We start from the raw sequence: 144,179 nt of genomic DNA on the forward strand, positions 1-144,179 counted from the left end.
TCATTTTCTGGCTTAATGAAAACAACTTAAACTGGCAAATTTTCTTTCTTGTAGGCTTCCTCCTTCACAATGCCGAAGACAGTCACTTCATGTAATTGGGTTCCTTCCATTGTCACCGAAAGCACGCTCAAAGACTTTTCCAAAATCGGCTTTTTGCCAGCCAAAGACATCCTTCATTGGCGCCTTCCCAAACAAAATGAAGAAAGACCTCACCCAAAGGACGGTGAGATCATTGTTTTTACTGATCACATGAACCGGGGCTTCTCACCGCCCGGCTCAAAATTTTTCCGAGACGTTCTGCACTTCTTTCAACTCCATCCTCAAGACATTGGACCCAATTCTGTGTCAAACATTTGCATCTTTCAAGTCTTCTATGAAGTCTACCTTCAAGAGGAGCCGAGTGTTGAACTCTTCAGGGAATACTTTTATCTGAACCGGCAGAATGAGTGTACTAACGGACCTAGCTTAGAACTTGGTGGGGTCTAAATTCAACGAAGAAGAGATGCTGTCTTCTCGTATGCTCGCCTGCCAAGTCATCCCAAAGATTGGAACCAAACATGGTTCTATTGTAAAGATACTTCTCCGACTGACGAAAAACCACTGCCGGGTTATCGTGCGCAGCGGCTTGAGCCAAAACATCATCTTCTCGAAAATCTTACCACCGCTGAACATGCCAAGCTTAATCCCGCCATTGCAAAGGTCAGGGCCCTGCTGGGAAATGGGTTAACCAGAATTGACTTGGTCCGGTGCTGGATTTCTTCGTGGATTATACCCTGGAGCCGCCGACCCGGCTTAATGTGCACTTACTCGGGTGACGCAAAAGATCCACTGCGCCACAACTCCGTGTGCCTCTCTGATGATGCAGTCAATGAAATGAAAAAGACCCTTCTGAATGAGAGCTTGGGGAGCTGCAGCAAAGTAGGGCTGAATCCTTTCTGCAAACTTAACCCGCCACTAGATGTGAGTCTTTAAATTACTTACTTCACCTACTACTCCAATGTTTTGTTAACTCAACCTTGATGATTTTCACAGGCTGCATCTGATTTTTGGAGCAAGGAATATGACCATGAAGCTGCTAAGAAGGCCAGGGCCAAGACAAAAGCCGTCAAGAAAGCCGCCAAGAAAAATAAGAAGAAATTGACTGCTTCCGAGATGCTTGGTCTGGACGACAATTCTGAGTCGGAGGTAGCCCTTGATTCCCTTGGTTATTTTTTAACCATCTTATTGACTCTGATTATCATCAGGATGACACGGGGACCAGTCAAGCAATCGAAGAAGAGGTAACTATCATTTCATCTGACTCAGAGCCTTTGCCAAGATAGAAAATCCGACGGGTAACCCGGAAAGTAAGATTTTCACACCCCTTAGCTCATTTGGATCCTCACTTTCTTTTGAAGCAACAGCAGCACGAGAGCCGGCGACAAACTCGGACCAGCAGAGGTGAAGAGTTATCGTCCAGCTTACCAAATACTCCAGCTCCACGGAAACATCGAAACGAGGTCTTTCCAAACTTAAACTCTTTTTACCTACTGGCGAGTCTCATTCGTCACCCACTTAATCCTTCCGATTCAAATTATCAGGAGGCTTCTCGCTCTTCCTCCGGCGACTCATCTCAGACCCAGTTGTCGGCTTTCAAGACTGCCCCTGGGTAACATCACTTTTATTCTCTATCTCCTTATGCTCTTATACTAATACTGATCTCTCATAACTCGTGCAGTGGACAAGCAAAGCCTAGAAAGAAAGCAAAGGTGACCAAACCGGCTGAAGAGCCCAAAGCCCATGAGCCGGAGCAACAAACTCCAGCCTCTGACACTTCCATACCACAACCTCAAGAGCCCATCCATGACGCTCCACCAGAAATCTCTGATCTTTCCAGTGACCCTACAAATGTCAACCCTTTGGGCACTGAATCGTCAAGCCCCGTTCAACCGTCAGGAACATCCACTGATGATGTTGTGATCACTGGGACCAGCTTTAAAGAACCAGGACAACCCACTTGATACGTCTCCAATGTATCTATAATTTTTTATTGCTCCATGCTATTATATTATCTGTTTTGGATGTTAATGGGCTTTATTTTACAATTTTATATCATTTTTGGGACTAACCTATTAACCGGAGGCCCAGCCCAAATTGTTGTTTTTTGCCTATTTCAGTGTTTCGTAGAAAAGGAATATCAAACGAAGTCCAAACGGAATGAAACCTTCGGGAATGTGATTTTCTCAACAAACGTGATCCAGGATACTTGGAGTGGGCGTCAAGAAACAATCGAGGAGGCCACGAGGTAGGGGGCACGCCTACCCCCCTGGGCGCGCCCTCCACCCTCGTGGGCCCCTCGTTGCTCCACCGACCTACTTCTTCCTCCTATATAAGTCCACGTACCCCGCAAACATCTAGGAGCACCACGAAAACCTAATTCCACCGCCGCAACCTTCTGTACCCGAGAGATCCCATCTTGGGGCCTTTTCCGGAGCTCCACCGGAGGGGGCATTGATCACGAAGGGCCTCTACATCAACTCCATGGCCTCTCCGGTGATGTGTGAGTAGTTTACTTCAGACCTTCGGGTCCATAGCTAGTAGCTAGATGGCTTCTTCTCTCTCTTTGGATCTCAATACAAAGTTCTCCTCGATTCTCTTGGAGATCTATTCGATGTAATCTTCTTTTGCGGTGTGTTTGTCGATATCCGATGAATTGTGGGTTTATGATCCAGATTATCTATGAACAATATTTGATTCTTCTATGAATTCTTGTATGTATGATTGGTTTATCTTTGCAAGTCTCTTCGAATTATCAGTTTGGTTTGGCCTACTAGATTGATCTTTCTTGCAATGGGAGAAGTGCTTAGCTTTGGGTTCAATCTTGCGGTGCTCGATCCCAGTGACAGTAGGGGAAACGACACGTATTGTATTGTTGCCATCGAGGATAAAAAGATGGGGTTTATATCATATTGCATGAGTTTATCCCTCTACATCATGTCATCTTGCTTAAGGCATTACTCTGTTCTTATGAACTTAATACTCTAGATGCATGCTGGATAGCGGTCGATGTGTGGAGTAATAGTAGTAGATGCAGAATCATTTCGGTCTACTTGTCGCGGACATGATGCCTATATACATGATCATGCCTAGATATTCTCATAATTATCCGCTTTTCTATCAATTGCTCGACAGTAATTTGTTCACTCACCGTAATACTTATGCTATCTTGAGAGAAGCCACTAGTGAAACCCATGGCCCTCGGGTCTATTTTCCATCATACAAGTTTCCAATCTATTTTATTTTGCAATCTTTACTTTCAATCTATATCATAAAAATACCAAAAATATTTATCTTATTATTATTATCTCTATCAGATCTCACTCTTGCAAGTGGTCGTGAAGGGATTGACAACCCCTTTATCGCGTTGGTTGCGAGGTTCTTATTTGTTTGTGTAGGTACGAGGTGACTCACGCGTGGTCTCCTACTGGATTGATACCTTGGTTCTCAAAAACTGAGGGAAATACTTACGCTGCTTTACTGCATCACCCTTTCCTCTTCAAGGGAAAACCAAGGCAGTGCTCAAGAGGTAGCAAGAAGGATTTCTGGCGCCGTTGCCAGGGAGATCTATGCCAAGTCAAGACATACCAAGTACCCATCACAACTCTTACCCTTCGCATTACATTATTTGCCATTTGCTTCTCGTTTTCCTCTCCGCCACTTCACCCTTACCGCTTTATTTGCCCTTTTTCCGTTTGCCTTCTTCTCGTATGTATCTTTCTTTGTGTTTCCATGTGCCTTCTATTTTCTTGCATCTTTGCTTGCTAAAAATCTATTGATATGGATCCACTTAAAGTATTCTACTTGGATCATCTTCGATCCTTATGCGCTCGTGCTGAAACCCCAACTAGCCTAGTTGATGGGAAATCTTTAGATGAGCATACTCATTTTGTGCGTCACCGTTTGTCTGAAAAGGGGATACTCTTATGGGATCAAATAAACAGATTGCTATGTTATGCTTGGAATCTTTGTGAAATTTGTGATCTTACTTGTTGCTCTAAGAACCCTAAAAAACACTTCCCCTACCTATGTGAGTTTAATGATAATGAAATCTTATCTTCTTATGCAAAGGGTGTTTATAGTTACTATGATATCGAACAAATTGAAGAATTTGTTGCTTTTAAGGGTGCTTATGAAGTTGCTTCTTTGTTTGAAAAGTATGATATTACTCTCTACGAATCTGAAAATTTGGACATACTTAAATATTGCTATGAAAACTATGCTCATAATGTGTATGTCAAAGAATTTATTGAAAGAATGACCGTTGCTTCAGAAGAAAATAATGATATGCATGAATCTATAGATAATTATGATTTCGATGATTTGATTGAAATATCCCTTGATTAACATGATGCTTGCTATTCTTGTGGCCATGATGCCAATATTTATGAAGATGAGTTTGCTATAGTTCCTTATGTTAAACATGAGATCATTGCTATTGCACCCATACTTGATGGTTCCTTTGATGAAAAGCATGATTTCAATGATGTTATTATAAATTCTCTTAATGTCAATTGTGTTAATGATATGCAAAACCCTAAGCTTGGGGATGCTAGTTTTGCTATGACTACTATTTGTTGCAATGATCATGATTGGGGTGGTTCTTCTTATGATCTTGAAAATTTATTTAAGCCCCATGATGAATATGAGATTGATAATAATGTTTGCAATAATATTGAAAGTGGGTTTGGAAGAGTGTCAACTTTAGATCCCACATATTTGGAAAATGTTCAATCTTATGAAGTTTTTGATAAAAGTGGGTTTGGAGAGGTCATGACTTTAGTTAATGCTAATCCCACTATTTTGGAAGAGTGTCAACTTTGCATTCATGTGGATCTTATTAAGAATATGTTTTGTGATAGCTATATTGTTGAATTTGCTTATGATCCCACATGTAATTATTACGAGATAGGAAAATATTGTTGTAGAAATTTTCATGTTACTAAACTACCTCTCGTTATGTTGAGATTGCTATTGTTTCTTTCCGCTTCCTTGCATATGCTAGTTTTTGCTTGCCTTGATAATTTGTTTGCCTATAAGATGCCTATGCATAGGAAGTATGTTAGACTTAGATGTGTTTGTCACATGTTTCGTGATGCTCTCTTTGTATTTCAATTATTATCTTTCATGTGAGCATCATTAAAATTATCAATGCCTAGCTAAAAGGCTTTAAAGAAAAGCACTTGTTGGGAGACAACCCAATATTTTTATTTGCTGTTATTTAATAAATAATTTACCTAGCCTCTTTTTTGTTGTGTTTTTTGTGTTTAATTAGTGTTTGTGCCAAGTAGAACCGTTGGGAAGACTTGGGGAAAGTCTTTTTGATCTTGCTGTAAAAAACAGAAACTTTAGCGCTCACGAGAATTGCTGCCATTTTTATTGGATAGTGCTATTTAGTTAATTATTTTTGAAGATGATTAATAAATAAATTCCTCCCGCCCAGAAATTTATTTTATAATTTTTGGGGTTCCAGAAGTATTCTAAACCTACAGATTACTACAGACTGTTCTGTTTTTGACAGATTCTGCTTTTCGTGTGTTGTTTGCTTATTTTGATGAATCTATGGCTAGTAAAAGAGTTTATAAACCATAGAGAAGTTGGAATACAGTTGGTTTAACACCAATATAAATAAATAATGAGTTCATTACAGTACCTTGAAGTGGTGGTTTGTTTTCTTTTACTAACGGAGCTCACGAGATTTTCTATTTTGAGTTTTGTGTTGTGAAGTTTTCAAGTTTTGGGTAAACATTTGATGGATTATGGAACAAGGAGGTGGCAAGAGCCTAAGCTTGGGGATTCCCAAGGCACCCCAAGGTAAAATACAAGGACACCAAAAAGCCTAAGCTTGGGGATGCCCCGGAAGGCATGCCCTCTTTTGTCTTCGTTCATCGGTAACTTTACTTGGAGCTATATTTTTATTCACCACATGATGTGTGTTTTGCTTGGAGCGTCTTGTATGATTTTAGTCTTTGATTTTTAGTTTACCACAATCATCCTTGCTGTACACACCCTTTGAGAGAGACTCACATGATTTGAAATTTATTAGAATACTCTATGTGCTTCACTTATATCTTCTGAGCTATATAGTTTTGCTCTAGTGCTTCACTTATATCTTTTAGAGCACGACGGTGGTTTTATTTTATAGAAATAATTGATCTCTCATGCTTCACTTATATTATTTTGAGAGTCCTTTAGAACAACATGGAAATTTTCTTTTAGGAATAATATAAAAACTTTTATAGAAGTGCATTGAATACTATGAGAAGTTTGATACTTGATAATTGTTTTGAGATATGGAGATGGTGATATTAGAGTCATGCTAGTTGAGAAGTTGTGAATTTGAGAAATACTTGTGTTGAAGTTTGTGATTCATGTAGCATGCACGTATGGTGAACCGTTATGTGATGAAGTCGGGGCATGATTTATTTATTGATTGTCTTCCTTATGAGTGGCGGTCGGGGACAAGCGATGGTCTTTTCCTACCAATCTATCCCCCTAGGAGCATGCGCGTAATACTTTGTTTCGATAACTAATAGATTTTTGCAATAAGTATGTGAGTTCTTTATGACTAATGTTGAGTCCATGGATTATATGCACTCTCACCCTTCCACCATTGCTAGCCTCTCTAGTATCGCACAACTTTCGCCGGTACCATAAACCCACCATATACCTTCCTCAAAATAGACACCATACCTACCTATTATGGCACTTCCATAGCCATTTCGAGATATATTGCCATGCAACTTTCCCCTGTTCCATTATTATGACACACTTCATCATAGTCATATTGCTTGCATGATCTTGTAGTTGACATCGTATTTGTGGCAAAGCCAGCGCTCATAATTCTTCATACATGTCACCAATGTTCAGGAAATCGTTTATCGGTAACTGCTCGGTCAGCTAGAGAGTAGGGATTAATCATGAATCGACCGATTAATTGGAATTAATCGACTGACCATTAATCAGCCAGTTTTTCTTATAAATCTTAGAATCCTGGTGTCGAGACCAGATTTTGGCCACACAAAAATGTAATTTAAATGAGTAAGTACCCAATATGAAGGAATCTTCACCATGAAGGTTATTCATATTGGCAAGGTGTGACGCCCCAAGACCGGAGCTTCAGATGCCTTCCATGGGTTCCGAGATTCGTTGTGTGATTTGTTTTTGTTTGTTGCATTCATCTTTGCATCAGGTGCATTGCATCATGTCATCATGCCATTAAATTTTTTCCAACTCCACTACATAAAATGCATAGATCTTTGATCTATTTAAATTAAGGGAACTCACATGGTGATTTCTCTATATAACATATCCTCCCAATAGTTTAGGGAGCTATAATAAACATTCAAACATACTTGCAAATTTTCCCCATGTCTTTTCTACTTCAAGTTCGACTTCAAAACCTTGCCCACTTTTATCTTCCCATTTGCCAAGGTTCCTCCAAAAATTTCAACATTTTTGGACACTTCAAAAACCAAGTCCTAGTTCAAACCCATTTGAATTAAATTCAAATGAGTTTAAATTCTTATCGTTCGATCTTGCCACTTCTAATTTTCTCGGACCAAGCATATTTTTGTGAGTCCAAGAAAATTAACCGCATGTTCAAATTCTTATTCCAACCTTCTCCTCTCTCCTTTTCCTTTCTTTTAGTTCTCTGTTTTTTTAAAAGAGGAGTGAGGAAGAGAGAGCTTAGACAGCAGGCCTCTCTAATCCAATCCATCCCCATAGGCCTGTTGGACCTCCACCCAACCAGGCCTCCCGCGCCAGCCCATAGGCCCAGCCGACCCCCACCAGTTCTAACCCTAGCCTCGACCCACCTCTCCCTCTCGCTCCCCTGCTCGTTCCTCACGCCGCCAGGGAGAAGACCTGCGCATGATCTCCCCTCAAACCCCTTCTCTCGATCCACCTCCCTCTCCCCTCGTTCGTCTCCTCTCCCTCCTTGCGCCGCCAGGAGGAGAGGTGATGTCTACTACACAACCTTCTTCTTGTAGACGTTGTTGGGCCTCCAAGTGCAGAGGTTTGTAGGACAGTAGCAAATTTCCCTCAAGTGGATGACCTAAGGTTTATCAATCTATAGGAGGCGTAGGATGAATATGGTCTCTCTCAAGCAACCCTGCAACCAAATAACAAAGAGTATCTTGTGTCCCCAACACACCCAATACAATGGTAAGTTGTATAGGTGCACTAGTTCGGCGATGAGATGGTGATACAAGTGCAATATGGATAGTAGATAAAGGTTTTTGTAATCTGAAAGTATAAAAACAGCAAGGTAACTAATGATAAAAGTGAGCACAAACGGTATTGCAATGCGTTGAAACAAGGCCTAGGGTTCATACTTTCACTAGTGCAAGTTCTCTCAATAATAATAACATAATTGGATCATATAAATATCCCTCAACATGCAACAAAGAGTCACTCCAAAGTCACTAATAGCGGAGAACAAACGAAGAGATTATGGTTGGGTACGAAACCACCTCAAAGTTATCCTTTCTGATCGATCTATTCAAGAGTCCGTAGTAAAATAACATGAAGCTATTCTTTCCGTTCAATCTATCCTAGAGTTCGTACTAGAATAACACCTTAAGACATAAATCAACCAAAACCCTAATGTCACCTAGATACTCTAATGTCACCTCAAGTATCCGTGGGTATGATTATACGATATGCATCACACAATCTCAAATTCATCTATTCAACCAACACAAAGTACTTCAAAGAGTGCCCCAAAGTTTCTACCGGAGAGTCAAGACAAAAACGTGTGCCAACCCCTATGCATAGGTTCATGGGCAGAACCCGCAAGTTGATCACCGAAACATACATCAAGTGGATCATGTGAATATCCCATTGTCACCATAGATAAGCACGACAAGACATACATCAAGTGTTCTCAAATCCTTAAAGACTCAATCCGATAAGATAACTTCAAAGGGAAAACTCAATCCATTACAAGAGAGTAGAGGGGGAGAAACATCATAAGATCCAACTATAATAGCAAAGCTCGCGATACATCAAGATCGTATCACCTCAAGAACACGAGAAAGAGAGAGATCAAACACATAGCTACTGGTACATACCCTCAGCCCCGAGGGAGAACTACTCCCTCCTTGTCATGGAGAGCACCGAGATGATGAAGATGGCCACCGGAGAGGGATTCCCCCTCCGGCAGGGTGCCGGAATGGGTCTAGATTGGTTTTCGGTGGCTACGGAGGCTTCTGGCAGCGGAACTCCCGATCTATTGTGCTCCCCAAAGTTTTTAGGGTATATGGGTATATATAGGAGGAAGAAGTACGCCGGTGGATCTCCGGGCTGTCCACGAGGTAGGGGCGCACGCCCAGGCAGGGTGGGCGCGCCCCCACCCTCGTGGGCAGCCCGGGACTCTTCTGGTCCATCTCCGATACTCCGTGGACTTCTTCTGGTCCAAAAATAAGTTCCATGAAGTTTCAGGTCAATTGGACTCCGTTTGATTTTCCTTTTCTGCGATACTCTAATACAAGGAAAAAACAGAAACTGGCACTGGGCTCTAGGTTAATATGTTAGTCCCAAAAATCATATAAAATAGCATATTAATGCATATAAAACATCCAAGGTTGATAATATAATAGCATGGAACAATCAAAAATTATAGATACGCTGGAGACGTATCAAGAGGCGGAGAGGAGCGTCGCCCTATGCCCGTTCTCCTTTGTCCCATCGGCGAGGCTCTGCTCTGCCTCGCCTCCTGCTTCCCCCATGTTGCTTGCTCGCTCGTCGTGGCTGCTCCAAGCTCCTCGACTCCAGCCGCCCTGCTGGCGACCAGCACCGCCGTGGCCGTCCCCTCACCCGCGCCTTGTCCTCCTTCCTCCTCGACTCCCTGCTGCTCGTGCCCTTCCTTCTCTTCCGCAGCTTCTCCTCCGTGCCCTGCTTCTCCTCCCGCGCCAATGCCCTCCTTCGGCTGCCTGCAGCTCCGTCCGTGAGCTTGTGCAGCATGGCTACCACAAGAGCCTCGCGCCTGAACCCCTTGCCGAGGCCATGGACGCTCGCGTCCCCGACCTTGCAGCTGGCCGCCGCCCGTTTGTCGCGCGTTGCTCCCCTGATTCACTCGCTGCTGCCTACTTCATTCTTAGACACACACGCCTACGTTGACTCGGGTGAGTCCAGCACCCTGACCCGACGCTGCTCTGGACGCAACCACCTCCGGCCTTCAACCCCAGCGCCCGACCCAGCCATCTTCGGTTGCTGCCCCGCTGGCCTCGTCGCTCCTCTTGTCACTGCCAAGACGCAGCAACCAGGGAAGCCCAAGGCTGCCTTCATGGTTTTCGCCAAGTTCGTCCACCGCCAAACGAGTCAGAGATCCATCGATGCATCTCCGTGTGGAACCTGACAAGTACAACTGGTTGCTCCAAGCAACACACCGTAAGCGCCAAGTGCCTCTACCGACGACCCCGAATGTCTACGAAATGCGTACCACTACGCGGGATTCCTCGGACGCCAAGTTCAACGACGCATCAAGATCCTCGCCGTGACCCTGAACATCTACGTAAACTCGTGCAATTATGAACGCAAACGACTACCCTCGACCTCAAGTTACTCGGATTCATCAAGTTCCACTTTGAAACGCGTACCACTACCGTCGAGGACCGATAGTACCACTACTTCTACTACCATCGCCGTGAACATCTACTTCCACTACCGTCGCCGAGATCGCGAGTACCTCTACCGACGACCTCGGAACGTGTATGACGACCGTTGTCGAAGACCCGTACCTCTACCGCTTCACGAACGTGTACCACGACTCCCATGACTTCCGTGAACCGCTATTTCCACGACGGCCGTGAACGACTACTTCCTTGACGAACTCGACATGTTTCGAAAATGCACGCTTCAAAGGTATAACCGCCGAGATGACCTTCCGAGAATGAATGTTTGCGATGCATGAGATGCTCGTGTTTGCACCATGTCAGAATTTGTCGCTTGCACGCCCCTCCTCGTTTGCCATGCCGTCGACCCGTGGGAACCCGGTTCCTGGGAGCACCCCACCATCCTTGCATGATACACTCACACCTACTTCCTTTTGCACCATTATCTCCATGAGCTACCAGAACCGATATGTTGCGTGGCATCATTTTCAGATTCGTTGTCGTGGCACCCCTTTCGTTTCCGCCACGATGACAAATGCTTCATAACATGCTCATGTCAACATTTTCATAAAAATTGCATAAAACTTGCATGTCATCCGCATCATGATAACAACTTTTAAAATGGTTAAAATTGTTGTTTGCTTCAATTACTAAATGTCACATGGGGATTTTCTGGAATTGTTGTTCATTGTTTCCGGCCTCATTTAAACTTGCCTAGATAGGTAGTTTTGTTGTGCTCACCCCTTGCCATGGTTAATAACATTTAATATTGTTGAGTACATAAACGGGAGAGAACTAAATAAGTCATGTGGTGTTCCGTCAATATGCAACTCGTTGCATATTGAGCTCCACTTAATTTGTAGTGTTGTTTGTTGCACTTTGCCATGCCATGCCTCTTTAAACCGGATATGCATCATACTTGGTTGTGCATCATGCCATGTTTATGTGATGGTTGTTTACTATGTTGTTTGCTCTTTCCGGGTTGCTTCTCTCGTTAGCTTCGGTTTCGTTCCGGAGTTGTGAGGATTCGTTCAACTACGCCCGTTTGTCTTCTTCATGGACTCATTCTTCTTCCTTGCGGGTTTTCAGGCAAGATGACCATACCCTCAAAATCACTTCTATCTTTGCTTGCTAGTTGTCCGATCTATTGCTATGTCGCGCTACCTACCACTTGTTATATCATGCCTCCCATATTGCCATGTCAAGCCTCTAACCCACCTTTCCTAGCAAACTGTTGTTTGGCTATGTTACCGCTTTTGCTCAGCCCCTCTTATAGGGTTGCTAGTTGCAGGTGAAGATGAAGCTGGTTCCATGTTGGAACATGGTTATTGTTGGGATATCACAATATCTCTTATTTAATTAATGCATCTATATACTTGGTAAAGGGTGGAAGGCTCGGCCTTATGCCTGGTGTTTTGTTCTACTCTTGCCGCCCTAGTTTCTGTCATACCGGTGTTATGTTCCTTGATTTTGCGTTCCTAACACGGTTGGGTGTTATGGGAACCCCTTGACAGTTCGCTTTGAATAAAACTCCTCCAGCAAGGCCCAACCTTGGTTTTACCATTTGCCTCACCACCACCTATACTTTTCCCTTGGGAGTCGCGCTCCCGAGGGTCATCTTTATTTTAACCCCCCCGGGCCAGTGCTTCTCTAAGTGTTGGTCCGAACCGAGCTGCCTGCGGGGCCACCTCGGGGAAACTTGAGGGTTGGTTTTACTCGTAGCTAGTCTCATCCGGTGTTGCCCTGAGAACGAGATACGTGCGACTCCTTTCGGGATTGTCGGCTCATCGGGTGGCTTTGCTGGTCTTGTTTTACCATTGTCGAAATGTCTTGTAACCGGGATTCCGAGACTGATCGGGTCTTCCTGGGAGAAGGAATATCCTTCGTTGACCGTGAGAGCTTGTGATGCGCTAAGTTGGGACACCCCTGCAGGGTTTGAAATTTCGAAAGCATGCCCGCGGTTATGTGGCAGATGGGAATTTGTTAATATCTGGTTGTAGAGAACTTGACACTTGACTTAATGAAAATGAATCAACCGCGTGTGTAGCCGTGATGGTCTCTTCCCGGCGAAGTCCGGGAAGTGAACACGGTCTTGTGTTATGCTTGAACGTAAGTAGCTTCAGGATCACTTCTTGATCACTTATAGCTTCTCGACCGTGCGTTGCTTCTCTTCTCGCTCTCTTTTGCATATGTTAGCCACCATATATGCTAGTGCTTGCTGCAGCTCCACCTCACTACTTTCTCCTACCCATAAGCTTAAATAGTCTTGATCTCGCAGGTGTGAGATTGCTGAGTCCTCGTGACTCACAGATACTTCCAAACAGTTGCAGGTGCCGATGATACTAATGCAGGTGACGCAACCCAGCTCAAGTGGGAGCTCGATGAAGATCTTGATCGTTGTTTTGTTTCGTTTCCTGTTGATCAGTAGTGGAGCCCAGTTGGGACGATCGGGGATCTAGCATTTGGGGTTGTCTTCTTTTATTTTGGTTCCGTAGTCGGACCTTTGATTGTATTTTTGATGATGTATGAATTATTTATGTATTGTGTGAAGTGGCGATTCTAAGCCAACTCTTTATCCCTTTCTTATTCAGTACATGGGATGTGTGAAGATTACCCTCTTGCGACAAGCCTACCATGCGTCTATGCCTCTAAGTCGTGCCCCGACACATGAGAGATATAGCCGCATCATGGGTGTTACACAAGGTGAACAACTTTTATGTTTCGATTATTTTGATTCGTGGTTATATGTGAGTTCAAAAAAACCAAACTGTTATATGAGTGTATGACAACAATGCTCTAAAATATGATATATTCAAAAAGTACGACAACAATCATTATGTGCTCTATCTCTAAGACATGTAATAAATTAATATCAAATAATAATAGTTCTTACATTTGCATAATATAACATGGTCCACAAGTATGAAATGCAGCAACCTATGCTTGCTGCTATGCTCCTGTCATCATTCATCAAACATGTAGTTATACAAAATACAAAATACAAAAGATGAAATGCAACAACCTATGTTTTCTGCTATGTTGATGTTCTACTGCCCCTTCTCCCTCAACCTGGTCTCCGGCGTGAAGAGGTAGCAAGGAGGGGCCGAAGAGCTAGGCGCATCCACCTGCTTGTTGTTGCCATGGTTGCCGGCATGAGGAGGCAGCAAAGACAGGCCGAAGGGAGAGGGCAACCACCTGCTTGCTCGCCACAACCACGGGTGAGGTGGGGACGGGGTAGATGCGGGAGGAGAGGGGAGGGCGAGGCAGCGAGGAGGGGCCGGAGAGGAAGGACCGCTGTTGGCCGGCGGTAGGGGAACAGAGGCTGAAGGCGGTGAGGAGAGGCGACACAGCCACAGTGAGGAGGGGGGACGGGGTAGATGCAGGAGGAGGGGGAGCGGGAGGTGGCGAGGAGATGCCGGAGAGGAAGGGCCGCCATTGGCGCCGGCGGGGGAACGGCGACGAGGACAGGCGATGCAGCCAGGGTGCGGAGGGGGATGGGGTAGATGCAGGAGGAGGGTGAGGCGGCGAGGAGAGGCGTGAAAGGGAGGGCCATCGTTGGCCGGCAGCGGGGAACAGCGGCGGCGTGGGGTGGGTAGTGTAGTCGGGCGGCGGAGGAATGTGAAGGAAATATGCCCTAGAGGCAATAATAAAGTTATCATTTATTTCCTTATATCATGATAAATGTTTATTATTCATGCTAGAATTGTATTAACCGGAAACATAATACATGTGTGAATACATAGACAAACAGAGTGTCACTACTATGCCTCTACTTGACTAGCTCGTTAATCGAAGATGGTTATGTTTCCTAACCATGAACAAAAGAGTTGTTATTTGATTAACGGGATCACATCATTAGAAGAATGATGTGATTGACATGACCCATTCCATTAGCTTAGCACCCGATCGTTTAGTATGTTGCTATTGCTTTCTTCATGACTTATACATGTTCCTATGACTATGAGATTATGCAACTCCCGTTTGCCAGAGTAACACTTTGTGTGCTACCAAACGTCACAACGTAACTGGGTGATTATAAAGGAGCTCTACAGGTGTCTCCGAAGGTACTTGTTGGGTTGGCGTATTTCGAGATTAGGATTTATCACTCCGATTGTCGGAGAGGTATCTCTGGGCCCTCTCGGTAATGCACATCACATAAGCCTTGCAAGCAATGCAACTAATGAGTTAGTTGCGAGATGATGTATTATGAAACGAGTAAAGAGACTTGCCGGTAACGAGATTGAACTAGGTATTGAGATACCGATGATCGAATCTCGGGCAAGTAACATACCGATGACAAAGGGAACACCGTATGTTGTTTTACGGTCTGACCGATAAAGATCTTCGTAGAATATGTGGGAGCCAATATGAGCATCCAGGTTCCGCTATTGGTTATTGACCGGAAACATGTCTCGGTCATGTCTACATTGTTCTCGAACCCGTAGGGTCCGCACGCTTAAGGTTTCGATGATAGTTATATTATGAGTTTATAAGTTTTGATGTACCAAAGGAGTTCGGAGTCCCGGATGAGATCGGGGACATGACGAGGAGTCTTGAAATGGTTGAGACGTAAAGATCGATATATTGGACGACTATATTCGGATGTCGGAAAGGTTCCGAGTGATTCGGGTATTTTCGGAGGTACCGGGGAGTTACGAGATTACGAGGAAGAAGCAATGGGCCTTAATGGGCCTTAGTGGGAAGGACCAGGTGGTGGCGTGCGCCCCTCCCAAGCCCAGTCCGAATTGGACAAGGGGTTTGGGGCACAGCCCCTCTCTCCCTTCCTTCCCCTCTTCCCCCCTTTCCCCCCTTCTCCTAGTTGGACTAGGAAAGAAGGAAACCTACTCCAACTAGGAGTAGGAATCCTACTCCCCTGGCGCGCCCCTCCTAGGGCCGGCCTCCTCCCCCCTTGCTCCTTTATATACGGGGGGCAGGGGGGCACCTCTAGACACACAAGTTGATCCTCGTGATCGTTTTCTTAGCCGTGTGCGGTGCCCCCCTCCACCATACTCCTCGATAATATTGTAGCGGTGCTTAGGCGAAGCCCTGCGACGGTAGAACATCAAGATCGTCACCACGCCGCCGTGCTGACGGAACTCTTCCCCGGCACTCTGCTGGATCGGAGTTCGGGGATCGTCATCAAGCTGAACGTGTGCTAAAACTCGGAGGTGCCGTAGTTTCGGTGCTTGATTGGTCGGGCCGTGAAGACGTACGACTACATCAACCGCGTTGTCATAACGCTTCCGCTGTCGGTCTACAAGGGTACATAGACAACACTCTCCCCTCTCGTTGCTATGCATCACCATGATCTTGCGTGTGCGTAGGAATTTTTTTGAAATTACTACGTTCCCCAACAGTGGCATCAGAGCCTAGGTTTTATGCGTTGATGTTGTGCCCGAGTAGAACACAAGTGAGTTGTGGGCGATATAAGTCATATTGCTTACCAGCATGTCATACTTTGGTTCGGCGGTATTGTTGGAGGAAGCGGCCCGGACTGACATTACGCATACGCTTACGCGAGACTGGTTCTACCGACGTGCTTTGCACATAGGTGGCTGGCGGGTGTCAGTTTTTCCAACTTTAGTTGAACCGAGTATGGCTACACCCGGTCCTTGCGAAGGTTAAAACAGCACCAACTTGACAAACTATCGTTGTGGTTTGCGATGCGTAGGTAAGAACGGTTCTTGCTCAGCCCGTAGCAGCCACGTAAAACTTGTAACAACAAAGTAGAGGACGTCTAACTTGTTTTTGCAGGGCATGTTGTGATGTGATATGGTCAAGACGTGATGAGATATAAGTTGTTGTATAAGATGATCATGTTTTGTTGAAGTTATCGGCAACTGGCAGAAGCCTTATGGTTGTCTCTTTATTGCATAAGATGCAAGCGCCATATAATTGCTTTACAATTATCGCTATGCGATAGCAATAGTTGCAAGAGCAATAGTTGGCGAGACGACCATGTGACGACACATTGATATAGATCAAGATGATGGAGATCATGGTGTCATGCCGGTGACGATGGAAATCATGATGATACTTTAGAAGATGGAGATCACAAGCACAAGATGATGATGGCCATATCATATCACTTATATTGATTGCATGTGATGTTTATCTTTTATGCATCTTATTTTGCTTAGTTTGGCGGTAGCATTATAAGATAATCTCTCACTAAATTATCAAGGTATAAGTGTTCTCCCTGAGTATGCACCGTTGCGAAAGTTCTTCGTGCTGAGACACCACGTGATGATCGGGTGTGATAGGCTCTACGTTCAAATACAACGTGTGCAAAACAGTTGCACACGCGGAATACTCAGGTTAAACTTGACGAGCCTAGTATATAACAGATATGGCCTCGGAACACGGAGACCGAAAGGTCGAGCGTGAATCATATAGTAGATATGATCAACATATTGATGTTCACCATTGAAACTACTCCATCTCACGTGATGATCGGACATGGTTTAGTTGATTTGGATCACGTGATCACTTAGAGGATTAGAGGGATGTCTATCTAAGTGGGAGTTCTTAAGTAATATGATTAATTGAACTTTAATTTATCATGAACTTAGTCCTGGTAGTATTAGCATATCTATGTTGTAGATCAATAGCTCGCGTTGTTGCTTTCATATGTTTATGTTGATATGTTCCTAGAGAAAATTGTGTTGAAAGATGTTAGTAGCAATGATGCGGATTGGATCCGTGATCTGAGGTTTATCCTCATTGCTGCACAGAAGAATTATGTCCTTGATGCACCGCTAGGTGACAGACCTATTGCTGGAGCAGATGTAGACGTTATGAACATTTGGCTAGCTCAATATGATGACTATTTGATAGTTTAGTGCACCATGCTTAACGGCTTAGAATCGGGACTTCAAAGACGTTTTGAACGTCATGTACCATATGAGATATTCCAGAAGTTGAAGTTAAAATTTCAAGCAAATACCCGAGTTGAGAGATATGAAGTCTCCAACAAGTTCTATAGCTAAAAGATGGAGGAGAATCGCTCAACTAGTGAGCATGTGCTCAGATTGTCTGGGTACTACAATTGCTTGAATCAAGTGGGAGTTAATCTTCCAGATAAAATAGTGATTGACAGAATTCTCTAGTCACCATCACCAAGTTAGTAGAACTTCGTGATGAACTATGATATGCAAGGAATAATGGAAACGATTCCCAAGCTCTTCGTAATGCTGAAATTGATGAAGGTAGAAATCGAGAAAAACATCAAGTGTTGATGGTAGACAAGACCACTAGTTTCAAGAAAAGGGCAGAGGGAAGAAGGGGAACTTCAAGAAGAACAACAAGCAAGTTGCTGCTCAAGTGAAGAAGCCCAAGTCTGGTCCTAAGCCTGAGACTAAGTGCTTCTACTGCAAAGGGACTGGTCACTGGAAGCGGAACAAGTGATTGGCAGATAAGAAGGATGGCAAAGTGAACATAAGTATATTTGATATACATGTTATTGATGTGTACTTTACTAGTGTTTATAGCAACCCCTCAGTATTTGATACTAGTTCAGTTGCTAAGATTAGTAACTCGAAACGGGAGTTGCAGAATGAACAGAGACTAGTTAAGGGTGAAGTGACGATGTGTGTTGGAAGTGGTTCCAAGATTGATATGATCATCATCGCACACTCCCTATACTTTCGGGATTAGTGTTGAACCTAAATAAGTGTTATTTGGTGTTTGCGTTGAGCATGAATATGATTTGATCATGTTTATTGCAATACGGTTATTCATTTAAGTAAGAGATTAAATTGTTGTTCTGTTTACATATATGGTTACACACCCAATGAAAATGGTTCGTTGGATCTTGATCGTAGTGATACAAATATTCATAATATTGAAACCAAAAGATGCAAAGTTAATAGTGATAGTGCAACTTATTTGTGGCACTGCCGTTTAGGTCATATTGGTGTAAAGCGCATGAAGAAACTCCATGCTGATGGACTTTTGGAATAACTTGATTATGAATCAGTTGATGCTTACGAACCATGCCTCATGGGAAAGATGACTAAGATTCCGTTCTTCGGAACAATGCAGCAAACAACAGATTTGTTGGAAATCATGCATATTGATGTATGTGGTCCGATGAATATTGAAGCTCACAGCAGGTATCATTATTTTCTGATCTTCACAGATGATTTGAGCAGATATGAGTATATCTACTTGATGAAACACAAGTCTGAAATATTTGAAAAGTTCAAAGAATTTCAGAGTGAAGTGGAGAATCATCGTAACAAAAATAAAAGTTTCTACGATATGATCGCAGAAGTAAAATATTTGAGTTACGAGTTTGGCCTTCAGTTAAAACAATGTGAAATAGTTTCACCACTCACGCCACCTGGAACACCACAGTGTAATGGTGTGTCCGAACGTCGTAATCGTACTTTACTTGATATGGTGCGATCTATGATGTCTCTTACAGATTTACCGCTATCGTTTTGGGGTTATGCATTAGAGACAGCTACATTCACGTTAAATAGGGCACCATCTAAATCCGTTGAGACGACACCGTATGAACTATGGTTTGGCAAGAAACCTAAGCTGTCGTTTCTTAAAGTTTGAGGTTGCAATGCTTATGTGAAAAAGTTTCAACTTGATAAGCTCTAACCCAAATCGGAGAAGTGCGTCTTCATAGGATACCGAAAAGAAAATGTTGGGTACACCTTCTATCACAGATCCGAAGGCAATATATTCGTTGTTGAGAATGGATCCTTTCTAGAGAAAGATTTTCTCTCGAAAGAAGTGAGTGGGAGGAAAGTAGAACTTGATGAGGTAACTGTACCTGCTCCCTTATTGGAAAGTAGTTCATCACAGAAATCTGTTCCTGTGACTACTAGACCGATTAGTGAGGAAGCTAATGATGATGATCATGTAACTTCAGATCAAGTTACTACCAAACCTCGTAGGTAAACCAGAGTGAGATCCACACCAGAGTGGTACGGTAATCCAGTTCTGGAGGTCATGTTACTTGACCATGACGAGCCTACAAACTATGAGGAAGCAATGATGAGCCCAGATTCCGCATAATGGCTTGAGGCCATGAAATCTGAGATGAGATCCATGTATGAGAACAAAGTATGGACTTTGATTGACTTGCCCAATGATCGTCGAGCCATTGAGATTAAATGGATCTTCAAGAGGAAGACGGACGCTGATAGTAGTGTTACTATCTACAAAGCTAGAATTGTCACAAAAAGGTTTTCGACAAGTTCAAGGTGTTGACTACGATGAGAGTTTCTCAATCATATCTATGCTTAAGTCTATCCGAATCATGTTAGCAATTGCCGCATTTTATGAAATCCGGCAAATGGATAAACAAAACTACATTCCTTAATGGATTTATTAAAGAATAGTTGTATATGATACAACCAGAAGGTTTTGTCAATCCTAAAGGTGCTAACAAAATGTGCAAGCTCCAGCGATCCATCTATGGACTGGTGCAAGCATCTCGGAGTTGGAATATGCGCTTTGATGAGATGATCAAAGCATATAGTTTTATACAGACTTGCGGTGAAGCCTGTATTTACAAGAAAGTGAGTGGGAGCACTACAACATTTCTGATAAGTATATGTGAATGACATATTGTTGATCGGAAATAATGTAGAATTATTCTGCAAAGCATAAATGAGTGTTTTGAAAGAAGTTTTTAAAAGAAAGACCTCGATGAAGCTGCCTACATATTAAGCATCAAGATCTATAGAGATAGATCAAGACGCTTGATAAGTTTTTTCAATGAGTACATACCTTGACAATATTTTGAAGTAGTTCAAAATGGAATAGTAAAAGAAAGAGTTCTTGGCTGTGTTACAAGGTGTGAATTGAGTAAGACTCAAAGCCCGACCACGGCAGAAGATAGAAAGAGAATGAAAGTCATTCCCTATGCCTCAGCCATAGGTTCTATAAAGTATGCCATACTGTGTACCAGATCTATTGTATACCCTACACTGTGTTAAGCAAGGGAGTACAATAGTGATCTAAGAGTAGATCACTGGACAACGGTCAAAATTATCCTTAGTGGAATAAGGAAATATTTCTCAATTATGGAGGTGACAAAAGGTTCGTCGTAAAAAGTTACGTCGATGCAAGTTTTGACACAGATCTGGATGACTCTAAGTCTCGATCTAGATACATATTGAAAGTGGGAGCAATTAGCTAGAGTAGCTCCGTGCAGAGCATTATAGACATAGAATTCGCAAAATACTTACGGATCTGTATGTGACAAACCCGTTGACTAAAATTATCACACAAGCAAAACATGATCACACCTTAGTACTCTTTGGGTGTTAATCACATAAACGATGTGAACTAGATTACTGACTCTAGTAAACCCTTTGGGTATAGGTCACATGACGATGTGAACTATGGGTGTTAATCACATGGTGATGTGAACTATTAGTGTTGAATCACATGGTGATGTGAACTAGATTATTGACTCTAGTGCAAGTGGGAGACTGAAGGAAATATGCCCTAGAGGCAATAATAAAGTTATTATTTATTTCCTTATATCATGATAAATGTTTATTATTCATGCTAGAATTGTATTAACCGGAAACATAATACATGTGTGAATACATAGACAAACAGAGTGTCACTAGTATGCCTCTACTTGACTAGCTCGTTAATCGAAGATGGTTATGTTTCCTAACCATGAACAAAAGAGTTGTTATTTGATTAACGGGATCACATCATTAGAAGAATGATGTGATTGACATGACCCATTCCATTAGCTTAGCACCCGATCGTTTAGTATGTTGCTATTGCTTTCTTCATGACTTATACATGTTCCTATGACTATGAGATTATGCAACTCCCGTTTGCCGGAGTAACACTTTGTGTGCTACCAAATGTCACAACGTAACTGGGTGATTATAAAGGAGCTCTACAGGTGTCTCCGAAGGTACTTGTTGGGTTGGCGTATTTCGAGATTTGGATTTGTCACTCTGATTGTCGGAGAGGTATCTCCGGGCCCTCTCGGTAATGCACATCACATAAGCCTTGCAAGCAATGCAACTAATGAGTTAGTTGCAAGATGATGTATTACGAAACGAGTAAAGAGACTTGCCGATAACGAGATTGAACTAGGTATTGAGATACCGACGATTGAATCTCGGGCAAGTAACATATCGATGACAAAGGGAACACCGTATGTTGTTATACGGTCTGACCGATAAAGATCTTCGTAGAATATGTGGGAGCCAATATGAGCATCCAGGTTCCGCTATTGGTTATTGACCGGAAACATGTCTCGGTCATGTCTACATTGTTCTCGAACCCGTAGGGTCCGCACGCTTAAGGTTTCGATGATAGTTATATTATGAGTTTATAAGTTTTGATGTACCAAAGGAGTTCGGAGTCCCGGATGAGATCGGGGACATGACGAGGAGTCTCAAAATGGTCGAGACGTAAAGATCGATATATTGGACGACTATATTCGGACGTCGGAAAGGTTCCGAGTGATTTGGGTATTTTCGGAGGTACCGGGGAGTTACGGGATTACGAGGAAGAAGCAATGGGCCTTAATGGGCCTTAGTGGGAAGGAACAGGAGGTGGCGCGCGCCCCTCCCAAGCCCAGTCCGAATTGGACAAGGGGTTTGGGGCGCGGCCCCTCTCTCCCTTCCTTCCCCTCTTCCCCCCTTTCCCCCCTTCTCCTAGTTGGACTAGGAAAGAAGGAAACCTACTCCAACTAGGAGTAGGAATCCTATTCCCCTGGCGCGCCCCTCCTAGGGCCAGCCTCCTCCCCCCTTGCTCCTTTATATACGGGGGGCAGGGGGGCACCTCTAGACACACAAGTTGATCCTCGTGATCGTTTTCTTAGCCGTGTGCGGTGCCCCCCTCCACCATACTCCTCGATAATATTGTAGCGGTGCTTAGGCGAAGCCCTGCGATGGTAGAACATCAAGATCGTCACCACGCCGTCGTGCTGACGGAACTCTTCCCCGACACTTTGCTGGATCGGAGTTCGGGGATCGTCATCGAGCTGAACGTGTGATAAAACTCGGAGGTCCCGTAGTTTCGGTGCTTGATCGGTCGGGCCGTGAAGACGTACGACTACATCAACCGCGTTGTCATAATGCTTCCGCTATCGGTCTACAAGGGTACGTAGACAACACGCTCCCCTCTCGTTGCTATGCATCACCATGATCTTGCGTGTGCGTAGGAATTTTTTTGAAATTACTACGTTCCCCAACAGAATGGCGGCGACGCGGGGTGGGTTGAGCTTTGTCTCTGCCAAACCTAACCCACGGGCCACGGGTGAGGATTGAGGAGAGAGACGAGGGAGGGTAATTTTTTACAAAATGCCCCCTGTGAGTCCGGCGATTAATCGGTCTGCAGCGGTTAATCGTTTGTCAGATGATTAATAGGCGGATTAATCCCCATGCCGAATAACACTACCGAATACATGTAATTTAAAAGGTAGATGGCCGAGTAAAGATTAATCGGCCGAGTAATCGGCTATTCGGCCGATTTTTTGAACAATGCATGTCACTCATGCATCATTGCACATCCTGGTACACCGCCAGAGGCATTCACATAGAGTCATATTTTGTTCTAAGTATTGAGTTGTAAGTAAATTAAAGTGCGATGATCATCATTATTAGAGCATTGTCCCAGTGAGGAAAGGATGATGGAGACTATGATTCCCTCACAAGTCGGGATGAGACTCCGGACGAAAAAAAGAGGCCAAAAAAAAGAAGGCCCAAAAAAATGAGAGAAAAAGAGAGAAGGGACAATGTTACTATCCTTTTTCCACACTTGTGCTTCAAAGTAGCACCATGATCTTCATAATAGAGAGTCTCCTATGATATCACTTTTATATACTAGTGGGAATTTTACATTATAGAGCTTGGCTTGTATATTCCAAAGATGGGCTTCCTCAAAATTGCCCTAGGTCTTCATGAGCAAGCAAGTTGGATGCACACCCACTTAGTTCTTTTGTTGAGCTTTCATACACTTATAGCTCTAGTGCATCCGTTGCATGGCAATCCCTACTCACTCAAATTGATATCTATTGATGGGCATCTCCATAGCCCATTGATACGCCTAGTTGATGTGAGACTATCTTCTCCTTTTTCTTCTTCTCGACAACCACCATTCTATTCCACATATAGTGTTGTATCCATGGCTCACGCTCATATATTGCGTGAAAATTGAAAAAGTTTGAGAACATCAAAAGTATGAAACAATATTTTGTGTGGTCAAGATAGAGCATAGCCAGACTATATGATTTTGTAGGGATAACTTTCTTTAGCCATGTTATTTTGAGAAGACATGATTGCTTAGTTAGTATACTTGAAGTATTATTATTTTTATGACAATATTAAACTTTTATCTTGAATCTTTCAGATCTGAATATTCATGCCACAATAAAGAAAAATTACATTGAGAAATATGTTAGAAAGCATTCCACATCAAAAATTCTTTTTTATCATTTACCTACTTGAGGACGAGCAGGAATTAAGCTTGGGGATGCTTGATACGTCTCCAATGTATCTATAATTTTTGATTACTCCATGCTATTATATTATCTGTTTTGGATGTTAATGGGCTTTATTTTACACTTTTATATCATTTTTGGGACTAACCTATTAACCGGAGGCCCATCCCAAATTGTTGTTTTTTTGCCTATTTCAGTGTTTCACAGAAAAGGAATATCAAACGAAGTCCAAATGGAATGAAACCTTCGGGAACGTGATTTTCTCAACAAACGTGATCCAGGAGACTTGGAGTGGGCATCAAGTAACAATCAAGGAGGCCATGAGGCAGGGGGCGCGCCTACCCCCGTGGGCGCGCCCTCCACCCTCGTGGGCCCCTCGTTGCTCCACCGACCTACTTCCTCCTCCTATATAAGTCCACGTACCCCGCAAACATCCAGGAGCACCACGAAAACCTAATTCCACCGCTGCAACCTTCTGTACTTGAGAGATCCCATCTTGGGGCCTTTTCTGGAGCTCCACCGGAGGGGGCATTGATCACGGAGGGTCTCTACATCAACTCCATGGCCTCTCCGGTGATGTGTGAGTAGTTTAATTCAGACCTTCGGGTCCATAGCTAGTAGCTAGATGGCTTCTTCTCTCTCTTTGGATCTCAATACAAAGTTCTCCTTGATTCTCTTGGAGATCTATTCGATGTAATCTTCTTTTGCGGTGTGTTTGTCGAGATCCGATGAATTGTGTGTTTATGATCCAAATTATCTATGAACAATATTTGATTCTTCTCTGAATTCTTTTATGTATGATTGGTTTATCTTTGCAAGTCTCTTCGAATTATCAGTTTGGTTTGGCCTACTAGATTGATCTTTCTTGCAATGGGAGAAGTGCTTAGCTTTGGGTTCAATCTTGCGGTGCTCGATCCCAGTGACAGTAGGGGAAACGACACGTATTGTATTGTTGCCATCGAGGATAAAAAGATGGGGTTTATATCATATTGCATGAGTTTATCCCTCTACATCATGTCATCTTGCTTAAGGCGTTACTCTGTTCTTATGAACTTAATACTCTAGATGCATGCTGGATAGCGGTCGATGTGTGGAGTAATAGTAGTAGATGTAGAATCGTTTCGGTCTACTTGTCGCAGACGTGATGCCTATATACATGATCATGCCTAGATATTCTCATAATTATTCATTTTCTATCAATTGCTCGACAGTAATTTGTTCACCCACCGTAATACTTATGATATCTTGAGAGAAGCCACTAGTGAAACCTATGGCCCCCGGGTCTATTTTCCATCATACAAGTTTCCAATCTATTTTATTTTGCAATCTTTACTTTCAATCTATATCATAAAAATACCAAAAATATTTATCTTATTATTATTATCTCTATCAGATCTCACTCTTGCAAGTGGCCGTGAAGGGATTGACAAACCCTTCATCGCGTTGGTTGCGAGGTTCTTATTTGTTTGTGTAGGTACGAGGTGACTCGCGCGTGGTCTCCTACTGGATTGATACCTTGGTTCTCAAAAACTGAGGGAAATACTTACGTTGCTTTACTGCATCACCCTTTCCTCTTCAAGGGAAAACCAACGCAGTGCTCAAGAGGTAGCACCACTGTCTTGGCCAAGCACTATGCCAAGGAGGATTACCTCGAAAGGCGAAAAGTGAGATTTGATATTGCTGAATACTCTCAACTAAGCGCTAGTGAAGTATTCTTGGTTATCTCAATCAAGTCCATACCAGCCGTGATCTTGAGATTGATATGGTGAGACAGATGCACCAGAAATATGAGGTATAAATTCCGGCTTAATACAGCATGCATATCCTTGTCAGCCCCCAAGTCTAATGCGTATGATATGATTGAATATGCTGTAGACTTAGAATAGCCATGAGTATCAAAAACATCTTTGATAGAATCCTTGCAAGCCGGTGGAGTTGAATATGGCGTACGTGGAGAGGGTCCAATGCAGTGGACGAAGGCTTCGGCGGGCGCGTTATACAGTGCTTTCGGTGAGGCGGATCTGTTGCGGCGGACGAGGGCTTGTATGAAGGCCCAACGAAGGGACAGACGAGGGAGTCAGTGAAGGGACTACACTGTGGTGTACGAGGGCGCCGGTTAAGCAGATCCGGTGTGGTGGACCATGATGGCGGTCAAGGAGATCTGGAGCGGTGTACAAGCCAGTCGCTGAAGCGGCTCCGGTGAAGTGGTGAGTTGGCAGTTGGGGGTTCCAAGGTGCGGAAGGTAGATCTGTTGGGGTGTGAGGTCCACCGCTGCGGCGGAGGACTAGATTCGGCGGCTTGCCATGGTTGGGGGGGGGGGTCGGGGAGGGGAAGGGGAGGGGCTCTGGGGAAGAATGTTGGGGGAAAAGAGGGGAAAAAATGGAGTTACCAAAGCAGCCCTTTTCCGTTCATGTGGCAGGGGTAAAACAGGAATATCGCAGGGCTAAACTTTTGAGCGCGAGATATTTCGATGTGAGCGGGAAGTTTGAAAGCTTTTGGCGCCTGAAATTATATTCCGCTCTTGTACGACCAACTATGATATCATGGCCGAGAATTTGTTTGTTTTGCAAGCAAAAAAGTGCAAGTTTTGAAAATCAATGTCTCCAACTCGAAACTTAGATTGTCCATTCAATTCAAATATGGATCATTGAGCTACTACAAGCAAATACCATCATATGGTCTAATTCAAATGAAATTCCAAATGTGTTTATCCTAAATATGATGACAAAAGCAAAAATGTGTATGTGTATGAATAAAGTGGATGATTATAAAGTTTGAACATGCCCGTATGTGTATATCTCTAGGTTTGATATATGAATTTGAAATCACGAAATCCCGGCTTAAAAATGTACATCCTTTTAAATGAATTACAAAAGCTAATGATGGAGTCGAATTCCAAAATTCCAATCTTAGGTTTGTAATTCTGGTACATCAAAGTATATCACGCATGTTCAAAAGTATCATTATCTCATAGTCCAAACTGTGAAACAAATTGATCAACCTTGAGTGCACACACTATTGACCATGTATATCTCAATTACGCTAAAGTCCCTCAAATATAGACACCTCACTCTTTATCTGAAGCAACCCCTCCTCGTCGCCCCCCCACACAGAAGTCGTTCTCTCCCCCAAACACCAACACACAAGCACATTAACACCCCTCTCTCTTCTAAAGTCCGGACCCCAATATAGGTCTCTATCACTTTATCTGTTGGGCATGCACACATCTCTTCCCCCACTCTCTAGCTAGGACTCCCGGCATCTTTCTTTCCCAAGCACACACACTATGTAGAGTGTATCTTTCCCATACACACAAAACTTCGCCCCCAAACGTCTATCTCCCTAGTTATGTGGTTCTCGCACACTCACCTCACACACCACCCCCACTGCAAAACAAGCACACTTTGTCTCCTTGTGCACCACTCTCCTCTTTCTATCTCTCCCACATGCGGACCCGCCCCAGCTCCTCCCTGTATACATATATGTCGTGACTCTTTCCATAGCTCCCTAATGTATCATCGTTCTCGATCTCGCACATTGCTCTCTACACCATCTATTCTAGATCTCTCATGAAGTCCCTATCACACACACGATGACTCGCTTCCCTTGCGTCTCCGTACATAGGCCAATTTCAAACAACATCAACATTGTCTCCCTATCTATACGCCATTTATGGACACAAACGCCCCCTCTCTCGCCCCTCTCTCTCTCTCAGTCGCTAGCTCTCTCTCTCTCTCTCTCTCTCTCTCTCTCTCTCCCGCTCTCGCTCTCACACCCCTCTCCCACACACAATCGATGTCTCTTCCAAATAGTCTGCCCCCCCGCCCGCACCCATGCTATCCCGCTACTACACATGTCACACCATTCCCCCTTCCCTTATACTAGGTTTACATCATTAGTGGTCTCTCTACTCCACATACACACACTCCCTCTCACACACAAATGCGCGCACAAACACACACAGACACGCACAAACACCCATTAATCTAGATCCTCATCTCTCCCCATGTCAGCATGTGTATCTCGTACACTCACTCTCTAATTATGTATATGTGTCTCCACGTTACACAACACAAAGCCCCATGTACATGTCTCTCTCTATCCTCCACACACATAGACACAAAGAATTTGTTATCATTGCCTCAGTCTCTAGACATATCACACATGCACACACACACACACTCTCTCTCTCTCTCTCTCTCGCAAACATGCTCAACAAGGGTTTCCCCGTGAATAACTTACCGTCTATTCATCAACAGTCATGGCAGTACGGCGAACATGAGACGTGAAAAATAATAAATTTACACGTGCTTAGACCACCTAGTATGACTACTAGGACTAGAGCAAGCCAAAAAGCGCACCGCCATCACCCCCTCCTTATCGGCGACGGGAAAACCTTTGTTTTACACAGTCGAGAAGTCATTGTGCTAAGTCCTCACATGCTGAGGCGTTGAATAGAATGTAGATGCTAGTTTACGAAAACAAGTATCGATAATACGTTTGTATCTCCATACTTATATTTCTTCTCTTATAAAAAACCGAGTTGGTGATGATGGTACGCGTGCCATCTTCCAATATAGACCATCCGATCTATATCTGACTGATGGAAATTAAACTAAAAGATACCCGCACCCCTCTCAACATTTGCAGACAAGGCCTTCCCTCGTTCATCCTTATCTCCAACAACCTCATTGTTGAGCAATTAAGAAAGGAAGCCTATGGAACAAACTGGCCTGGTGGCTGCTGCCGGCGTCATCAATCCCCATGCCTCCACTTAGTCCGACCACCAATCACCACCATGCCCCACTCCTCTTCACCTTATCTCCTATTTCTCGAGATATCATTAGTTTTTACACATGGGATTACTCCCGCATGGGTCAATCACAATGAGTGTTTTTATAAAAAAATGCATCTTGATGTTCCGTGCAATGCACGGATCTTGCTAGTACTCCTACAGAAGACTAAGTTGGTGATGATGGTGTGTATGCCATTCGTCGTTTGTGACCATTAGATCTACATCTAACGACTGTGAGGTAAGTTGTTGCCTTTTCTCACAAACATCCCACTTGTCTACCAATTTGCAGAAGAACCCATAATTAGTATCATAAAACCAACCACATCCCTCCCTGGCCTCACCAAAACAGCCCAAGGAATATATTCTAATTGAAACATAATATATATCTAGTGATATATGTATATCAAAATTAGAGTGCTTTGTATCAAGTTTGTGAATAAGTATTATTCTAATTATGATTCATTGCAATGCACATGAACATTGCTAGTATTTCCAACCATGCAATTTTTTCCCTGGTATTCCATAGTTTCGAGTTTTCCATCAAGATATTAGTCACTCATGGTTGATATTTACTTTCAATCATGTACACATATGCACTATGTAACTAGCCTTGCTTATTGGGTTCCAAAGCTTAACTTTCACTCCTACTTACAATATGTAGAGTATTTAACAAAAAACTACCACTTTCAACCAGCCCTAGGAAGAATCTATTGTACAAAAAATAGCAAAAACATACCCAAAATTTCTTAATCCACGCCAAAAACTACTACCTACCGATTAGGTTAGTTTAAACCCATTTATGACAGGGTTGGCCCACACGTCCCTGCTGATGAGGCAGCTTAAACCAACACATTTTGTTTGACCGTTGACACGAGGGACCCACATCTGACTTTCTATCCTGTTATCCCCCCTCAAATCATTATTTTTCCTGAACATTACTTCAAATAGTATTGATGCGTGTTCGCCGGTGGCGCCGGTGATGAGCGAGTTGGCCGTCGCTCCGCCAGACGGGCCGGACGCCGCGCTGGCCTCCGCACGGGTTGGCAGGCTGGCCCGAGTGTGACTCATGAGCGAGCAAGCCGCCGTGCTGGCCTTTGCTCGAGCCAGATGGCTGGCCTTAGCGCGGCGCGCGCGAGAAAGCCGCCGCGCCGCCATGCCAATCTAGCTAGCAAACATTGCAGACAAGCACCTGGACGGAGTTATCTTGGCTAGCTAGCGGCCGTGAGCGCCGAGCGGAGCTGGCATCCGGGCTGCCACAAGATGGGCTCCGCACCATCGGTGGTTTTGACCTCGCCTTCTGCCAGCGGCGGTAGCTTCGTCCCGTGGCCGAGGATGACTAGGTGGACGGGCCGGAGGTAGGAGGTCACTCAGGGATTTTTGTGTAGACTGGCATGTAGGTCCTACAAGTCATAACGCCTAGTCGAATAGAAGGCGTTGACTTAATGGGCGACATGGGACATGTTTGGATACTCTAAGTCAGAGGTTAGATTCTAACCGTGAACTAACTCTAACCAAAGTGGTGTTTGGATGGCAGGGTTAGATTGACAACAAATGTATCCAAACAGGGCCATGGGTTGAAACGTGCCTATAACGACACTTTGTAGAGTAGTCGTTTCTTGCTAGGGTTGGTTGGTAAGAGCATGTACAATGGTTGATAAGGTAGTCTTATCTTAAGTCTGCCATGTATGCAAGTGTTAGTAGTTTCTTGGCATTATTAGTGGTTTCTTGCATTATTAGGGGTTTCTTGTAAGGCTACTCATAGTGGGGAGTATCATATGCTAGTAACATGCGTATGATACTAGTGTATGATACTACCTCCATAGTGTATAGTATCATAAACTAGTATCATAGATGATCATATTTATTGCCATGCATGACACAAAGTAGCATAGCATTTAACATGATACGGTATCTACCTATGTTACTCTAAAACTCTCTCTCTTCTTTAATTATGTGCCACATAAGCATGTTTGCTAGTCCCAAGTGCATGTTACCACTTATGTTACCCCCACTATGGCCAGCCTAAGGAACAATGTACTACTAGCGACAAAAGGCGATTGTAGGTTGCGTTGTACTCCAACGAGTACTGCTACTGGTCACGGGAGTGTATACCTTGTTTTGTGGGTTCGATCCCGGCAGAACGCACGACGGTCTTTTTTTAAATAGTAACTTCGCTACGAGCCAATATTTTACACGGGTAGTTTGAGTTTTGAAGGCAAACGGACGTGTGGCACCACAATCTCGGTGCACTGGATAGCCTAGCCACGTGAACGGGTTTTCCTTCCCAGCATCTCATGGCTCGCGTGCTCTCCCTAGCCGCACCTCGCTTGTAGTTTCCTCATCAGCTAGTAGCATATTTAAACTAGCGCCTCCCAATTAAGCCCGAGGAGCCGAAAAAGCCTGGCGGGGCATTGGGAACCGTGCAATATGGATCTGTACGTAAAGTGCTCTATTACTACTTTGTAGCTTGTGGCGTTGCACGCATGGACTTCACTCCATTATCGGCTCCACTATAAAAGAAATTCCTCTTGATGTGTTTTTTTGAAATGGAGGCAAAAGCTTTGCTTCATCTCATTCATAAAGAAGGAACTACTAACAAAGTTCGACGAGATCCATTACACCTCCACAAATGGAAGCGAAAAGCCTAGTCTCGCTGTATCAAATAACTCAAATGTTCTACCCCCACAGTAAACGTCATTGATAAACAGGCTGCTAGTGTGTGCGTGAGAGGAGCGGCTGAGTAGGCCAGCTACGTGAGAGGAGCGGCTGAATAGAGCATTGAGAGTACCCACTAGGCCACTACTCAGGTGTACTTTCCCTGCATTGATAGTACATCGATGGTTCTAGAGAACAGTAGTACCCTCCACTTCCAACTGTAGCTCCTTGGCCCTGAGATTCAAGAGTTCAAAACTGGTGCACTATACTAGAAGTACAGTACATAGCACTAGTAGTACCCTCGCACTACTAGTTGTAGTACCCTCGCACTACTAGTTGAGAAAGTAGTACTAGTACTACTACAGTACGAGTACGTACTCCTCCATCACGTAATGTAAGACGTTTTTTGACACTAGTTGGCGTGTACAAAAAATAGCAAAAACATACCCAAAATTTCTTAATCCATGCCAAAAACTACTAGCTAGTGCCAAAAATTTCTTACTAGTGCTATTATTTAGAGTATAATGCAATCCCATAACGTCCCATAATGCTAGTACTAGTAGTAAATAATAGCCTCACCCCTTCGCTTACTACGCTCTACAGTTGGAAGGGACGAGGCCCTGCGGTTACTACGCTCTTATCTCCTCCTCGCCAGTTCCCCTCCCCCCGAAGAGAAGGCAGTTCGTCGTTGCTCCCATGGATTCACCAAGAGGTTCTCCTCCTCGTCGGGGCTGGGAGACCTTGGACGACGATCCTCTGGGAGAAATCGCATGCCGCTCCGACATCCTACCACCGCAAGACTCGGTGCTTCCTGCACCAACTATTTCAAGACGGTGCTTAAAATGGATTGGGAAAAGGCCATGCTTGTTGGTCTTCCATGCGTCCTCGAGGAGAAGGTTCTTCTATGGGACAATCCTTCGAACAGTCCACCGCTCCCTGGCCATGGTTGCACGTTGACTCCGCTAGAGTTGCCGACATTGAGAGGTAGTCGGATTTTGTCCGATGAGCAGGTCTTGATCATGTAGTACTTAGTTATTCCATTTCCATCCCGTAATTTCTCCGCTGCCCACCGTCTTATATATAGGTCTGGGTCGGTGCCAACGAAGATTGGCTTGCATACCTCCGGCCGGATACCACCATCATTTTGCACAACATCCACAGCAGTGCGGCCGTTCTAGTAGACCCCTTCTCCACCATTGGGATCGGCCTTCCGGACTGGCTGGGCTTGAATACGTATGATGATGCCTACATGAGATTGAAGAAGATAGCAATTGCGGACCCGCCGACAAAGCGATGCGGCTACGACGATTACTATCTCATCACGGTGTTCGACATAAGGATTACCATCAATGCAAGAGGTAGTAACGGTAGAGGTTGGCGCATGTTGGTGTCGGCAGATTTGTACCCCTACACGTTCGAAGACGCCGTGCGCCATCTAGGCCGCATCTTTGCGGTGACAAGCCAGGGGACTTGTTTCATCTGGTTGCCATCCTATGGTACGGGAGATTACAAGCAGAATGCACAAACCATCATTTGCATCCCTAACGGTACTCCACTATTTTGCAGGGACCAGTCATCCCGCGATCAAAATAAGATTGCCGATCCTGGATGTGCATTTGCATCCGCGATTCGGTCTAACCTGGAACCTTGTAGCTGACTTTGGCATATTGGGATCAACTATCTTAGCAGTCGTTACCCATGGTACCACTGATGTGCAACATGGTCACACAATCTACCACGATCGGACTGTCACCATCTACCCAAGTATTCCATTTTTAACCCTCTCGCCTTCTCTTTCATTATTGTACTAGTACTCTACTTACATACTAGTAGGAGTACTTTTTACCTTGGAGGACGCGTATAGCTAGCTAGGCCCTTGAAGACTTGAACCCACTAGTTGCCACCATTTTTGTTTTTCCATGTCTTACTATCTCATCTATGTAGCCAACAGTGGCTATATATAATAAGCCATCTATTTTACTTCCTCTATACCAGAGTAGTACTATTTGCTGCACAGTATTACTGACTGCCATATTTGAGCACAACATTATTATGCATGGACCTTGACTATGTACGTCACCATGTGTCCAGATCTGAGATGCCGCGTGTACCAGATGAATGGCGCCGAGTTCGACCCCCGTGATGCCACGTGGGTGCCGAGGAACACTCCCGGAGAGTACTCGCTTTTCATTGGGGACAACTACCCCATTGTGAAGCGGATTGCACCTTCCGTGCACGACACGGAAGGCCTGCCGTTCATGAAGCATGGTTGTGTCTTTAGTGCGCACCGCCGGATGAACGACATGCTGGGACACGCTATCCCTGATTTATGCCACTTCAGCTTGGATGAGTCTCCATCGTGTGGAACCGGACTATAAAGCTGCAACAATGATTCCCGTTACCCACCACTATGGATCATGCCATCCATGAAGAACACCTGGGACTGGAACCTGGAGGAGGACATGTAGCCCATCTATAACGTGTAAGTGGAGTACGGTAAATTGTGAACGGTAGCGCTGTGAATATATGTAGACTAGTCGTGCACAAATTTATCACATGAATTGGGGAAGAACTTGTGTGGCATACTGGCATTTTTCCTTTAGAATTTATTACTAGTAAATGTGTTATGTGTGCGTGCAACTTGTGTGGTTGTTGCACGGGCTCCAACATGCTCTTTGAGAAAAAAAGGTGGCACAACTTTGGATATACGTGACGTGGCGGCATCATACAGTAGCATCATTCGCTATAGTTGTAGTACACTCCTACTAGGACGACAACTCCTATAAAACATTGCACTTGGCTCTTTGCCTCTTAGGGAGGTTCAACAGTTCGTACTCGTGTGAACCTTGCACTTGGCTCTTCGCCTGGTAGTAGTAGTAGTAGAATTGAGATTAATTAGTGCACTTTCTTCCCCGTCTTCCACTCTTCTTCCTCCTCTCTTCTTCTTCCTCCTCTCTTCCCCATTGTCGGCCGCACACCATTTCCCCCCACTCACTGCTCGCCCGCCCGCGCTATCTTCCTTGGTAGCTCGCGCGTACCATATCCCCCCGCTCACTGCTCGGCTACGCGAGGAGAAGCTTCTTCGCTCGCCCGCCCGAATCCACTTCCCCGCTGGCTCGCACGCACCGAAAACCCCAATGGCAGAACCGATTGACACGCAGAGCCGCGATTGGAATTCCCTCCCCGATGTTCTCTTGGAGCAGATCTATAATCGTATGGACCTACTCAGCACCGTCCGTCTGGCCGCATGCTCGGTGTCTTTGTACCGTCTACTCGTCTGCAACCGGCCGGCTCTTTTCAAGACACCATGCTTGCTACGGAGGTTGCCGTGGTGCCCCTCGACATGCTACCGTCCTTCATGTGCGGCCACTACTGGGCGGGCATGAAGGCCAACTGGATCGTCCTCATCCACACTACAAAAAAATACACTTCCGTGATGATACGTGTTTGTCATAGTAGGTCACGTTTTTTGTCATGCATGTACATCCATGACGATTTTATGACAGAATCAAGATAGTCATACCTTTGCTGTCGTAGAAGTGTTCCATGACATTACCAAAATTATCATCACGTAAGTGTCCACTTCCATGATGATAAATCGCGCTTCACAGAAGTGCTTTCGTCAAGGGTGACCGACACGTGGCATCCACCGTAATGGAACGCCGTTAAGCTTCCTGGTCGGGTTTTGGATCCGATAACCCGTTAACAGCCCCAACCAATGGGGATTTTCCACGTGTAAAATCATCATTGGCTGGAGGAAACACTTGTCGGCTCACCATTGGGACAGATGTCATCCGCTCATTGGACCGAAGGCGCCTATGATACGGCGACACGTGGCATGGCCCAACAGAGGCCCATTCCTGTGAAAAGGCTAGCCCGTTTGACTTGGTCAAAAGGTGGCGGGCCGGCCCACGGAAAGCTTGTTAACGGCCTGTTCGCATATAGCCCATTTACAGCCCGCTAACCCAGGGCCCGTTACGCCCTATCCGAATTAGGCCCAGTAGCGTCATCTGGGCCGTCCAATATGATTCAGCCCGTTTTAACTTCCGGCCCATGTGTGGCCCATGACTTCTTTCGGCCCATATGAGGACCTTTGTAACTCTTGGCCCATTAACGGCCCGTGGTGAAACTGGCCCGTAATGAACAGTGTATCACTTTATACCCATTAACGGCCTGTTATTCCATTGGGCCGTTTCCAGCCCAAGTTATCTTTCGGCCTTCTCAGGGCCCATTGATTCTTGGGCTCATTTACACCATTCTGTTACATACGGCCCATTACTGTCATTTTCTGCTTGTGGGCCAAATTCAGCCCGTCATTACAGTCGGCCCGTTTGCGGACCGTTAATACGTTGGGCCGTTTTCATGTCAAAAAAACCCGTTGGGCTGTTTTCATAGAGTTATCAAATACGGCCTACTAACGGCCCGTTATGGTCCACGAATAGTACGGCCCATGATTGGCCAAATGATGATACGCCCCGTAGAAGGCCCATGGATCCTACGGCCCGTATGAGGCCCATGGATAGTACGGCCCGTAGAAGGCCCATGGATCATACGACCCGTAGAAGGCCCATGGACCCTACGACCCGTAGAAGGCCCATGGACCCTAAGGCCCGTATAGAAGGCCGATGGATCCTATGGCCGGATGAAGGCCCATGGATCATATGGCCTGCAGGAGGCCCATGGTTACAACAGTCCGTGTGTTGCCATGATTATTTTGGCCTAGTTACCAAAAATAGGCTATTGTGGCCACTAGAAAAAAACAGAAAAAGAACTACAGTGACTACAAGCAAACAACTAAACAAGACAATAAGGAAATAAATAAGCAAGCAATTAACGCTAGCCTATTACCGCTATTACACATATTACATCCACTCGGCATCAAAGTTCGCCACCAGTGCAAATATAGGGAACAAAGCAACACATTACATACACTGGCCATGAAAATTGGCGACCAGTGCAAATAAACGCGACAGCAAAACAAGAGCATAACTGAAACAACTTTAGAAGAGCTCAAGAAACGTTATCCTGGGTATCCACCATGCTAGCAATAAGCTTAGCAAGCTGATTAGCTTTGTCCTGTTTGGCGCTAAAATCCTCCAACGCTTGCTGTTGCACCAGAAAGTATGCATCTGAATGATCCAGGGACTTCCGCAGTCCTTCCGCTTCTTGTCGCAGCACAACTGATCGTTGTCTTTCAGCTTGTAGTTGAGACTCAAGAAACCGAACTGATTCAGACAGTGAGTTTGAATAGCTTGTGCAAGCGGTAGTGGCCAGTAACTCGAACAGTAAACCAAGACAGGACTTTGGGGTTGTCTCGCTGTCTTCAAGATAGTCTTCCTTAGTTGTTTTATCAGCTTTGTTGGAGACCAACAAGGATGTGTCACTATCCTGAACCTTATCTGCATTACTTCCTTTACCATTGCTTAATAAGGTACTCTTCCCCAATATTCTGTCAGCATTCTAAAAGAAGAAACAAGCAGACACATAACAAGTTTAGCATGTACTAGTATATGAAACTCATTTCGGTGAACCACTTCATTAGTAAGGTGGACAGGATTAAACTACCAAGTCTTCTATTGCCAAGTACTAGTACATAATAAAAGCATCAAACAAACATATATCTATGTCCTATGGTCACTGCATTGTCTTGCCAAATCAAAATAGAGACACGGTCTAAATCATATCAGTTCAAGACAAAGCAGCAGTGAAAGAATACCAAGCGTGGGTGTAGGATCGAAAGTATGTCTAGAGGGGGGGGGTGATTAGACTACTTGACCAAATAAAAACTTAACCTTTTCCCAATTTTAGTTCTTGGCAGATTTTAGCTAATTTAGGACAAGTCAAGCAATCATCACATAATTCAAGCAAGCATGCAAAGAGTATATAGGCAGCGGAAAGTAAAGCATGCAACTTGCAAGAATGTAAAGGGAAGGGTTTGGAGAATTTAAATGCAATTGGAGACACGGATGTTTTTCCCGTGGTTCGGATAGGTGGTGCTATCCTACATCCACGTTGATGGAGACTTCAACCCACGAAGGGTAACTGTTGCGCGAGTCCACACAGGGCTCCACCCAAGGGTAACGGTTGCGCGAGTCCACACAGGGCTCCACCCACGAAGGGTCCACGAAGAAGCAACCACCCACAAAGGGTCCACGAAGAAGCAACCTTGTCTATCCCACCATGGCCATCGCCCACGAAGGACTTGCCTCACTAGCGGTAGATCTTCACGAAGTAGGCATCTCCTTGCCCTTACAAACTCCTTGGTTCAACTCCACAACTTGTCGGAGGCTCCCAAGTGACACCTAGCAATCTAGGAGACACCACTCTCCAAGAGTAAACAAATGGTGTGTAGGTAATTGAACTCCTTGCTCTTGTGCTTCAAATGATAGTCTCCCCAACACTCAACTCTTCTTCATAGGATTTGGATTTGGTGGAAAGAGATTTGAGTGGAAAGCAACTTGGGAAGGGCTAGAGATCAAGATTCATATGGTAGGAATGGAATGTTCTTGGTCTCAACACATGAGTAGTGGTTCTCTCTCAGAACATATGAGTTGGAATGGTGTGTGTGTTCTGATGGCTCTCTCATCGAATGAGAAGGAGGTGGAGGGGTATATATAGCCTCCACACAAAATCCAACCGTTACACAGTTTTCCAATCTCGGTGGGACCGAATCAATAAGCTCGGTCGGACCGAAAATGTAAACCTAGTGACCGTTAGGATTTTCGGTGGGACTGACATGCAACTCGGTAGGACCGATATGGTTAGGGTTTGGGCATAACGTAATCTCGGTGAGACCGATTACACAAACTCGGTGAGACCGAATTTGGTAATTAGCTAACCAGAGAGTTGGTAAGGCAAACTCGGTGGGACCGATTTGCTCTTTCGGTGAGACCGAGGAACTCGGTGAGACGAAAAGTTACAAAGGGAAACACTGAGTTTACATTGCAATCTCGGTGGGACCGATTCGCTCTTTCGGTGAGACCGAAAAGTTACGAAAGGGAAACAGAGAGTTTGCAACCCCATCTCGGTGAGACCGAGATCCTTATCGGTAGGACCGAATTGCTAGGGTTTTGCAGTGGCTAATGACAAGTGAAACTCGGTGGCGCCGGATAGGAAGAATCGGTAGGACCGAGTTTGGCTTAGGGTTTAGGTCATATGTGGATATGGGAAAGTAGTTGAGGGTTTTGGAGCATATCACTAAGCACATGAAGCAAGAGGCTCATTAAGCAACACCTCATCCCTCCTTGATAGTATTTGGCTTTTCCTAAAGACTCAATGTGATCTTGGATCACTAAAATATAAAATGAAGAGTCTTGAGCTTTTGAGCTTGAGCCAATCCTTTGTCCTTAGCATTTTGAGGGTTCCACTTTCACATCCATGCCATGCCAATCATTGAGCTTTCCTGAAATAATCATCTTGGAATAGCATTAGCTCAATGAGCTATATGTTGTTATGAATTACCAAAACCACCTAGGGATAGTTGCACTTTCAATCTCCCCCTTTTTGGTAATTGATGACAACATATAGATCAAAGCTTCGACAAATGATAATAAGCATGAAATATATCGTCGCTTTGAGAAGTATGTGATAAGTAAGAGCTCCCCCTAAATTTGTGCATATTTAAAATTTGCTTTGGACTGCAAATGCACAAAGAGTTGGAGTCATGGGTTACTCTTCCATGTCACATACATCTTGGTGGAGCGCTCAAAAATGATAAGAATGAAATACATGCACTCATCACCAAGAATAGTGAATGATCACACAAGATAGATAGTATAATAGCATTAAGAAAACATTAAGTGTAGCTTATGATCAAACACATGATCATCAATGTCTCACAAATAATGACATAGTATCTCAAGCACTCAAAAGCAAACAAGTTCGAAAAACCACCAAATAAAGCAAGAGAGAAAAGCAACACACTCTCTCTCTCTCTCAAAGCCTATGATCTATACATCTTCCCCCCCTTTGGCAAAAAGTTACCAAAAAGTTCCTAGAAAATGCATAGTGCTAAATCGACGCTCAGGCTTGATCTTCAGGTGGTGGTGGAGTCCGGATCACTCCAAGGACGAAGGCTTCGGTAGATGCTGAAGTAGACGCTGGAGTTGGAGCTGAAGTTGATGCTGGAGCTGGTGGAACTGAGGCTGTGGCTGGTGCTGAGGTGGTGGCTCTTGTGTCAGCAACTGGCACGGCAGACGACCTCAGACCTCTTGGCACTCTGGCAAAGGCATGAGTAGTAGTCCTGCCTCTCCTCTCCTGCATGTCCTCCTGGAGCTGCTCCACTGCAGACTGAACTTCCGTTACTTTGACATCCAGGTCATAGAACTTCTGTTCCATGATTCTCTCTAGGCTGTGCTGATTTTGAGTGAGGGTGGCCAGACTTTGCTCAATCCTCAGCGTGGATGCAATCAAGTAACCAAGCTGCTCTTGTTTAGTCTTCAAGAAATACTCAGATGCCTCCTCTTGAGTTGGCATCTTGGCAGCTTTCTCCTTCCTCGCCCTCTCCTTCTTTGCGTAAGCTTGTGCAGACGATGGCTCGTTCTCAGTCATCACAACTTCATTGTTCTCAAAATCTGGACGGATGGGCAAATGTTCCTTGTCCAATAAATATATGCCCGTGCCCATCTTGGAGTTGATGAGCTCCTGAATCTGAGGGGCATATCCGCAGCTCCTCTTCTGGTCTGCTGCAGTCCTCTTGATTGTTTCCACTATGAGGCTCATCACCTTGAACTTCTGAGGCACATCAAACACATGTAGCAAGTTGATAGAATGGCCTCTGATCATCTTGTGATCTCCAGACTTGGGCAGTAAGGTGTGCCTTAGTATCCAATTGATCGTCGGGAGCCCTGACAGAAGGTAATGTACTAAGCCAAACTTGAAGGTATCAAGTGCTTCATTTGGGATCTCCTTGTACATATTTGACATTGAGTTGTGGTCCATCTTCTTCTTGGCATAGATATCCAAGTCATCATCTTGCTCCTCTGGGGCATTAATGATCTGTGCCCACTCAGCAACTGTGGATTGGTACCTTGTACCCTCAGACATCCATGTGATCCTCCCATCTGGATAAAAGTGAGCCGTGGAGTAGAATCGCATGATCAGTTCCTCGTTCCACTTTGTGAGCTTCTGCCCAACAAAGTCAGCTACTCCATAAGCTATGAAGCTGTCTTGCACTCCAGGATAATGCTCCTCATTGTCCTTGATGTATGTCCAATCAACCCATCGCATATCACAGACAATGGGCTTCTTATCTAGCAGCACTGTCTCTTAAAAATCCTGCTGCTCCTTGGTGTGAAGCCTGTAGTCCACGGCAGTCCTTCTCCTTGAAGCATATGGGTCTGCTTCTCTCCACTTCCTCAGCCCTGAATCTCTCCTGAGCTTCATGTCCTCAGCCACAGGATGAGCATCGTTGTGGTCTGGGATCTTGGGCTTTAGCTTTCTCAGGACATTCTCTTCCTCTTCTTCAGCAACAGTCTCAGGCACTGGGGCCTTGTTCTTCTCAGCTGCAGGAATGTTCCTTGTATTTCTCTTAGGCTTTGGCTTTGGAGCTGGCTTGGCCTTGGAAGCAGCTCCCCCTGATTTTATGGCATCTCCCATTAGCTTGGGTGCCTTGGGTGCTGGTGCAGCTACTTCTTCTTCTTCTTCTTCCTCTTCCATGATGGAAGCTTTGCCAAGCACTCTAGCCACAGTCTTCTTCACCCTTTCCTTTCTTTTCTTGCTCTCAGCTGCAACTGGCTCTATGGGCTTCTTAGTTGACATTCTGACCTTTGACATTGGCTGCCTGCCTGCTGGCCTTTTGATTTTCAGACCTGGCTCTTGAGCTGGCTCAACTCTCTTGGAAGTGGCCTCTTCCTTTGCCACATAGTCCTCATCTTCGGAATCTGAAGTCCTCTTCTTCCTTTGTCTCGTGGCAGCCTTTGGCAAATTGCTAGGAGTGCTCCTGCTGCCTTCATCAGATGAACTGGAGGGACTAGTGCCCTCACTCATCACCACTTGCTGTTCTGATAGATTCTGGCTATCACTTTGATCAGACATGCTGCAACTGACTGCTGACCCTGTGAATAGATTATAGAAGAGATAGAAAAGATGAGCATCACAAAATGCAGAGATTTTTGCAAAAGAATGATCCAAAAACTTAGTTTTAGTTTCCCACTGAAATCATCTCGGATCTACCGATTTTCAAACTCGGTGATACCGAAGCAGTTTTGGAACCTAAACTAGTGAACTCGGTAGGACCGAGTCACAGTTCGGTGGCACCGAGACTGCTAGGGTTTCACTGAGTTCAAAAATCGGTCACACCGATAAGTAATTCTCGGTCAGACCGAGTCTCACTTGTGCAATGGCATAAGCCAAATCGGTGGGACCGAGTTTTTCAACTCGGTGGGTCCGAGATGGTTTCGGCGGAAACCTAAACCTAGAATTTTCGAATCAAACCTAATCTATGAGCGTTTTGACTGGATAGGAGTGTTTCAATCGTGGCTAGAATCAATATGATCACAATGTGCTAGGAATCAGATTGGGGAATAGCACAAAGATCAAGTCCATACCCTAGTTCGGCGGGGACTTGCTACGGCGGCAACGGCGGGGCAGAATTCCCATTGACGGCGACGGAGACCAGCGACTGGAGGCTGCTGGCGGCGAGAAGACGATCCGGAGACCACGAGAGCAGAGCAGGCTATCGCGCGGGCGAAGAGGTTCAGAGAAATTTCCAAATTTTGCCCGTGACTATATATAGCCCGACCCTGCCAGTGTGACCGAGTGGAACGACTCGGTGGCACCGAGATTCATAACTGCGTGCAGTTACTGAAACTCGGTGTGACCGAAAGGTTCAAATCGGTTGCACCGAGATCGAAAACCTAGATCAACTTAATGATCTCGGTAGGACCGAGAGTGGAGTATCGGTCAGACCGAGAATCATAAAGAGGTTTTGGAAGTTTAAGTCTATGACGAATCGGGGACTCCGAGCGCTCCTCACACAGAGTGGTTCAAATCTGACTTGATCAAATTTTGTGATGCAGCATGAATAGAGTTTGAGACGAGAAAAGCATAGATAGCTAGAGGAGGTTCTTAGGCATTCTTGTCCATCCACTTGGCAAAAAGAAATAAAGCCGAACAATCAAAACAACAAGTGGATGTCCTCGAATGAGTAAAATATGCAACCAGCATGCTCACACAATAAGATGGCAAATGAAATATGTGACAAGGCATGCACAACCAATTCTAGCATCTATCAAGCAATTTGCGATGACTAGGTCATCTATATATGAGTATATTGACTTAGGAGTCAAGTGAGATCACTTGATCATAGGTCATACTCATCGTTTAAGCTCAAGTGGGGTTACCACTTTTACATAAAGAATTGTTGTGTTCACATCTTTAGAGTTGCTTTAGCTCAAGTCTTATAGTAAAGCTCCCCCTAGATGTGATGTCCCCCCTAAGAGGGATGAACTAACCTTGGGTTTTGTCGATGATGACTTCATGTAGATATTGAAGATGTGGATGCTCAATGTTGATGTAGATCTCTTGGAGCTATCCATTTGAGTGAATTGCACTTTCAATACCTACATGGGTTAGTCCCACAAGGAACAAACAAGGATATCCATATACATAGAGTGATGCACACAAAAGATGATGTCCATGAAAACTTTTAGGTTACCTTGTCCCTTGTCTTACCAACAAGAGGGTTTGTGACTCCTTGAACTAGTGCAAGATGTGGAAGTTGATTGCACTTGTTCTTGCCAAGATGATAAGAGTGAAGTATGTTGGCGGAGTCACCCTCAAGAACTCTCCAGTTCTTCTTCTTTTGGATCCACATCATCTTGATGGGAATCCTTGGAGTTGTAGTCGTACTTGATGAAGTGGAGCTTGAAGTAGTCTTGGGAATCCACTTGACTAAGGCCTTTGGAGCTTCTTCAAATGCATCAATTTCCTCTTGAAGCTTGTCCTTGCCTTTTTGCTTGTAGTCTTGTGGTGGAAGATCATCTTGAGCTTGTGTCCCCTTGAAAGAAGTATACTTCTCTTGTTTAGGGACAAACTTTGTCTTGGGGTATTGATCTTCTTCCCACTCAACTCCATTGGCATTGAACTTTCGTTCAAAACCAACACCTTGATTCTTCCGGTGCATTCCTTGCTTGCGCACAATTTCCTCGAATTGCTTACTCCCGGCAAGGCTTTTGTATACTCCTTTCTCTATAATTCCCTTCAATAAACTATTTTCTTGCTCAAGTGTAACTTGGCTAAGAGAATCATTAGTGGAATCAAGAGAGCTACTAGAAGTAACAATATTTGATTTAGCATGATCATTGTTACTACTAGAGAAAGAATCTTTCTTGTTAGACTTGACTTGAGGCATGTAAGTGGATAAGAGTAAACGCTTGGCAATGTAAGAAGAACTTTTCTTGCGGAGATCATCATTGATTGCTTTTAAGAACTTATGCTCTTGCTCAAGATTGAGCTTTTCAAAGCGTAATTTCTCATGAGCTCTTAAAAGTTCTTGATGATCTTCGAAGATGGTTTCATGAGGTAACTTAAGAGTGTTTAGCTCTTTAGTTAGGGCCTCAATTTTCTCCTTATCATTGTCATTCGTTTTATCTTGATTAGCATGTTTAATTGACATTTCATCATAGTATTCATCACTAGAGTTGTCAACAAGCAAATCATCACCTAACAAGTCATCTTCATCACTATTGAAATCAACATACTCGGGGTGTGTTACCTTAGGACCTTTGGCCATGAAGCATCTTCCAATTCCTTCATTTGGTGAGTCAAATATGTCGTAGGAGTTGGTTGACACAAGTGCTAGACCGGCAACACCTTCATCTTGAGTATCTTCGGAGTCGGAGTGATAACTTCTCTCAGAGTGGCTGTCGGAGTCGGAGCCGGATACCCATTCACCAACATGAGCTTGATGTCTTCGTCTTGTGTAGCTCCTTGATGATTTTTCCTTCCTTTCCGAATCCTTGCTTCTCCGTGAGTATCTTCGTTCATAATGATCATCTCTACTCCTTCTCTCTCTTGGTGGTGATCCTTTGCTTCTTCTTTTTGGAGAATCTTCTCTTCTCTTGTAGGGAGCCGTACACTCATTGGAATAGTGTCCGGGTCTTCCACAATTGTAGCAGTTTCGCTCTCAACTAGAAGATCTTTTGTCATTGTAGGACCTTGACTTGGAGCTTCTATCTTTGCTTCTACTCTTGTAGAACTTGTTGAAGTTCTTCACCATTAAGCTCAATTCTTCATTGAAGTCTTGTTTCTCACTTGATGATGTAGGGGCTTCACATGAGGCTTTATAGGCACCACTTGATTTGTTGTGAAGTTCCTCTTTATCCTTAAGTGACATCTCATGAGCAACAATTCTTCCAATCACCTCCGTTGGCTTGAGATCTTTGTAATTGGGCATCATTTGGATCAGTGTGCACACGGTATCATATTTTCCATCCAAGGCTCTTAGAATCTTCTTGATGATGAATCTATCGGTCATCTCTTCACTTCCTAAGCCGGCAATCTCATTTGTGATGAGAGCAAGCCTAGAGTACATTTCGGCGACACCTTCACCATCCTTCATCTTGAACTTGTCAAGTTGGCTTTGGAGCACATCCAACTTGGATTTCTTGACAGAGTCGGTACCTTCGTGCATATCAATCAAAGTGTCCCAAATTTCCTTTGCATTCTCAAGGCGGCTGATTTTGTTGAATTCTTCGGGGCACAATCTGTTGAAGAGAATATCACAAGCTTGAGCATTGTATTGCAACATCTTCAACTCATCTGCGGTAGCTTCACGGTTTGGTTCTCTCCCATCAAAGAATTCACCTTGCAAACCAACACACACAATAGCCCAAACGGCGGGGTTATGTACAAGAATTTGCATTTTCATTTTATGCTTCCAACTAGCAAAATTAGTACCATCAAAGTAAGGACCTCTACGGTGATAATTTCCCTCGCTAGACGCCATACTCTCCTAGGTTGTGAAACCAAGGCTATGACCACCAAAAGCTATGGAGATCAAGCAAATGGAGACCAAAGCTCTGATACCACTTGTAGGATCGAAAGTATGTCTAGAGGGGGGGTGATTAGACTACTTGACCAAATAAAAACTTAACCTTTTCCCAATTTTAGTTCTTGGCAGATTTTAGCTAATTTAGGACAAGTCAAGCAATCATCACATAATTCAAGCAAGCATGCAAAGAGTATATAGGCAGTGGAAAGTAAAGCATGCAACTTGCAAGAATGTAAAGGGAAGGGTTCGGAGAATTTAAACGCAATTGGAGACACAGATGTTTTTCCCGTGGTTCGGATAGGTGGTGCTATCCTACATCCACGTTGATGGAGACTTCAACCCACGAAGGGTAACGGTTGCGCGAGTCCACACAGGGCTCCACCCAAGGGTAACGGTTGCGCGAGTCCACACAGGGCTCCACCCACGAAGGGTCCACGAAGAAGCAACCACCCACAAAGGGTCCATGAAGAAGCAACCTTGTCTATCCCACCATGGCCATCGCCCACACAGGACTTGCCTCACTAGCGGTAGATCTTCACGAAGTAGGCGATCTCCTTGACCTTACAACTCCTTGGTTCAACTCCACAATCTTGTCGGAGGCTCCCAAGTGACACCTAGCCAGTCTAGGAGACACCACTCTCCAAGAAGTAACAAATGGTGTGTAGGTAATGAACTCCTTGCTCTTGTGCTTCAAATGATAGTCTCCCCAACACTCAACTCTCTCTCATAGGATTTGGATTTGGTGGAAAGAAGGTTTGAGTGGAAAGCAAGTTGGGAAGGCTAGAGATCAAGATTCATATGGTAAGAATGGAATGTCTTGGTCTCAACACATGAGTAGGTGGTTCTCTCTCAGAACATATGAGTTGGAATGGTGTGTGTGTTCTGATAGCTCTCTCTTCGAATGAGAAGGAGGTGGAGGGGTATATATAGCCTCCACACAAAATCCAACCGTTACACAGTTTTCCAATCTCGGTGGGACCGAATCAATAAGCTCGGTCGGACCGAAAATGTAAACCTAGTGACCGTTAGTGATTTTCGGTGGGACTGACATGCAACTCAGTAGGACCGATATGGTTAGGGTTTGGGCATAACGTAATCTTGGTGAGACCGATTACACAAACTCGGTGAGACCGAATTTGGTAATTAGCTAACCAGAGAGTTGGTCAGGCAAACTCGGTGGGACCGATTTGCTATTTCGGTGAGACCGAGTGGAACTCGGTGAGACCGAAAAGTTACAAAGGGGAAACACTGAGTTTACATTGCAATCTCGGTGGGACCGATTCGCTCTTTCGGTGAGACCGAAAAGTTACGAAAGGGAAACAGAGAGTTTGCAACCCCATCTCGGTGAGACCGAGATCCTTATCGGTAGGACCGAATTGCTAGGGTTTGGCAGTGGCTAATGACAAGTGAAACTCGGTGGCACCGGATAGAAAGAATCGGTAGGACCGAGTTTGGCTTAGGGTTTAGGTCATATGTGGATATGGGAAAGTAGTTGAGGGTTTTGGAGCATATCACTAAGCACATGAAGCAAGAGGCTCATTAAGCAACACCTCATCCCTCCTTAATAGTATTGGCTTTTCCTAAAGACTCAATGTGATCTTGGATCACTAAAATATAAAATGAAGAGTCTTGAGCTTTTGAGCTTGAGCCAATCCTTTGTCCTTAGCATTTGAGGGTTCCACTTTCACATCCATGCCATGCCAATCATTGAGCTTTCCTGAAATAATCATCTTGGAATAGCATTAGCTCAATGAGCTATATGTTGTTATGAATTACCAAAACCACCTAGGGATAGTTGCACTTTCAGTGGGAAACTACACGGGACAACAAGATTTCAGATGGGTACCACGAGTCTACATGTACAACAACACTATTGGCTCTGTTGTGATGCTAGTAATGTGCATGATATGAAAGTCAACTGTATACACAATTGAAATTGAAATCAACATAGCTATTGATAAGAGCAAACCTGTTAAAGAAACATGCGTGAACATACCTGCTGTGCCATTGGAGTTTCGATTGGATCCTTCAATTTAAAAATAAGTTTGTATGAGTAAATACAGTGATACAAGAGCAAAGCAATCATAGTTAAAAAAGGCACGCCTAAGCGAGCGCTTAAGCGCGCATAGGCTCTAGGCGTTGGCAAAATGCATTGCGCATAACTATGCATAATCTGTGCATAACTGCGCATAAGCATGCGCTTTGGTCAGTAAAGCGCAAGGCGGTGGCAAAACGCACAAGTAACGCCTAGCGCTTTTTTGAACTATGATTGCAATGGAATCTTAAATTAGAACAGTTGTTCTTCAGGTTTAGGCACTTGTTCTACATGAATAGAGTACAGTAAGACGCAAGAATATAATACTTAAAAATAGAAAATGAGCTCATAGACCTTACCACATTCTTGGTTCGGGACCAGTACAGAACAAGGCGTTCCCAGTCATCGTCCAATAAATGTGTCTCAGGAGAACGTAAGGGAATTTGATGAGTTTCTTTGCTGGTGAAGTACGTTTTCTTCAGGTAATTCCGATACCACCACCAAGCATTCTTGAAGATAGCAGAGGTATTAGCACAGGTTACCTCATCCTGAGTTTCCAAATCGGTCCTTCCCTATAGAGAAAAATGGGAATATTTGTTGTATTATAACCATCATGGAGGTAGGATGTATGGAACGAAGCAAAGTAATTGCCATGAATAACATTACTTACACATAACTCCTGGACAAACACCTGCAACTGGTATTTTCCTTCATCTTCAGTATAATATTTCCAAGATGGGAAGATACGCACATACGATTTAACAACATCAAATGCGATAGATGCTAAACTACGACTAGCTGGTTGTGCTTCCTCCACGGGAATAGGCGTACTAACTGGTGGAGTTGGGGTTCGCCGTGATAGTACTGGCCCTTTGGGCAATGGAGCTGCCTTACTAACTGCTCTTGTTTGGGAGCTCTGTGGTGGAGATGGTGCTGTGTCAACAGGAACTGGGTTACTATCGGCTGGGGTTGGGGTTAGATTGGGTGAAGCTGGTTCTCTGTCCATTGCAGTAGGGGTACAATCTGCGAGAGTTTGGGTTATGTGTGGTAGGGCTGGTTCTTGTGCATGTACAACCGGGGTGCTATCTCCACCAAGAGGTATCACTATTTTATTTAAAGACCGTGTTTTTAGTCCGCTAGATACTGGCATCACCCGCTCCAATTCAAATGGTTGATAAACAGGAAACATAGTTGAATGTACAGACATTGTATGAGAGACAGATGCAATAGATAGTGTGGAAAAAAGAGGGCATAAAATAGTTGACATGTATATTGTTTAACTAAAGCGGATAGCATGACATAATTTTAGATATATGATGTCTATCTAAACTGGATAGCATAGCATAACATAATTCAAAGATATGATGAATAACTAAACAGGATCGCATGACATAATTCACCTACATGTTATCTAAGTAATCAGGATCGCATCATTTAATTCACATATGTGATTTATATGCTAAACAGAGGGCATTCGATATGATGTCTGAACTAAGAACATGGTGTTGAATATTGTGTATATGATGTCTAAACTATGCAATGCAAGACACCGTATGCATGATATGAGCAGTATAACTGTGCCAAGTTAGAGCATACACCTCAGTGGGGGAATAGGACTGGTCATCTGTCTCTGAATCCATCTCTGAGGAGCTATCGGGACCCAACAAGAGATCTACTTCGACAGGTAGCACTTTCTGCTCTGAAGGCCTTGTTTTCACTCCAGATTTTTCCATCTCCCACCCAAATGGCTGATTCACAGGAAGTGTAGTTTAATGTACAAACATTGTCAACAAATGGAAATGTAATGAAGAAAAGGATGGGCAAGATATCAGTCAAATATATGATGCGTAGTTAAACAGGATGGCATTGCACATTTCACATATATTATGGCTGGCTAAAAGACATGAGACTGCATAATTCCCATATATGATACAGAAACTAAACAGGTGGCATTACAGAACATGTCTAAACTAAGCAGATGACATATATGATGTCAAAAGTAGGCACTGCAAGGCAACATACGCATGATATGACTAACATCATCATGGCAAGGTAGAGAAAACACCTTGGGGGGTAAATAGGAGTGGTCAGCGGCATCTGAATCCGCCTCAGAACAGATATCTTCCTCTGGATTACAATCCGGAGAGGGGTAGGGAGGGTTTGCCATTGAACCCACCATGGAGAGATGTCTGCATGACATTTTATTGACGCGCAAAACTCGTCTCTTTTTCTCTACATGTTCAGCATGACTGTGTACAATATCTGACATGCATACGAAAAAAATATGGTGAGATTATGTAAGGAGAGCATGCAGAAATTTAGAGTGATGGTAACAACCAGTGGATCAACGTTTTTCCGTTTAACCAAAATAGACCTAATGGATCGACGTGAATGTATAGTAATAAGTGATGCAACAAGTGTACAACCTCTTTGCCGTAGCCGTGTCGACCTCAGCATCATTGGGTTGGTCACTGAAGCTGTTGAGGCAGAGGTGGCTGTCGGAGGTGTGGAGGAAGATCTGAGGAATCTATAGACGGCGTCCAGGGCACTGCTCTGTTGTGATGGATCATTCTGTCGTTGGAGCAGCTCCGGTGAGCCGTAAGACGTCAAGGCTAAAGCAGCACAAGACAAACATCGTCAATCTCAAGTGAGATTCTAATAGCATCTCCAATAGATGATGTAAAATGGATGTAAAATTAAAATCACCAAAAACCACCTGACTACAACAGATGAGTTAAAAACTGTTGACTCTGAACTTAACTGTCGAAACTGAAATTTACTGTGGAATCTGAATGCTACTGTCAAAACTGAACGCAATGGTAGCAGAGAGGCACTTGACATGTAGTTTAGGGAGGGCCTGCAGTTCATCTTCAACCTGCACCCCACTGAGCCGCCAGCCACCACCGGTCGAACCGCCGGCCCCAGCACCGCCTCGCCACCCCGAAACAACTCGCCACCGCCGCCCCGGCCAGCCCTCTAGGCCCCCCGCCCCCACCCTGAACCCTAATATAGATAGTGGGGTACCTCTCCGGCGAGCCCCCGTCCCCGCTGCGGGTGGTTCTTCCTTAACTCCGGCAAGCCCCCCAACCCCTGAAAATCGACTGACCCAAAAGTCGATTCAGTCAACTGAAGTGTGGCTTAATCGGAGTAGAGCAGCAGCACGAGCAAGGGGGAGAGCAGCAGCAGCAGCTGGGCGAGCGAGCGATCGAGCGAGAGACGGAGCAGCAGCAGCAGCGTGAGCGAGCGAGAGCCAGAGCAGCAACAGCAGATCCGCCTGGTATGGACGCCACCACCGAAGGGGCCTCGCACTGGGGGAGAGCCGCCGAGGAGATGTCACGCGCGGCGCCGGCTTCAAGGTAGCCGCTCAATGGTGGTGCGGGATGGAGCACCGTCGGTGCCGGGAGGTCGAGTTAAGGAGAAGGTGCGATGCGATGAGTGTACAACCTCTTTGGTGGCGCCGAGTAGGCCTCGGCTTCGTCCGAGGAGTCGGTGAGGATGTTGCGGTTTCAGTGGAGCAGGTTAAGGCGGCGCTGTGGGGATGGAGCAGCCGCAATAGACGAGGCGATCGTCGGAGAAGCTCCTTGGAGGTGGAGGACGAGGCGGCTGAACCGGCGGGGCGACGAGATGGACGGCGGATCCTCATCCGGGGAGGTGGACGAGGGACGTCGAGCTGTTGCAGTGGACGACGTCGTCGAGGAAGAGGCTCCGGCTGGGCAGCGGTGACGTGGCGGACGGAGGAGGGTGGGGTTTCGCGGCTGGAGCAGAGAGGTTATGGCGGCCTGGGATTTCGAATGGCGAAAAGGGGGCGATGGGAGGGGGTGAAGCATGACTTAGGGACGCGCTTGTCCAAAATGTAGGGTGTGTTACAAAATTACCCCCACCGATTTGAACTAGCGGCCCTTTTGGCTCAGGGTTAGAAGGGGGATTTTGCGTGTCGGGATTTGGCAGCTGGAGGGAGTTTTTGCGCGCGTTGTAATTTCGGGATAGCAAGGCACGGGTTGTGAAGGCGCCAGTTTTGGGAGCACAATATCTGAATTTTCGGGATATAACTAGACGCGCGTTGAATTTTAGGGACAAGCCTAATGTGTAGTAATATTGTACTTGTACGTACCAAATCAATTCGCACTTCCCTCAACCAAAAAGAAAACGAAAAGTAAAACTATTCACACCACACAAAGAGAGAGTCTTGCCCCGTTTTACTATACAAATGCTATTCAAAGCTACTCCCTCCTTCCATCTATATAGGGCTTATGCGTTTTTCGATGCTAACTTTGACCAAATATTAGAGCAATGATATATGACATGCAAATTACACAAAGCACACCGTTAAATTCGTCTGTGAAAGGTTCTTTCAGTGATATAATTTTCACATTGTGCATGTCATGTACTATTAATCTTGTCAATAGTCAAAGGCGGTCTTAAAAATCTCATTACGCCCTATATAGATGGAAGGGGGGAGTATGAATCCATGTTATGTCCGATTAATTTTTTTCGCTTGCTGTACAATGCATGTAACCTACTCATACCAACATTTTAGTGCATTCCAAATGTCTATACTACCGCTGCAATTTGAACTAAATTTGAATTCGTTTCTCTATTTCAATAAGAATCTAGAATCATGATTGTTGCCAACTTCAACCATCATAGTTTCCTTGCTATCCGCCAGATATAAATCAGACGGCCTATAATGCAGGATGGCAGGCACACCATCATCAACAACTCCATTTTTTATAAGAGTAGAGATAAAATATATTAAATGTAGTATAACATGTTCATAACCACACCATGTGTATCACCGTTATATATATTCACACATGCGTCGGTTTGAAACACTATGATAAATTCTTCAAATATCCGAATTCGCTTTTTATAATGAAGTATATATGATATCTATTCGTCTTTTACACCCACACAACCCTCTTATCTTTGTAGCTAGCGCTAACTTTCTCTTGTGCATGCACATGCCCGCATCCCTCTCACCCTCCTCAGTATTCTCTAGCTCCATCACGCAAATTCATCTTTTCACTTTAGGTCGTTCACCCATGGTGTGTGTAGGCCCCCCAGCTCCTTCTTTACGGCACACATCGATCGATATGCCTCTCTAGCCAGGTGTGCCTAGCACAAACACAAGCTTCCCCTCTTCTCTTGTCACCGTCCATGCCTCACTCCCACCACTCTTTTCATCGTTCTTGTACTCGCACACTCCTCCCCCCTCGATATAGTATGCCTCTTGTACCACCTCCTACATGCATCCCTCTCTCTCTATCCTTCTCCTCGTGCCTCATTTGCTTCTAACACACACATGCATGTATACCGATCGATCTCCCAACATATACCTAGATCGACTTTAACTACCCCCCCATCGATCGATGTACCTCACAAGTTATGTCTCTCCTTTCTCTAACAAAGGGCGATTGAGCTTCCTATGTAGTTACGTCTGCTTACCACAGCCACATCGTCCCCCCTCATCATTCGTGCATGCCTCCTGACCCATCTCTCACACGCATGTGCACAGACAACAAGCAGCCATCTCCTCTCTTATTGATATTACGGGCGTGCCCTCCGTTTGTCTAGCAAGGCTATCCCACCATTTGTTAGAAGCAACTCCACTACCACCCCCCTCCAACACTCTAGCTCTGTCTCTCTCCCAACCTTATTCCTCTCCTGCACATATGCATGGATGCCGATCGATCTCCCTTAATACATGAGGCAGATCGATCTCCTTAATACATGAGGTAGGCCTCTCTCCTCCTCCACACATATACTAGCCATTGTACCTCTATAGTTAATTGAGCCTCCCTCTTTCCCCACCACACACCCATAGTCGAGCGCTGCAGGTAGGTATCCATGCCATAGAGACAAACTGCACATGTCCCATCTCACGTTCCAGTAGGCCAGCCACTCTATATCTTTGACGTGGGCACACACAAATTCGAGGGCACTCTTTATCGATCGCGCGCGCGCACACACACACACATCATCCCTCTCTTCGATTCTATGGACACCTTAAGCCGATGATACCTCCACTCTCTTCTCGTGGATCGCCCCCTCTATATATATGTTATATCCAGGACTCTATTTCACACACATTGCATATGTTACATTTTTTGATTGACCCCCCAAAATAAACTCTCAAGAACCCACACACTATATCTCTCTAGGTTTGTATCTCTCTCACACAACCCCACGTAGGTGGTGTACGTATACAAGAAGAGAATAGGTGCACCGTGCACGTACTCACGCTTCGTGCCCAGCCACAACCGTGCAGGTACACGGTGGAGCTCATTTCTTTACAAAATGGCAGCCCACGTGCTAATTTGAACGCCTGTAGCGGTTGTTTACCTAGGGAGGTTGTGTACCATGCGTGCACGAAGCAAAGTTCGACTTGACGCGTTGCCGCGCTATTTTTAAATAAAGTTATAACGCTCAATGGCACGTACATAGAATATAAAACAATTTTTATGGAGAAAAAGGTAGTCCGCTCACTATATACAATGGAGCCTGCCTGCCTGGTTTGTCGCTCTTCAGAGTATCTCACACAAGGCTGCGGTGGCCTCTCTCTCTCTCACCGTTGGTCACTGATCCGGCTGCATCCCGTCCGCTGGGGGAAAGGGAGTGCGGCGGCCTCTCTCTCTCACCGCTGGTCACTGATCTGGCCGCATCCCGTCCGTCGGGGGAAATGGAGGAAGTGCATCATTTCTCCGTTCAACGGCGCTGAGGCAGCACGTCCCAATCTGCGGTACACGTCGTTCTCTCTGACCAAGCTCCAGCGCGGCAGGGCCTACGCCACCTGCTCGCAGATTCCGCCCGCCGCCGCTCACCTAGTTACATCCCGACGACCTCCAGGTATCCCCTCCGGCCTTGCTCCACTGCCCGTCTTCCCACGTCGCTGCATGTGGATCTTCCATAGTTCTTTGCCCAAAACGTAGCTCGTCCGGCGTACTTTCCATATTGCATTCTCGTCCTCACACCGTTTTAGATAAACACAACCATGTTGTTATCTTCCCTTAGGACAAGGAATATGCTTCTTTTTTTGTCGTCGCATGTGTCATCAACTATTATTGGCCAGTAATTGTTTCCTTTCTACCTCTTTTTTGCAAACAGGGCTATCCATGTCACCTCGTTGCTATGGCGACCTTTTGGTGAACTGCACAAATCACTTTTTTCTTAAGAGTGTTTTGTGCAGTTGTACTAAAATGTCACACGGGCAACGTCTCTACATTTCAGTGCGACTGCACAAAGGGAGATTGGTTTTGTTCTATCCTCCTCATCCAACTCCGAGCCTAATCTTCTCCAACTAGTTAGTCTTAAGAGAGACTGCAAAGGTGACCGGCTTCTATTTATGTGTTTATTGTTTCATCAGCAGTCCTCTATTATCGTAATCACACTTAATATCTTTGGAACAGGGACGCTCAGCTCTATTTTAGTGGAACTGCACAAAATGATCGGAATGTTGCATGCTCCAGACAACTACTTTTTTTCCCAACATGCCTTGTTGATTTAGACAGAGCTGGGGGGACATTGCTGCCAATGAAAGCATGGATCAATTTTAATTTAACACCTTCTCACAACTCTGTCTTCAGTTGTGATGTAATTATTAGCTCTGATCTGCTAATAATTGACATGCATTAGCAAGGAAGTTAGTTTTTTATTGTTTCCGAAAGAGCATCGATGGCAAGACACGCGAAACAAAAGCTGAAAGCTCACACCATTGTACAATTTCATGTCGCTGGAAATTTATTTGTATAATACGTCAATTATGTAAACAAATGATGGAAGCTTGATAGCATTGCCAGAAGCCTCTTCATCATCCGGGTCCATGTGCCATGCACAAAATTATACTCCTTCGTTCCTAAATATTTATCTTTTTACAAATTTCAAACGGGCATATTTTAGAGTGTAGATTCACTCATTTTGCTTCGTATGTGTACTCCCTCCATTCCTAAATATTCTATTCGTCTTTCTGGAGATTTCAACAAGTGACTACATACGGAGCAAAATGAGTGAATCTACACTCTAAAATATGTCTATATACATCCGTATGTGCAAGTCCATTTGAAATCTCTAAAAAGACAAATATTTGAGTAGTCACTCGTTGAAATCTCTAGAAAGACAAATACTCCGGAGTATATTTAAGAACCGAGGGGGTAGTGCACAACCCCATGGGAGACTCAGCCCGGTCGTTGCGCCACATTAATAGTGAGTAATGAGTAGTCAAATCATAAGCCCCACCTTTCCCACTATAAGTTGCTCTGAAGAAGCAACCATCAATACGCTCTTCTTTGAATCCGCTCATACTACTCCATCCGTCATTGTTTATACAGCGCGCTTCAGAAAAAAGAAATGGGACCAAGGCGACTAGCGATCGGCCTGAAAAATAACATTGGTAGTTATAGCACGTCGTCGATTACTAGAGGGAATAATGCGTACACACATGCATGCTGTGCTTCCACCCCGGGTACACACATGCATGCACTTACTCCACTCTGTAGTAATACAGTACATGGAGAGAAAATTGTGGACTTGATTGTGGTTACCACGCCCCAATTAATTGAGCATTAAACCAAACGCGTCTAAAGTCTCTCTGGTGGTGGAAATGCATTGAGAGAAATGCATCATAATGAAGCGCGCCCTGTAAACTATGACGGAGGGAGGAGTAGTATGAAGGTGCAAAACCAAGTACGCGTATGGCCAGTCGGTCAACGCACCTCCTCTTGGCATATCACTAACATGTGGGACAGGAGTGTGAGCAAACCGATCTCAATTGACGGGAAAGAGCCAACCCGCCGTTCCTTGAGAGAGACGAGGAGTGAGAACACACAGACGGGCTCGCACGGAGGCCAACATATATTCGAGCATGGTTGGTTGATCGATATCATTCATTACATGTTGCGTTGCCGTTTTCCGCCCTTCTTCAGAATAAACGTGTACTTTATTAGAGATAAAAAAATAAGAGTACAGATGCTCCACCATGCGGTTCTAGTAGTAGTACTACTCGTACTACTGCGCTTGGCTCTTCGCCTCTTTGTGAAGTCGAACAATGATGGTACTCCGCATGTTGGGTACTACAGTGTATGCCTCTGACAATCTGACACCGAATGGACTGATGCATGTCCACCGAGGGTAGGTTGCATTAGTCAAAAGGCGTAAGCGAGCTTCACCTTATCCTGCAAGCTTCTCCTCATTCTGCGAGTTGATGGGACACACCAAAAAGTAGTGCTAGTCCATACTCCCTCCTTTCCGGTTAATATGGCTTAATCTCTTTTGCGGGTAAATGAGAGAGCTTTATTCATATATAAGCATCCTTAGGACGATCAGCCAAGACACTAGTCACTAGGAAGCGAGGTACCCCACAAAAAAAGAAGTAGGAAGGGAGGTGTTTCATCAAGCCAGCTCTCGGCCACATTCAAAGTGCAGCAAGCATGGTTCACACGAAGATGCGCCGCAAGGTTTGCTGACCTGTTTACATGCCGAATAACAAAAAAAGAGGAAATATTATCGAGTGCTACTATTTGTAACAGGATATGAGCCAGAATTAAGCGAGAATTGTGGCGAGTGTTCCATGCAATCAACTTCCATTATCACATGCGAGAACCCTCGAAGAGAACCAAATGTGTTGAAGATTGCCTTATCACATTTTAAAATTATAATAAGAGTGCAGACGCTCCTCCATCCGGTTCCTAGTACTAGTATAGTACGTACCTTTATAGACTATAGTAGTAGTACTAGTAAACTTTGCGCTTGGCTGTTCACCTATTTGGGAAGTCAAACAATAACAGCACTAGTAGTATAGTGTATGCTTCTGGCAATCTGACACCGAATTAACTGTTGCACGTCCACCGCCTGAGCGAGGGAGAGCTTGCATTAGTCAAAAGTTTCTCCTTGTCCTGCGAGCCACCGCGCGCAAGCTTCTCCCGTCCTGCAACCTTCTCCTCGTTCGGCAAGTTGACGGGACACAGCAAAGTAATGCTAGTCCATACTGCCTCCTCTCCGGTTAATATGGCTTAATATCAAACGAGATAAATACACTGTCTATCACTGTATATTTGTAAAAATACAGTCAGTGGACTTCACAATACGCTCATTGCGCTCAATATATATATATTCCGGTGTTTATATGGTCACTAGCTCACCCTGACTGAGTATGTGTGTGCATGCACGTGTAGGTTGAGCACTTGAGCGTGACCGTGTGTGTTCCGTCGTGTGCTCGGACATGCATGCATTAGGGCGTCGTGCGCGTTTTTGCGTCCATGTGTACGTGTGACTGTTGCATACACGTAGGGGGAGTACGTGTAGGGGCCACCAAGGAGCAGTCAAATCACACAATAAGTTAGTTAGAAGAAGCAACCATCATTTCACTCTTGAATGACACGTACGCAATATAAAATGGTTGATATGGAGAGAAAAAGAAAACCCACTAGTAGGAGCCTAAGCTACAAGCCTGCTTTCTTAGGTTGCTCTCTTCACAAGCATAGAACGATGGGCCTGATCCCACAGCTGGGGGAAGGGAACAATGTTCTGCGTAGATGCGGTCGACATCGGCAAGGGAGAAAACCCACAGTCTGTGCGTCCCAATCGGGGGTCACCGCGGTATGGGCCGATGCCGCGTCCCAACCGCCCTTCTAGCTATAGCCCGACGTCCTAGGTAGTCCATCTTCCTTTTGGAGCCGGCTTGCTCCACTGCCGTAGCTCCATCTCCACGTCGATCTTTCTCTACTTCTACCGGCTTCTACTTGTGATGAGTTTATGTCTCATGAACTAGTGCCAGTACTATTATTCTAATCACACTTCTTCAATATCTTTGCCATCAGGGATGCTCAGGTCGATTTTAGTGGAACTGCACAAAAGCATTGTATGATCCGAGGGTGCCAGCCGTCTTTCCTTCGAGAGGTTCTACCTGGCCAGGAAATTAAATCATGTTTAGGGTTTAGGGTTTAAGTCGTAGTGTCCCCATCAGTAGTTTTTCTTTCGTACACGCTCTCACAACTTTTTTCTTTAATTGTGAAGTAAATATTGGCTATGATCTGTGAATCATTGAGATGCATCAGCATGCGTGTTAGTTTTCCTTTGTATTTGATGGAATGTTGTAACGGGGCAACCTTGGAATAGGAATGAAAATGGAGTGGAAAGTTTCCGTTTTTCCGGAGAAAAAATGGAAACGGAGAGAAACCAACGTTTAAATCACGCCTGTCGTGTTTGTGTCTCACCCTCCTCCACGGCTCGACCCCACACGGCCGCTCGGCATACCACTCACCGCAAACTGAGTATACGATAACTTTCCCGCCTGCTTGTCGATGGATCGCGCCATGGAGTACTAGCACTACTGGAAGAGATTGACGAGTTGGGGGAGGATAGCTAGCTGTAGCACGAACTCCCAAGAACTTTTTACATGCATGTTGTAGCCGGCTATTGCGACCTTTGAACACGGAGCAGCCGCGTGCACCCGGAAGCGGCGCGGGCGACGCTCTCTTGGCCGGCGCGCAGCTTCAATGCCGGCGCCAGTGAGAGGTCGCGTCCGCTCTGGCCGGGCATGAATGCGGCACTGACCCTTTCGGGCGGGAAGCACGCGCGGGTGATGAAGAGGGTTCGGGTTGGTCAGGACCGGCCATGGTAGCGGTCCGGATGTGCGCAAACAAGAGATGCTGTACGTTAATATTGCTGCGTATATAATTAACAACGTAAATAATGTGCCAGTTGGACAAATAAGATTGGAGATGGAGATGGAAATGGAATTTTACGTAAACACAAATATGCATGTCTATGTCTATGTGTGTGTGCGCGACGACTCTCACGACCTGGAAGCGGGGGCGTGTTTTTGATCGAGTTTTCTTTCTTGGTACGTTAGAAAATCAGTTTGTCTAATTCACATCTAGATGTTATTTAAGGATATCACATCTAAGCTCCCACAAGTATATAATGTAGCAACAAGAAACAAAAAAAAACTAGGAAAAATAGACCACAAACAGAGTGGATATCAACTTAGATGTGACATAACTATGTCACATCTAGATGTGTCCTAGACAGACCCTTAAAAAAATGTCCGCCAGTTTTCGTTTATTTTTTCCGGGAACGCGCGTATTCCATTTAAAACCACTGCTATGGAGAGATTTTTTTACTCCATTATAGCCTCTTGTTTGATAGAGTTTCTCGCGTCTCGCTCTCTCACCCTCTCCATATCAAAACAAGATGACAATGTCCACTCTATCTCTCTCCTCACCGGTGGTCACAGATCCGGCCGAATCCCGTCCGCTGCTGGAGGTGAGGAGGTGCAGTGTTGACATTGTCGCCGTCGGTGACGGAGGAAGCCGATGCGCACCGTCCTCTCGGAGCCGGCGCTGGCGCGGATGAAGATCCTCCGCGCCCTTGTTCGCTGCCGTCGTGTGGGCAGATCCCGCCCGCCCGCCTAAACGACATCTCGCCCACCGGAGGTATAACATCTTGTACCGGTCCAGCTCCCCAGGTTGTTGCGTGCGGGTTTTCTTCTATGCGACTACTCCCCAGCTCCCCATGCATAGTAGCTAGGGTTCGTCGGCTGGTCCAACATCACCTACTAGTACTATTATAGAGGAAATGCCACTCGAAAAGTTGTCCTGATTTATGCCTCGGTGGAGGTATACATGTTGTTTCGACAAAAAGTACATGGTGGTTGTGCGGTCATTGTCCATATGGTGGTAGTACTATCACTGTTAAATGAAGAAATGCTTTTTTTCCCGGGTATCCTGGTTTAGTTCCCATCAAGATAATTATGATGCTTCTGTTTGTTGGTGTACTTTTCATTAATTCTTATTGACAATTGAAATATCGTTGCTAACCCATTTTTATATTTTTGGAAACAGCAATGCGTGTCTCCATACCCGGGCGTGTCTTCCTCAATTTTAGTGGAACTGCACAAAATTGGATGGCCATTGTTGTTCCGCCTCACTATCCTCTGCCACGTGGTTCTTCCTTCCTCGAGCTTGATTACTGTGAAGAAACAGACCACAGTGAGGATTTGTCGAACTTCATAGGTGCCTCACCCAAACTTGATGCCAAATGGATGATGCATCACCACGATGACCTATCGATGCTCATGGTTGCGCCTCATGGTTGCGTCGGCTGGTGAAGCTAATCGATTTTCAATGAAAAACAAGCTGTCTTCCATCAGTGCTCTTTGCTTGTTACGCACAAAGATGATATCCTTCGTCAGTTCACCTTGGTTGCATTGGAGACGCAGTCATCTTTCACGTTGGTGCAATTTTATCACACAATCGGCTATGAACCAAATGTTTCCTCGAAGAAGGATCGACGTTGGTACTAAGAGCATAAGTTTTGTATTGATTTCTAAGCCTTCTCACAACTTTGTCTCCAGCTCCCCTGTAATTTTATTTGTCCATCTATTAACTTTGATTTAAAAAATGGTGTGGACTAAAAACCCGGATGGACGTAGTAGCCCTGCATTTTTATTTACTCCGCATATTAGATTTGACTGAAGTCAAACTTTGTAATACTCTCAAACCTTTTCGACAATTGAAATTAAAATTCTTTATTTGTACACACTCTCACACGTTTCCGATAATTTGGCGCATGTGTGATTGTTCACTTAAGGGAGGGTAGTGTACCACACATGAAGGACAGGAAGTGCGACCAGGACGCGTGGGCGTGGATCGTTAGTTCATCGGAAGTAGTACTAGTTTTCTTCACTGTACATTAAATAAAGAGTTTCGTTTCGTACTTACACAATTTAAAACGATTGTTATGGAGAGAATAAGAAAACCACCCCACTATATATTAGTCATATACACGAGAGTACTATATGGACGGAGCTTCATTGACTTAGTGCACCTGCCTTTGGATTTATGACAGGTGGGCCCAAAATGTGGCTGGATCACCTGTCATACAACCAAAAGCAGGTGCAGTGAAGGCGCCGGGCTTAGTCCGTACTACAGTAGTATATATATAAGCGGGAGTCTCAGTGCTTGCTCGCTAGGGTTTGCACTCTCCACATGCTCGCCGCACTACATATATGTTACACGCTGGAGGCTCAGTGTTCATTTGCTAGGGTTTGCTATATTCACAGTCTCTCACCCTCTCTTCACCAGATCTAAACAAGACTGCGTTGGCCTCTTGTCTCTCTCTCCCCCCTCACAGCTGGTGAAGGAGGCGTCTGTATCCCGTCGCACCGGGAAGGGGAGGAGGTGCATCGTTCACTCTATCGCCTTCGGCGAGGGAGGCAATCCACTGCCGGCTGCGCTGTTCTCTTTCAGCCAGCGCCTGTGCGAGAGGGCCACTGACCCCTTATTCCTCGTTGCCGTACATAGTGTGGGCAGATCCGGCCTCCCGCCGCACGCCTTGCCACATCCCGACGGCCCTAAGGTATAAGTTTCTTTGAAACCGTCATTGCTCTAGCTGCATGTGGATCTTTTTCGATCTGTAGTCGAATCTAGGTCTTGGTTCAAAGAGGAAAGAAGGGTGCGGTGGGCTGGAGCTAGAATCTAGGACGTGGTTGTCGGCGTTCTGGGAACGGGGGTCCCAGACTTGCCTGCTTGCAGCCTGCGGCGTGGCTCAAAGGGGGGCCCAGCACGACCCATCTTCACCAACACAGACCCAAGACCATCGCGAGGGGCCAAGCCTCGCGGGGCGGACGACGCGGAGCTTCCTCAGGCACGGCCTCACCCGGCTGGCTCGCGAGGAGGCGGAGAGATCAAGGCGGGGTACCTCACGAGGTGCCCGTGACGCAAGCCATGACGACCAAAGGCGCCAGGCGGGTGCCAGCCCGCGTAGTGTCCTCCTTTCCTCTTCGGTGCAAAGGGGGCAAGCGCAGCCGCGGAGTACCGAGGCGTCAGGCAAAGGTTGCCATTTCGGTGCAACAAGACCAAGACCAGGAGGACTGCAAGACGGAGGTCATCGTGGAGCCCAAGACGGCGTCACCACCAGAGCTTTGTGCAGGCGAAGACTACTTTTGTCAGGATAGCTGGTACTCACTGTCCCCCTTCAAATTAGCCCGCCATTGTTGGCTCCCTTCCCGCTCGATATTTGGGAAGAGGACTAGGGCCTCTATAAATAGGACCAGCCACCCACAGAACAAGGGGAGAGAGGAGAGAATCATAATCAAAGAGAGAAAGAGAGAAGGGTGACTGAACTCCTCCCAGCAGTTCATCGCCCCAGCCAAGAGCAGACCCTCGCGAGGCTATTCTTCCTTGTATTGTTCATCATCATCAGCCCAAGAGGCAATCCACCACACCACACACTGGAGTAGGGTATTACACCACAACGGTGGCCCGAACCAGTATAAACCCTGTGTCATTCGTGTTGTTCTTTCCATAGCTTAGATCTTAGCGAGGCGGAGGGGTGCAGGTAGGTAGGAGGCGAAATATCCGTGCGCACCCCAATGTTCGAACCTCAAGGGTCTGCCGGAACCCGAAATCCGACATTTGGCGCGCCAGGTAGGGGTGCGCCGGAATCCACCTTCTACCGCTTCGTGCCCCGTCGCGTCGTCATCACCATGTCCGGCGACCAGGCGGGCAACCCAGATCCATGGGTGGCGTGGCCCGCCCGCGCAGAGCCGCTCGCCTCGGGCGACCCCGTGCCCCAGGCAGCTCACGGTCCGCAGGGCACTGCGGGCCGCGGGCGATGCAGACAGGCTTCGACAGCTCTCACACCGCGGCAGGCGCGGTCGGCAGCGAGGGCCTCCAATCACGCCGCGACCACGACACGTACACCCGCCGGGAGCAGGCAAACTCGAGGGCCGCGCTCACGGTGGCCCGAGAGCTGCTGCAGTGCAGGCTGCTGGAGGGTGGCCGCGACGTGCTGCTGGAGCGGGTGGCAGAGCTCCTGGGCTTCGCCGCCTCGGGGGCTCACCCCTTCTGCACCCAGCTCCCATCTCAAGCCCAGGACGGCCCGCGCGGGGTTCCGCGCGCGCCCGCAGGCTCCAAGGCTACTCCAACACCAGTGAAGCTGTCAGCACCGGACCGGCGGCGGCGTTGCCCCCGCTCCCGGTCCATGAAGAAGAAGGACTCGATGCGACCCGCGGCCCCAGTGGACAGCCGCGCTGCCACCCCACGGTGGGCGCGTCAGGCAGGACCGCGTGGCACGCGGAGCACTACGGCGTGGCCTTCGGGATGACGGCGCCAGAGGAATACGTGCCCCTCATGATGGACCAAGGACACCCTCATGAGGGCGAACAAGGCTCGGTCCTCAACCCAAGCTGGGGGGACAAGGCACTAGAAGCTGAGCCTTTCCAGGAGCCCCGAGACGGTCCCACTGGCCACGCTGGAGGCAACGATTATCTGGTACCGCTAATTCTTCAGGAGCAGGTATACGCTAACCATGGATCGCAGGAGGTGCATGTCGCCACAACGAGCAGCTGCCCCGCTCCCACAGTCTCCTACCCCTCGGGATGAGGGCGCAGGGGGCTGCAGGAGAGGGGCCGAGATCCGACATCACCACCGCGGTGTTCGGAGCAAGGTGTTCTCAGGAGGTAGGCCCTCTGCTGGGGAGGTGCCTCAGGGCCTGCCCCTGGCGGAGGACCCATGGTCCTCGGGGGAACCGCTGGCGACCGCTCTACCCCATCGGCGGCGTCCTGGTTTCCGGTCGTTGTTGATGGCACTAGAGTGTGGCGCAAGGCGGGCCCCTCATCTGGCGATATGAAGCAAGGCCAGTATCTGTGAAGAAGGCCCAGTGCCTGTGAAGCTCGCCGCCCCGTGACACTCTCACGTAATAATGAGTGGGGCTGTACACGCCCCGGAGTCTCAGGGGTGCCGGCCTCAGGCCCTGGGGCTCCCTCCCACGCCCAGTGGCAGCACTTAGCTTCGCGCTGGTGAGAAGACGTCCAAGACTAGATTAGGTGCCGGACGCGGCCTTTTGTCTGCTTTCATTGTTTTTCCCTTTGGTTGTCGCTTTCCCTCGCTAGATTCAAGTTGGATTTGAATTTGAGATTTGCGTGTGTTCGGGGAAGGGGTGCTTAGTCTCGTTCGAGCAATTTCTCACGTTTTGGTTACCACTTCGCCTCAGCTGCCTCCCCTCGTGAGCCCCTCGCGAGCCGGGTCAGGCCTAGCTTGCGTGCAGCCCAGACTGCCACCGCCGCGTCCTCTCAGGAGGGTGTTTTGCTGCAGGTCCTACGGACCCAATCAGGGAACACTCGGGACACCACAACCTCCCACAGGCTACCTTAGGGCCAGCATGGGACCAAGGTAAACTAGCCGACCAGCGCGTCGCTTAAGCCAACCACTTGGCGCGGGCGCATGGGCAATGTAGCGACTACTAATACGATGAACACAAGTTTTACATAAGGGGCTCCCCCTCCAAAATGCTCTCACCGCCATCAGGCCAAAACCTGAGTTCTATTCATGCAGGGCAAGGAAGTAGGAACGATGCACAATCAGTCGGATAAATCCCCCAATGCGTCCTCAGGAGCACCACCAGAGCCACTGCTGGCGTCACTGAACTCGCCATCGCTGTCCGCGTCGCCGCCAGCAGCGTCAGGGCCGTGCACCACACCGCCCTCGTCGGCAGCCACGATCACGCCGTCATTGTCTGAAGCGAAGGCCCTGATAAGAGCATCCACATTGTCTTCCACCCAGTGCGCCAGGTCACCTTGGATGGCCTGGGGGACTGGGGCAATGGCGGCGTCGAAATCGAAGTGGGGATCCATGTTCTGGAGATGGCTGAAGACGCGAGAAAAGGCACGCCCAAGCAGGGTGCGGCTCCTCTCCTCCACCAACATGTCAGCCCTGACCGACCGCGCCTCCAGCTGCGTCACCACGTTAGTGAAGAACTGAAGATTGCCGGCGTAGTTGACTGCATGCGGCTCGCCAACAGCCGCCTCGCAGATGTTGCCCAAGGCTGTGTTGGCTCTCTCTCGGAGCATGGTGAGCATGGGCCGTGCTCATGCTCCAGGATCCGCCGCTGACATATCTCATCCGCATTCCAGCGCACGACGGCCTCAGCCTCCTCCACCCGCTGGCAAAGAAGGAGCACCTCGGCCTGGGAGGTGGTTAACTCACCTTGCGCCACCTCAAGGGCGGCCCAGAAAGCATCAGCCCGCCGTGTCGCCCCCTCCAGCTTGGCTCTCAAGGCAGCAGTCCTGCCTTCAGCCTCGGCCCGGATCAACCCCAGCTTCTCCTCGAACTCGCGCTCGAGGTTCAAATGCGCCATCGCCACTCGACGTCCGACCTCCTCCAGGACACGGGCTTCCTGTGCAGCGACATCATCCTCCGCCTGCGTCACCAAGAGCTCCCTCGTCTCCAGACGCTCGTACTCGCAGGTACGTTCGGCGGCTTCCAGCGTCAGCGCCTCCACACGCTTCTGGAGCTCTGCTGAGTCGCCAGAGGCCACCTTCATCGACGCAAGGGCTGCCTCGCGCAGCTCCACCTGCTCCTCCAGTGAGTGGCACCAGGCCAGGAGCTCCCGAGCCCGCTCCTCCGCCGCTGTTCGCCGTCTGTCAGCTTCCCGGGCCTCCTCAGCGGCCCAATATCGGGCCTCCCAAGAGGCCACCAGCGACGCCTTGGCCTCTACGTCGTCAAGATCGCGCTGACAGCGCGCAAGGGCGATGGCGCCCTCCAGCTCGCGCCTCTCTGCAGCCAGGCGCAGGCCCTCGGCCTCAAGGCGCGCGTCTTCATCAGCAAGCTCCTCACCAAGCAGGCTTACCACGTCAGCCGCCCTTCGAAGGAATCCTTGGCGGAGAGCGCGACGCTCCCGAGCGCGCTCGAGCACGTCTTCCACGCCATCGTCTGCCCCAAGCAAGCGCCCGGGGCCACGAATCAGCACCCCCCTCCGGGCTGGGGGCTGGAGGCTGGCACCCTCACGACGGTCGGGCACGCCGCGCCAGAAGCTCGGCCTGGGGCCAGCCTGTCCCCAGGTGAAGAGCGTAGGGAGCGCCTCAGCCAATCGCAGTCCACGACCAGGCGAGAAACCCACGGCAGGCTGGCTATGCCACGAGAAGGCCTGCGGAAGAGGATCGCGAGGTGCGCAGGGCCACGATGTGCCTCAGGACGGTCCGCCTCTTCGATCGCCCTCACCATAAGGGCTCTGCTGCTCGGGGCGCTTGAGGGCGATGGAGGGGGCGAAGCCAAGGGGGACGGCACCTCAGCCATCTCTGCAAGCTCGACTGGAAGGGGCCTGTGGAGCAAGGGTCAGTAAAAGCAATAGAAGGATCGGGAGCTGGGAAAGGAGAAGGCTTACTCATCAGTGGTGAAGTACTTCCTACGGTTCAGCAGGCGACAAGGGTAATCGTCGCCCAGGGCCTCCCTTCTCTTCCGGAGGGCCTCAAAGTCCATGCGGAAGCGGCCCAAGAGTTGGGCGCAGGGATCAACCTGCGACGAAGACGAAGCGTCAAGACGATCTGCGTCAGGGGCGCCTGCCTGATGCGCGCTGCCAATCGCCTCGCCAAGGGAAGCAGCCGGAGCCTCAGGGGCCTCAGTCGCAAGCACTGAGGGTAGCTACTCGTCACCCTCAGCCTCAGCGGCACGGGCCCCAAGAGCCGCTCCCTCAAGAGCATCGCCCGACGCTGTCACCCCGCCGGGAGCCCCCTCGGCCTCTGGCGCCTCATGCCTCCCCGCTTCGCCGCTCGAGGAGAGGCGCCTTGGCCGACTAGAAGGGCGGTCACCACCACTGGTTCTCCCGAGGCCCCTGGAGGCCGGCGGGGCGTGACCCCCACTCATCAAAGATAGGCATCTGCTTCACAAAATCGCCCCTGCTCTGGCAGAGGTACAGCAAGGCCCCTCGCTGCTGGATGCTGCCAGGGTTGGGGTCCCTAGTCAGGGTCAAGAGCGTTGTCCTCAGCGCTTCAGGAGTCAGGTCCTCTTCCTGGAGCCTCATACGATCATCGCGCCCGCTGAAGGCCCACATCCGGCGGGAGTGGCATTGGAGAGGAGCAACGCGGCGTAGCATGAACTCCTTCACCACCTTGGGCGCTGTCATGCCAAGCGACCTCAAGAACGCGAAGCGGTGCCAGACAAAGACGAGCCGGGGGCTCTCAAGCGTCTCCTAGCCCCAGCCCGAATTGGGGACAGCAGGCGAAGTTGGCTCCGATAGTAGGGGGCTGGGCACCCCTGCGTCCACATACAACCACCACTCGCGGAACCCAGCCGCGGGCGGGGGGAGCTTGAAGTCAATCCTAGAGGCCGCAGTCTCAGACGCGGCAACGAAGCTCACGCACGCCCAGCAGTGGGTAGGGTCGACAAGGCGCAGTGAGAAGAAGTGGTGCAGCAAGGCAACCGAAGGAAGGATGCCCATCATAGCCTCACAAACAAAGGCGAAGACCGAAAGGAGGTGATGGATTCAGGGCCCAGATGCATCATGTGGATCTGATAGTGGGAAAGCACGACATTGAAGAAATCATAAAAGGGAGGAACCAGACCAGCCCACAGGGCGTCGGCGAAATACGGGACCTCGGTGACTATCCTGTCGATGGAGGAGTGGGACGCGGGCCAGGTCGTCGTCCTCCCGCATTCGTTGAAGATAGTGGCCAGAGCCGAGCTGACCTTGCCTAAGCCCTCGGCGGGGGCCGCCAACGGCGGTGGACCAGGCGGAGGCACGGGTTTCTTCCCTCTTCCCTTCTTCGTCGGAGCCATGGCGATGGGAAGGGGGGGGGAGTTCGAGATTGGGTCGAAAACAGAAGCTAGAGTTCGAGCGGGGGAAGTACAGAGGGCGCTCGAGCGACAGAAAGGGGAGCGACTGTGTACAACTACGAGTCCGCCTAGCATGGCGCAAAATCAGGGGGGCGTGGGGGAGCAGTGCTGCCCATGTCCAATCAACCGCCATGCGGCGCCTACGGCCGCAGGTTGTTAGGGCCCGCGGCGCTTCGCCCTCACCCTTCCGCCTCCCTGCACGGCCAAGTCCGGGCGCGCCTTGGGCCCGGGGGCTACTGTCGGCGTTCTGGGAACGGGGGTCCCCAGACTTGCCTGCCTGCGGCCTGCTGCTTGGCTCAAAGGGGGGCCCAGCACGGCCCATCTTCACCAACATAGACCCAAGACCCTCGCGAGGGGCCAAGCCTCGCGGGGCGGACGACGCGGAGCTTCCTTAGGCACGGCCTCACCAGGCTGGCTCGCGAGGAGGCGGAGAGATCAAGGCGGGGTACCTCACGAGGTGCCCGTGACACAAGCCATGACGACCAAAGGCGCCAGGCGGGTGCCAGCCCGCGCAGTGTCCTCCTTTCCTCTTCGGTGCAAAGGGGGCAAGCGCAGCCGCGGAGTACCAAGGCGTCAGGCAAAGGTTGCCATTTTGGTGCAACAAGACCAAGACCAGGAGGACTACAAGATGGAGGTCATCGTGGAGCCCAAGACAGCGTCACCACCAGAGCTTTGTGCAGGCGAAGACTACTTTTGTCAGGATAGCTGGTACTCACTGTCCCCCTTCAAATTAGCCCGCCATTGTTGGCTCCCTTCCCGCTCGATATTTGGGAAGAGGACCAGGGCCTCTATAAATAGGACCAGCCACCCACAGAACAAGGGGAGAGAGGAGAGAATCAAAATCAGAGAGAGAAAGAGAGAAGGGTGACTGAACTCCTCCCAGCAGTTCATCGCCCCAGCCAAGAGCAGACCCTCGCGAGGCTGTTCTTCCTTGTATTGTTCATCATCATCAGCCCAAGAGGCAATCCACCACACCACACACTGGAGTAGGGTATTACACCACAACGGTGGCCCGAACCAGTATAAACCCTGTGTCATTCGTGTTGTTCTTTCCATAGCTTAGATCTTAGCGAGGCGGAGGGGTGCAGGTAGGTAGGAGGCGAAATCTCCGCACGCACCCCAGTGTTCGAACCTCAAGGGTCTGCCAGAACCCGAAATCCGACAGTGGTTCAATGAGGAAAGGAGGGGCAGAAAGTAGTATAGACTGGCTATCCAGCCACTTTGTAGGTCGAAAAGGGGAAAAGGGGGTAACCCAGTACTCACATCTGTAAGGAACCGATCTCTTTGTTGAAAAGGAAAAGAAACTGGGGGGTCGGGTAGTTTGTGCAGGACTAGATTTGCTGCCCTCACATAGGAAGAAGGTTCAAAGAGAACAAATATGGGACCAACGCATATATGCTGCTTGGCTACATACTCTGCATCACCCATTTATACGTGTGGACGCACATGGTGCCGGCATGTCCCATACAACTATTTTGCTTTTGTTAATCTAAGAATGCCACCGGAAAATTGAAGCAATGCCACTGTTAAAAGTAAATTACATTTTTAACGAATGTTGTTTCAAGAGAATGTCTCTGCTAATATGAATCAATGCAACTGTTTTAGAAATGCTACTGTCCTACTTTGTTTTCCATCCAAGATAAGTTAGATGCTTCTTTCTGTCACTGTTTATTTCATGCTCCTTTATCAGCAAGTAATTGTTTCCTTTTTTGCCTCTGTTAAAACAGGGGTATTGATTCAACTTGTTGCTATTGCGACATTTTGCTTCGCTACTCGAAACACTTATGTTTTAAGAGTGTTTTGTGCAGTTCAACTTGAATGTCACACCGGTGACTTTGCTTAATTTTGGTGGAACTGCACAAAAGGAGATCGAGATTTGTTTCCAGTCTTCGTGGCGAGTTGTTTCAAATCTTTGTCTCAACCACATGATGTGCAGTGTGCTTTGAGATGTTGTGCTACTTGTTTTGGTACTGTTTTAAATAAATGTTGAATTGAAGCTATTGTATTGATGTCTTTTCCCATTAAGTAGTGAACACAAATGGGACCAACCCAGACATGATGCTTGTTGCTTTGTTACAACAAATTCAGCATCACCCCCTTTATAAGCCAGTAATTGATGCCACTCTCAGAATTAACTACTGAATCTTATTTCAAAACTGCAACACTTGTTAGGGATTGGCGGGATTACCATTTTTGTGGCCGCATGTTTCATCCTCCTTTATTAGCTAGTAATTGATTCCTTTTTGCCTCTGTTTAAACAGGGATATCTATTCAACTTGTTGCTATTGCGACATTTTGCTTCGCTACGCGAAACACTTTGCTTGATTTCAGTGCAATTGCAAAAAACGAGATTGGATTTCCTATTCGTGTTGGCAGATTCGTATTTTATCTTGTCCGTCTCATGAAAGGTCAGTACGTGCCTTCATCCACATGATTGTGCAGTGTGCTTTGAGATGTTGCGCTACTTGTATTGGTACTGTTTTAAATAAATGTTGAATTGAAGCTATTGTATTGCTGTCTTCTCCCATTAAGTAGTGAACAAAAATGGGACCAACCAAGACATGATGCTTGTTGCTTTGTTACAACAAACTCTGCATCACCCCCTTTATAAGTAGATGGAAGCACATACTATTGTTGCGCCCACTCTCCCCTGGAACTGTTTATGCTTTTCATTAATGTAATGCCGCTGGTAAAATTAAGCAATGCCACTCTTAGAATTAATTAACTACTGAATCTTAGTTCAAAACTGCAACACTTGTTAGGAATGGTACTATCCTGCTTTGTAGTTCTTTCTACATGTTTAACCAAGGTATTATTAAGATAATGTATCTATTAAAATGAATCAGTTGCATTGTTTTAGGAATGGTACTTTTCTGCTTTGTCGTTCTTCATACATGTTGAAACAAGGCATTGTTAAGATAATGTCTCAGTCAATATGAATGAATCACACTGATGGAGAATTGCTACTCTCCTGCTTTGTTTCCCATTAAGATAAAGTAGATCAGTAGATGCTTTTCTTCTGGGAGTACAAGTCATCAACCGTTATTTCTCAGTAATTGTTTCCCTTATACCCATTGTTTCTTACAGGGATATCAAAATTAAAGCTTGGTTTTATTCCGACTTCGATTTTAGTTGAACTGCACAAAAGGAGCCAATGTGTAAGGCAAACTGCTGCATTACTGGGTCCAGTTGGTCATTCCACTTTGCAGAAAGAAGCAGTCACTGTTTGCGCTACATTACAGAAGGAATGACCGAGAAGCTTTACAGAGTATTATTAGACACCGGTGACATGACTAGTCTGCAGAGACCATTGGCAATTTAACAACACGTGGAGTGCCCTGGGCAAAAAGTGCCCAAACAAGTACAAGAAGCTACGACAGGACTCCACGATCATAGGCATTACAGAATGGGAAAAGCTTGTCAAAGTTTAATCATTGATGTTAGCAAGAATACGCTAGTTTAATATATTGGATTTGGAAAACCTTGTCAAAATTTTCTCATTGATGTTAGCCAGAAGACATGCATTTGATATTTTTGAGTGGGACGCCCTTGCTGTGAGCACGTTGAGTGTTTTTTCCTATTCATGTGTTCAGTTTAGAAGTAAATAGTTACTCTGCTGAGATATTCCTGTGTTAAGAGTTTGTTCTGAATATTGTCTATGTAATGCCAGGCCTTGTGTTTGATTGCAAAGTTGAGCTTGGAATGTTGTGGCATGCGGCATCATGAGCTGTTCACCGTGCCTCCTGAGAATAATGCTTCGTATTGTCTTGCATGTCGATCTAATGCCAGTGATTTGCTTGTCAAGAAGATCATCCTCTTCTGTTGTTTCTGTGCTTAAGAAGTTCATCGTCTGATGTTTCATTCATAGCCTATACAACAAGTCGGGTAGGTTAGACGTGAAACCATATGATCTTTCGACCAACTAATGATATTAGGCCGTGATTGGATCGTCGTTTTCCAACCAAAATCGCTTGTAAAACTGACGCTTGTAAATTAAAGCAGATGGTCTCGGGCGAAGGCGCTTGGTTGGTCGATCTCGACTAGTAAAATATCGGAAGTACTTCACACACGATAAAAATGCTGAATGACACTCGAACGATTGCTAATCCAGCTATTAGCTGCTGTTTCAGCCTTGCCCATGGATGGCATGATACGCACGTCGTGCATGTATCGTCTGGTAATGTCGTCCATATAGCAGTGCTCGTAAAATATACACTGGTCTCTCAAATTACACGCGTAACCTGCCGGTTTTACTTACAGACCTCGGGCCCTCGGTTTCATTACGCCAGTATTTTACGCGTTGTTTCCGATGACGAGTAAATTACACTTGTATGTTAATACAGGTTTGAAATAAACCAGAGCTCCCAAGCGCGGACTTACCGTTTCACGCCGTCTCAGTTTCTCGAAGGTGCTCATAGGTGTCCGATGATCCTGGCTTCCTGAATGAGCAGCGGGCGTTGTATCAAACCATCCGTAGGGCCCGCGAGGCCCTCTCCGTTGTCCTTCGAGTTGTTGCGCTCGCCGTGGCACCGAGCATTGTTAACATCGTCAATGAACATGAGGATTCAGGAGATGACTTTATTTTGACTGGATGACACTAGGTACCCACTATGGCCATAGCCGTACGTACGCAAGTGCCTCCTTATTATGTACAACTATATTTTTTTTGCTTTCTCCTGGTTTCCTGACATCACGGTCCCACACCATTGTCAACCTATGTAGTCAATATAAATGAGAGAATTGCACAAGGTGCGACCGACAGCTGGGACCAAGCAGCTCGAGCAGTATTTGTGTTTTTGAGGCGTGAGCTCTGCAGAGTTTTTCTTGGCGATGATTTCCTTGTTGTTCAGAGGAGAGCAGGGTATTAACTGGGCGGGCTGTGGCCCGTCTAGCCCAGGCAAGATATCCAGGCCAGATACTAATTTTTTCAAGATGAAAATGGCTAGCCCAGCTATACGTCTTTTTGAGGAATACCCAGGGAAGGTCAACTTGTTATTCTCCGCCCCGCTGGGCTGCAAATCTTTCCTAGGAGGGATGCATTAGGCTTAACAGGAAAATGGGCTTTAAAAAATAATAAATGGGATGTAATAATAAAAACTGGGCAGTAACTATAAAAAACTGCACCAAACACGAAATTAGTTTATAAAATATTATTTATGGATTTTGAAAATCTTAAATTTTCATTGTTGCACGCGCAATGTTTCGTTGGATTTTTACGTAATACAAATTTATATTTAACCTGACTAGAAATTTCGGGATACAAATATTTCGGTTCCCATCAAAATGTGGGAAATTTTATTGAATTCTGTCTTCAACAGTTGGTTGAAATTATTAATAGTTGTCCTAGCTAGAAAATGGGCTGTACTTTTAAAAAACTGTAAATGGGCTATTGTAAATTCCATTAGAATTCAAAAATGGGCTGTACATTCTTACAAAACGCAAATGGGCTATAAGTTCTCTGCCACACACTTGTGGGCCTACTAAGTGATGCGTCCCCTAAAAAAATAAGTTGACGCGTATGCAAGGCTTTGTCAATTTATTATAGTCAACACACGGTTCTAGCAGCAGTGGCCGTTGGATGTCTATCCAACGGATGCCGTGCTTCTTCTTCAATCTCAGATATTCTTAGCTTCAGCCGCCCAAAAAATGATTCCTCCCCCTGACATCTGGGGCGCACCGTTTCGGAGGCTGGCCTATGGGCCTACTAAGTTGGAGCGTACCAAGGGCTTTGTCAACTTAGTCAATATAAACGATTCTAGCTTCAGTGACCGTACGATGTCCATCCAACGGTCGTAGTGCTTCTTCAACCTCTGGTCTACTTGGTCCAGCCGCCCAAAGCAGCGCCGGTCGTGCCGCCTGCTCCTGCCTCCCGTGGCCGGCTGTGCTGCCGTGGAGGCCTCACCACCCCCATACTACTCCCACCACTGGGCAGGCCATCCCTCTACTCACCCACACCCCCTGTTATTCTGCGGCGACGGTAGCGTCACACCGCAGCCGAACTAGTGAACCCTCGTACTCCTCTCCGCGTGGGCTTCCACTGCTGCGTCTTCCCCGGCTCCGCATCGCCCCCTTCCTAGGCCTCGCCGTCGTCCACCGCCCTAGTGCACACGGCGCGGTGTGGTCAACGTGGTCAACGACCGACTTCCATCGGAAGAGTACTGTACGTGGAGAGGCTGACAGTTGGGTCCATGGTGGCCGCAAGGAAGTGCCTCCTTATTACGCGCAAAATAATTATTCCTCCACCTGGCAGCGGGGACCCATCGGACATGCCACCTTATTTCGCGAAAAAAACGTTTCCCCCCTGACTGCCGAGACCCAGCGGGCGGGCCACCGTATTTCGCGAAAAAACGTTCCCCTCGCTGTCAGCTCGGATCCACCGGAAGTGCCTCCTTATTACGCACAAAAAAATGAATACTCCCCCTGCTAGCAGGGACCCACCTTGGTGGGAGGCTGACTTGTGGACCTACTAAGTTGACGGCGACGGAGGGCTTTGTCAACTTAGTGAATATGAACGATTCTAGCTCCAGTGACCGTACGATGTCCATCCAACGGCCGTAGTGCTTCTTCAACCTCTGGTCTTCTTGCTCCAGCCGCCCAAAGCAGCGCCGGTCGTGCCGCCTGCTCCTGCCTCCCGTGGTCGGCTGTGCTGCTGCGGAGGCCTCATCACCCCCTACTATTCCCACCGCTGGCCAAGCCCTGCAGCGACGACAGCCTCACACCGCAGCCGAACGAGTGAACCCTCATACTCCTCTCCGCGTGGGCATCCCCTGCCGCATCTTCACCGGCTCCGCGTTGTCCCCTTCCAAGGCCTCGCCGTCGTCCACCGCCCTGGTGCTCTCGGCGCGGCGTGGTCAATGTGGTCAAGGAATGACTTCCATCAGACGTGGACTGTACGTGGAGAGGCTGACAGCTGGGTCCACGGCGGCAGCAAGGAAGTGCCTCCTTATTACGCGGAAAATAATGATTCCTCCACCTGACAGCAGGGACCCACCGGATGGGCCACCGTATTTCGCGAAAAAAACATTTCCCCCCTGACTGGTAGGACCTACCAGCTACACCTTCGCACGCAAGGAAGTGCGTCTGGGCAAAAAAAACGATTCGCCCCCCTGACTGCTGGGACCCACCATCTACATCTTTGCACACAAGGAAGTGCGTCCGGGCAAAAAAAACCAAAACGATTCGCCCCCTGACTACTGGGACCCACCAGCTACATCTTCGCAGGCAAGGAAGTGCCTGACAGTTAGGACCAACCTGGTCGAAGCATACGTAGCGTTGTCATTCTGGTCGCGAACATGTACGTACATATATATTGGTCGATGTAGAGGCGCACACATGTCATAGTAGAGGCGCGTACATGTCGTAGTAGAGGCGCGCACGTAGCATGTACACGTACGTACATCGGCCAGGGTGCAAGAAAGGAAATACGGCCACGTACGTACATACGGGCAGGGTCTCGAATGCCTACTCGCGCATACGTACGGCGAGGGCTCGTGTACATGGCTGGGTCGGAACGGAGAAACAACATTGTCGTCGTGTTCATGGGGAGGTAATGGAATGCGTCGTGTTCATGGGGAGGCAACGAAATGCGTCGTGTTCATGGGAAGGGGTGTGGCGTACCGTAAAACGGAGGAAACGGACCTCCTACGGTCGAAACGGGGGTCCTGTTGATCGGGAGGAGTGTGGCGTACTGCAAAACGGAGGAAACGGACCTCCTACAGTCGAAACGGGGGTCCTGCTGATCGGGAGGGGTGTGGCATACCACAAAACGGAGGAAACAGACCTCCTATGGTCGAAACGGGGATCCTATTGATCGGGAGGGGTGTGGCGTACCACAAAACGGGCAAAACAGACCTCCTACGGTCGAAACGGGGTCTTGTTGATCGGGAGGGGTGTGGCGTACCGCAAAACGGACGAAACGGACCTCCTATGGTCGAAACGGGGGTCCTGTTTATCGGGAGGGGTGTGGCGTACCGCAAAACGGGACTCCATGAGATACTGTTCATCTCCACCGTCGACCTCCTCCAGCCTCCACGGGCTACCGTCGACCTCTTCCAGCCTCCACGGGCTCCTGTTCATCCAGCCTCCACCGCGCGCTACTCCACCGGCTACTGTTCAACCACCCCTCCACCATCTACTGTTCATCTAGCCCTCCACACTATGGGGTCCTGTTCAACCACCCCTCCACGGGCACCCCTCCACCGTCTACTGTTCATCCAGCCCTCCACCACACCACGGGGTCCTGTTCATCCAGAGGCAACGCCACCGCTCACTGTTCATCCCAGAGGCAGCGTCGTTCGGCTTCAGTTAGCAGCAGTAACGAAGGAATCGCTCGATCGGGTTCAGTTAACAGCCATCGATCGATCGCTCAAGTTCAGTAACGTGTAGCCTGTAGTGCAATCGCTCAGGTTCAGTTAGAGCCCAACGCCTCGCTCGGGTTTAGTTAGAGCCAACGCCTCACACACATGCGCGTACGTGTACGAGAGAAAGACGCATCGCTCGGCCCCGACCTCCCACTATAACCGGGAACTCCCCGAAATTTTCCTCGCCCTCACTTCTACCATGGTTTTTTCCGTCATGGACGGCCCAAAGAATGTCATGCAGCTGCGTCTCCGGCCCGCCCAGGATGAAAAGCCCATTTTCTGTCATGATTTTTTTTCATAGAAGTAGGAGCCCACCACATCTATGATGATACCGGGTTTTGTCACAATTATCGTCGTAGAAGTGTCATATGTATGACAGAATTTTTTTCGTTCGGCCCAAAATGTCACGGATGTGTCTTTTTTTGTAGTGCCACCAGTCTGGTAGTCCGTGGCGTCTCGTGGATATCTACACCCAGCGAGAGATCACCCTTCCATCTTTGGATACCGCCGCCATCGAGCCTCGCGGCCCGCCAGACACTCCTGCCTACTACGCATGAGACGCGTCGAGCTTTTGGCTCGACCTCTGTTTGCTGAAGGTTGTAATCTGCGAAGTGCCCACACCATCAGAAGACTACATGGATTACAAGCTCATTACCGTGTTCAACATGGGATTAGTCTATCTGGAATCCAGTCGCCATACATGGTTATGGCTCATCGTCGATCCTGTTTACCCAACACTTCTGTCTGATGCTATAGTGCACGATGGCATCGTTTATGCGGTCGACGCACAGATTGGCTTCCTATACTGGGGAATCTATCATCATGTAATTGTTCTATCTCATCTCATCTTTACCTTAAGAATACAACTGCCTGTTCATTGTTACAAATTTAGAATATATAGTATGTCTATAACCACATCATTGCTATATGTTCCTCTCATTTCCTAGATTTTTATGACCACACATGTTATTGTTAGAGTTGACATGAGAACAATTGGTATCTAATGATTGTTAGAATAGATATTATGAGTATAACCTCATGATTGCTATAGGTTACTCTCATTTCCAGGATTTTTATAACAACGCATGTTATTGCTTAGAGTTGATATGATAACTGTAGTAAGTGCTATGGTAGAATATGAGTAGGCCCTGTCATATATGTTTTCCTCTCATTGTTACATGATGTTTGAACCATGATATATTGCTAGAGTATGAAAGCCATTGGCTTATTTTCTTAACTTGGGGTATGATTACGACCACTGCATTGCAATTCTCTGTCTACGATATGTGTCACTGTTATAATAATATTAATTCCACACATACTCCGAACATGATTGTTTATTTTTGTCCTTTTGGTCTCCAATTTGAATTGTTGCAGCAGACGCAAATGCGCTGGCCTTCATGATTCCAGGACCTGGAATCATACCTGCCGATGGGTGGTGGTTTATCGCTCGTTCAGCTGACGGTGGTCATTTGATGCTCATTTGATCGTACCAAATTGACCAAACCATTTCATCAAACCACATGCAGTACAATGCCTGGGGAGTTCGTGACATTGATGGCTATGGCTGCTTCATGTTCGAGAAAGATCCCAGCTCCGTTGGGCCAGGCGTATTCAACTAGAGGCGGGTTTACAGCCTCGGCAACCACTCCATGTTCCTCGGGCTCAATTATCCGATCATCCAACCAATCATCGATCATATCATCGGCGATGATTACCGTACTATGCAACTTCCATTCGCTAGAGGGGACTGTGTTTACACATCATACCATGGGTTTCACGAATCACCATATCCAGAGATTCGTCGACACAGCTTGTTGCCAGATAATCTTCAGTGTGTGAAAGGCATCAAGCTTCCATGCGATGGATGGCTTTTGCAAAACTGACATGCAGCGATGTGGTTCATGCCAGCAACAAATATGCACAACTTGATTCATACTGATATGTAGACTGAGCCATGTATTCTGCTGCTGTAGCATGACCCTCTTTTGTTGGATATTATGTACTGTTGTTAGTTTGAAGCACTCCTATGGTTTGAAGGATAAATACCTTTCTGGGATCAAGTGCATCCTAACTCACATGCGCAGGATGTACTGATAATGATGATGGAGATGCTGTGCAGTATTCATCATGTCTGATTGAGATGCTGTGCAGTAATGATGATGGAGATGCTGTGCAGTATATATATATATATCACTTAGGCTTCAAGTGCGTACTTGTTAGTTAAACCTATGGTTAAAATGTGACACTAAATACGACTAGTATATAGTACAGTAGCAGTACTAGTATACATCGGTCAAATTATTCATCATGTCCACACATTGAATTGACGTGACAACACGCTGCGCGTGAGGTGACACAAGAATCCCGGTGGCGTGTTCGGGTATTCTCGACTTCAGATTTGGAGTACCCCTTATCTGTCGAAATCTTTCATCATTCACTTAAAACAGTCGATTGATCATACATTGTGTACCATATAACTGGAATTAACCTATGCAAGTCGAAGAAGGATTGGCAGGTGCTGCCGGCTGGCGTCAAGTTTGATCCCACGGATCAGGAGCTGATTGAGCACCTTGAGGCCTAAGCAAGCATTTCTTCCAGCGCAATTCCAGGGCGTTCAAAAGGGGCACATGGACGCGTCACAAGATACAGTCGGAGTGCGGCATGCACGCGGTGTGGCACAACACCGGCAATACCTTGCCGATGATGGTCAACGGTCGGCAAACGGGCAGCAAAAAGGTTCTAGTGCTGCACACCAACAAGAACTTTGACCAGCAGAGGACCAACTGGGTGATGCACCAGTACCACCTCGGGGACCTGGAGCAAGAGAAGGAGCGAGAGCTGGTCCTCTGCAAGATTTTCTACCAGACGAACACTAGGGCCAGGACTAAAAAGATTATAAGTTAGTTTGGTATTGGTACTTGTACTACCTTGTCGTCCGCAAGTTGGTATTGTTGTTAACGATCTTTTGGTATGAACTTGGCATTTGCTTCCAACCATCATGCCGAGGGTCGATGTGGATATAAAGCTGAATCATTTGTTTCGAAACGAATTTTCATGCACCTGATTTTTATTTGATGGGTAGCATAAGCACCTGCCGTTCGAATTCCTAGTTCTCCAAATTTTTCGAAACAAGTGCATGCTCTTATTATCACGATGAAAAAACAATATCCCTGCTACATCCCAGTTATCAGTCTGTACTTGCAAAATTCTCTCGTTTATTGAGCACGTATATTGTTTTTTCAGGTCGAGCAAGTTTCAACTGGGCTGTAGACTGCCTAGGCTTGGTTTTGTTTTTAACAGGCCCAACCCATGACGACAACGGGGCAGAAAGATCCAGCAGGTATCTACTGGCCTCTGGCCCGCCAACGTTAGTTATATTTTGTCTTACAACATCTGTAGGCACTTTTTTTTACTGAATCAAACACACATCCCAGTTCTATTTTCCTCTTGAAACGCATGTCCTACATCCGTTTTCTAATCTCTACCTATAGTTTTACTAGTTCATATACACGTATCATTATATTGAAAATACATAAAATTCACTTTTCATATTTACATCCTTATTTTTATTGTTGTTTTCCCTCCCAGCGCTGATTTTTTTACTACTGGTTTTCCCTTAAACCAACTCAACTGTCCCACGTCTTATTTGCTTACAAAAACAAAACGATTTTTTTGGCAAATCAATAAGTTCTTAAAAATGTTTATCATTTCGGGATTACAAAAGTTTGGACTCCACCGAAATATGCAAAATAAGGTTGAACTTTTTGACCATGGTCCCGGGCAGAAAATGGGTTGTAATAAATTACTGAAGAATTAGCAAATGGGCTGCAAATTATTAAAAAATAGCAAATGGGCTCTATGTTGTCTGCCACAGATATGGAGGCTGACTTGTGGGCCTACTAAGTTCATGTGTACACAAAGTTTATCAAAAAACAAACTTAGTCAACAATCGACTCTACCAGCGTCAGATCGTTAGATGTCAATCTAACGGCAATCGTGCTTCTTCAGTCTCTGATCTTCCTGCCCCAGCCGCCCAAACCAGCACCGTCGGAACCGCCTGCTCCCGCCTCTCATGGCTAGCTGTGCTGCCGTGCAGGCCTCACGGCCCCATCATATACTCGTATCCCTGGCCTATCTATCCCTCTACTCACCCACACCTCCTATTATTTTCCAGCGATGGCAGCCGTACCAGTCAACCCTCGTACTCTACACCGCGTGGACAGCCACTGCCGTGTCTTCCCCGGCTCCGTGTCGTTCCCTTCGTAGGCCTCGCCATCGTCCACCGCCCTAGTGCTCTTGGCGCGGCGTGGTCAACGTGGTCAACAAACGACATCCATCGGAAGTGGACTGTACGTGGAGAGGCTGACAGATGGGTCCACGGCCGCACACAAGGAAATGCCTCCTTATTGCGCACAAAATAATGATTCCTCCACCTGACATCTGGGACCCACCGGAAGGGCCTCTGTATTTCGCGAAAAAAACGTTCCCTCTGCTGACAGGTCGGACCCACCAGCTATATCTTTGCACGCAAGGAAGTGCCTCCTTATTGCGCACAAAAAAATGAATACCCCCCGCCAGCTGGGTTCCACCACAGTGGGAGGCTGACTTGTGGGCCTACTAAGTTGACGGGGATGGAGGGCTTTGTCAAGTTAGTTAATATGAACGATTCTAGCTCCAGTGACCGTACGATGTCCATCCAACGGCCTTAGTGCTTCTTCAACCTCTGGTCTTCTTGCTCCAGCTGCCCAAAGCAGTGCCGGTCGTGCCGCCTGCTCCTGCCTCTCGTGACCAGCTGTGTTGCCGTGGAGGCCTCACCGCCCCCATACTACTCCCACCGCTGTCCAGGCCATCCCTCCACTCAACCACACCCCCTGTTATTCTGCGGCGACGGCAGCCTCACACCGCAGCCGAACCAGTGAACCCTCGTACTCCTCTCCGCGTGGGCATCCACTGCTATGTCTTCCCCGGCACCGCGTCGTCCCCTTCCTAGGCCTCGCCCTCGTCCACCGCCTTGGTGCTCTCGGCGTGGCGTGGTCAATGTGGTCAACAACCGACTTCCATCGGAAGAGTACTGTACGTGGAGAGGCTGACAGCTGGGTCCATGGCCACAGCCCAGTTTTTTTGTGATTTGCCAAGTAACTCGCTTTGTCAGGCCTATTGGGCTGCAAATCTTTCAAGACGAGGAGAGCTTCATTCGGCTGGCCGAGAAAATGGCCTATCAGTAATGAGAAATGGGCTGTACATTTTTAAAACACATCAAACCGGCAATTAGTTTCAAATTTCTTTTTTTCATTTCAAGATTTTAAATTGCATTGATTTTTATGCGTGGACAATTGAAATGAGAAAATGCATTGGATTTTATATTGATATACATTTTTTTTTAAAATCAGTTTGAATGTGACTCAAAACTTCGGGAATAAAAACAGTTCGGACCGCACCGAAATATGCAAAATTTCGTATAATTTTTTAACCGTGGCCACAGTATGGGCTGTAATGCTAACAAAAAGAATATGGGCTCCAAAAACCCTTAAGAATTAGCAAATGGGCTGTAAATTATTAGAACTAATGGTAGATGGGCTGTATGATGTTTTCCACAGATTTGAGGCTTTCCTAAAAAAAGGTTAACGCACAAGCAGTGATTGTTGGATGTCCATCCAACGGCCATCATGCTTCTTCAATCTCCGCTCTTCCTGCTCCAGCCGCTCAAACAAGCACCGGCAGGACTGCCTGCTCCCTCCACCCTATGGCCGGCTGTGCTACCGCGTAGGCCTCACCGCCCCACCGTACTCCCATCGCTGGCCTAGCCATCCCTCTACTCACCCACACTTGCTGTTCTTCTCCGGCGACGGCAGACGAACCAGTAAACCCTCGTATAGTCGTACTCCCCTCCACATGGGAAATAACTGCCGAGTCTTCCCTGCCTCCGTGTCGTTCCCTTCCTAGGCCTCGCTGTCGTCCACCGCCCTGGTGCTCTCGGCGCGGCCTGGTCAACATGGTCAATGACCGACATGCATCTGAAGTGGACTGTACGTGGAGAGGCTGACAGCTAGGTCCATGCCCGCACGCAAGGAAATGCCTCCTTATTATGCGCAAAATAATGATTCCTCCACCTGACATCTGGGACCCACCGAAAGGGCCTCTGTATTTCGCGAAAAAACGTTACCGCCGCTGACAGCTTGGACCCACTAGCTATATCTTCGCACGCAAGGAAGTGCCTCCTTATTACGCACAAAAAATGAATACTCCCCCTGCTAGCTGGGACCCAATATAGTGGCAGACTGACATGTGGGCCTACTAAGTTGACGGGGATGGAGGGCTTTGTCAACTTAGTCAATATGCACGTTCAAGCTCCATTGACCGTATGATGTCCATCCGACGGCCGTAGTGCTCATTCAACCTCTGGTCTTCTTGCTCCAGCCGCCCAAACCAGCGCTGGTCATGCCTCCCATGGCCGGCTGTGATGCGGTGGAGGCCTCACCGCCCCCTACTACTCCCACCGCGGGCCAGTCCATCCCTCTACTCACCCACACCCCCTGTTATTCTGCGGCGACGGCAGCCTCACACCGCAGCGAACCAGTGAACCCTCATACTCCTCTACGCGTGGGCATCCACTGCCACGTCTTCCCTGGCTCCGCGTTGTCCCCTTCCTAGGCCTCGCCGTCGTCTACCGCCCTGGTGCTCTCGGCGCGGCGTGGTCAACATGGTCAAGGAACGGCTTCCATCGGACGTGGACTGTACGTGTAGAGGCTGACAGCTGGATCCACGGTCGCAGCAAGGAAGTGCCTCCTTATTACGCGCAAAATAAATATTCCTCTACCTGACAGCAGGGACCCACCATATTTCATGAAAAAAAACGTTTCCCCTGACTGCTGGGACCCACCAGCTACATCTTCGCACGCAAGGAAGTGTGTCTGGGCAAAAAAAATGATTCACCCCCCTGACTGCTGGGACCCACCAGCTACATCTTCGCACGCAAGGAAGTGCCTGACAGTTGGGACCCACCTGGTCGAAGCATACTTAGCATTGTCATTCTGATCGCGAATGTGTACGTACATACTGGTCGATGTAGAGGCGCGCACGTGTCGTAGCAGAGGCGCGCACGTAGCATGTACACGTACGTACATCGGCCAGGGTGTGAGAAAGTATATACGACAACAAACGTACATACTGGCGGGGTCTCGAACGCCTACTCGCGCGTACGTACGGCCAGGGCTCGTGTACATGGCTGGGTCAGAACGGAGAAACAGTGTTGTCGTCGTGTTCATGAGGAGCCAACCGGCTGGGTTGGAACGGAATGCGTTGTCGTGTTCATCGGGAGGGCTTGGATGGAATAGTCGATGGAAACGAGGCCTGGCATACCGTAGAACGGAGGAAACGGCCTTGTGTTCGACCGGCCACATTCAAAACGGGATCTTGTTCATCGGGAGGGGTCTGGCGTACCGCAAAACGGAGGAAACGAACCTCCTACGGTCGAAACGGGGGTCCTGTTGATCGGGAGGGGTGTGGCGTGCCGCAAAATGGAGGAAACAGACTTGTGTTGGAGCGCTATGGTCAAAACGGGGGTCCTGTTCATCGGGAGGGGTGTGGCGTACCGCAAAACGGGACTCCACGGGATACTGTTCATCTCCACCGTTGACCCCCTCCAGCCTCCACGGGCTACTGTTCATCCACCGTCGACCACCTCCAGCCTCCACATGTGACTGTTCATCCATGGGCTCCTGTTCATCCAGCCTCCACCGCGTGCTACTCCACCGGCTACTGTTCAACCAACCCTCTCCACGGGCTGCTGTTCAACCACCCCTCCACGGGCTACTGTTCATCCAACCCTCAACCGTCTACTGTTCATCCTGCCCTCCATGGGGTGGTCCTGTTCATCCTGCCCTCCACGGGGTCTTTTTCATCCAGCCCCAACCGGCTCGATCGATCGGGGTCCTGTTCATCCAGAGGCAACACCGCGGGGTCCTGTTCATCCACCCCCACGGGGAACTGTTCATCCAAACCTCCCAGCATGCTCACTGTTCATCTAGAGGCAGTATCGATCGGCTTCAGTTAGCAGAAGTAGCGAAGGAATCGCTCGATCGGGTTCAGTTAACAGCCATCGATCGACCGCTCGGGCTCAGTAACGCGTAGCTTGCAGTGCAATCGCTCGGGTTTAGTTAGATCCCAACGCCTCGCTCGGATTCAGTTAGAGCCCAACGCCTCGCACCCACGCGCGTGCGTTTATGAGAGAAATGCACATCGCTCGGCCCCGACCACCCACCGTAACCGGGAACACCCTGATATTTTCCTCGCCCTCGCTTCTACCACAGTTTTTTCCGTCATGGACGGCTCAAAGAATGTCATGCAGCTGCGTCTCCAGCCCGCCCAGGACGAAAAGCCCATTTTCTGTCATGATTTTTTGTCATAGAAGTAGGACCCCACCACATCTATGATGATACCGGGTTTTGTCACAATTATCGTCATAGAAGTGTCATAAGTATGACAATTTTTTTCATTCAGCCCAGAATGTCACGGTTGTGTCTTTTTTTTGTAGTGTCCTATTGCAAGGTCTGGTGGGTGAAGCTTGACGCTGTCAAATTAGCGACCGAGGGGCTGCCGGAGGGCAAGGAGCACCAACACCCGAGCGATACTTCGGCGATGTCTTGGAGGGGTCCCGCATTGTTGCGGATCATTGTGCGAAAGATACTATCTTTGAATGAATGTATTCGAGCTCCCTCTACCTTGTATGATAAAACAAAGTGATTGTGCAATATAATGTTTGTTATGTTTTTATTTTTTTACTTCCTGTGCGGCCATGTTGTATGAAATCTGAGGGTTAACCAGACTTGCCTGCCTGTGGCCCGCGGCGTGGCTAAGCCAGCATGCCGTACGGCCCATCTTCATCAACAAGGCATCCAAGACCCTTGCGAGGGGCCAAGCCTCGCGAGGCGGATGACACAAGACCTCCTCTGGAGTGGCCTAGTCGGGCAGGCTCATAAGGGGCGGAGATAACAAGGCGAGGCAAACCTCACGAGGCTCTCGTGACATGAGCCATGACGATCGACACCAGGCGGGCGCCAGGAGGGCGCCAGCACGCGCAGCGTCCTTGTTTACTCTTTGGTGCTAAGGAGACCAGCGCAGGCGAGGAGTACGGAGGCATCAGGCATAGGTTGCCATATCGGTGCAACAAGACCAAGACCAGAAGGACAGCAAGATGGAGGTCATCGTGAAGCCCGAGACGGCGTCACCACTAGAGGCTTTCGCAGGCGGAGACCACCTTTGTCAGGATAGCTTGTACTAGTTGTCCCCCTTCAAATTTGCCTGCCATTGTTGGCTCCCTTCCCGCTCAATATTTGGGAAGAGGACCAGGGCCTCTATAAATAGTACTAGCCACCACCATAGGCAGGGAGGGATCATCAAGATCATCCCCACCCACACAAGTGCACCAAGCACGAGAACACCTCAACCTCAGGAGGCTGTTCTTGCCCTTGTATTGTTCATCAGCCCTAGAGGCAATCCACCACCACCACACTGGAGTAGGGTATTACACCACAACGGTGGCCCGAACCAGTATAAATCTTGTGTCTTTTTGTGTCGCGAGTTCGTCGAGTTCATCCGCGAGATCTTAGCGAGCTAGGGCGTAGATCGTGGGAGGAAAAGACTTCGTGCGCACCCCAGTGTTCGAACCTTAAGGGTTTGCCGGAACCCCACATTCGACATTTGGCATGCCAGGTAGGGGAGCACCGTAGCTTCCCCTCCTCAATCTGCGCTCCGCCCACATGGCAGGCGGCCTGCCGCCGACTCTAACGGTCAGGACTGATAGCGGGGCCAGGGGGCTCCGAGCCCTGGCCCCCGCCCTGCGGCGGGTGCAGTGGCCGCCCAAGTTCAAGCCGGAGATGCCGCCGCGCTACGACGACGCGGCGGACCCGTCAGCTTTTCTGCAGGCGTACGGGGAGGCCATCCTCGAAGCCGGGGGTGGTGACAAGGTCATGGCCAACTGGCTTCCCCTAGCCGTCGCCGACGAGCCGCGCGCCTGGCTGCTCAACCTTCCCGGGTCCATGGTGGCATCTTGGGAGGAGCTCCGCGACCTCTTCACTACTTGCTACACGGTGCCGGTGCACCACGCAGTCGCGGCCCTGCTGGGCGGCTCTCAAGCACCACCGTCAGACCGCCACGCCAAGCCATTCCTCCGTCAGATCGGGGCCACCTCCAGGCGCCCAGGGGCTCCGCCGGGTTGGGCTGCGCCAGAGGTCGACCTCACCTTCGGCTTAGAAGACCACCCTGACTCCACCGCCGGCTCCGGAATGCTCCCGATGCTCTGCAAGCCCACCATCTACAACGTGGCCGTCACCAAGGCCCTCATTGACGGCGGTGCTGTCCTCAACTTGCTCTCCGTGGAAGCCTTCAGCCTTCTCCACGTGCCACTCGAGTGGCTCGGCCTCAGTAAGCCCTTCTCGGGAGTGGGTGGTGGAGCTGCCCACTCTCTGGGGCAGATCCGTCTCCCTGTCACCTTCGGCACACGCGACAACTACCGCACCGAGCTGGTGGACTTCGACATCGCTCGCATCGGTCTCCCGTACAACGCCATCCTCGGGTACCCGGCTCTTGCTCAGTTCATGGCGGCGACTCACCCGGCTTACAACCTCATGAAGATGCCAGGGAGCAAGGGCATCCTGAACATCAAGGGGGACACTAAGGAGGCCGTGACGGTGCTCAAGCTCGCCTTCAAGACCGCGGCAACAGCACAACCCGCCGATGTCGGTGGCCTCGTGGCCAGGGAGCCCGCGCCCACCAAGAACAAGCAGTTGTTCACCAAGACAAGGCGGAAACCAAGCAGGTACCGGTCAGTGAGGACGGGTGTTCAGGAGCCACCTTTACCATAGGAGCTGGCCTTGACCCGTAACAAAAAGAAGCCCTGGTGCGGTTCTTGCGCGCGAACAAGGAGATATTCGCGTGGGAGCCCAATCAGCTGGTAGGGGTCCCGAGGGAGGTGATCCACCATCATCTAAGGGTATGCCCCAACATCTTCCCCGTGAAGCAGCGAGCAAGATGGCAGTCCACTGAGAAGCAGGCCTTCATCGTCCAAGAGACACACAAGCTTGAAGCGGCAGGTGCCATCCGAGAGGTCCGATACCCCGAATGGCTGGCGAACCCTGTCGTAGTGCCGAAAAAGGCAGGAAGGAATGGATGTGCGTCGACTTCACCAATCTTAACAAAGCCTGCCCCCAAGATCCATTCCCACTCCCGCGCATCGACCAGATTGTCGACTCCACCGCCGAGTGTGACCTACTGTGCTTCCTGGATGCGTTCTCAGGGTATCATCAAATCAAGATGGCGGTGGAATATGTGGAGAAGACGGCCTTCCTGACACCATGTGGGGTCTACTGCTACACCTGCATGCCCTTTGGGCTGCGCAACACGGGCGCGACCTTTCAGCGATTGATGCACATTGCACTGGGGCGGCAGCTCAGGAGAAACGCAGAGGCCTACGTCGATGACATAGTGGTCAAGTCTCGCGAGGCGAGGACATTGATTCAAGACTTGGAGGAGACCTTCGAGAGCCTGCGCCAAGTGAACTTGAGGCTCAACCCGGAGAAGTGCGTGTTCGGCGTCCCCTCCGGCAAGCTGCTGGGATTCCTCGTATCCCACAGAGGGATTGAGGCTAACCCAGAGAAGATCAAGGCCATCGAGGACATGAGCCCACCACAGACCCTCAAAGAGATGCAGAAGCTAGCAGGGCGGGTGACCACGTTAGGACGTTTCATCTCCAAACTAGGAGAGCGCGCCTTACCTTTCTTCAAGCTCATGAAGAAGAAGGGCCCGTTCGAGTGGAACCCGGAGGCCGACCGGGCCTTCCAAGACCTCAAGAAATACCTTAATAGCCCCCGGTGATTGTGGCACCACGGCCCCTCGAGCCTCTAGTACTCTACCTTGTTGCCACCCCGTACTCCGCCAGCGCGGCGTTGGTGGAGGTTCGGGAGGAGCGCCAAGCCAAGGGCGCACCACGCCAAACCAGGGCTGAAGTGGCGCGGGGTCAGGAAGGCACAGCAAAGGCACCGATGGTGGAAGGCCAAGCTCAGCAGGGCGGAATCGCAGAAGCCCCCGAGGACAATCAGGTCTCAGGGATCCTCCCACCTCAATATATGCCCCGATCTTCGCAGGACGCGAGCCTCGACAGTGTGCCAGCCCTCGTCGAACACCCGGTGTACTTTGTCAGCACCGTACTACGAGACGTGAGGGCACGCTACCCCATGCCCCAGAAACTCCTGCTCGCACTCCTGGTGGCCTCACGCAAACTGCGACACTACTTCCAGGCCACCCCATCAAGGTTGTCTCAGCCTACCCATTGGAGAGGCTACTTAGGAGCCCTAACTCGGCCGGAAGGGTCGCTGAGTGGAACACCAAGTTGCAAGCATTCCAGTTGGAGTTCAACACTACCAGGGTCATCAAGGGGGCCGCACCCGCTGACTTTGTGGCAGAATGGACGGATGCCCCAACACTTGAGGAAGGAGAAGACCGGTCCACCTCCCCAAGAAGTGAGGCTCCGGATGGCTGGGTCATGTATTTTGATGGCGCCTTCGCGCACCAGGGCACGGGGGCTGGAGCAGTGCTCATCTCGCCCACCCAGGACAAGCTTTACTATGCCGTGCAACTCTGCTTTCAGCACGGCGAGAAGGTCTCCAACAATATCGCAGAATACGAAGGCCTCATAGCTGGCCTGAAGGCTGCGGCGGCTCTAGGGGTGAAGCGCCTCATCGTCAGAGGCAACTCACAACTCCTCGTCAACTTCTCCAACAAGGTGTACGAGCCGAGGGATGAGCATATGGAGGCCTACCTCGCGGAGGTGAGCAAGATGGAGAAACAGTTCTCGGGCCTGGAGTTGCAGCACGTACCCCGGGGCACCAACAAGGAGGCCGGCGACATCACCAGGAGAGCATCCAAGCGGCAACCGCAGGAGACAGGCGTCTTTGAGGAGTGGCTCTTCAAGCCATCAGCTGCGCCACCTCTTTCAAGCATGACTCAACCTCGGGAGGAGCTCCCCCAGCCTCTGGCCACATGAGCCCCAGCCTGTGGCCCGACCTCAAGAGCTCGGCTGCTCTTGGCGCTCGAGCCCCAGGAGGAATGCTGGACTAAGGAATTCAAGGAGTACTTAACGCACGGGACGCTACCGGAGAAGGAAGAGGAGGCAGAGCGCGTGGCCCGGCAAGCCACGACATACTGTGTCCAAGACGACGAGTTATACAGGAAACGACCGAACGATGTCATGCTGCGCTGCATATCCAGCAATCAAGGACGGGAGTTGCTGATTGACATACACGGCGGGGACTGCGGACACCACTCGTTATCACGGACCCTCGTCGGCAAGGTGTTCCGCAGTGGATTCTACTGGCCTACATCACTCAACGACGCAGCCGAGCTGGTGAAATCCTGCAAAGCTTGCCAGTTCCACGCCAAGCAAATCATTCAGCCAGCTCAGGGTCTTCAAACTATCCCACTCACATGGCTGTTCGCGGTCTGGGGTCTGGATATCCTGGGCCCGTTCCCTCGGGCGCCAGGGGGCTATCGCTACCTCTACGTCGCCATCGGCAAGTTCACCAAGTGGGCGGAAGTGGAAGCCGTCCGTACCATCCTAGCCGGCTCTGCTATCAAGTTCATCAAGGGCCTCGTAAGCCACTTCGGGGTCCCCAACCGCATCATCACAGATAATGGTTCGCAGTTTACTAGCAACCTCTTCAAAACCTACTGTGCTAACCTTGGAACGCAGATCTGCTATGCTTCGATGGCCCACCCCAGGAGTAATGGTCAGGCCGAACATGCTAAAACGGAGGTCCTAAGGGGCCTCAAGACCAGGACCTTCAAGAAGAAGCTGGAGGCCTGCGGCAGGGGCTGGCACGACGAGCTCCAGTCCGTACTGTGGTCCATTCGAACCACCGCCACCAAGCCAACGGGAGAGACTCCATTCTTCATCATCTACGAAGCTGAAGCGGTCCTTCCTCACGAGGTCAAGCATCGCTCCGCACGGGTCCTGGCGTTCGACGAAACACAGTAGGACGCCACGCGAGGGATGGACCTCGTGCTGGGGGAGGAACGTCGCCGCGAAGCTGCGCTACGAGCGGCGAGGTACCAGCAAGCATTGCGGCGATACCACTGCCGCAACATCCGCTCTAGGACACTCGAGACGGGTGACCTAGTCCTGGGGCGGGTCCTCTCCAGGGAAGGGCTGCATAAGCTTTCACCAATGTGGGAGGGCCTGTTTAAGGTTGTCCACATCTCTAGGCCTGGCGCCGTACGCCTGGAGACACAAGATGGGGTACCAATCCAAAACGCCTGGAACATCGAGCACCTCCGGAAGTTCTACCCATGAAGGAAGGCCTAGAGCCTGTGAAGCAAGGCCCAGAGCCTGTGAAGCAAGGGCCAGAACTTGTGATGCAAGGCCCAGAGCCTGTGGAGCAAGGCCCAAAGCATGTGAAGCAAGGCCCAGAGCCTGTGAAGCAAGGCCCAGAGCCTGTGAAGCAAGGCCCAGAGCCTGTGATGCAAGGCCCAGAGCCTGTGAAGCAAGGCCCAGAGCCTGTGAAGAAAGGCCCAGAGCCTGTGAAGAAGCCCCGGTGCCTGTGAAGAATCGCTGCCCATGACACTCTCACGTAATAATGAGTTGGGGTTGTACACGCCCAGGACTCTCAGGAGTGCCAGCCTCAGGCCCTGGGGCTCCCGCCCACGCCTAGTGGCAGCACTTAGCTCCGCACTGGTGAGAAGACTTGAAGACTAGATTAGGTGCCGTACACGGCTTTTCATTTGCTTTCCGTAGTTGGCTTGCTTTTCCTTAATCGAAATTTGCTTTTGGCGTTCCTTGCTGATTTGACCCCCTCACCTCTCACTGCATTTTCCGGCTCGGGTTTGCTCGCGTTCTCTCTCTCGCATGCCTCGCGAGGGGGCTAGGCAGGTGCCCTCACGAGCATTTTTTCCCTTCTCTGCCTTCTCGCGAGCCACCCTCGTTCGAGCCCAAAAGCTGGTGTGCTTCTCCTAGTCCGTGCCCCTTGGGTACCACAACACAAAGTGCTAGGTCAGGGCCAAGGTGAACGACAAATCTTTTAGCGCACTTCCTAACGAGTTTTTGTAGTTCCCGAGCGAATGCAGGCCACCAAGGCAAGATGGACACGAGGAAATGAGCACCTCCTGAGGAAGAGGACATCCCAAATATACCAGGTTAAGTTATCTTTGCACGAAATAACGACACAACACGAGAACAACACGCATAGTGCAACAACAGAGGAACTATAGTTCGATACACGCCCCCTGGGCCCATACTGGTTTCATTCTTGATGCAGGAAAAAGAGTAAAACAAAAGTAGCATTGCAGCAGTCCGCGGAGGCAGACCCCTAGCGGCACCCCGATCCTAGTTGGATCCTTCTTCGCGCTTCACGGAGGTGCAGCGGCGAGATGACCCACTGCCGCCTTCAAAGCGGGCGCGGCGGTGCGGTGGCTGTCGTAGCCACTGCTGCTGGAGCTGTCACCAGAGGAAGAGCCGCCGTAGCTGGACAAGACACAGCCGCCCCCGAGGGCAGGCTCGCCCTCATCCTCGTCGCGACCGTCCCCGAGACCGAGCACCTCCTCACCATCGTTCGCCTCGGGGCAGCACCCGGCGCGGCGACCATCTTCCCCAAACACCCTCGCGTAGAGGGTCGATCCACCATCATATTTCAAGCGGAGGGCGCACCGCCTGCCCAAGCCGCGCGCGCGGGCGAATGTCTGCCAGCCGCGGGCCAGAGCTATGTTGCCCGCGGCGGAAGTCGCGATTGCAACCCAAGAAGCCTTGCTACAGAAACCATCCGCCTGCAGTCAGAGTCCGCCTGGACCGGAGGCCGGCAACTCGTCGACGCAGAAGCACGGAAGTGGGAGCCAGTTGCCGGCCGGATTCTCCGACCAGACAACAAACTCCGGCGACACTTCCTTCATGTGGAAGCGCGGACGGGGGTGCGCGCCACCAGAGCACGCCTCCTGTCGGTGTCAAAACCGGCGGATCTCGGGTAGGGGGTCCCAAACTGTGCGTCTAGGCCGGATGGTAACAGGAGGCAGGGGACACGATGTTTTACCCAGGTTCGGGCCCTCTTGATGGAGGTAAAACCCTACATCCTGCTTGATATATTGATGATATGGGTAGTACAAGAGTAGATCTACCAGGAGATCAGGGAGGCTAAACCCTAGAAGCTAGCCTATGGTATGATTGTATGTTGTGATTGTTATCGTACGGACTAAAACCCTTCGGTTTATATAGACACCGGAGAGGGTTAGGGTTACACAAGGTCGGTTACAAAGGAGGAGATATCCATGCCCGTATTGCCTAGCTTGCGTTCCACGCCAAGTAGAGTCCCATCCGGACACCAGACGAAGTCTTCAATCTTGTATCTTCATAGTCCAACAGTCCGGCCAATAGAGATAGTCCGGCTGTCCAGAGACCCCCTAATCCAGGACTCCCTCAGTAGCCCCTGAACCAGGCTTCAATGACGATGAGTCCGGCGTGCAGTATTGTCTTCGGCATTGCAAGGCGGGTTCCTTCTCCGAATACATCACAGAAGAATTTGAATACGAGGATAGTATCCGACCCTACAAAATAAGTTCCACATACCACCGTAGAGAGAATAATATTTTCGCAGATCTAATTTGCAGGCTTGTTTTGGCAGCATGATGTTATGTCATGGCCTGGTGATTATTCGAACCGTTTCCTTTAACCAGCCCCGCACATAACACGAGGCAGTTTTTCGACACGTCTCGTCAAAGCAGCGATCGTGTCCCCTTATTACGGGATTCTCATCAATACAGGCATGGGTAACCCAACTGCACCATCAATCACGGCACTTGGGGGATAAGCGAGTTTTACCAGGCAAGTGGGGATGCTTAGCTTCGTCCGCCCATATAAAGGGATAAGGATTCACCTTTCTATCCACGCCTTCTTCCTCATTTTCTCATCCGTTTTTCGCACACTCGAGCTCTAGCGCCCAAGTCCGCACTTCCCACCTCAACCTTCTCCAACCATGTCCGGAGCGGGAGGCAGGTGGATGGTCTCCTCCGTCACGGAGGGAGACATCAAGATGCTGCGCAGAGCCGGATACTTAGCCGTGAACATCGCGCATCGGCTGCCCGCTGCGGGGCAGATCGTCCCTACCTCGGAACCTCGCGAGAGGGTTGTTTTCCTTCACCACTTCCTTCGCGGACTAGGGTTTCCCCTCCATCCATTCGTCCGTGGTCTCATGTTCTACTACGGGCTGGACTTTCATGATCTGGCCCCGAACTTCATCCTCAACATTTCGGCGTTCATCGTCGTGTGTGAGGCTTTCCTCCGCATCCGGCCCCACTTCGCCTGTGGTTAAAGACCTTCAATATCAAGCCGAAGGTGGTACGAGGCCAACAAGCAGAATGCGGTGGAGCCATGGTGGGCAAGATGCCCAACGTTATATGGCTCGAAGGCTCCTTCGTGGAGACAATAAAGGGATGGCAATCGGCGTGGTTCTACATCACCGAGCCGCGCGATGCCATATAGGTGGCAGCCCCCGAGTTTTGATCCGGATTCCCTACATGGCTCACTTCCTGGAAAGAGAAGGGCTTGTTGTGGGGTTCGTCGGTGGAGCTGGATGGACTCCAGAAATGTATGAGTATGGCGAGCAAGAAGCTCAAGCTTGTCAACATAGTCCAAGTTATGCTCATCCGCCGGATCCTCCCGTGCCAACAACGGGATTTTACCTTGTGGGAGTTTGACCCGGCCCGGCACTAGACTCTGAGCGAGCTCTTTGATACGACGCACAAGGACGTCTGGAAGGTGCTGTTCAAGGGCGCCGAGGTCCCTCCTTCTCTCGCCGAGGACCGCGGACTAAGCGCAAAGCGCCTAGCGCGTTCGGTGAGTTCAATATGTCCCATAGGACATTTTATTTTCCCTAGCTTAATTATGTGCGGGGTCTAATCTCCATGCCTTTTACAGGACTGGGTGGAGATGTCGGGGCAGATTAACTGCCCGGACCCTTTTCCCGAAGATACTGCGGGCGCTCTCCTGACGGAGATGCTGACTCCAGCTCCTTACAAGGTACCCGAGAAGACCAAGAAGGCCAAGGGAACCCGAAAGAGTTCCCGGCGCCAGGTGTTATCAGACTCTTCGTTCGATAACTCTGCGGCACACTCCTCCCCCGAAGACGAGGATGAAGAAGAAGATGCTCCCCCTCCAGGCGGGGGAGACAAGAAAAGGAAGGCCGCCCCAACTGGGGAGGCCGAAGGGTCCAAGAAGGGGAGGACATTCCTTCCGGACCGTTCCACCGCCGCCGACGAGGGCGAAGACGAGTGGTTGCCCCGGGCCAAGCCCCCGGGGAGATCGTAAGTATTCGGATACCAGAGTAACTCATAGAATTCCTTTGTCGCACTGCTTTCCCTAATGCCGAACATGATTATGCAGGCCGCCGCGAACCAGCATCGATGTATCATCGGACGGCTCCCTGGGCTCGTCGGACATGGATAGCGATCCAGTCCCGACCGCCACCTCCCCTCATCCTGCTGATGACGCCGAGGTGCTATCTCAAGAGGCACCGGGTCGAGGGGAGACAGTCCTGGAGGCGCCACAAGGTGACCTTCCGGACTCCGGGAGCCGAGGGGACGGGGCCCCTGAGAGCTCCGAGTTCGGCCCCCAGCCGAACACCGCGCCGGACCCTTCAGCGGTTCCGTGCTCGGGCAGGCAGCCTCCTTCTAAGAGGGGCAAGACGCCTGTGCCGGTGACCTCTGTCCATCCAGAGGCACCGGACAATCTGCTGGAAGCGCTTCGCAGCGCTTCCATCGACGAGGAGCACCGCACTATCATGAGTGCGGTGATCCAAAAGGTTCAGTCCACCAAGAGAGGATTGACTGAAGCCTGTGCCAGCCTTCTAACAGGCTTTGAGGTAAGCGTTTTAAAATGTAGTAGAAATATTACCGCATAGACAGTAGCCCCTGATGCTTTGTTCGGTGTTCACAAAGAAAAGCCGAGCAGAGGATCAAATAATATCGCAGGAGTCTAATATAAGTATGTAAATATGCATATGCAGGCTTCGCTGCTGGCGTCCGCCGCACTGACTGCGGAGGTCGCCGTACTGAAGCAGGACCTCGAGGGGTCCAGGAAAGAGCTCGGCCTTGCCAAGAGGCAGCTCGAGGAGAACAAGGGTAAGTAATACCCTGTCTATAGATATGTATATATATAAAAGAAGACGCGATTGCAAAATGACAGGATCATCGTATATTTGCCAGGGGCAACGACCGAGGTGGTGACCCTGAAGCAAGCACTAACTAAGGCCGAAGATAAAGCGGCCAAGGAGCGCACCGAGCGGGAAAAACAAGAGGCTCGTGTGGGCGAGGTGCAGCAAGAGCTCCAGGCTCTCGTGACGAAGCACGAGGCGTTGGAGCTTGAATCGAAGACGAGAGAGTCTGAGCTTGCCGCGGCCCTCGGGAGCGCAAAGAGTGCCAAGGCCGAGGCCCAGAAGGCCCTCCAGGAGATCGATGCAATGAAGAAGATAGCGGCGGGTAAGGCATTCTATATGCAGAGCAAGCATGTAAAAGTAAATTACCGATTACTTACCCGAATTCGGAGCTCTCCAGGAGCATTCGCAGATTTGCCCCACAGCTTGTCAGATGCCGCGCAGTTTTACCAGGCCGAGGAGGGAAGCTCAACGGAGAAGCTGTTCTGGTCTCAGTATACTAGGACCGAACACCCAATGCCTCTGAGCGACCAGCTAAAGCAGCTGGTCGAGCTACACAAGGCGGCCGAACAGGCCATGATGGGCCTTATAATCCGGCTGTGGCCTGGCGACGTCCTTCCGAACAGTTACTTCGGCCTGGTGAGGCATTTTGTGGATGCCTGCCCACAGCTGGAGGTCATCAAGCGGTCCGTCTGCATGGAAGGTGCAAGCCGGGCTTTCGCCCGTCTGAAGGTGCAGTGGGCCAAGCTAGACGCTGTGAAGCTGATCAAGGAAGGGCCGCCGCAGGGCAAGGAGCATCGCACCCCCGAAATTTATTATGAGGGTGTCCTGAAGGGTGCCCGTCTTGTAGCGGACGAATGTTCAAAGGATGTAATATTTGAGTAAACTTGCTCGTGTGATCTTGTATGATGAAAACTTGTTTCATATGCGCTATGCAACACTTGTGTGAATTTAAAATATTACCTTCTGTTTGGCTATTTATCCAATCTGAGAGATGGCTAGTCCTCGGCTTCTGCCCCCATGCCACGAGTGCTGGGGTGTTCGGGATAGACCTAAGCACTCTTGTTCCCATGTTTGGGTCCTTCGAGGGAGGTGCTCAGCACAGCGAACAAGGCAACCGGACTAATAATGCTTTATCACTCTCACTTAGCCATAGAATTCTATAATTTTAAATTTCAGCGAAGCCCCTGGTATTCGGAAGGCCGAATTTGGGGAGTGATACATGCCTTTAAGCCGGACAGGGGCGGCCCCTCGCTCTAAGCGGCATAAGTCTTTAGGGACTCAAAAACCTCGCCGAACAGCGACCAGTCTCTCGCCTTATCACGACAGTCAGTTTTAGCTTTCTCTACTGAGGTGCTGAACCCAGCAGAACCGAGGCACAATCGCAGTAGTTCTCCTAGCGCTACCTTAGCCGATAGAGCGGAACGTAAGGTACCAAAACATAGGACCCGGGCAAACCCAACATTTGACCAAAGGCATGATTCGGAGCTGATGCATATAATGCTATAAGTTCGGGGTGCTGCACTTGTGAAAGTGTTCAGACTTTTCACACCGTATTGTGAGGTACGTAAGCCCCTGGTGTATTAGTCGTACCAAGGTGTACGGTTGCAAGGCGTCATTAATGAACACACACACACACACACACACACATATATATATATATCAATGTTGGGGATATCGCTTATCGGGAACTTATCGGTCGTCCCATGATAAGGGGTAAATCGGCCAGTTTATCGGCATATCGGCCGATTTATCGCCATATCGGCTGATTTGTCAACCGATTTATCTTATCGTCCTGACAGTGGTAAGCGATAAATCGGCCGATTTATCGGCATATCGGAAGATATCTTGAACAGTGATATATATATATAACATAATGCAATAATAGTCGTAATGTCATGCATTGTTTATTAAAAAATTGCGTTAAAGCAGAGTGATACAGATAGTGCGATAAGCAAAGAGTAGGACTATGTCCCTTCCAAGGGCAAGCTGAGGAATGATATTAAATCGAATATTTCGCTCGTTACTGTAATCAACCTGGGGATTCTATGGTATGACGTAGCTGTCTGCCTCCTTGGTTGCTGCATCATGTGTTCGGCAATAGTGCTGCCGGACAGTGTTTCCAGAGATTAAGGTCCTGAAAAAAAGAAAAATAACCAAATGGGAAGCCCCTAGTGCGGTTTAAGCCGCGTCTTGGGGCGTGCCGTAGTTGTGCCCCCCTCCCCACCTGTGCCCATGGTATTTTTAATGCGTAATTATGTGCGCGCGGCACGAGTTTCGCCGTTGGGCTGGGATTGGGGTGGCCGCCGTATTGCTACGCGAGCTTAGATCGCGCCAGGCGGTCTATTTGCCGATTGCCCCGAGCGCGCTTGAAGGTGTCCAGGCTTTGAAGCGCCGAACTGGTTGATTGCCTTGAGAGGCTGCTTTGCGCTTCTGCTGCGAGGGCCGTGGTGTGCTCTTCTGTTCGGAGAGAGCGCCCTGTGTTTCCATTGACTGTTATAACTCCGCGAGGTCCTGGCATCTTGAGCTTGAGGTATGCATAATGCGGTACCGCATTGAATCTAGAGAATGCGGTTCGCCCGTGCAGCGCGTGATAACCACTGCGGAACGGGACTATATCGAAGATTAACTCTTCACTTCAGAAATTATCCGGGGATCCGAAGACCACTTCCAGTGTAACTGAGCCTATGCAATGGGCCTCCACACCTGAAATGACGCCTTTAAAGGTCGTTTTTGTGGGTTTGATCCTTGAGGGGTCTATACCCATTTTGCGCACTGTGTCCTGATAAAGCAAGTTCAGGCTGCTGCCACCATCCATAAGGACTCGAGTGAGGTGGAATCCGTCAATGATTGGGTCTAGGACCAGTGCGGCAAATCCGCCATGACGGATACTAGTGGGATGGTCCCTGCGATCGAAGGTGATCGGAAAAGAGGACCAAGGGTTGAATTTTGGGGCGACTGGCTCCAACGCATATACGTCCCTGAGCGTACGCTTCCGCTCCCTCTTGGGGATGTGGGTTGCGTATATCATGTTCACCATCCGCACTTGCGGGGGAAACCTCTTCTGCCCTCCGGTGTGCGGCTGCCGGGGCTCCTCCTCGTCATCGCTATGCGGCCCCTTGTCCTTTTTTTCGGCAATTAACTTGCCGGCCCGCTTGAACACGCAACAATCCCTATTGGTGTGATTGGCTGGCTTGTCTGGGGTGCTGTGTATTTGACACGAGCAATCGAGTATACGGTCCAAGCTGGACGGACCCGACGTACTTTGTTTGAATGCCTTTTTCTGCTGACCGGGTTTAGAGCCTTTGAATCCGGCATTGACTGCCGTATCCTTAGTATTTTCACTGTTAATGCGGTGCTTATGTTTGTTGTGACGTGACTTGCCATTGCCATCCTTGGTATCTGAGGTACCATGGTTCTTTGATATGTTATTACTGCGAGCCAGCCACCTGTCTTCTCCCGCACAAAAGCGGGTCATGAGCGTCGTGAGAGCTGCCATAGATTTCGGCTTTTCCTTACCAAGGTGCCGGGCTAGCCACTCATCTCGGATGTTGTGTTTGAAAGCCGCTAAGGCCTCCGCATCCGGACAGTCGACGATTTGATTTTTCTTTGTAAGGAACCGAGTCCAGAATTGCCTGGCCGACTCTTCTGGCTGCTGAATTATGTGGCTCAAGTCATCGGCGTCTGGTGGTCGCACATAAGTGCCCTGAAAGTTGTCGAGGAATGCGGCTTCCAGATCTTCCCAACAGCTAATGGAGTCCGCTGGCAAGCTGTTAAGCCAATGCCGTGCTGGTCCTTTGAGCTTTAGTGGGAGGTATTTGATGGCGTGTAAGTCATCACCGCGGGCCATGTGGATGTGGAGGAGGAAATCCTCAATCCATACTGCAGGATCTGTTGTGCTGTCGTATGATTCAATATTTACAGGTTTAAAACCTTCTGGGAATTGATGTTCCATTACTTCGTCTGTGAAGCATAAGGGGGTGCGGCGCCTCTGTATTGGGCTATATCGCGACGCAGCTCGAATGGGTCTTGCCCGCTGTGTTTGGCCCGGCCGGATTTGCTTTTACTGTATCCGGCATCACGTTTATCGTCTCAGAGAGTGGTGCGCCGTCGTGATCCGTAGATCGATCTTACATGCTTTGCTTTGTCCTCCAATATGTCTCGCAGGCCTGGTGTATCTCCCCATGCCTTTTTATTTGAATGGCGTCGGGGTGGAGGCTGAGCTTTTGGCTGGGATGCCTCTCTATCGCGGCCACGACATGGCCGATCAGCCGTATCATACGCTTCTTCCTCCAGTCGGGGTAGTAACCTGCACTTTGGGTAATTCTCGGAGGGGCACTCGAGTTTATATTCCTCGGCCGCGAGGACTTCAGTCCATCTGTCAGCTAGCAGATCTTGATCAGCTTGAAGCTACTGCTGCTTTTTCTTCAGGCTATTTGCCATGGCCATAAGCCGGCGCTTGAAGCGCTCTTGTTCGACGGGATCCTCTGGTACGGCGAATTCACCGTCGCCGAGGCTTGCCTCGTCTTCGGAGGGGAGCATGTAATTGTCATCCTCCTCCTCTCCGTCTGCCGCTCTCTCAGGAAAGCTGGCTCCTTCATCCTCCTGCTCTAAATCTTGCTGGAGGGGATTGTTGTTGTCTTCGGCACTATCCGGAGTGTTATTATCCCCTGTGCCGGTATCACCACTTTTGCTTTGGCGGGACTTAGAGCGGCGCCGCTGACGTCGGCGCTTGGGTTGCTTCTTGGAGGGGTCATCCTCCGCTATCTCGTCGCCATTGCCTTTGTTGGGTGTATCCACCATGTATATGTCATATGACGAGGTGGCTTTCCAGTGCCCTATAGGCGCTGGTTCATGTCCGTCTCCTACATCGTCGTCCATACCGTCGATGTCTTCGGAGTCGAAGTCGAGCATGTCGGTTAAATCATCGACAGTGGCTACGAAGTGGGTGGTGGGTGGGCGTCGAATTTCTTCATCGTCCGCATCCCAATCCTGTTGGCCATAGTTCGGCCAGGGCTCTCTTGACAAAGAGAGAGACCTTAGTGAATTCAGAACGTCACCGAAAGGCGAGTGCTGAAAGATATCTGCGGCGGTGAATTCCATGATCGGCGCCCAATCGGATTCGATTGGCAGGGGCGCGGATGGTTCGGAGTCCGGAAAAGAGTCCGACACCTTGGAATCACGGGCTGCGTAGAGGGTTAGGCTGGTGTTCGGCTCGATCACCGTCGAGACTGCAGCCCCTGAGGCGGTGTCTAACCACCCGTTCTCGATTGGCGCAGTTGGCTCCGACCTAAGGGTCGGAGCTGATGCGGGCGCGGCCTCTGGGGTACTGTTCAGCGGCAGAGCTAGGTCATACCCATCGTGACAGTGCGGCGTGCCCAGCTGTGGCTCGAATCCGTCGAAGATCAAGTCTCCGCGGATGTCGGCCGTGTAGTTCAAACTTCCAAATATGACCTGATGGCCAGGGGCGTAGCTTTCAATCTGCTCCAGATGGCCAAGCGACTTAGCCCGCAGTGCAAAGCCGCCGAACACGAAGATCTGTCCGGGGAGAAAACTCTCACCCTGGACTGCATCGCTATCGATGATAGTAGGAGCCATCAAGCCTAACGACGATGACACCGAGGAACTCTCAATGAAAGCACCAATGTCGGTGTCAAAACCGGCGGATCTCGGGTAGGGGGTCCCGAACTATGCGTCTAGGCCGGATGGTAATAGGAGGCAGGGGACACGATGTTATACCCAGGTTCGGGCCCTCTTGATGGAGGTAAAACCCTACGTCTGGCTTGATTAATATTGATGATATGGGTAGTACAAGAGTAGATCTACCACGAGATCAGAGAGGCTAAACCCTAGAAGCTAGCTTATGGTATGTTTGTATGTTGTGATTGTTGTCCTACGGACTAAAACCCTTCGGTTTATATAGACACCGGAGAGGGTTAGGGTTACACAAGGTCGGCTACAAACGAGGAGATATCCATATCCGTATTGCCTAGCTTGCCTTCCACGCCAAGTAGAGTCCCATCCGGACACGAGACGAAGTCTTCAATCTTGTATCTTCATAGTCCAACAGTCCGGCCAATAGAGATAGTCCGGCTGTCCGGAGACCCCCTAATCCAGGACTCCCTCACCTCCCCTCGTCAACTGGATCGCCATGGCTGGGATGGCCCCCTCCGCGTGCCGCGGCGCTGCTCCGACTATGGGCCGTGGCAGGGGACGCAGTGCGCTTGCACGGACGGTCGCGTCCGCACTTGGGCGCCGGGGAGCCGGGTCCCTCGTGAGGGGCCTTTCCCTTCTCAGCGGCGGATAACTTCCTTCGTGGCGCCATTGGTGGCACTGCAAGCAATGGAGCGAAGAAGAAGCAAGCAAGCGAGGAAGAGATGGGCGACGGGGGCTCTGCCCCCCTCCCCATTTATAGCAAGAGAAGGCCAACCAACGCCTCCCACGATCGCAGGTAATGATGGTTTTCCTTGCATGTCGCAGAGACTTGTCGAGTCATGCAGTTGCCGAGGCAGTGTGGGGAAGCGGAGACGCCCATGTCCGATCAATCGCCATGTGTCAACCGAGGCCGCAGGCTTTTGGGGCCCGCGGTGCTCCGAACTTGACCCTTGGCTTCACTGCGAAGCCAAGCCTGAGCGCGCCTTGGGCCCAGGGGCTACCGTCGGCGTTCTGGGAACAGGGGTCCCCAGACTTGCCTGCATGCGGCCCGTGGCGTGGCTAAGCCAGCAGGCCGTACAACCCATCCTCATCAACAAGGCATCCAAGACCCTCACGAGGGGCCAAGCCTCGCTAGGCGGACGACACAAGACCTCCTCTGGAGTGGCCTAGTCGGGCAGGCTCACGAGGGGCGGAGATAACAAGGCGAGGCAAACCTCACGAGGCTCTTGTGACGTGAGCCATGACGATCGACACCAGGCGGGGGCCAGGTAGGCGCCAGCACGCGTAGCGTCCTTGTTTCCTCTTTGGTGCTAAGGAGGCCAGCGCAGGCGAGGAGTATCGAGGCATCAGGCATAGGTTGCCATATCGGTGCAACAAGACCAAGACTAGAAGGACGGCAAGACGAAGGTCATCGTGGAGCCCAAGACGGCATCACCACCAAAGCCTTTCGTAGGTGGAGACCACCTTTGTCAGGATAGCTTGTACTAGCTGCCCCCCTTTAAATTTGCCCGCCGTTGTTGGCTCCCTTCCCGCTCAATATTTGGGAAGAGGACCAGGGCCTCTATAAATAGGACTAGCCACCACCATAGGCAGGGAGGGACCATCAAGATCATCCCCAACCACACAAGTGCACCAAGCACGAGAACACCTCAACCTCAGGAGGTTGTTCTTCCCCTTGTATTGTTCATCATCAGCCCTAGAGGCAATCCACCACCACCACACTGGAGTACGGTATTACACCACAATGGTGGCCCGAACCAGTATAAATCTTGTGTCTTTTTGTGTTGCGAGTTTGTCGAGTTCGTTTGTGATATCTTAGCGAGCTAGGGCGTAGATCGGTGGGAGGAAAAGACTTCACATGCACCCCAGTCTTCGAACCTTAAGGGTTTGCCGGAACCCCACATCCGACAAAGAGGATCGATGACCAGTCCACCAGATGGGGTCTGTGGGATTGAGACCTGCAAAGGAAACAGGTAAAAGTGAAAGTACGTGTGTATCCGATGTCGGTTGAGATGTACTATGGACCACAAGCTAGCTATGCCTCCATCGATGCCCATGGGATTTTGAGTGCGTAGTTATGTACGCGCGGCATGAATGCTGCCACTTTATCGGGACTGAGATGGAGGCCAGATTGCTAGTCGAGCTCCTGATGAGCTAAGCTCTCCTGCTGCAGAGTAGTTCGGACCCTCTTAACGGTGTCCGTGGGCTCGGCAGCCGAATTAAGGTTCTGCTTGAGAAGGCCGCTCTGTACTTCTGCTGCTAAGGCAACTGTGTGCTCTTCTGTATGGAGGGAGCGTTCCGTATTTCCGTTGACCATTATGACACCGCACGGACCGGGCATCTTGAGCTTGAGGTAAGCATAGTGTGGTACTGCATTGAATCGAGCAAACGCAGTTCGTCTGAGCAGTGCATGATAGCCGCTGCGGAAGGGGACGATATCAAAGATTAACTCCTCGCTTTGGAAGTTGTTCGGAGATCCGAAGACAACCTCTAGTGTGATTGAGCCCGTACAGCGGGCTTCTACACCTGGTATGATTCCTTTGAAGGTAGTCCTGGTGGGCTTGATCCGTGATGGGTTAATGCCCATTTTTCGCGCTGTATCCTGATAGAGCAGATTGAGGTTGCCGCCTCCATCCATAAGGACGCGAGTCAGGTGGAACCCATCAATTATTGGTTCTAGGACCAGTGCGGCTGAACCACCATGACGGATACTAGTCGGATGATCCCGGTGATAAAAAGTGATCGGGCATGATGACCATGGATTAAATTTTGGGGCGACTGGCTCTATCACGTAGACGTCCCTGAGCGCGCGCTTGTGCTCCCTCTTGGGGATGTGGGTAGCGTATATCATGTTCACCATTTTGACCTGAGGGGGAAACTTCTTTTGTCCCCCTGTGTTCGGTTGCTGGGGCTCTTCGTCATCGTCCTCACTTTGCGATCCCTTTTCCCTGTTCTCGGTGTTTAATTTGTTGGCCTATTTAAAAACCTATCAATCTCTATTTGTATGATTGGGTGGTTTGTCCGGGGTGCCATGAATCTGGCATGGATGATCAAGTATGCGGTCCAAGCTGGATGGGCCCGAATTGTTCTTTTGGAACGGCTTCTTCCGCTGACCGGACTTAGAGCCACTGAATCCGGCATTGACCGCCGTATCCTCGATGTTATCACTGTTGTTTCGACGCTTGTATCTGTTGCGTCGAGACTTGTCTTTGTTATTTTTAACTTCAGGGGTGCCGGCATCGCTTGCATTGTTTTTGCTACGGGCCAACCAACTATCCTCGCCCGAACAAAAGCGGGTCATGAGTGCCGTGAGGGCCGCCATGGATTTTGGCTTTTCTTGGCCGAGGTGGCTGTGGGTGTCGAAACCGCAGATCTCGGGTAGGGGGTCCCGAACTGTGCGTCTAGGATCGATGGTAACAGGAGACGGGGGACACGATGTTTACCCAGGTTCGGGCCCTCTCTATGGAGGTAATACCCTACTTCCGGCTTGATTGATCTTGATGAATATGAGTATTAAAAGAGTTGATCTACCACGAGATCGTAATGGCTAAGCCCTAGAAGTCTAGCCTATGTGGGTATGGTAATGGGTATATGTATCTGTCCTTTCCGGACTATCCCCTTCACTTTATATAGACACCGAGGGGATATAGGGTTTACATGGAGTCGGTTACATAAAAAGGAATCTTCACTTGCTAAGCTTGCCTTCCACGCCAAGTAGAGTCCAATACAGACACGGTGCAATCTTCGGCCTTCATGTCTTCACAGCCCATCAGTCCGGCCCATGGATAACAGGCCAGACGCCTAAGGACCCCTTAGTCCGAGACTCCCTCAGTAGCCCCTGAACCTGGCTTTCAATGACAAGGAGTCCGACGCGCTGATTGTCTTCGGCATTGTAAGGCGGGTTCCCCTTTCTCCGAACTCCAAGATAGTCTTCGGATGCAATGATCGTATCCTGACCTATTACGCACACCATACACAACCGCAGAGAGAATATAATATTTGCACAAATCTAATCTATTGACAGCTTTTTTCCAACATGACATCGTGTCTATCCGGTTATAATTTAGAACTGTTTTTCTTTTGCCATTCCACGCTTCGAGACACGGTTGCTATTGGCACGTCTTGTCGAAACAGAGATCGTGTCCCCTTATTGCGGGATTCTCATCAATGCGGGCATGGGTAACTCAACCGTGCCGTTTATACAGCCCTAGGGAACAGGTGAATCCTAAGGCGAGTGAGGAGGCGTTTAATATTTACTGCCTTTATAAGGGGATAAGGATTACCTCTTCCTCTCCTCACACTCTCTCTCTGTCTCTGCCTTTCTCATCTCAGGCTCCAGCGCCCAAGTTTTCATCTCATTTCCACTCAAGCAACCATGTTCGGATCTGGTGGTTAGGGCAAGTGGATGGTCTCCTCCGTCAAGGAGGAGGACATTACTAAGCTCCGGGCGGCCAGATATTTGGCGAAGGAGATCGCCCGTCGTCTGCCAGCTAAGGGACAAGTCGTCGCCACGTCGCAGCCCACAGAGAGGGTAGTATTCATCCCCCATTTCTTCCGCGGGCTAGGGTTTCCACTCCACCCTTTCGTCCGCGGGGTGATGTACTATTACGGGATAGATTTCCATGATCTTTTTCCAAATTCCTTCCTCAACATCTCAGCGTTTATCGTCATGTGCAAGGCCTTCCTCCGCATCCATCCCCACTCCGGGTTGTGGATCAAAGTCTTCAACGTGAATGCGAAGGTGGTGGATGGCAAGCACGCGGAGTGCGGAGGGGCCATGGTGAGCTAGCTATCCAACGTCTCCTGGCCCAAAGGCACCTTTGTGGAGATAGTAAAGGAATGGCAGAAGCAGTGGTTCTACATCACAGAACCTCACGACACCACCTGGGCCGCAGCTGCTGAATTCCGCTCCAGTGCTCCCATGCGACTCACCTCTTGGGTCGAGAAGAGTCCGGACTGGTGCTCACCTGATGAGCTGATAGCGCTACAGACGTGCGTTCAAAGCATGGTGACCAAGGATGTCAAGCTCGTTGACGTTATCCAGGTGATGCTAGTCCGCCGGATTCTTCCGTGCCAGTGCCAATGCCGCCCTTTATGGGAGTTCAATTCGAAGAAGCACCAGACCCTGAAAAGGCTCTTCGAGACTTCTCACGAAGGGCCCTGGAAGTTGCTCTTTAAGGGCAACGAGAAGCCACCGGCCACGGACTCAGACCGTGGTCACAATAGTAAACACCCCGCCAATGAAGTATGTTACTTTTGACGTATTCCCAACTTAAATGTTTCAAGGATGATGTCTAAGATCTTAGTATTGCTTCCTCGGGACTGGGTGGAGAGGGCGAAGCGGATCCAGTGTGCGGCTTTGTTGCCAGAAGAACCAGTCATCCCACGCCTGGCGAAGATGCTGGTGTCGGCGCCATATACGGTGCAGGAGAAGAAGGCCAAGAAGAAGGCTAAGGGGGCCAAGAGTGGCCCCCGTCGGAGGGGCACTTCGGACGCGACGTCCGAAGACGATGAGGCCCATTCCTCTGTCTCTGAGGACAATGATGAGGAAGAGGAGGAGGAGGAGGAAAACAACCCTCCTCCCGAGGAGAATAAGAAGAAGAGGGTGGCCTCGGCACATCTGGAGGCGAAAGCGCCCAAAAAGGGGAAGGGCGCCCCATCGGTCAACACCGCGTGGGACGTTGACAGTAGTCCGGAACATAGCCCCCGTACTAGGCCCCAGGCCGCATCATAAGTGACGTGGCTTATTTATGTGCACATCCAGCCCTTTCTTTTTATTATTCTAACATGGTTAATCCACACTATTGCAGTCCGGCCCGTGACCTTATCCAGCGATCCTCATCTGGAGGTTCGTTGGCTCCGTCGGAGATGGCGAGCATGTCGCCACCGCCTGCTTACTCCCTCGGGGCCAGGGACGACACTGAAGTGTTATCCCGGAGGACCGCTCTGAAGGGAGGTGCCCAGGACGTTGTCCGGGAGGCGCCACAAGGTGGGACCTTGATGTCTACTACACAACCTTCTTCTTGTAGACGTTGTTGGGCCTCCAAGTGCAGAGGTTTGTAGGACAGTAGCAAATTTCCCTCAAGTGGATGACCTAAGGTTTATCAATCCGTAGGAGGCGTAGGATGAAGATGGTCTCTCTCAAGCAACCCTGCAACCAAATAACAAAGAGTCTCTTGTGTCTCCAACACACCCAATACAATGGTAAATTGTATAGGTGCACTAGTTCGGCGAAGAGATGGTGATACAAGTGCAATATGGATGGTAGACAAAGGTATTTGTAATCTGAAAATATAAAAACAGCAAGGTAACTAATGATAAAAGTGAGCATAAATGGTATTGCAATGATAGGAAATAAGCCTAGGGTTCATACTTTCACTAGTGTAAGTCCTCTCAACAATACTAACATAATTGGATCATAAAATTATCCCTCAACATGCAACAAAGAGTCACTCCAAAGTCACTAATAGCGGAGAACGAACGAAGAGATTATGGTAGGGTACGAAACCACCTCAAAGTTATTCTTTCCAATCAATCCGTTGGGCTATTCCTATAAATGTCACAAACAGCCCTAGAGTCCGTACTAGAATAACACCTTAAGATACAAATCAACCAAAACCCTAATGTCACCTAGATACTTCAATGTCACCTCAAGTATCCGTGGGCATGATTATACGATATGTATCACACAATCTCAATTCATCTATTCAACCAACACAAAGAACCTCAAAGAGTGCCCCAAAGTTTCTACCGGAGAATCACGACGAAAACACGTGCCAACCCCTATGCATAGGTTCCCAATGTCACTAAACCCGCAAGTTGGTCACCAAAACGTACATCAAGTGGCACGTGGTATCCCATTATCACCACAGATATCCACGGCAAGACATACATCAAGTGTTCTCAAGTCTTTAAAGACTCAATCCGATAATTACTTCAAAGGGGAAACTCGATTCATTACAAGAGAGAAGAGGGGGGAAGAAACATCATAGGATCCAAATATAATAGCAAAGCTCGCGATACATCAAGATCGTATCATCTCAAGAACACGAGAGAGAGAGGGATCAAACACATAGCTACTGGTACATACCCTCAGCCCCGAGGGAGAACTACTCCCTCCTCATCATGGAGAGCACCGGGATGATGAAGATGGCCACCGGAGAAGGATTGCCCCCTCCGGCAGGGTGCCGGAACGGGTCTAGATTGAGTTTCGGTGGCTACGGAGGCTTCTGGCGGCGGAACTCCCAATCTATGTTGCTCCCGGATGTTTTTAGGGTATATGGAGATATATAGGCGGAAGGACCACGTCGGTGGAGCTCCGAGAGGCCCACGAGGCAGGGGGCGCACCCAGGGGGGGCGCCCTCCAACCTCGTGACCTCCCCGGAAACTTCTTGGAGTAGGGTCCAAGTCTCCTGGATCACGTTCGGTGAGAAGATCACGTTCCCTTAGGTTTCATTCCGTTTGGACTCCGTTTGATATTCTGTTTCCTCGAAATAATGAAATAGGCAAAAAACAGCAATTCTGGGCTGGGCCTCCGGTTAATAGGTTAGTCCCAAAAATAATATAAAAGTGGAAAATAAAGCCCAATATAGTCCAAAACAGTAGATAAAGTAGCATGGAGCAATCAAAAATTATAGATACGTTGGAGACGTATCAGACCTCCACTGCCGGACACATGGGGGAGCAAATCCCCATGGAGACTGACAAAGAGGGTCGTATCCAGTTTGGCCCTCAGCCGAATACGATTCCGGAGACCCATATGGCTCCGAAGTCGGGCGAGCAGCCCCCTTTGAAGGAGGGGGTGCGTTGCCTCCACCGGTGGCTCCTGTCCATCCAGGAGCGCTAGATGACCTGATGGGGGCGCTACAAAGCGCCTCCGTCGTGGACGAGCACCGTATCCTTATGGGTGCGGTGATCGAGAAGGTTCAGTCTACCAAGAGCGGACTGAATGAATCCCGCAGCAGCCTGTTAACAGGTTTCGAGGTAAGAAAGAGAAAAACCCCATATAGTCCGTAGCCCCTGAGACACTATCCGGTGTTCGGCAAGGAGAACCAGACAGGGGATCAATCCTTAATTATAAGAGGCTAACTGAATATGTATCGATAAGCAGGCGTCCCTATTGGCCGCGACCTCGCACACTGCCGAGGTCTCCGAGCTGAAGCGAAGGCTGGAGCGGACTAAGAACGAGCTCGGTGAGGTTAAGGTTCGGCTCTAGGAGAAGCAAGGTGAGGAACGACTTGCTATATGTTCGAGAAAGGATAAGCGTTGTATATTGACGGCGGTATTGTGATATGTGCAGAATCCGCGACCAAGGTCGAGGCCCTGAAGAAGGCCCTGGGCGAGGCCGAGGAGCAGGCTGTCCAGCAGCAAGCCGCCCGTAAGAAGCTAAAGGCCCGGGTTAAAGAAGTCCACCAGGAGCTCCAGGATGCGGTGAAAAAATGCGAGGCCTTGGAGCATGATGCGTCGGTTCGAGGGACCGAACTCGCCAAGGCTCGTCAGAGCGTGGAGACCGCACGGAATGAGGCCCAGGACACCCTCGAGGAGATCCAGGAGGCCAAGAAGAACACGGCATGTAAGGCATTTAAGATGCAAAGCAAGTATGCGGAGAAGCAGTACCTTTTACTAACCCGGGTTCAGAGTTCCCCAGCGGCTTTTGCGGATTTGCCATGCACTGTATCAGACGCCGCGGAGTTCTATCGAGCCGAAGGAGGGGGTTCTTCGGAGAGGCTCTTCTGGTCGCAGTATGCGGCACCAGAGCATCATGTGTCCTTCACCGATCAGCTGAAATAGCTGGTGGAGATGCATAGGGTGGCCGAAGTAGCCATTAAGGATTTGATAGTCCAGCTGTGGCCAGCCGGAGCTATGCCTAGCAGCTACTTCGGTCTCGTGAGGCGGATGGTGAACGCTTGTCCTCGGCTGGACGTTATCAAGCGCTCCGTCTGTATTGAAGGTGCCTGTATGGCCTTCGCTCGCTGCAAGATGTGGTGGGCGAAGATGAACGTTGTTGAAGTCGCCAGCGGGCCTCCGGAGAGCAAGGAGCACCGCACACCCGAGCGATATTTCGAGGATGTCGTAGAAGGGTCTCGACTTGTAGCGGCACAGTGTTCGCAAGACATTGTATTTGAATAAATGTATTCATGTTGCCTTTGTCTTGTATTATGGGAACAAAGCCAGTTTTTGTAAAGTAATTTTATTATGCTTTGAATTGTTTCCTCCCGTACGGCCGTGTTGTGTGTAATCTGAGGGTTGGCCAGTTGTCGGCTTCTACCCTCACGTAGATAGTATAGAGGTGTTCGGGATGGAATCTAAACAATCTTGATCTAATTACATGGTCCTTGAAGGAGTTGTTTAGCGCAACGAATAAGGCAATCAGACTTTATGGCTTTAACACCCTCACTTAGCCATAGGAGTTTTATAATAAAGCATGGGCGCAGCCCCTGGTTTAAGCCAGAGTACTGTCAGCATCTGATCGGGAAGTCCCGATCTATCGCGTAACGCGGAAAATATCTCCAACGATTTGTAACCCTCGAGTAGCTGACCAGCTCTCGCCACATCATGACAGTCAGTTTTTGGCTTTCTCTACTGAGGTGCTCGTCTGGTCAAAGCCAGGGCACAGTCACAGTAGTTCTCCCTTTACTACCCTAGCCGATGGAGCAGAACGTAGGGTAGCAAGCACAGGAGCCGGGCAACCCAACTATTGACCAAAGACATGATTCGGAGCCAATGCATATAATGCTAAATTTGGGGTGCCGAACTTATATATAAGAAGTGTTCAGACTGTGCTGTCGTATTGTGGGGCGATAGGTAGCCCCTGGGGAATATGAAACGTAAAAGAGTGTCGATGCAGCAAATAGGCAGATTGAAATAAAACAAAGTAAGAAGCAAAAACCACAGAAACTGGGCCACGAACCATTCTTATTATAACTGGATGGATACGTCAAGGCGTATCTTGTACGGATGGTGCGAGAAGTATCCGGCCATTTAACATGCCGGAATCAATAGGGCGCAGCGTGCGGGTCTTGAGAAATAAGTATGAATACCATCAAGAAGAACGTATAATGGTCACCCTACACACCTGTGTTGCTTGCCTCCGTTGTATTCCAGTCCTTCTAAAGGACTTGACATCAGGCCCGCGGAAAAAGGTGCCTGAAACAAGAAAAAGAAGTAAAAGTATGTGTGTCCGAGATCGGTCTGGCCGAATTGTAGACCTCGAGTTATCTCATGCCTCCGTCGATGTCCATGGAATTTTGAGTGCGTAATTGTGTACGCGTGGTATGAATTACACTACCCCATTGGGGCTGGGACGAAGGCCGAATTGCTAGTCGAGCTCTTGACGAGCCGCGTTATCCTGTTGCAGTGTAGTCCGGACCCTCTTGATGGTGTCTAGGGGCTCGGTAGCTGGATTATAATGCTGCTTGAGAAGGCCGCTCTGTACTTCTGCTGCTCGGGCGGCAGTTTGCTCCTCTGTTTGGAGGGAGCATTCCGTATTGCCATTCATTGTTATGACACCACATGGACCGGGCATCTTGAGCTTGAGATAAGCATAGTGTGGCACTACGTTAAATCTAGCAAACGCGGTTCATCCGAGCAGTGCGTGGTAGCCGCTGCGGAAGTGGGCGATATCGAAGATTAACTCTTCGCTTCGGAAGTTGTCCGGAGAACCAAAGACCACCTCCATCGTGATTGAGCCCGTACAACGGGCCTCTACACCTGGTATGACTCCTTTAAAGGTAGTCTTTGTTGGGTTGATTCGTGAGGGATTAATGCCCATCTTCCGTACTGTATCCTGGTACAGCAGGTTGAGGCTACTTCCACCATCCATCAGGACTCGTGTTAGGTGGAATCCGTCGATGATTGGGTCAAGGACCAGTGCGGCCAAACTGCCGTGGCGGATACTAGTCGGATGATCTCATCGATCGAAGGTGATCGGAAATGATGACCATGGATTGAACTTTGGGGCGACTGGCTCTACCGCGTAGACGTCCCTGAGTGCTCGTTTGCACTCCTTTCTAGGGATGTGCGTGGCGTATATCATGTTCACCGGTGTTCGGCTGCCGGGGTTCTTCATCCTCGTCCTCACTTTGTGATCCATTTTCTTTGTTTTCGGCATTTAACTTGCCAGCCTGCTTGAAGACCCAAAAATCCCTGTTGGTATGATTGGCTTGCTTATCCGGGGTGCCGTGAATTTGGCACGGATGGTCGAGTATGCGGTCCGGGCTGGAAGGTCTTTCGTTGTTTATTTTGTAGGGTTTCTTCCGTTGGCCGGACTTGGAGCCACTGAATCCGGCGTTGATTGTGGTGTCCTCGGTGTTGTCGCCACTGCTTCTGCGTTTGTGTCTATTGCGCCGGAGCTTGCCGGTGCTGTTCTTGGCCTCGGTGGGGCCTGCCTCGCTGGCTGTGTTTTTGCTACGAGGCAGCCAGCTGTTCTCGCCTATGAAAAAGCGGGTCATGAGTGCCGTAAGGGCTGCCATTGACTTTGGCTTTTCTTGTCTGAGGTGGCGTGCTAGCCATTCATCACGGATGCTGTGTTTGAAGGCTGCTAGGGCCTCGGCATCCGGACAACCAACGATTTGGTTCTTTTTGGTTAGGAACCTAGTCCAGAATTTTCTGGCTGATTCTCTGGGTTGTTGAACTATGTGGCTTTGGTCATCGGCATCTGGTGGCCGGACATAAGCTCCTTGGAAGTTGTCGAGGAAAGCCTCTTCCAAGTCCTCCCAGTTGCCGATGGAGTTCTCAAGCATGCTATTTAGCCAGTGCCGAGCAGGTCCTTTGAGCTTTAATGGGAGGTATTTGATGTAGTGGAGGTCGTCTCCTCGGGCCATGTGGATGTGGAGAATGAAATCCTCGATCCATACTGCAGGATCGGTTGTGCCGTCATATGATTCGATATTGACGGGCTTGAACCCCTCGGGTAATTCATGATCCAGTACTTCATCTTTGAAGCAGAGCGGGTGTGCGGCGCCTCTATATCGGGCCGCATCGTGGTGGAGCTCTGATGGAGTCCATCTGCGGCGTTTGGCCCGAGCGTGGTTAGGTTTGTCACGTCCGAATAGGTAGCCGTCGTCGTGCTTCGAGGCACGTCCTCGCAATCCGTAGATCGATCTTGTGTGTCCTGCTCTACTGTCCAGAATCTGTTGGAGGTCGTACATATGACTCCGGACTCTTCCATCCCTATTTTGGCGGGGTGGTGGGGCGGTCTGCTGTTCGGCCCGAGTTGCCGCTTTATCCCGACCGCGGGGGTGGCCGTTCAGCTGCCCTTTCCCGACCACGTGGTGGTCGGTCCGCACTACGCGAGGGAGATATGTGCTCCGGCGCCTCCTCATCGAATTGAGGTAGCAGTTGCGTTTCGGGTAGCTCTTGGCTAGGCGGTTGAGGTTGTATTCCTCGGCTGTCAGGACATCAGTCCATCTGTTGATGAGCAGGTCTTGTTCAGCTTGAAGCTGCTGTTGTTTCTTTTTTAGGCTCCTTGTCGTTTCTATGAGCTGAAGCTTAAAGCGCTCCTGCTCGAGAGGATCCTAGGGCACGATGAAGTCTTTCTTGCCAAGGCTTGTCTCCTCCTCAGAGGGTGGACGGTAACTATCATCCTCCGAGTCATCTTCTATGGCCTGCTCGTCAGGGTTGTCTTGCCTGCTATCGTGTTCCTGTTCAAATGTAGCCCCGACAGGGTCTTCATTGGTTTAGGCTTCGCCCGAAGTACTATTTTCTCTGGTGCCAGTGTTGCCGTCCTTTGAGCGGTGGGGCTTGGGGCGGCATTTGGGCCGCCAGCGCTTGGACAGTGTCTTGGAGGTTTTATTCGCATCTGGCTCTTCTTTGTCGTCGCCAGATCCTTTAGGTGTATCAACCATGTACACGTCGTAAGAAGAGGTAGCCGTCCAACGTCCAGTGAATGGCGGGTCTTGGCCTTTCTCTTTGTCGGCATCGTCGTCCATACCGTCGATGTCTTTAGAGCCATAGTCAAGCACGCCGGTTAAGTCATCGACAGTGGCTATGAAGTGGGCGGCAGGTGGGAAGCAAGATTCCTCATCATCCGTCTCTAGCTCGAACCAGACATAGTTCGGCTGTGAGTCCTTCTCCAAGGACAAATTCTTTAAAGATTTTAGCACGTCACCCAAAGGCGAGTGCTGGAAAACATCAGCGGCGCTGAACTCGAAGATCGATAACTGATCTAGCTCGGTGTCCGCGGGCGTACACAGTCTGGAACTTGTAGCCGGAGACGAGTCCGAAGTTCCATTAAAGCGAATATTGCAGGGCGTCGAGTCCATCTGCGGCTCCAACACCACGGACTCTGCGGCCTCGCATGGCTCTATCTGCTTCGGCTCTAAGGTCGTTGAAGCCGTAGGAACCATCTCCTGGGTGTGATATGATGACAGATTTAAGTCACGTTCATCGGGATGAAGGGGAGCGATCGCCGCGGGTTGAAATTCCTCGAATACCAAGTCTTTATGGATATCCACGACGTAGTTCAAGCTTCCGAATCTGACCTGATGGCCAGGGGCGTAGCTGTTGATCTGCTCCAGATGGCCAAGCGAGTTGGTCTGCAGTACGAAGCCGCCGAATACGAAGATCTATCCGGGGAGGAAGGTTCCTCTTTGGACAGCGTCATTATTGACAATTGAAGGGGGCATCGAACCTTTTGTGGATGGCACAATGCAACTCTCAATGGAAGCACCAATGTCGGTGTCAAAACCGGCGGATCTCGGGTAGGGGGTCCCGAACTGTGCGTCTAGGATCGATGGTAACAGGAGACGGGGGACACGATGTTTACCCAGGTTTGGGCCCTCTCTATGGAGGTAATACCCTACTTCCTGCTTGATTGATCTTGATGAATATGAGTATTACAAGAGTTGATCTACCACGAGATCGTAATGGCTAAACCCTAGAATTCTAGCCTATGTGGGTACAATAATGAGTATATGTATCTGTCCTTTCCGGACTATTCCCTCCGGTTTATATAGACACCGAGGGGATCTAGGGTTTACATGGAGTCAGTTACATAAAAAGGAATCTTCGGTCGCCAAGCTTGCCTTCCACGCCAAGTAGAGTCCAATCCAGGCACGGTGCCGTCTTCGGACTTCATGTCTTCACAGCCCATCAGTTCGGCCCATGGATAACAGGCCGGATGCCCGAGGACCCCTTAGTCCAGGACTCCCTCAGTGGCGAGCGATCCATTCGTCGCGGATGTTGTGTTTGAAGGCTGCTAGGGCTTCGGCATCCGGACAATCGATGATCTGGTACTTTTTAGTTAAGAACCTAGTCCAGAATTTCCTGGCGAACTCTCCAGGTTGTTGAACTATGTGGCTTAAGTCATCGTCGTCTGGTGGCCGGACATATGTACCTTGGAAGTTGTCGAGGAAGGCTTCTTCCAAGTCCTCCCAGCTGCCGATAGAATTTTCAGGCAAGCTGTTTAACCAGTGCCGTGCTGGCCCCTTGAGTTTCAAAGGGAGGTATTTGATGGCGTGGAGGTCATCGCCGCAGGCCATATGAATGTGGAGAATTAAGTCTTCGATCCACACCGCGGGGTCCGTGGTTCCATCGTATGATTCAATATTCACGGGTTTGAACCCTTCTGGGAATTCATGATCCATGACCTCATCAGTGAAGCAATGAGGGTGTGCGGTGCCTCTATATCGGGCCGTATCGTGATGTAGCTCTGATGGAGTCCGTCTGCGGTTTTCAGCTCGCGCATGACTAAGTTTGTCACGTCCGAATAGGTGGCCATCATTGCGTGTCGAGGCACGTCCTCAAGATTCGTAGATTGATCTGGTATGTCCTGCTTTATTGTTCAGGTTTTGCCGGAGGTCATATGTATGGTCGTGGGCTAATTTACCCCTACATGTGCGATGAGGTGGGGCGGGCTGGTGTTCGGCGTGAGTTGCCGTTTTGTCCCGACCACGTGGTGGTCGGTCAGCCGCATTATACGATGGTGGTATGTATTCCGACGCCTCCTCGTCAAACCGAGGTAGCAATTTGTACTTTGGGTAACTTTAGGTTGGGCGCTTGAGGCCGTATTCTTCGGCTGCTAGGACATCGGTCCATTTATCATTGAGCAGATCTTGATCAGCTTGAACCTGCCGATTCTTCCTTTTCAGGCTCCTTGCAGTGGCTATGAGCTGGCGCTTGAAGCACTCCTGCTCAAGAGGTTCCTCGGGCACGATGAAATCGTCGGTGCCGAGGCTCACCTCATCCTCGGAGAGCGGAAGATAACTTCCGTCCTCTGAGTCTTCGTGCGTGGCCTGTTTACCAAGGCTAACCTGCACATCTTCCCGTTCATCTTTTTCATTAGCTGCTTCAACAGGGTCTTCATTTCCTTTGGCACCTTCTAGAGTGTTATCTTCTCCTGTGCCGGTGTTGCTGTCTGTACTGCAGCATGACTTAGAGCAGAGCCACTGACGCCGACGCTTGGATTGTATTTTGGAAGGTTTATCCTTAGCTGGATCTTCCTTTTCATCGCTGCTGTTCTCCTTTGGTGCATCCACCATGTATACATCATAGGAGGAAGTGGTCGTCCAGCGTCCAGTGAACGGTGGGTTCTGGGCCTCTTCTTCTCCAGCATCGTCGTCCATCCGTCGATGTCCTCGGAGTCGTAATCAAGTGTGTCGGTTAAATCTTCGACCATGGCTATAAAGTGGGTGGCGGGTGGGGAGCAAAATTCTCCATCGTCAGCCCCTAGTTCGAACTGGATATAGTTCGGCTGTGAGTCCTCCACCAAGGACAGATTCTTTAACGAGTTTAGCATGTCGCCCAAAGGCGATTGCTGGAAGATGTCTGCAGCGCTGAATTTGAAGATCGATAAACGATCAATTTCGGTGTCCGTGAGCTCACATGGTTCGGAACTTACGGCCGGAAAGGAGTTCGGAGTTCCGATGGCACATGTATCATGTGAGATAAAGTCTATGTGCGGCTCCAACGCCGGGATATCTATGGCCTCCGTGGCGGGGTTGAGCTTCCCGTCCTTGGATGGCGTAGCTTGCTCCAGATCTAAGGCCAGAGCGGTTATGAGAGCTGTCTCCTGGATGCAGTCCGATGATAGATTTAGGTCATGTTCCTCGGGGTGGCCAGGAGTGGTAGCCGTGGTCTCGAATCCGGCAAAGATCAAATCCCCACGGATGTCCGTGACGTAGTTCAAGCTCCTGAATCTAACTTGATGGCCATGGCTGTAGCTTTCAATCTGCTCTAGATGGCCAAGCGAGTTGGCCCGCAGAGCGAAACCGCCAAACACGAAGATCTGTCCCGGGAGGAAAAGTCCCCATTGGGCAGCATCGTTGTAGATGGTTGAATGAGCCATCGAACCTATTGATGATGGCATAGTGGAACTCTCAATGAAAGCACCAATGTCGGTGTCAAAACTGGCAGATCTCGGGTAGGGGGTCCCGAACTGTGCGTCTAAGGTCGATGGTAACAGGAGACAGGGGAGACAATGTTTTACCCAGGTTCGGGCCCTCTCTATGGAGGTAATACCCTACATCCTGCTTGATTGATCTTGATGAATATGAGTATTACAGGAGTTGATCTACCACAAGATCACAATGGCTAAACCCTAGAGGTCTAGCTTGTATGGATATGATAATGTATATCCTCTGGACTAAGTCATCTGGTTTATATATACACAGGGAGGATCTAGGGTTACACAAGGTCGGTTACAAAGAAAGGAATCTACATATTTAGTCGCCAAGCTTGCCTTCCACGCCAAGGAGAGTCCCATCCGGACACAGGTGTAGTCTTCGGTCTTCGTATCTTCACAGCCCATCAGTCCGGCCCATGGCTAACAGGCCGGATGCCCGAGGACCCCTTAGTCTAGGACTCCCTCAACGCCTGACGAGGAGATTCTAGAGACCACCCTCCCCGGCAAGGAGACGAGAAGTGAGTGGATTATGTACTTTGATGGATCTTTCTCATTCCAAGGTGCTGGTGCTAGCGTGTTACTCGTCGCACCCACCGGAGAGCACCTCAAGTACGTAATCCAGATGCACTTTCCCTGGGAAAAATCAACGAACAACATGGCGGAGTATGAGGGGTTGTTGACCGGTCTCAGGATCGCAGCAGACCTTGGAATCAGAAAGCTCATCGTTAGAGGTGATTCACAACTCGTCGTCAAGCAAGTAAACAAGGACTACCAGAGCCCGTTGATGGAGGCCTATGTGGATGAAGTAAGGAAGTTGGAAGAGCGCTTTGACGGGTTGCAAGCAGAGCATGTTCCCCGAGCGGAGAACGGCATTGCTGACGACCTGTCAAAGCGTGCTGCCCTCAAGTTGCCTGCGGAACCAGGTACCTTTGTGCTTTAGTTAACTCACCCATCCATTGAACCATTAGCAGGACAGAACAATCGAAGGAAGGATGGCCCTAGCAAGTATTTTCCCGCTGAGCTCCCAGGAGCCGCCGGCAAGGACGTTGCTGATATGTCTCCGTCATATCTACTTTTCCAAACACTTTTGCCCTTGTTTTGGACTCTAACTTGCATAATTTGGATGGAACTAACCCGGACTGATGATGTTTTCAGCAGAATTGCCATGGTGTTATTTATGTGCAGAAACAAAAGTTCTCGGAATGACCTGAAACTCCACAGAGCGTATTTTTGGAAATAATGAAAAATACTGGCAAAAGATCAAGGCCAGGGGGCCCACACCCTAGCCATGAGGGTGGGGGCGCGCCTGCCCTCCTGGGCGCGCCTCCTACCTCGTGGGCCCCTTGGAGCTCCTCCAACCTCAACCCCAACTCTATATATTCACTTTCGGGGAGAAAAAATAAAGGAGAAGGATTCATCGCGTTTTACGATACAGAGCCGCCGCCAAGCCCTAAAACCTCTCGGGAGGGCTGATCTAGAGTCCGTTTGGGGCTCCGGAGAGGGGAATCCATCGCCATCGTCATCATCAACCATCCTCGATCACCAATTTCATGATGCTCACCGCCGTGCGTGAGTAATTCCATCATAGGCTTGCTGGACGGTGATGGGTTGGATGAGATTTATCATGTAGTCGAGTTAGTTATGTTAGGGTTTGATCCCTAGTATCCACTATGTTCTGAGATCGATGTTGCTATGACTTTGCTATGCTTAATGCTTGTCACTAGGGCCCGAGTGCCATGATTTCAGATCTGAACCTATTATGTTTTCACCAATATATGAGTGTTCTTGATCCTATCTTTCAAGTCTATAGTCACCTACTATGTGTTATGATCCGGCAACCCCGAAGTGACAATAATTCGGACCACTCTCGGTGATGACCGCAGTTTGAGGAGTTCATGTATTCACTATGTGTTAATGCTTTGGTCCGGTACTCTATTAAAAGGAGGCCTTAATATCCCTTAGATTCCGCTAGGACCCCGCTGCCATGGGAGGGTAGGACAAAAGATGTCATGCAAGTTCTTTTCCATAAGCACGTATGACTATATTCAGAATACATGCCTACATTACATTGATGAATTGGAGCTAGTTCTGTGTCACCCTAGGTTATGACTGTCACATGATGAACCGCATCCGGCATAATTCTCTATCACTGATCCATTACCTATGAGCTTTCCATATATTGTTCTTCACTTATTTACTTTTCCGTTGCTATTGTTACAATCACTACAAAATACCAAAAACAATACTTTTGCTACTGTTACTTTTGCTATCATTACCACTAATATCATATTACTTTGCTACTAAACAATTTGCTGCAGATACTAAGTTTCCAGGTGTGGTTGAATTGACAACTCAGCTGCTAATACTTGAGAATATTCTTTGGCTCCCCTTTGTCAAAACAATAAATTTGGGTTGAATACTCTACCCTCGAAAACTGTTGCGATCCCCTATACTTGTGGGTTATCAGTTGCCGGGAGCCCCAAGCTTGCCGGGGAGCAGCAACCCTCGGCAGGGCCTCATGCCCTGGCCATAGAAGCGGCTGCCCTTACGGCCGAAGATGAGCCTTTAGTCCTTACCATCGAGGCCCAAGCTCCGGCATGGGCGTAGCCCACCATCCGTTTCCTCCAAACAGGTGAGCTCCCTGAGGAGCAGGAAGAAGCAGAGAAAGTAGCCCGTCGGTCCAACATGTACTAGTTTGTGGATGATGCCCTCTACAAAAGAAGATCGAATGGCGTGAAATTGAAGTGCATTCCTTGGGAGGACGGACTAAGGCTATTAGTAGAGATACATGGAGGCATGTGTGGCTCCCACATAGGGTCAAGGACTCTTGCCAGCAAAATGTTCTGGCAAGGTTTCTTCTGGCCCACCGCCCTCCAGGATGCAACTGCACTAGTAACCAAGTGTGAAGCGTGCCAGTTCCATTCAAAGAAGCTTCATCAACCCACCCAAGCTCTCCAGACAATCCCTCTTTCCTGGGCAGTTTCGGTCTGGGGGCTCGACATATTGGGCCCCTTTCCCCATGTTGCCGAGGGCTTTGAGTACTTGTACGTCGCGGTCGACAAGTTCACAAAGTGGCTGGAAGTGGAGCTAGTGAGAAAGGTAACAACACATTCAGCCGTCAAGTTCTTCAAGGGACTAGTCTGCCGATTCGGTGTGCCGAACAGAGTCGTCACCAACAACGGCACGCAGTTCACGAGCCGCACCTTCATGTAGTACATTCAAGACCTCGGCAGCAAGGTCTGTTTTGCTTCTGTTGCCAATCCCAAAAGTAATGGCCGGGCTGAGAGGGCGAATGCGGAAGTGCTGCGGGGCCTCAAGACCTGAACTTTTGACAAGCTACACAAGTGAGAAAGGCGCTGGATTGATGAGTTGCCAACGGTTCTTTGGTCAATCAAGACGACACCAAATTGAGCCACTGGCCAGACGCCCTTTGCCCAGGTATACGGGGCAGAAGAAGTTCTCCCCACTGAACTCATATACGGGTCACCTCGAGTGCTTGCTTATGATGAGCTTGAGCAAGAGAAGTTGCACCAAGATGATGCAATGCTCCTTGAGGAAGATCGTCTTCGGGCTGCTCTGCGAGCCGCTCGCTATCAGCAAGCCTTGCGTTGCTATCATAGCCACAAGGTTCACGCCCAAAGCCTTGAGGAAGGCGACCTTGTTCTTTGGCGGATCCAATCCCCCAATAATCCAAACAAGTTGACGCCAAAGTGGGAAGGCCCTTATCGGGTAATACGAGTCACCAGGCCTGGCGCAGTCTGCCTGGAGACCGAAGATGGCATTCCGATGAGCAACTCCTGGAATATTGAACATCTTCGCAAGTTTTACCCAAAAGGCGCGGTTGCTGGGAGCCCCATTCCGTACTAGCCTTTCCACCGAGGCATGTAACCCTATGTATGGAGCCAAGCAGAGACCCTATGTGCATTCAGGGAAAAGGAATCCCTTAGTATGTATAGTTTCCTGTTGATTTCCATGTTTGTGTATATACGTATATGCATGCTTGTCCAGGGTATTGTACTTCTTTTTTGATTCCAGTAAATGTTAGTGAACCACCGAGGTTCCGTGCTTTTATCCTCACTTCTTTCCAGCCACGACAAGGACGCGCGATCCCGCCAAGGACCCGGCTCCGGCAAGAAGTTGAGAAGACCGCCCGGCACGGCGATCCCCGGCAAGCCAAACAGATAAAGTTTACCTCCTGCCCATTCGTATTCGTAACCTGTGACTTGTGCATTAGAAAACCTGGCCACTCGTCTTTAAGGACTCGGGGGCTCCCATTTCTGACTCGAAAGCTGCTTCGGTCAGAATGGTCGTGGTGACCCTTGTCAAAAAGAGGTAGACGAGGGGCTGGGCCCTTTGTCTGTAACCCGGCAGATGTGATTCTCCAGCACGCACAAGAGGCGCCGACAAGGTGGCTTGCCGAAAGGACTGTTTATTTACACTACGGAGGCATCTCGCCTCCGCACGAACATACATGTGCACGAGTTACCGGCAGGACTAGACTTTTTCATTAATATGTTGATGCGAGTACAAAGGTTACGAGATACAAGCATGGGCTAGAGAGATTACATTATATAGAAATTAAGATTTGGCAAGTGCCTACAATTTAAAAATAAAGATAGGTTCCCCGTTGAGGGAGTCCTAGATTAGGGGGTCTCCGAACAGCCGGACTATATCCTTTGGCCGGACTGTTGGACTATGAAGATACAAGATTGAAGACTTCGTCTCGTGTCCGGATGAGACTCTACTTGGCGTGGAAGGCAAGCTAGGCAATACGGATATGGATATCTCCTCCTTTGTAACCGACCTTGTGTAACCCTAACCCTCTGCGGTGTCTATATAAACCGAAGGGTTTTAGTCCGTAGGACAACAATCACAACATAAAATCATACCATAGGCTAGCTTCTAGGGTTTAGCATCTCTGATCTCGTTGTAGATCTACTCTTGTACTACCCATATCATCAATATTAATCAAGCAGGACGTAGGGTTTTACCTTCATCAAGAGGGCCCGAACCTGGGTAAAACATCATGTCCCCTACCTCCTGTTACCATCTGGCCTAGACGCATAGTTCGGGACCCCTACCCGAGATCCGCCGGTTTTGACACCGACATTGGTGCTTTCATTGAGAGTTCCTCTGTGTCGTCGCCGTTAGACTTGATGGCTCCTACTATCATCGATAGTGATGCGGTCCAGGGTGAGACTTTTCTCCCCGGATAGATCTTCGTATTCGGCGGCTTTGCACTGCGGGCTAATTCGCTTGGCCATCTGGAGCAGATTGAAAGCTACGCCCCTGGCCGTCAGGTCAGATTTGGAAGTTTGAACTACATGGCCGACATCCGCGGAGACTTGATCTTCGACGGATTCGAGCCATAGCCGGACGCGCCGCACTGTCACGATGGGTATGACCTAGCTCTGCCGCTGAACAGTACCCCAGAGGCTGCGCCCGCATCAGCTCCGACCCTTAGCTCGGAGCCAACTGCGCCAATTGAGGACGGGTGGTTAGACACCGCCTCAGGGGCTGCAGTCTCAACAGCGATCGAGCCGAACACCAGCCCAACCCTCTGCGCAGCCCGTGACTCCAAGGTGCCGGACTCTTCTCCAGACTCCGAACCATCCGCGCCCCTGCCAATCAAATCCGATTGGGTGCCGATCATGGAATTCACCGCCGCAGATATCTTTAAGCACTCGCCCTTCGGCGACATTCTGAATTCACTAAGGTCTCTCTCTTTGTCAGGAGAGCCCTGGCCGGACTATGGCCAACAGGATTGGGATGCGGACGACGAAGAAATTCGACGCCCACCCACCACCCACTTCGTAGCCACTGTCGATGATTTAACCGACATGCTCGACTTCGACTCCGAAGACATCGACGGTATGGACGACGATGTAAGAGACGAACACGAACCAGCGCCTATAGGGCACTGGAAAGCCACCTCGTCATATGACATATACATGGTGGATACACCCAACAAAGTCAATGGCGACGAGAAAGCGGAGGATGACCCCTCCAAGAAGCAACCCAAGCACCGACGTCAGCGGCGCCGCTCTAAGTCCTGCCAAAGCAAAAGTGGTGATATCAGCACAGGATATAATAACACTTCGGATAGTGCCGAAGACAACAACAATCCCCTCTAGCAAGATTTGGAGCAGGAGGATGAAGGAGCCAGCTCTCCTGAGAGAGCGGCAGACGGAGAGGAGGAGGATGACAATTACATGCCCCCCTTCGAAGACGAGGCAAGCCTCGGCGATGGTGAATTCGCCATACCAGAGGATCCTATCGAACAAGAGTGCTTCAAGCGCCGGCTTATGGCCACGGCAAATAGCCTGAAGAAAAAGCAGCAGCAGCTTCAAGCTGATCAAGATCTGCTAGCTGACAGATGGATTGTAGTCCTCGCGGCCGAGGAATATAAACTTGAGTGCCCCTCCAAGAATTACCCAAAGTATAGGTTACTACCCCGACTGGAGGAAGAAGCGTATGATACGGCTGATCGGCCACCTCGTGGCCACGATAGAGAGGCATTCCAGCCAAAAACTCAGCCTCCACCCCGACGCCATTCAAATAAAAAGGCATGGGGAGATACGCCAGACCTATGAGACATATTGGAGGACAAAGAAAAGCATGCAAGATCGATCTACGGATCACGACAGCGCACCACTCTGCAAGACAATAAACGTCACGCCGGATACAGTAAAAGCAAATCCGGCCGGGCCGAACACAGCGGGCAAGACCCATTCGAGCTGTGTCGCGATATAGCCCAATACAGAGGCGCCGCACACCCCTTATGCTTCACAGAAGAAGTAATGGAACATCAATTCCCAGAAGGTTTCAAACCTGTAAATATTGAATCATACGACGGCACAACAGATCCCGCAATATGGATTGAGGATTTCCTCCTCCACATCCACATGGCCCGCGGTGATAACTTACACGCTATCAAATACCTCCCACTAAAGCTCAAAGGACCAGCGCGCATTGGCTTAACAGCTTGCTAGCGGACTCCATTAGCTGTTGGGAAGATCTGGAGGCCGCATTCCTCGACAACTTTGGGGGCACTTATGTGCGACCACCAAACGCCGATGACTTGAGCCACATAATTCAGCAGCCAGAAGAGTCGGCCAGGCAATTCTGGACTCGGTTCCTTACAAAGAAAAATCAAATCGTCGACCGTCCGGATGCGGAGGCCTTAGCGGCTTTCAAACACAACATCCGAGACGAGTGGCTAGCCCGGCACCTTGGTCAGGAAAAGCCGAAATCTATGGCAGCTCTCATGACGCTCATGACCTGCTTTTGTGCGGGAGAAGACAGCTGGCTAGCTCGCAGTAATAACATATCAAAGAACCATGGTACCTCAGATACCAAGGACAGCAATAGCAGGTCACGTCGCAACAAACATAAGCGCCGCATTAATGGTGAAAATACTGAGGATACGGTAGTCAATGCCGGATTCAAAGCCTCTAAACCCGGTCAGCGGAAAAAGCCATTCAAACAAAGTACGCCGGGTCCGTCCAGCTTGGACCGTATAATCGATCGCTCATGTCAAATACACGGCACCCCAGACAAGCCAGCCAATCACACCAACAGGGACTGTTGGGTGTTCAAGCAGGCCGGCAAGTTAATTGCTGAAAATAAGGACAAGGGGCCGCATAGCAATGATGAGGAGGAGCCCCGGCAGCCGCACACTGGAGGACAGAAGAGGTTTCCCCCGCAAGTGCGGACGGTGAACATGATATACGCAACCCACATCCCCAAGAGGGAGCAGAAGCGTGCACTCAGGGACGTATATGTGTTGGAGCCAGTTGCCCCAAAATTCCACCCTTGGTCCTCCTGTCTGATCACCTTCGATCACAGGGACCATCCCACTAGTATCCGTCATGGAGGATTTGCCGCACTGGTCCTAGACCCAATCATTGACGGATTCCACCTCACTCAAGTCCTTATGGATGGCGGCAGCAGCCTGAACCCGCTTTATCAGGACACAGTGCGCAAAATGGGTATAGACCCCTCAAGGATCAAACCCACAAAAACGACCTTTAAAGGCGTCATTCCAGGTGTGGAGGCCCATTGCATAGGCTCAGTTACACTGGAAGTGGTCTTCGGATCCCCGGATAATTTCTGAAGCGAAGAGTTAATCTTCGATATAGTCCCGTTCCGCAGTCGTTATCACGCGCTGCTTGGGCGAACCGCATTCGCTATATTCAATGCGGTACCGCATTATGCATACCTCAAGCTCAAGATGCCAGGACCTCGTGGAGTTATTACAGTCAATGGAAACACAGAGCACTCTCTCCGAACAGAAGAGCACACCGCGGCCCTCGCAGCAGAAGCGCAAAGCAGCCTCTCAAGGCAATCAACCAGTTCGGCGCTTCAAAGCCCGGACACCTTCAAGCACGCTCGGGGAAATCGGCAAATAGACCGCCTGGCGCGATCTGAGCTCGTGTAGCAATACGGCGGCCACCCCAATCCCAGACCAATGGCAAAACTCGTGTCGTGCATACATAATTACGCATTAAAAATACCATGGGCACAGGCGGGGAGGGGGGCACAACTGCGGCACGCCCCAAGATGCGGCTTAAACCGCACTAGGGGCTTCCCGTTTGGTTATTTTTCTTTTTTTTGGGGCCTTAATCTCTAGAAACACTGTCCGGTAGCACTATCGCCGAACACATGATGCAGCAACCAAGGAGGCAGACAGCTACGTCATACCACAGAATTCCCAGGTTGATTACAGTAACGAGTGAAATATTCGATTTAATATCATTCCTCAGCTCGCCCTTGGAAGGGACATAGTCCTACTCTTTGCTTATCGCACTATCTATATCACTCTGCTTTAACGCAATTTTTTAATAAACAATGCATGACATTATGACTATTATTGCATTCTTGTTATATATATATGTGTGTGTGTGTGTGTGTGTGTGTTCATTAATGACGCCTTGCAACCATACACCTTGGTACGGCTAATACACCAGGGGCTTACGTACCTCACAATACGGTGTGAAAAGTCCGAACACTTTCACAAGTGCGGCACCCCGAACTTATAACATTATATGCATCAGCTCTGAATCATGTCTTTGGTCAAATGTTGGGTTTGACCGGCTCCTATGTTTTGGTACCTTACGTTCCACTCTATCGGCTAAGGTAGCGCTAGGAGAACTACTGCGATTTTGCCCTGGTTCTGCCGGGCTGAGCACCTCAGTAGAGAAAGCTAAAACTGACTGTCATGATAAGGCGAGAGACTGGTCGCTGTTCGGTGAGGTTTTCGAGTCCCTAAAGACTTATGCCGCTTAGGGCGAGGAGCCGTCCCTGTCCGGCCTAAAGGCGTGTATCGCGCCCTGAATTCGGCCTTCCAAATACCAAGGGATTCGCCGAAATTTAAAATTATAGAATTCTATGGCTAAGTGAGAGTGATAAAGCATTATTAGTCCGGTTGCCTGGTTCGTTGTGCTGAGCACCTCCCTCGAAGGACCCAAACATGGGAACAAGGGTGCTCAGGTTTATCCCGAACACCCCAGCACTAGTGGCATGGGGGAAGAAGCCGAGGACTAGCCATCTCTCAGATTGGATAAACAGCCAAACAGAAGATAATATTTAAATTCACACAAGCGTTGCATAGCGCATATGAAACAAGTTTTCATCATACAAGATCACACGAGCAAGTTTACTCAAATATTACATCCTTTGAACATTCGTCCGCTACAAGACGGGCACCCTTCAGGACACCCTCATAATAAATTTTGGGGGGTGCGATGCTCCTTGCCCTGCGGCGGCCCTTCCTTGATCAGCTTCACAGCGTCTAGCTTGGCCCACTGCACCTTCACACGGGCGAAAGCCCGGCGTGCACCTTCGATGCAGAAGGACCGCTTGATGACCTCCAGCCGTGGGCAGGCATCCACAAGCCGCCTCACCAGGCCGAAGTAACTATTCGGAAGGACATCGCCAGGCCACAACCAGACTATAAGGCCCTTCATGGCCTGTTCGGCCGCCTTGTACAGCTCGACCAACTGCTTTAGCTGGTCGCTCAGAGGCATTGGGTGTTCGGTCCCAGTATACTGAGACCAGAACAGCTTCTCCGTTGAGCTTCCCTCCTCGGCCTGGTAAAACTGCGCGGCATCCGACAAGCTGCAGGGCAAATCTGTGAATGCTCGTGGAGAGCTCCGAATCCGGGTAAGTAATCGGTAATTTACTTTTACATGCTTGCTCTGCATATAGAATGCCTTACCCGCCGCTATCTTCTTCATTGCGTCGATCTCCTGGAGGGCCTTCTGGGCCTTGGCCTTGGCACTCTTTGCGCTCTCAAGGGCCGCGGCAAGCTCAGACTCTCGTGTCTTCAAGTCAAGCTCTAACGCCTCATGCTTCGTCACGAGAGCCTGGAGCTCTTGCTGCACCTCACCCACACAAGCCTCTTGTTTTTCCCGCTCGGTGCGCTCCTTGGCCGCTTTATCTTCGGCCTTGGTTAGCGCTTGCTTCAGGGTCGCCACCTCGGTCGTGGCCCCTCGCAAATATACGATGATCCTGTCATTTTGCAACCGCGTCTTATTTTATACATACATATCTATAGACAGGGTATTACTTACCCTTGTTCTCCTCGAGCTGCCTCTTGGCAAGGCCGAGCTCTTTCTTGGACCCCTCGAGGTCCTGCTTCAGTACGGCGACCTCCGCAGTCAGTGCGGCGGACACCAGCAGCGAGGCCTGCATACGCATATTGACATACTTATATTAGACTCCTGCGATATTATTTGATCCTCTGTTCGGCTTTTCTTTGTGAACACCGAACAAAGCATCAGGGGCTACTGTCTATGCGGTAATATTTTTCCTATATTTTAACACTTACCTCAAAGCCTATTAGAAGACTGGTACATGCTTCAGTCAATCCGCTCTTGGCGGACTGAACCTTCCGGACCACCGCACTCATAATAGTACGGTGCTCCTCGTCGATGGAAGCGCCGCGAAGCGCTTCCAGCAGATTATCCGGCCCCTCTGGATGGGCAGAGGTCACCAGCACAGGCGTCTTGCCCCTCTTAGAAGGAGGTCGCCTGCCCGAGTCTGGAACCGCTGGAGGTTCCGGCGTGGTGTTCGGCTGAGGGATAAACTTAGGGCCCTTAGGGGCCTTGTCCCCTCGGCTCCCGGAGTCCGGGAGGCCGCCTTGAGGTGCCTCCGGGACCATCTCCCCTCGACCCGGCGCCTCGTGAGACAGCACCTCTGCGTCGTCTGCAGGGCAAGGGGAGGTGGCGGTCGTAAGTGGATCACTATCCATATCCGACGAGCCCAGGGAGCCATCCGATGATACATCGATACTAGCTCTTGGCGGCCTGCATAATCATGTTCGGCGTTAGGGAAAGCAACACAACAAAGGAATGCTATGAGTTACTCTGGTATCCGAATACTTATGACCTCCCCAGGGGCTTGGCCCTGGGCAACCACTCGTCTTCGCCGACGTCAGCGGCGGTGGAACTATCCGGAAGAAGAGTCCTTCCCTTCTTGGGCCCTTCGGCCCCCCCAGCTGAGGCGGCCTTTCTTTTCTTGTCTCCCCCAACTGAAGTGGGAGCATCTTCTTCTTCCTCCTCGTCTTCGGGGGAGGAGTGCGCCGCAGAGTCATCGGACGATGAGTCGGATAACACCTGGCGTCGGGAACTCTTTCGGGTTCCCTTGGCCTTCTTGGTCTTCTCTGGGACCTTATAAGGAGCCGGAGTCAGCATCTCCGTCAGGAGAGCGTTTGCTGGGCCTTCGGGCAAGGGAGCCGGGTAGTCGATCTGTCCGGCCATTTTCCGCCAGTCCTGTCAAAGGTACGGGAGCTTAGATCCCGCATAGAGTCAAACCATGAAAAACAAGTATCCTGTAAGAGGTACAACAGCTTACCGCACTGGCTTGGCGCTTCGCGCTGAATCCGCGATCCTCAGTAATGGGTGGGGGGACCTCGGCGCCCTTGAAAAGCACCTTCCAGGCATCCTCGTGTGTTGTATCGAAGAGCCTGTTCAGAGTTTGGTGCTGGGCCGGGTCGAACTCCCACAAGTTGAAGGCCCGTTGTTGACACGGGAGGATCCGGCGGACGAGCATGACCTGGACTACGTTGACGAGTTTGAGCTTCTTGTTCACCATGTTTTGAATACATGTTTGGAGTCTGGTCAGCTCTTCCGAACTGCCCCAGGACATGCCCTTCTCTTTCCAGGAGGTGAGCCGCATGGGGATTCCATATCGGAACTCGGGGGCCGCTGCCCATGCAGGGTCACGCGGCTCGGTGATGTAGAACCACCCCGATTGCCACCCCTTTATGGTTTCCACAAAGGAGCCCTTGAGCCATGTAACGTTGGGCATCTTGCCCTCCATGGCGCCTCCGCACTCCGCCTGGCGGCTGCCCACAACCTTCGGCTTGACGTTGAATGTCTTCTACCATAAGCCGAAGTGGGGCTTGATGCGGAGGAAGGCCTCACATACGACGATAAACGCCGAGATGTTGAGGATGAAGTTTGGGGCCAGATCGTGGAAATCCAGGCCATAGTAGAACATGAGCCCCCGGACAAATGGATGGAGAGGGAACCCCAGTCATGGAGGAAATGGGTGAGGAATACTACCCTCTCATGGGGCCTAAGGGTGGGGATGAGCTGCCCCTCATCTGGGAGCCGGTGCGCGATGTCGTCGGGCAGGTATCCGGCTCTCCTCAGTTTCTTGATGTCACCCTCCGTGACGGAGGAGACCATCCACTTGCCTCCCGCTCCGGACATGGTTGGAGAAGGTTGAGGTGGGAAGTGTGGACTTGGGCGCTAGAGCTCGAATGTGCGAAAACGGATGAGCAAAGGAGGAACAAGGCGTGGATTGGAAGGTGAATCCTTATCCCTTTATATGGGCGGACGAAATTGAGCGTTCCCACTTGCCTGGTAAAACTTGCTTATCCCCCAAGCGCCGTAATTGGTGGCGCGGTTGGGTTACCCATGCCCGTATTGATGAGAATCCCGTAATAAGGGGACACGATCTCTGCTTTGACTAGACGTGTCGGAAAGCTGCCTCGCGTTATGTGCGAGGCTGGTTAAATGAAACGGTTCGAATAATCACCGGGCCATGACATAACGTTGTGCCACCAAAATAAGCCAGCAAATTAGATCTGCGAAAATATTATTCTCTCCATGGTGGAATGTGGAACTTATTTTGCAAGGTCGGACACTATCCTCGTATTCAAATTCTTCCGTGATATATTCGGAGAAGGAACCCGCCTTGCAATGCCAAAGACAATACTGCGCGCCGGACTCACCGTCATTGAAGCCTGGTTCAGGGGCTACTGAGGGAGTCTTGGATTAGGGGGTCTCCGGACAGCCGGACTATATCCTTTGGCCAGACTGTTGGACTATGAAGATACAAGATTGAAGACTTCGTCTCGTGTCCGGATGGGACTCTACTTGGCGTGGAAGGCAAGCTAGGCAATACGGATATGGATATCTCCTCCTTTGTAACCGACCTTGTGTAACCCTAACCCTCTCTGATGTCTATATAAACCGAAGGGTTTTAGTCTGTAGGACAACAATCACAACATACAATCATACCATAGGCTAGCTTCTAGGGTTTAGCCTCTCTGATCTCGTGGTAGATCTACTCTTGTACTACCCATATCATCAATATTAATCAAGCAGGGCGTAGGGTTTTACCTCCATCAAGAGGGCCTGAACCTGGGTAAAACATCGTGTCCCTTGCCTCCTGTTACCATCCAGCCTAGACGCACAGTTTGGGACCCCCTACCCGAGATCCGCCGGTTTTGACACCGACACCCATGATCTCCGTTCTTGCCCCTTTCCTCCCAGGTGCGGCAGGTGAAGGCAAAAAGGGAGCGGCGGGGAACACGCCGATGGAGAGCTTGATGAGGAAGACCCTCGGCAGGGCGCGGGGCCGAGGGAGGGGGCGGCGCGGTCAGTCGGAGTCGGCGTCCTCCCGCTTGACGCCCTCATCGTCGTTGTCGTTGTCCTCCTCGTCACTCCCGCTCGAGGAGGAGGTTTCGCCGTCAGAGGAGCTTTCCCTGCAACACCTTAAGCGAGTTCCCAAGAGCCCGAATACCTTGACGGAGAGCATGACGTCCTCCATCAATTTGAATTGGAGGACAAGCCCCTCCGACATGCTATGGGCATGAGCGAAGGTCTTCCATCCACAGCGGAGATACATAACATGAGGGGCTGGGAAGTCGACGTCGACCCACATGTTGCCATTCCCGCAACCCCTCATATGCAGCCTCAAAGCCTGAGGCGGATCAAGCTCCACCTCTCGAGCAAATGGAGTGGGGAGACGAAGACGGCCGCGCACCGGCCCACGCAGCCTGACGTAAAACTCACGGGACTGTTCTCCGACATGGCCCTCCATTGGAGGAGGGGCCGCTGGCGGAGGCGAAGCCGGTGCGCCGCCCTGTCCTCCTCTTCCTCGAGAGCCATGACGGCCTCGGCCTCGCCCCCTCCCTCTTCCTCTCGCAGCTGGCTCCGCCACCACGAGCTCCTGGGAAGGAAGGACACGCTGTCGAGCGGACTCCTCGTCGCCGCCATCGGAACACCAGCACGCCCTCTCGCCATGTCGAAGGGAAGAAAGGGGTCGAGGCGGAGGAGATGAGCGTTGAAGGATCGAAGGACGCCGCCCCCTCCCCTTCTTCTTATAAAGGGGCGGGGCCGAGGCTCGGCCGCCCGCTCGACCAATCTGGCCGCCAAGGGGCGCAGGGAATCGGGACCGACCCGCTGCTCCAATCAGCGACGACCCAGTTTCCCGCCTCCACATTATGGCATGTGCCCTCCGCATCCACCACCTACCCTCCTCGGGGCATGGAGGACACATGGCAAATGAACTGGAATCAAGAGGACGACTAAAGCGACCGCATTCAACCCAGTGACCGTGGGGCGTGGGCACCTTGAAGGCCGCGACCCGAGTCCACCTAGTAAATGAGCCATGCCCCTGTGTTTTCCTCCCTTTATGGGGAAGGCGCGGGACGCCTCTTTACCATTTACCATGATGTGACGCATGAGGGCAGCAACCGCCCCATGCATGACCCCCACGTCATGCACGACCCCCACGTCGCGCATTCAACGCGGGTCGTGGGGAAGTGCAACTGGCGAGGGAGTTACTGCGGTACAACTTGGCCCCGCATGCCCGCGCACCGTTTTGGGCCTAGCCCAACAATGTGTCGCGCTTATGTATGGCCCAGGCCTGGGGGCTCCTGTCGGTGCACAAAAGGAGGGGTCCTATTTTGTACCCCTTTACTTGTGTGGGGGCAGTTGGAGTCGCGCCTACGGCCACACCTAGCAGGGAAGAGGACGGAAGCAAAGCCACAAGACAACCAGAGCAGCGCCAAGCTAGAAACACGAAGAGCAGAAGGGCAAGGTGAGCTCCCCTAGCAAGGCCCTTGCCGGAGCGGCCTCCACAGCCCCGGCAAGAACCTTGCTGGGGCAACTTGCCCAACACCAGCAGAGCCGCCACCCTTGAGCCCAAGAGTTCCAGCACCATCAACCACTTTGGAATCAAGGCTCGGGAGGCACCTCCATGGTGGCTGCTACCTCTTGAGTATCCATAGGTTTTCCCTTGAAGAGGAAAGGGTGATGCAGCAAAGCAGCATAAGTATTTCTCTCGGTTTTTGAGAACCAAGGTATCAATCCAGTAGGAGACCACGTGCGAGTCACCTCGTACCTACACAAACAAATAAGAACCTCGCAACCAACGCGATAAAGGGGTTGTCAATCCCTTCACGACCACTTGCAAGAGTGAGATCTGATAGAGATAATAATAAGATAAATATTTTTGGTATTTTTATGATATAGATTGAAAGTAAAGATTGCAAAATAAATGGTGCCATAAATAGCTAGTTGATGGAAGATAGACCCGGGGGCCATAGGTTTCACTAGTGGCTTCTCTGTGGATAGCATAAGTATTACGGTGGGTGAACAAATTACTGTCAAGCAATTGATAGAATTGAGCATAGTTATGAGAATATCTAGGTATGATCATGTATATAGGCATCATGTCCGTGACAAGTAGACCGACTCCTGCCTGCATCTGCTACTATTACTCCACACATCGACCGCTATCCAGCATGCATCTAGAGCATTAAGTTCATAAGAACGGAGTAACGCTTTAAGCAAGATGACATGATGTGGAGGGATAAACTCATGCAATATGATATAAACCACATCTTTTTATCCTCGATGGCAACAATACAATACGTGTCGTTTCCCTTTCTGTCACTAGGATCGAGCACCGCAAGATTGAACCCAAAGCTAAGCACTTCTCCCATGGCAAGAAAGATCAATCTAGACGGCCAAACCAAACTGAAAATTCAAAGAGACTTGCAAAGAAACCCAATCATACATAAAAGAATTCAGAGAAGATTCAAATATTGTTCATAGATAATCTTCATCATAAACACACAATTCATCGGATCTCGACAAACACACTGCAAAAGAAGATTACATCAAATAGATCTCCAAGAGAATCGAGGAGAACTTTGTATTGAGATCCAAAGAGAGAGAACAAGCCATCTAGCTAATAACTATGGACCCGAAGGTCTGAGGTAAACTACTCACACATCATCGGAGAGGCTATGGTGTTGATGTAGAAGCCCTCCGTGATTAATGCCCCCTCCGGCAGAGCGCCGGAAAAGGCCCCAAGATGGGATCACACGGGTACAGAAGGTTGTGGCGGTGGAATTAGGTTTTCGTGGTGCTCCTCGATGTTTTTAGGGTACGTAGGTATATATAGGAGGAAGAAATAGGTCGGTGGAGCCACGAGGGGCCCACGAGGGTGGAGGGCGCGCCCAGGGGGTTGGCGCACCCCCCTGCCTCGTGGCTTCCTTGTTGGTTGCTTGAAGTCCACTCCAACTCCTGTGGATCATGTTTGTTCCAAAAATCACGCTCTCGAAGGTTTCATTCCGTTTGGACTCCGTTTGATATTCTTTTTCTGTGAAACACTGAAATAGGCAAAAAACGGAAATTTGGGTGGGCCTCCGATTAATAGGTTAGTCCCCGAAATAATATGAAAGTGTATAAATAAGCCCATTAAACATCCAAAAAAGAATATATAATACAATGGAGCAATAAAAAATTATAGATACATTGGAGACGTATCAAGCATCCCCAAGCTTAATTCCTGCTCGCCCTCGAGTAGGTAAATGATAAAAACAGAATTTTTGATGTGGAATGCTTCCTAACATATTTCTCAATGTAATTTTCTTTATTGTGGCATGAATGTTCAGATCCAGAAGATTCAAGATAAAAGTTTAATATTGGCATAAAAATAATAATACTTTAAGCATACTAACTAAGCAATCATGTCTTCTCAAAATAACATGGCCAAAGAAAGTTCATCCCTACAAAATCATATAGTTTGGTCATGCTCCATTTTCATCACACAAGAATGCTCTCATCATGCACAACCCCGATGACAAGCCAAGCAATTGTTTCATACTTTAGTAATCTCAAACTTTTTTCAACTTTCACGCAATACATGAGCGTGAGCCATGGATATAGCACTATGGGTGGAGTAGAATATAATGAAGGGGGTTATGTGGAGAAGACAAAAAGGAGAAAGTCTCATATTAACCCGGCTAATCAATGGGCTAGGGAGATTCCCATCAATTGATGTCAATGCAAGGAGTAGGGATTGCCATGCAACGGATGCACTAGAGCTATAAATGTATGAAAGCTCAACAAAATAAACTAAGTGGGTGTCCATCCAACTTGCTTGCTCACGAAGACCTAGGGCACTTGAGGAGGCCCATTGTTGGAATATACAAGCCAAGTTCTATAATGAAAAATTCCCACTAGTAAATGAAAATGACAAAACAAGAGACTCTCTATCATAAAGATCATGGTGCTACTTTGAAGCACAAGTGTGGAAAAAAGGATAGTAGCATTGCCCTTTATATATATATATATATATATTGGGCCTTCTTTTTTTGGCCTTTCTCCCTTTTTTGGGGACAATGCTCTATTAATGATGATCATCACACTCCTATTTATTTACAAGTCAATGATTACAACTCGATACTAGAACAAGATATGACTCTATATGAATGCCTCCGACGGTGTACCGGGATGTGCAATGACTCATGAGTGGCATATGATGTGAACTACCTGATCATGCAAGGCAATATGACAATGATGATGCGTGTCATAATAAACGGAATGGTGGAAAGTTGCATGGCAATATATCTCGGAATGGCTATGGAAATGCCATAATAGGCAGGTATGGTGGCTGTTTTGAGGAAGGTATAAGGAGGTTTATGTGTGATAGAGCGTATTGTATAACGGGGTTTGGATGCACCGGCGAAGTTTGCACCAACTCTCAAGGTGAGAAAGGGAAATGCACGGTACCGAAGGGGCTAGCAATGATGGAAGGGTGAGAGTGCATATAATCCATGGACTCAACATTAGTCATAAAGAACTCACATACTTATTGCAAAAATCTACAAGTCATCAAAAACCAAGTATTACGCGCATGCTCCTAGGGGGATAGATTGGTAGGAAAAGACCACTGCTCGTCCCCGACCGCCACTCATAAGGAAGACAATCAAATAACACCTCATGTTTCAAATATGTTACACAACGTTTACCATACGTGCATGCTACGGGACTTGCAAACTTCAACACAAGTATTTCTCAAATTCACAACTACTCAACTAGCACAACTTTAATATTACTATCTCCATATCTCAAAACAATCATCAAGTATCAAACTTCTCTTAGTATTCAATGCACTTATATGAAAGTTTTTTATAATATCAAAAGCAAATTACCATGTTGTTCTAAAGGACTCTCAAAATAATATAAGATCAATTAATTCTATAAAATGAAACCACCACCGTGCTCTAAAAGACATAAGTGAAGCACATATCATGTTGTTCTAAAAGACGCTCCAAGCAAAACACATATCATGTGGTGAATAAAAATATAGCTCCAAGTAAAGTTACCGATAGTCGAAGACAAAAGAGGGGATGCCTTCCAGGGCATCCCCAAGCTTAGGCTTTTTGGTGTCCTTGGATTCTAACTTGGGGTGACTTGGGCATCCCCAAGATTAGGATCTTGCCACTCCTTGTTCCATAACCCATCAAATCTTTACCCAAAACTAGAAAACTTCACAACACAAAACTTAACAGAAAATCTCGTGAGTTCCGTTAGCGAAAGAAAACAGAACACCACTTCAAGGTACTGTAATGAACTCATTCTTTATTCATATTGGTGTTAAACCTACTGTATTCCAAATTCTCTATGGTTTATAAACTCCTTTACTAGCCATATATTCATCAAAATAAGCAAACAACACACGAAAAACAGAATCTGTCTAAAACAGAACAGTCTGTAGTAATCTGTAACTAACGCAAACTTTTGGAACCCCAAAAATTCTAAAATAAATTGATGTACGTGAGGAATTTATATATTAATCATCTGCAAAAAGAATTAACTAAATAGCACTCTCCAATAAAAAATGGCAGCAATTCTCGTGAGCGCTAAAGTTTCTGTTTTTTACAGCAAGATCAAAAAGACTTTCCCCAAGTCTTCCCAACGGTTCTACTTGGCACAAACACTAATTAAACAAAAAAACACAACCAAAACAGAGGCTAGATAAATTATTTATTACTAAACAGGAACGAAAAGCAAGGAACAAAAATAAAATTGGGTTGCCTCCCAACAAGTGCGATCGTTTAACGCCCCTACACTACAAAAAAAGACACATCCGTGACATTTTGGGCCGAACGATTTTTTTCTGTCATACATATGACACTTCTATGATGATAATTGTGACAAAACCCGGTATCATCATAGATGTGGTGGGCTCCAACTTCTATGACAAAAAATCATGACAGAAAATGGGCTTTTCGTCCTGGGCGGGCCGGAGACATAGCTGCATGACATTCTTTGGGCCGTCCATGACGGAAAAAACCATGGTAGAAGCGAGGGCGAGGAAAATTTCGGGGAGTTCCTGGTTATGGTGGGAGGTCGGGGGCCGAGCGATGCGCGTTTCTATCATACACATACGCGCGTGTCTGCGAGGCGTTGGCTCTAACTGAACCCGAGCGAGGCGTTGGGCTCTAACTGAACCTGAGCGATTGCACTACAGGCTACACGTTACTGAACTTGAGCGATCGATCGATGGCTGTTAACTGAACCCGATCGAGCGATTCCTTCGTTACTGCTGCTAACTGAAGCCGAACGACGCTGCCTCTGGGATGAACAGTGAGCGGTGGCGTTGCCTCTGGATGAACAGGACCCCGTGGTGTGGTGGAGGGCTGGATGAACAGTAGACGGTGGAGGGGTGCCCGTGAAGGGGTGGTTGAACAGGACCCCATGGTATGGAGGGCTAGATGAAAAGTAGACGGTGGAGGGGTGGTTGAACAATAGCCGGTGGAGTAGCGCGCTGTGGAGGATGGATGAACAGGAGCCCGTGGAGGCTGGAGGAGGTCGGCGGTAGCCCGTGGAGGCTAGAGGAGGTCGACGGTGGAGATTAACAGTATCTCGTGGAGTCCCGTTTTGCGGTATGCCACACCCCTCCCAATGAACAGGACCCCCGTTTCGACTGTAGGAGGTCCGTTTCGTCCGTTTTGCGGTATGCCACACTCCTCCCGATCAACAGGACCCCCGTTTCGACCGTAGGAGGTCCATTTCCTCCGTTTTGCGGTATGCCACACCCCTCCCGATCAATAGGACCCCCGTTTCGATCGTAGGAGGTCCGTTTCCTCCATTCTGCGGTACGCCAAGCCTCATTCCCATCGCCTGTTCCGTCCAAGCCCTCCCGATGAACATGACCACGCATTCCGTTCCGACCCAGCCGGTTGGCTCCCACGCGTTTCGTTGCCTCCCGATGAACACGAGCATTCCGTTGCCTCCCCATGAACACGACGCATTCCGTTGCCTCCCCATGAACACGACGACGATGTTGTTTCTCCGTTCCGACCCAGCCATGTACACGAGCCTTGGCCGTACATATGCGCGAGTAGGCGTTCGAGACCCTGCCCGTATGTACACATACATGGCTGTATTTTCTTTCTTGCACCCTGGCCGTTATACGTACGTGTACATGCTACGTGCGCGCCTCTACTACGACACGTGCGCGCCTCTACATCAACCAGTATGTACGTACACGTTCGCGACCAGAATGACAACGCTACATACGCTTCGACCAGGTGGGTCCCGACTGTCAGGCACTTCCTTGCCTGCGAAGATGTAGCTGGTGGGTCCCAGCAGTCAGGGGGGCGAATCGTTTTGTTTTTTTGCCCGGACGCACTTCCTTGGGTGCGAAGGTGTAGCTGCTGGGTCCCAGCAGTCAGGGGGGCGAATCGTTTTTTTGCCCGGACGCACTTACTTGCGTGCGAAGGTGTAGCTGGTGGGTCCCAGCAGTCGGGGGGCGAATCATTTTTTTGGACGCACTTCCTTGCGTGCGAAGATGTAGCTGGTGGGTCCCAGAAATCAGGGGGGCGAATCATTTTTTTCAGAGCACTTCCTTGCGTGCGAAGATATAGCTTGTGGGTCCCAGCAGTCAAGGGGCGAATCATTTTTTCGTGAAATACGGTGGCCCGTCCGGTGGGTCCCCACTGTCAGGTGGAGGAATAATTATTTTGCGCGTAATAAGGAGGCACTTCGTTGCGGCTGCCATGGACCCAGCTGTCAGCCTCTCCACGTACAGTCCACGTCCGATGGAAGTCATTCCTTGACCACGTTGACCACGCCGCGCCGAGAGCACCAGGGCGGTGGACGACGGCGAGGCCTAGGAAGGGGACGACGCGGAGCCGGGGAAGATGCGACAATGGATGCACACGCAGAGAGGAGTACGAGGGTTCACTGGTTCGGCTGCGCTGCCATCGCCGCAGAATAAGAGGGGGTGTGGGTGAATGGAGGGATGGCCTGGCCTGCGGTGGGAGTAGTAGGCGGCGGTGAGGCCTCCGCAGCAGCACAGCCGGCCACGGGAGGCAGGAGCAGGCGGCACGACCAGCGCTGCTTTGGGCAGCTGGATCAAGAAGACCAGAGGTTGAAGAAGCACGATGGCCGTTGGATGGACATCATATGGTCACTGTAGCTAGAATCGTTTATATTGACTAAGTTGACAAAGCCCTTGGTACGTCAACTTAGTAGGCCCATAGGTCAGCTTTCGAAATGGTGCGCCCCAGATGTCAGGGGGAGGAATCATTTTTTGGGCGGGTGAAGCTAGAATATCCGAGATTGAAGAAGAAGCGCGACATCCGTTGGATGGACATCCAACGGCCACTGCTGCTAGAACCGTGTGTTGACTATAAGTTGACAAAGCCTTGCATACGCGTCAACTCTGTCTTTTTAGGGGACACGTCAATTTAGTAAGGCCAGAAGTGTGTGGCAGAGAACTTATAGCCCATTTGAGATTTGTAAGATTGTGTAGCCCATTTTTGAATTCTAATGGAATTTACTACAGCCCATTTACAGTTTGTTAAAAGTACAGCCCATTTCAACCAACCGTTCAAAACAGAATTCAATAAAATTTCCCACATTTTGATGGGATCCGAAATATTTGTATCCCAAAATTTCTAGTCAGATTAAATACAATTTCAATATAAATTTATATTATGTAAAAATCCAACGAACCATTGCGCTCGCAACAATTAATGAAATTAAAATTTTCAATATCCAAAAATAATATTTTATAAAGTAATCATGTGTTTGGTGCATTTTTTATAGTTACTGTCCAGTTTTTATAATTACATCCCATTTATTATTTCTTAAAGCCCATTTTCTTGTTAAGCCTAATGCATCCCTCCTAGGAAAGATTTGCAGCCCAGAGGGGCGGAGAATAACAACTTCACCTTGCTTGGTTATTCCTAAAAAAAGTATAACAGGGCTAGCCATTTTCAGCTTGAAAAAAATTAATTTCTGGGCTGGATATCTGGTCTGGGCTAGACGGGCCACAGCCCGCCCAGTTAATACCTGCAGTGATGTTTTCGTTGTTGTTTAGAGGAGAAAAATTAATATCTGGGCTAAACATCGAAAAACTCTGCAATGCTCACACCTCAAAAACACAAATACTGCTCGAGCTGCTTGGTCCCTGCTGTCGGCCGCTTCTTGTGCAATTCTCTCGTTTATTGACTACTCCCTCCTTTCCGGTTTATAAGGCTCAATTCAAAAATCTCACCAACCAAGGTAGATGATGAGTGGTGGAATATTTTTTGTAGTTTGCAAAAGCACCCAATTAATGCTCTTGTTTTCCTCAAAAAATTATGTTTACGAATGCATTAATTGCAATGCATGCATGCATAAAGTGCATGCATTGGTCAGTTTTCTCTTAATACTTGCATGCAATGATTTAATGCACCTTGAAGTCTGAACATGTGATGGGGAACAACCAAATTGAGCCTTATAAAATGGAAAAACTAAAATTTTGAGATAAGCCCTATAAACCGAAAAGGAGGGAGTACTACATAGGTTGACAATGGTGTGGGACCGTGATGTCAGGAAACCAGGAGGAAGCAAAATAAATTATAGTTATATATATAAGGAGGCACTTGCGTACGTGAGGCTATGGACCCGGTGGGTCCCCATTGTCATCCTCTCCAAGTAAAGTCATCTACTCGCCCGCGCGCACTTTCCGGCCGAAACAGTCAGCGCCGCCCGCCCTGCTTCCCGGTGCAGGCGATTGCTCCGCCTTCAAACGACACAAGTGCCGTCCGTCTGTTCATCTGCCGCCCACATTAATGATACGCGGTTGCCGAGGCGGCTACTCTGGCACCACACGTCCGTCCCTCCGCCCGCCCACCATTGCTATATAAACTGCTGCGCCGGCCATAGCCGCAGTCATCCGCATATGTTCCCTTTCTCCTGTCCACACCACTACTGCCCACCATGGCTTCCTCGCGCTCCAGCGCTCTTCGGGATGGGCGGACGACGGACCACAAGGAGATGGCAGCCATTGCTGCTGACCGGCTAGCTGGCAGCCAGCCGGAGGACAACGACGTCCCAACGGAGAACATGGTAGTCGAGTATCCGGCGCAACCCCCTCCTCCGCGCCATCCTCGCCGGTGCATTGGACCATGACCATCGGCGAGGCCCGTGCCCAATATATGGACAGGGTGAGGCAGATGCGTGAGGAGTAGTTCCGGGAGGTGCAGGCCGACGCCACCTACAACCACCATCTCCTCTAGGAGCACCTGCAGGCGAAGAAGCAAATCACCGCGGAGCGGGCGGAGCAGGAGGCGCTGCTCGACTCGTACCGCTCCGCCCACAAGGGCCACCTCGAGCGCTGGCAGTACCGCATGCAGGTGGAGGAGGCTGCGGCCGCCTACAAAGAGGCTAGCAAAGAGGGCGATGAAGCGGGCGAGGCGCTGTTTGGCGAGACCGAGGATGAGGCAGAGGACAATGCCGGCTCCGACGAGTCCCCGCTCTGCTAGCGTCGACGAGGCCCTGCTCCGCCGAGACCCCATGGCACCAACAACGAGGCAGAGGACACCGCCGGCTCCGCCGAGGCCCCGCCCCGCCAACAACGAGACAGAGGACATCACCGGCTCAGCTGAGGCCCCACCCTGCCGGCAACGAGACAGAGGACATCGCCGGCTCCGCCGAGGCCCCGCCCCGCTGCCAACGAGGCCGCGCCACACAGAAAACAAGGAAGAGTAGAACACGGTAGGTCGCCACCGCTCGGGTCCAAGTAAGGCCACCGCTGCTACCCTCCGGTTGAAGCCAAGCTAGGCGGGTTGACCATTGATGACCGGTTAGCTTCTTGGCGGCGACGTCGAGTCGGAGAGCTGCGCTGGAGAAGAACGCTGCTTCTACTTAACTGCTGGTGCAGTTGGCTGACTGACACATGGGCCCAACAGGCCACATGTCAGTTACGCAACTGCACCTGCAGTTAACTCACTGAAGCTTATGTTCGGCTCAGCGGGACACAGGTGGGTACCTTCGGTTAATTAATTATACCTCCAGCGCACCCCTTTTTAGTTGAAGAATGTATGAAATGTAATGAAATCCGGCATGTTTATATGAAATCCAACCAAGTATGACTGAATTTATTTCGATTACCTCGAATTCCTGTATCACTAGCATTGGATGAACATGCAAAACAATACGTACTAGCATTATTCCCAGGGTGATCACCTCGTTTGCAGCAGTTTCACATGTACTCCCTCCGGTCCTTTCTAGTCTACATACAAGTTTTGTCTGAAGTCAAAGTATCTCTACTTTGACCAATCTTATACAAAAAAGTATGCACTTTCACAATGTGCGAAGTAAAAAAGGAACAGAAGGAGTACAAAGAGTTTGAGCAGCTTTTTAGCGTTTCTATACATTGCAATCAAACACACAGGCCTGGCAATTCATAGAGAACATTCAAAACAATTGATGATTATGCATCTCAGCGACTCACATGTCAGAGGCAATATTTACTTCACAACTAAAGAATAAAGAAAAAATTGATCGACGCTACTGACAGCAAAGGGTGTCCCATTCGAAAATATCAAACGCATGTCTTGCTAAAATCAATGAGCAAAATTTGACAAGGTTGTCCCATTGCAAAATATCAAATGCCTACGATTGTGGAATGGGCAGGGTTTGCCATCAGTTCAGACATTGACATGGCACCTCGTGCTAAATAAACCAGCTGTTCTTTTTGTGTAGTTCCACCAAAATCAACCAAATTCGCGCGTAGCTGTCGTATTTCGGGTTCCGGCAGACCCTTGAGGTTCGAACACTGGGGTGCACGCGGAGATTTCGCCTTCTACCTACCTGCACCCCTCCGCCTCGCTAAGATCTAAGCTATGGAAAGAACAGCACAAGAGACACAGGGTTTATACTGGTTCGGGCCACCGTTGTGGTGTAATACCCTACTCCGGTGTGTGGTGTGGTGGATTGCCTCTTGGGCTGATGATGATGAGCAATACAAGGAAGAACAGCCTCGCGAGGGTCTGTTCTTGGCTGGGGGGATGAACTGCTAGGAGGAGTTCAGTCGCCCTTCTCTCTCTCTCTGTTTGTGATGCCACTCGATCCGATCCTAGCTAGTTTCTCTCTTGGCTTCTAGATTCTCCCTTCTTGATTGCCCCTCTACCCTGGGGGTGGTTAGTCCTATTTATAGGCAAAGGCCCTGGGCCTCTTCCCAAATATTGAGCGGGAAGGGCGCCAACAAGTGGCCATTTTGAAGGGGAACATCTGGTACACTTATGCTGACTAAAGTTGGTCCTCGCCTGCCAAAGGCTCTGGTGGTGATGCTGGCTTGGGCTCCACAATGACTTCCTCCCTGCCGTTGGACTGGTCTTGGTCTCGTTGCACCAAAACGGGTGCCTTTGCTTGATGCTCTCGCCCGTGCTTGCTCCCTTTGCACCAAAGAGGAAAGGAGGATATTGCGCGGCTGACGCCCGCCTGGCGCCTTTGGTCGTCATGGCTTGCGTCACGGGCATCTCGTGAGGTACCCCGCCTTGATCTCTCCATCTCCTCGCGAGCCAGCCTGATGAGGCCGTGCCTGAGGAAACTCCGTGGCGTCCGCCCCGCGAGGCTTGGCCCCT

Source organism: Triticum urartu, chromosome 5, assembly GCF_003073215.2.
Source record: "Triticum urartu cultivar G1812 chromosome 5, Tu2.1, whole genome shotgun sequence".
NCBI lineage: Eukaryota > Viridiplantae > Streptophyta > Magnoliopsida > Poales > Poaceae > Triticum > Triticum urartu.